The following is a 129,961-nucleotide window of genomic DNA, read 5'->3' on the forward strand; positions in this document are numbered from 1 at the left end:
TCATGTTGCTGTTTTCCTGTATTTATAAACTTTTGACATTTCCTATATATGTTTTCAAAGCTTACTTCAAAGTAAAACACAGTTCAATAAAACTCTAAAAGGGTCTGTATAAAATTGTGTTTTAGTTTATTTTAATCTTTCCATTGTTGTGCCATTTGTGTTTACTTTATTTATTTAACAATATTTATATACCCTCTTAATCCATATGGACTGTGCGGTAAAATACCATAGTTCAAGATATAATACAGTATATCTTACAGCTTTTAACTTATTAAACAATTTGGAACTCTGTGTGTGTTTATGGTTATATATAGTTTTAATTGTATTCATATTTTGTGATTTAAAAAAAAAATACCAGCTAGACTATTGCTCTCATGAAATTAGCAGCTTTCTCTGTTGGAATGGTATGTAGGGTGAATACAACAATGACTTAATATATTATCTATTATAAAGGATGTATGTAGCACTTTACTAACTGAGCTTCTAAATAAAAAAATGATACGTACATGAAGATATGGATAGGCCTTTTCCTGATTGAAAGTTCTAATTAAGTGAATAGAGGAAAATTAACTGAAATTAGCTGTCAGAAAATCACATTTAAATGACTGATGAGTTGCTCAGGCAGTAAACATTTAAATGATATAAATTGCCATTTAAGTGTATGGTTTAATGTTTGTCATGCATTAACATGACATGAGATTGCAGTGACAATCAAGCAGCTTGCTCTAATTTGAACATATTTAGGGCTTTTGTGTGGAGTGCACCACACAAATTAAGACAATTGCTGTTTTTTATGTGTCAATATAAATGTTTCTTCAGGCATCAGTTAATGAAACTAACCAATCATTTCTGTTTGCATTTGCAGAGTGGCTTCTCAGAGCCTGACTAAATTTTCCTTTTTAAATAGGACCTTTCCTTGAAGGAAAACTAGGCTTAATTTCTGTAATTATATAACTGTCTTGCTGCTTTGCGTTACTTCATCTGCACTTCTCAAATCCAAAAGAAAATGGGATTTTCCATTAAAGTTCCATGCATCATGCTACTGACTTTTGTTGCTTTTTCCTCAGCCAATTCAGAATGTGGTCGTCTATTACACATATACATACATATATAGAGACTGAAATATTTTAGCACAAAATATTCAGCACAAAATATTTAATGCCTGATGTAAAAAAAACAACAAGAAGACATACACTCTATTTTATGTGTATAAGCCATCAAGTCTGGCAGCTGATCTTCATTTATCATTAGCAAAAAGAAAGCATCCATCACCAGAATTAAAGTAACAAGATGGCTTCTTGCTGGTAAAGAATAGGCTGTATTCTACACTCATTCTGCTATCTGAATTGATCCCCCTGAATTGATCCCTAATCCAAATTGTAATCTAAAATAAATTGATGTATGTCGAGAAACAAGAGTGTGTGCTGGATGATCATGTGACCTGAATTTAAATCTTCAGACAAATTCAGTGGATAATGTTTTCTAATTTGTATTTATAGCTATGTTCTGTGAAATGTGCTTAACGGATCTGTAAAATAAAGCTGCATGACTGCTTTAGAAGCTTCTCATGGCAGGAATGTACATGCACAGTTACTTCATCATCAACGCCACAACATGTTCAAGCATCTTCAAGCCTGACTGCTTTAACAGTTGGAAAAGGAAGAGCTTCCTACACAAACCTCCAAGTTCTGAAGATTCTACTTCTTCTGAAAGATTTGCACAGTACTTGTGTTAATCAATGGATATATGATTGTTTAATAATTGCTTAATGATATAAAGGACAATTAAATCTTAATCTCAGATAGTTAAGGCTTAATCTTTCCCTGAAGTTTTTCAATTCACTTGAAACTTTTCACATGAACAAGCTAGTTTTAGAAAAGGCTTGAACTTCTTGAACAAGCTGGCTTTAAAAAAAGTTGACGAATAGGAGGTAATATTGCTGATGTATTCTAGATAATCGAGAAAGCCAAGAAATATCCAAAAGAAATAAGTATATGCTTTATTGATAATAGAAAGGTTTTTGGTTATGTCAATCATGTCAAATTGTGCAATATAATTAGAAAATATTAGAAAAATGGGAATCCAGAACATCCAGTTATCTTTGCATAAAACTTATACACAGGTCAGAAGCCATAGTTCAGAGAGAACATACATTACTTATTTATTCAACATATATATTGAATATATATTAAGGGAAACTGGACTGGAATAAAATAAGCATGGTTTTAAAGCTGGAGGAAGAAATATCAATTACCTGCACTATGCTGACTCTACCCTGATAGCCATAAAAGCAAAGGAACTGCAAGCTCTAATAATTACATCAAAAAGCACTGATGGAAACATTGGACTAAAATAAATATAAAGAAGAACTCAGTAATGACATTTAGGTACAATTAGCCTAAGATTGTCATCTAAGATACTGAAGTGGTGGATAGCTTCTGTTTCAGGCGTGTAAGATATCAAGCAGTCAAGAAATATGCTGCAAACTAGCACTTGGTAATTTAAACATGAAGGCCTTGGAAAAGACTCAGCTACCATACTATAATATATACAATAGTATTCTCTGTGAAATTCTATGGAAATGTAAGTTGGACTTTTAAAAGGCAAAGTAGAAATAATATTGATGCTTCTGAACTTTGGTTTGGAGAAGTCTCCAAAGAATATGATGCACAAAAAAATGAAACAGAAAAATCAATGGATCAACAAACAAATCAAAATTTCTCACTTGAGGCACCAATGATCAGTCTCAGATTATCGCACTTCAGGCATAGAATGAAAAGATCTACTCTCTAAAGCAGGGGTGTTAAACTCACAGCCCATGGGCCGGATGCGTCACATGCTGGCCACTCCCACCTCCAGTTTAGCGAAGGGAGGGAGAAGTCCCGATATGTCACGTGACGATGTGAGTTTGACACCCCTGTTCTAAAGGTTCTAATGCTGGGACAAAAAGAAGGGAAATCAAGAGGTGACCAGCAGCAGAGCAGATGGTCTTAGTTTCAGTGGTGAAGACCTTGAAGAAGAGACTAGAGCAGATTGTCATGGAGAAAATCTATGAAGTTACTTAGAGTTGTCACTGATGTGATGGCACTAATCAATCAAAAAAAATTGAAGACTGCAGGAATTATTTGCATAAACATTTGTTACATGTACATCTGCAGTGAGTAAAGAAGGAGGCTTTTAAGGGCAGAGGAAAGACCATCTATCGATTCAGATAAACAAGACTGAACCCAGCCCAGGAAAATGATTTACAAATATATTTCAAATAGCTCTTCCTGCCTAATTCTCATGAAGATTAAAAAAGGGAGGAAGGGAAGCACATTCAGACTTGTAAGTCCCAGTAGCTGTTCTAGTAAGAGTAGTATTAGGTTTTCAATGGTATATGTTTCTTAGTAAGATCTGTCATTTAGGGCTTACAGTCCTAGAATCACTAGACATCTTTTAATGAATCTGAGAAATCATCTATCAAATGATTTCTATCAAGATGTGTGTTTGGAAACTATATTTTAAATGGAATTTATAATTATTTGAAGTCTCTAAAAAGAGACTTCATTGAAAGAAAGCATTATTTTATATCATCAATGCTTTTAATTATTTTATTTTTGTATTGTATGATTAATAATAAATATTAAAATCAATATTAAAATTAATAATATATTACTATTAATTATTGTTATTTTAATTATTTAATTATTTCAATAACTAATCATTTAATTTATAAATTTATGTATAAATTATAAAATAAATTATTTAATTAACCTTCAAAAGATTAGTGCTGACCCATTTGAATTATATATAGGAGATCTACTAGTGAAGGATATCTAAGATTTCAAAATTAGGCTCCATTTGAAGTAATGCTGGTTTACACATAAATCACTTCTTGAAAACTATTGACACCTGTAGGTGAAGGGAAATGATGCAGTGTAGAAGTCTGAAACTCTAGTATGTTTGTTGCATTTTTCCATACTACAGAGGAAATTGTAATTAACAATTATATGTATACTCCAGAAAACTACACATTTAACAAATCAGTTATAGTCCTAGTACAATTTACTAATTGCCTTCTACCTATTTATACCATTTTGTCAAAATTCAAGATAGATGTAATAAATTATAAATTGTGATAAATTTGTGTTAAATTCAATAGATAGATTGCATCATTTTAAGATAGTGGCTACCTCTATTGTTTTCAGCAGTTGGAAACAGTGCATAAATTATAAGGCCGCAGCATTTTTTCTTTAGCTATATAGTAGTATTTTCTTTCACAAGCTGGTACTCTTCAAATCTGGTGAGACACAGGTGCCCACACAACTGAAAGGTACAAGATTAGGATGATTAATATAGTCTCTCTTGTCCTTTCCTATTATTGTCAGATTAAACTATGATTACTCATCCATGGTGAATTTAATTGTTCATAGTACAGACTTGAATTATTTTAATACTAGTACAACTCTATTGCAAATGTTTAAAACTCCACCAGGGACTTGCATGGCACAGTTGGTTCAACATATTCTAAAGGCTACAATTAACATTATCATAGTTTATGAAATAACCTTTTTTCTCTAAGGCACTTGCATATTTCTAACCTTTGCATTGTGGTTTATGTAAGAGTGTGGACAGAAAATAAGTTTGAGAAACAATATAAACAGTGATGTATTTTGTTTCAGGCTTTGGAAAGTGAATTTGTTTCCTGTCAACTGCACCAGTGGATTGATTTGATTTTTGGCTATAAGCAGCAAGGGCCAGAAGCTGTCAGATCTCTAAACGTTTTCTACTATCTGACCTATGAAGGAAGTGTCAATCTCAATTCAATAATGGATCCATTGTTGAGGGAGGTAAGCATGTTCATACTTGGGAAAATAAAAAATTATGAAGAAATATGGGACTTTTTGAAATATTTATAAAGCATATTTGATTTTATTGTAATTTAAAAGTATTTATAGATATTTTAAAGCAGAGTTCCCCAACCTTTCCATGTTGTGGCCCAGAGCAGATGGGGGGGGGGGAGAAGAGGAGATGATTTTGTGGGAGGGGCAAGCGCATGTGCACTTGTATGCACGTGCAAGAGCATATGCAATATTCGTGGCAACAAGAGCCGAGGTGGCGCAGTGGTTAAAGTGCAGTACTGCAACTACTTCAGTGATTGCTAGTTCAGCAGATCAGCAGATTAAATCTCACCGGCTCAAGGTTGACTCAGTCTTCCATCCTTCTGAGGTGGGTAAAATGAGGACCCAGATTGTTGGGGGCAGTATGCTAATGCTAATGCAATATGCTAATATGCAATATGCTATATGCTGACTTTGTAAACGGCTTAGAGAGGGCTGTAAAGCACTATGAAGCGGTATAGAAGTCTAAACAATAATAATAATAATAACACAAGTGAGTGGGGCCGCAAATACCCATGATGATGCTCTCACAAGTGGGGCTGTGTGTGCACTGCCCGGGTTTTCTCCTTTCTGCCTTGTTTCTTTGGTAATGGTCTTCTCTCTACGAGGTTTGCTACATTTTACAAATGGAAAATGTACATTTTACAAATGGAAAAAACAGTTTGGAAAACTGAAAATGGAAATACGGTGGCTAGCAAGTATTTTTGAATAAAATGACTTTGGGGAGATTTTGAAATCTGTAAGACTTCATGTAAAAGAAAGAAAATATACATCACTGCTGATTTCTCTCTGTAAATTTTAGGTATATTATTATAAGCTTTTATAACAAGAATTATGGATTTAAAATGTTTTAATGAAATGTTTATATTTCTTTCTAGATTTTTCCACTGCGGTTTTTTTTGTAATTTTTTTAGAAAAAATCCTAGAAAAGCCTAGGAAATGTTGTGATTGGTGCACCATTTTTTATGCAAGCACTAAAAAACAAAACCCAATGGTCTTTTTCATATGTAATCCTATAAGAATTTATTTGTTCATAATTTAAAACAAACATCTTTATCAGCAAGAGAGTGTACAACGTATAATTATAGATCTGGCAAACTTTATGAAATGCTGCTAAGTACATGAAATTCACATTTGAAATATTCTTTTCTGAATTTGTAAGAGAATAACTGTTTGAATAATTTATTTAAAAACAGCTTGCACCACTGTTCCTGTCTTCACTGGCATTACCATGTTATGGTTTTCTGCTTGAATCCAATTATGGCCATTTTTATCTTCTTACAGCTAACAAAGTTCACTTTTATTTATGATTTTCTGACATGCTTCTAAAGAGCATAAACAATGGACTTGAGGCAGGACCTTCTGATTTTTGAGCCTTCCTGTCATGATATACTAAGAATATTTTAGAAGTGTGTGTGTCTGTATCTGTTTATTTGTTATTAACCCATTTTCCTAGTTAAATCTAGTATAGAAAGTTGCTAGGGTAACCATGGGGGTTTCCTAGCCTTCTACAAACCACAATTAATTGACTAGAATTAGGTAAATTGACATAACATAAATTCTACTAGCAAACACATGTATAAGACAAGAAGTTATGGTATCCATGCATTCTTTGTAATATCTTTTAAAATACAAAGAGCTCAAGATTAGTAGTGTGATTAAATGTCTTTATTACACAAAGGGACATACAGAATGCTGTTTTCTTTTTGCCAAGAAATCTGGAATTTTGAAAGAACAAAGAAGTTTTCACTATGTTAATTTCCTAGATAGCCAACACATGTGGAAAAACAGCATTACAATAATTTGTGAATAAAAAGGTCTGTTCCCTATTTTACTATTTCTATGATGTAATAGTTTAACAGTCTGCTGCACTATAAAACATTGAGGGAGTCTTTAATTTTTTTAAAAACAGCTTATCCTAATAAACAAAAGAATGAAGCTTACTAATATTTTGGCCTATTTGTTTATTAGTAAAAATTAATTTTTGAAAACCTTGTGATCACTTAATACAGACATAAGACTTCTATTGACCTTCTGAAATATTTGTTAATTTCTTTTGCTTTTCCTCATATCAACATTTTCCTAGATTTTAATTACTTCTTATGCTCTTCATGATGTATGAGCTAAAAGGTAAAACGAACCAATGAAAAGGTTTGGACTATATAATGTTGCAGATTAGGAATAGAAAAAATATATGTTAGTCTTTGATATTACTTCACAAACAGTGCATTACAGCCCAATAATGGTTTGTTTTAGCCTTTAATACATGTATTTTTTTAAAAAAAAAATCTTAACATTGCATAGGGAAAAAAACCATTATTAGTACTTTAACAATCAGGAAATGTAATGTCCCTTGAAAGTAGTCTGTTTACATTCCATATTATGAACCAAACAGAACATTCATTGACCATGTCTCTTTATCACAGTAAGTGTTAAATCTTCAGAGTTTTGGCTTACCATGGCTTTAGTCAGCTAAAAGGAAGATGAACAAACATTTGCTAACTCTTCTAAAGTTAACATCAGAATTGAAACTGATTCTCTGTTTTTCCTTAAGATTAGAAATAAGGCAAAAATTAATATTTTTGTATTATTTTCCTCAAGGGCTTTTGAGGAAGAGGTGAGGTACCTTATATGACATTTATTTCCTAATTGCTATAAGTATTGGATGCTCGTTATTAATTTGTTAATTCCTAACATGGAAAGAATAGACTGCATTTTCCTTTATATTCTGCTGTTCATTGTTCAGAAATTGTGACAAGTCTCTTCTGGTATATTATGCCTTAGGCTTAGAGATTCGAAGAAGAATTCTTTCCTACCATTACTACTGGGGAATCATTTTTCTTTTAGTTATGGAAGAAGGCATAAGAAAAATGAAAGTTCTATGCATATCTCCATGTAATCATACCAATATGTATATGTTACACTGTCAATCCATTTGATAAATGAATTTCTTACACACCCTCATACTAACTCATCATCTCCCTGTCTGTTAATCCGTCTCTTCAAAGATTTATTCTAACATTCCAAAATTGAGAGCAACTTATATGACCAGCATTGCCTTGATTGGTCAGAAAGTATAGTTTGAATAAAAGTGGAATATTTTTGTTAGTTCATAAAAATAGTTTGCTCTCTATAAAGAGGTTTGCCAACTTCTCTAAACATTTTAAATTTTACTGCTTTGCGATATAAGAGCCCCTGAGACCAATTACAATGGAACACAGTTTCTTAAACTAACATATTGAAGTAAATGTCTATGAAATCACAAGTACATTTAGTCTTTTAAAAAGAAATGTTATAATTTATCCCAAAGAAAAAATGCTTTAAAGGAAGCTGTTTATTTAGGATGCTTTATTTATATAATAATTAAACTGAGACTATAAATTGTATATCTAAATATTAGGATGAATTTGAATTTTCTTTTATGGATAGAACAATTGTTTGATCTTACAAAAAACTTTCATAGGACAAGAAGATAGAAATGAATTGATTTATTTTTTATAGCTCATTATGTCCTCTCAACATTGATCCAGATATTTTACTAACACTATGGAATAAATTTCTGGAGACTGTAGCCAGTAAAGTTTATCATGAAAAAAAAAAGTTTATCCCTGTTTTAAAGATGCCAATTTTCTATAAATAAAATTCTACTGAGAGAATGCTTATGATAGTGAAACATTAATTAGGATCCAAGTCAATATCAATAACACAATAGGAATAATTCTTACCCTGAAAAACTGCATGGTTCAATAGTACATACATTGAAACTTGCTTAATTAATAATTGTTTTATTTTTTAATATGATGAAAATACTTGCATAAAATAAATGCCAAGGCACATTATTCCAAGTTATATTGTTGAAAAGTATTGCAGTGGAATTAATGCACTTTTGGAAGGCATTAGCTAGGTATGTTTGTTTGTTTGTTTCAACTGATACTGTCACCCATCTCAACATCATAACTCTAGGCAATGGACATTAAAAATACAACATAACAGCAACATAACAATAAATTATCAGCACCCAATATAAAAACCACAAACAACTATCAACATAATCATCTAACAGACTTTCCTATACATTACAGTCCTGATGCCTGATGACATAGCCAATTTTGAAGGCCTTATGAAAGGCCAACAGGTTTAGGTTTCATTCATTTTCCAGCGGGATGATGGGACAGAGCAATTATCTTCTTGACCTCTACTTCTCTAATGTATCTCCTTAGCCTCAAAGCCAGTGCTGGGAACTTTTGTTAGCAGTCTAGGGATTCAGACATCTGATGTGGACCTTGTTATTCTGGAGACTGTCCAAACCAGCATGATTCTACTACTTTGCATCACTCTAATATTTGTAATAGGTAGGTGAAGCATTAGAGGATGTTTTCCCAAGGACCCTTACGCATAAGTTAGGTACCAACCAGGATTTAAACTCAGATCTCCCATGTTAAAGGTGGTACTCTAACCCTTACTCTATCCAGCCACTAAACAATATCACCACTCTCTGTGTTAGGAACAACTAAGATACAGAAGATGCAGAAGCCTCAAACTCCCAGGCTCCTGGTAGAGGACCTGAGATTAGGAAGACGCAGACCATCCATAGAAGTGGAAGGGAATGGAATTTTTAATATATTTGTTCCAATTAAAGCTGGGCAAAGCATTTGATAATCACTACTTGAAGCTTTAAGACAGCTATGTCTTCCTGAAAACTCTGGACAGGCGCTTCAAAGGCTGTTCCCGCTGTGCATCTGTGTTCATGCATCTCTTGCTTATTTTTGCTGATGGATCCAATAAAAATTTGAAGTTTCTCTTTCAAATGCTTTCTGTAGTCTTTATTCTGACTTCATTAGTGTTTGCGTATAGGTCTTATTTAGATATTAGAAAATGTATCAAATATATTCCAGCAGTTGTAGCTATATTATAGCTATATTATAATTCCCATTAACCCTTCACCACTGAGCATGCAGACTGCAGCTGCTAAGAAGTTTAGTAATACCTAGAAGACAACCGATTTCCCACCTTTAATATGCAATTTGTGACATTATTTATTTTATTTATTTTTGCAATTTTTCATTTACATGACCCTTATTCTTGTCCTTTAAAAATCTCATGACATCTTATGCTTTTTTTAATTTTTGGTGGAAGCTGGAAATTTCAGTTTTAAATCTAACAAAGACAACTTAGCCAGTGAATCTTTCAAAGTACGATTTGTATTTACAGCATAGTTCAACAGCTGCTAAATACTTTAAACTTATTTGCAGTGGTCTTTTTATGAATAGGTATTTCTGGATATCTTAGAAAATTAGTATAATTATTAGAAGATGTTTCAACATAGACCTTTATTCTGAAAGTGTGAATTAAATAAATGAGGACTCCACATAGACACAGCTCAGGTTTTTGGAAGCAAATTATCTTGGTAGAAGCTGTAGCCAGAAGTGTGCTGTCCAGATGGTTTGTTTGACACAGTGCAGCACAGGAACTGTGTGTGAAAAGCTAAATAAATGTTAAGGATTAGTCTAAACTTAATTGAAAACCTCCATGTAAAATACCATTAAATGGTACCAGTTTTTTATTTAATTTTTTTAAAAAAATGTATTGAATCCAAACATACTATTTAGGGATGTAATATCTAATCGAGGCAATGTAAGAGTATGTTTGATCCATCGTGAACTTGTTGAAAAATAAATTTCGGACAATATAAGGATGTTATCATGCCAAAGTCAATACACTGGATAGAATTATATATTACAAATAATTTGTGTTTAAATTGGCAATCTCTATTAGGATATTCCTTTACCACTGACAGTATCTAGTAATAATTAATTTAAAATCTTGATATGGGTAACTTAAGTGCCTCATATCCAGCACTTTGACTTTTAATATGCATTCTGAATGATAGTTTTATTATGATGATATATGTAAAGTGATAATCTCATATGGAAATCTATTTCAACCCCAAATATTTGCAGCACTGCATGTATTCTCTCCAGTCTTCCTTATAGTTTCTTTGAAATCCTTTGCCATTTTTTCTTTGTCTCTTTGAAGTATTTTCAAAGCTCATTTTTCTTATTCCTCTTTATCTGCTTATTTCCAGTAGCCAGAGATTTAGGTGTTCTCAGTGAGCACATCAATGTTCCAGACAAAGACACTGTTTGAAATTATCCATGAACCCAGTGCCTCTAAACATTATTGAGTGGCATTTGTTTCTGTAGGTTATGTCTGCTCTGCCTAACTGGTTTATTTCAGATTGGCAGCTGGGATTACAATGTGGTAGACGGACAGTTTGCATGGTTTGAAGATTGCATTGAAGCTGTACTAGGCCTCAGTTTAATATGTCTGGAATGTACAGGCTCAGATTAGAGAAAGTTGCAAAACTTCTCCACTGAGGGAGAAATAAATCGTTTTTGCAGGCTGTAATTACTTCTCTGTTTTAACTCACAGTTGCAACGTATACCTGTAGGAATCATTTTCATAATTAGGCTGAACAAAAATATGTGTTATTTATTTTCTTAAGTGAAAAGTATTGTTACAGAAAGATGGTGTTCTAAAGAACCTAGATTATACAGGTTTCATTCACCTTAATATTTTGAAATATACTTTGTTTTCATACATTCTGGAGTATGTAAGTAGTGGTGGAGGAAAGCAGCATCTGAAAGCAATATTAACCCAAATATTTTACGATTCTAATTTTCAGAATTGATAAATAGCACAAATATTTTATTTTTGTTCCCATACATTCATATTAAGCAAATGTTGCATTATTTAGATACTGAAATAAAAAGTGTCTACTTTCCAATGATCTAAGAATTTAAATGTAAGGATTTCTAAAAAGTCTTTTGATTTTCTATCTGACCAAATCTCTATTCTTTACTATTTAGAATCAACCATTTCAGACTGTGTGTTGGGATGGATTGGATTAGGGTTGTTGTCAGGGAAGGATGTGAGGGGGGCACGGCAAGGGTCAGGGAGAATGCACAAGTGGCCAGCATGGTGCATACCACAGAGGGGCTGGATGAGACAGTGCAGATGAGAGAGACTCACCTCAGCAACTTCCAGCCTTCCCTCTCTGCTTTGCTATTGATTTCCTGAGGAAGTTAGCAGGGAACATTGCAAATGATGATCATTTGATTGTGGGGCACTTGGCCATGCTTGTAATTACTAACAGTTTGACAAACAGTCAGATCACGTGACTGTATGGATCAGGGGTAGGTTCTAACCGGCTTTACTACCGGTTCTCTTTGTGCGCGCGCTTCGTGCACTATCACCCAAAGTCACCCAGCTGGTTTTCATGGCTAAGTAGGACTAGAACTGCTTTCTAGCCTGTTGCCTTAACCACTAGACCAAACTGGCTATATAATATAACCACTTCCACAAGCTTGGAAGCTACTTCTTTATAACCTTTCTTTTCCTTTCTTTCAATTTGCTTTTCTATTTTTTATTTTTATTTATATATTTTCTTTATGTGCATGCACACAAACACATAAATACCTGCATACATACCTACAAACATACATACATATTCACCCATTTCTTACCAAAATAAAGGTAGGCAGGCAGGTAGGTAGGTAGGAAGGTAGGACAGTAGGTAGAGATAGATACGTTACCCGAGAGACATTGGCCCTGTAACTTTGGACACACAAAAACAACAGAGCATCTGCTTCTCCAATGCCTGCTATATTTGTACTAGCCTCATCTCACTGTTACTGTGTAAATATCCAGGATATACAGGACACCTCTTCTACACCTCTTTGCTGTTTTCAGATATCAGCCTTATTACAACATACTGTGTTGCCAGGTTTTTGCTCAGCAGTGCTTAAAATTCATTGGGTGATGACCTGTACCATAAACTAGACTTAATGAGCATCCAGTTCACCATAGTAGAATGCTCTGAAATTTGATAGTCTTTCAAATGCTAACCTTTAATACTACCCCTTTATTTTCTTTCAGTTTTTATATAAATTTTCTGCTTTAAAACATATATTTTAATATATTTTTAGCATTTCATAATTGTTTTAGATTCTGGTATATCTTCTGAGTTGTATTGACTTTACCCCTCACCTTCTTGTGCTGATCTATGACAATAATAAATGATAATGATATTAGGTTCAGTAAAATTTATTCTCAGGTAAATGGTTAGGGAATTGAACGATTAAATGATTGAATTGAATGATTATAAAATTAACTGGTTTGTAGTGTTTTGTCTTGTTATGTTATTTATTTTCTGTTATTAGGAGAAGTATTCATGTAGATAGGGTTATCTTTAAAATCTCAAAGAGAGGCAGTTTTGTGTAGTGATTAAGGCACCAAGCTAGAAATCAGAAGATCTTGAATTCTAATCCCACCTAAAGTTCCAAGTTAGCTGGGTGATCTTGAGCCACTTGTTCATTTTCAGCCCTAGGAATCCAACACTGACTCAAAAGCACAATTTTTTAAAAAAGCAACTCAATAAACTTAAATGTTACCTTTCATATAACTTTCCCATCTCTGCTTTGTTCTGAAGCAATATGCCTTCTGTAATTTGGTGATGTTTCATCTCATTGCCTGCAAAATAGTCCATATTCTTCAAAGCAATTCTGTAGTTCCCTGCATTACTTTTCAGTGATTGTTGGGGCTTCAGAAACATGGCTGATAAACAAGGAACAGAATTTGTAAAAACTTCTTGTTAGATTAGTTTATTTTCTTTGTTGAATGTAAAATTCCAAGTTATAACTAGTTTGCATTTACTGTATGCTGAAGATGTGACCAAGAAAGCTGAATCTCAAGTATGTACCTGAGACTGCAACATCTCTAGTTCGCCCTGCAATATGTGTCCCATTTTGATGAACTGTATAAATGGCCTTCTTAAAATGTGGAGAGGGTAGCATCATTGATTTGCAGCATCTAGAAATCTCAGAAACAGCAGGTGAAATAGCAAAAAGATGGCGAGGAGCCTTCTCTAAATGCAAGTTTAGATGCAAATTCAATGGTACATGTACTGCCTAAATATATATGATGGAGAAATGAATGTTTTTTCAGAGCTCTCTTTTCAGTTTCACTGTCAATTGGTTACCTTCAAAATATATTGTATGGCCTGTGTGAATGCTCATTTTTATGCATGTTGCTCATTAATGTTCAAGATTTTCACTAAATTTCAGCTAGAGCTTGCTTGCAATATTGCATTTGGAATATTTTAATCATTGTCATTATTTTCATTAAAAACTAGATAATCTTGTATTTCATTTTGTCTTTCACATCTCCCCAATCCTTTTTTTAAAATTACATTTTTAGTTCTTCTCAGACATAAACTTATAACACAGTAAATTGCTGCCAAATAAAATATATTTGTCTCTAGTCTCTTTATTACTAGAGAAAGCAGGAAAACTTACTCATTTTGTAACTATTTATAACTTTCTCAGTATGACAAATTCTACAATGAGCCATGACTTATCACTGAATATTTTTTAATGTAATTTATGATAAATCTAAACTTTTTCCACATAAGAATGTATTAATGATGTCTTTCCCAGGCAGTGGAAGCTCAGATCCGAAGTTTTGGACAGACTCCTTCCCAAGTACTTATAGAACCACATCCTCCAAGAAGTTCTGCTATGCAGTTGGTAAGTTGGGTCCAGATTTTACACCCTGGTAAAATGGCTACTCTGAATTCAAATACACAAATCTTCTTCTTTGTTTCAAATGTATATAATACAAACATTTTGCACACATACCGGAACTTATATTTTCATAGTGAAACTTTTTAAAATATTCATTCTTCCACTGAAATTTATCAGAATTCCACTGGAGTACATCATTATTTTAGGAATCTTATTTAAGTTTAATCAGACGAATATAGAAATTTTTAAATAATGATGTTCCATTTTAATTTCAGGGACAACACAACATGATCATAGTTACTAAACTCAGTGTGCACTATTGTTCTCTTTTTGAACATGGACAGGTGCACAAAATATGGCTTTTACAAAGCTATTTTATATGTTCAAAATATTCAGATGATATTTAAATCAGCTCTTAGTATTTGATATTCCTCTTCACATAGAAATGCAATTTAGAAATAAAAAAGAGAGGAGAGATATACAGAAATGGAAAGAAATTAATAATGTTTTTTGAAGTGAAAACAAAAATAAAAGCAAAATATCAATTTAATCAATACTGCTTTTACCCAATTTCATTAAAAATGGTATTAAGTTTGTGTAAGCATTTTGAAATTAGTGGGTGGATTTAGATCACTGTCATTTAAAGTCAAATAACACTATTGATTGAAAATCAAGAATTCAATTCAGGCAGTTTCTATAATTTAAAAAAAATAGATCACACACATTTGGGTATGTCTATATATATATGCAAAAAATATACAATTTTAGCATTTCAGAGAGCTGCCACAGATGCGAACATGCAACTGATTTTTGCATCTCTGCAAATATTTATAAACAATAACTTCAGAGATGAGTTCTATAGTTCACATTTTTATTCTTTGTGTTTTAATTTTTTTAGGTGTTAAAATGAGAATGACAAAAATTGTTTTCATCCCATGCTATGTTAACTTTTCAGATCACCAAATCAAAGTTTTACCACTGTAATGATTGCTTTAATCGCTAAAAGTTCCACTAATTTCTCTGGGTTCTGTGTGGAGAAGCCATTAAAGGCACCATGGGCTGTGTTAAATGCACAGGCCATAATATGCACCAGGTGTAGTAATTAGCAATCACAAGGAGGCTGCCTATTTGTCTGGTTTGGCTGCTGTTGCTGTATCCCCTTGTGTTTTCACACCATCAGATAGCTGAATTTAATTGAGGCCACATCAGATGAGGCATTACTGACACCTTTAATTGAATGAGCATCCAGGGAGGATTAACTCATAATATTGATTGGCTTTTAGCCACTTGCTCAAAAGTGTGTCTGGGTAGCTTATTAGTTGTTTTTATTTACACCTTCATGCAAAGATTCCAAATAGGAATTCATAATGCAATATGTTTTTCTAAGTACTCTTAATGTCTTTTATATCATTATAAAAAATGATATAAAAATGTATTATTTATTTGTTATCTATAAAAAGATACTAAATATACATATACAACTAATGATAAATAGGCAAAAACCATTGTCACTGTATTCAAACTCCAAAAATATAATACCTTTCAAAAAATAGTATTTCAGGAATATTCACAAATAATATTAGTAATAATTATATAAATAATAACTTTATTCAGCAGAGTGTACAGTAATACCATGCTCACTAACAATGAGTTCTTTTATTTGCTCAGCTGTTACATATTAATTATCTCAAACAGTTTTCATAAAATATGAGAAAGTATGAATTTTGATAATATAAGCTAACAGCACTTTGTTAGAATAGGGACAAATGGCTGTAATTTGCTACTTCCAAAATGTTAAAACTTGGTGAAGAGAGTTATAAAGACTGCATCTTGGTCATTCCTTTGACATCAGTTATTTTATAGCTTCATCAAATAAGTGTATATAATCTGATGTAATATTTAAAGGATGTGTATATATATATATATATGCATAGCAAATTAGTGTTGATTCCTAATGCCTGCCTGAAGTAGTCCCTTTACTTGTCTTGGCAATATTTTCAGAAGTGGTTTGCTATTGCCTCTTTCCTAGGGCTGAAAGAGAGCGACTGGCCCAAGGTCATCCCATAGATTTCATGCCTAAAGAAGGATTAGGGTTCCTGGTTTCTGGCTGGTGCCTTAACCACTATACAATAAGGATACACACACAAATTTAAACAGTGATTGATAAGGTGCAAATTGAATTATATATTAGTGGAATCCTAAGGTTTAAAGAGGGGACGCAGTGGCTCAGTGGCTAAGACACTGAGCTTGTCAATCAAAAAGGTCCGCAGTTCAGTGGTTCGAATCCCTAGCGGAGTGAGCTCCTGTTACTTGCCCCAGCTTCTGTCAACCTAGCAGTTCGAAAGCATGTAAAAATTAAAGTAGAAAAATAGGGACCATCTTGGTGGGAAAGTAACAGTGTTCTGTGCACCTTCAGCATTTAGTCATGCTGGCTACATGACCATGGAATTGTCATCAGACAGTGCTGGCTCTTCGGCTTAGAAACGGAGATAAGCATCGGCCCCTAGAGTCGGGAACGACTAGCACATATGTGCGAGGGGAACCTTTACCTTTTAAGATTTAAAGGAGCAATTTTTTATGTTAAGCAATAGAGGCTGAAAATTTTTGAAATGACTCTTCTATAGATGTTAGGGTTCTGATCCGACAGTACATAGCAAAGAAAGTCAACCTCTTAACAAATGAAACTTCTATTATCAAATAGAGTGATGAAGACAGGATGCAAAATTGCAAAGTGTAAAACATTAAAATTAAAATTAAAAAGTCTGCAATGCATTAGGCAAGTGATATTAAATAGGTAGTCTGTTGGCATAAATGTTTCCCTATTTATACATGGTCATGCTGGAATCCTAGTTTGCTCTGCCCTATGTGGAAAACTGTGTCAACTTGCCTGCTGCCAAGTTGCAGTTCTATGTCTTAAGTAGTTCCATAGCCACAAGGTTCTACTAGAAAAGCTATACTGAATTTTAGCTTTCCAGGAAGATGAAGGGTTAGGAAAAAGTGGTGTAGCAACCAAGGAATTGCTAGAAATTTAATTTAAATAAAAATATTATTTATAAAACTTCGACTTAAAATGTGATTGTTAATTGGGTTAGATCCAGATTAAGCTAACCTCTTGAAATCTATGAGATACTTAAATGAAACATAGTTAGAGATACTATGCGATTCTTGTAAAATTGGAGCATAAGAATTTCGTCTTTGTGATGGAATGTCTAATGGACCTTGAGAACATGGAGGGGGAGGTAAGAGAGTTAAGGGAAAAAATAGGGTTGGCGCATTACAGAAGAGAGTCCTGAATCCAAGGGAGCGGGAAGTGTGAGAATGAGACTGGGTAACTCTGCCTTAATTACATTAGTTATAAATTATGCGAAAGAATTATTTCAATAGGTTTTGGGGTTTTGTTATATTACCCTGATGATAATAATTAAGTTTAAGTTTAAGTTTATTAGATTTCTATACCGCCCTTCTCCCGAAGGACTTTGGGCGGTGTACAGCCATATTAAAACACATAATAATGATATTTCCATGAATCCAGTGTTTCCTGAACTTCCTAGCATTATGGAGTTGACAATATTACATCCTTCTTTATTTGTAACATTTCCTGATTTCCCCCACCTCATCCTTTATGTCAGGGTTCTCCAAACCTGGCAACTTTAAGACTTGTGGACTTTAACTCCCAGAATTCCCCAACCAGTATGAGATCCCTGCTTTATATTATTGATTTTTTTTTTTACCAGAAACAAATCAGTTGTGGAGGAAAAGATGGAATAGCTGCAGAAAATCTTTTGATTGATTAATAATATTTCCAAATTAAAACTTTTCATTTGGAAATATTACTTTGAATACAACATATTAATAAAATTGAACTTGCTTTAGTTTACTCTTCTTTAAAATTCATATCTGTTCTTTTTTCTATTCTTTAAAATCTACATCTATATTTATTTAAAATCTATTTCTATAGACTTGTATCATGAATGAAGTAGATATTGAAGGAAAACTTTGAAGCCATGGTATCTGTAATGTAACTGGACAGAAAACAGCCCAAAAATACATGCTTAATTGTAGAATCCATTGCTTAAAAATTAAATTAATATGGATTGACTAGTGAAATGATTTCCTGGAAATGTTGTATGAGACAATGAATAGGTGTTGATTCAGTTGAATATCAGCTACTACACTGTTAACTTCATTAGTACAAGTCTAAAATGGAATTTGACTTCAGATGTCACATCCTTATTTGTTATCATATAATATTGTTCTGCACTGAAAAAGCTAGTGATAAGTCTAAGGAAACATCAGCACATATTAATTTCATGAAAATATAGCAGCTGTAAAAACCTATATTCTACAATTAATTTGAATTAATATTCCTACATTAATGTCAAGATTTTCAAGCTGTATACCACGGGTGTCAAATTCGATGGTGTCACCATGTGACATATTGCAACATTTTTTTTTTGCCTTTGCAGAGCCAGGATGGGCGTGGTCTGTGCATGACACATCCGTCCCACAGGCCACCAGTTTGACACCCCTACTGTATACAATAATACTTAAAGTTCAATTTGAAAAAGACCCTTCATATGTTACTTTTTTAAAAAGCTGTGTCTTTTCCCAGGGCAGACATGTGGAGGGCAGACATGTGATCATGGAAACAAATGACACAGCTATTTTAGTTTTTTGGAGAACAAATTTTCATCTTCATGATTGGGGCTTTCTTTTCTTCACCTGAACCTGGTGATTGAGAAGCTTAGCAATTTTAATACACAGACACCTGGAAACGTTTTAATGATGACTTGCTGTAGATGTTGGATTTAGATTTTTTTTCCCTCTCCACTTAATTTTTAATGTGAAATCAAGGTATTCCTTAAAAATATAGTTTCCATAACCTGTGAAAAATTATTGCATTAGCATTCATTTGCAGCTGCTGATGCTTCTTGCTTCTTTTAACGGGGTCTTCACTGTTCCTGCACTTTCTTATCTTTCCAATCTTCTTTGCCTTTCCCTTTTTTCTCTCGTGGTTGGGATCTTGTTTTCCCCACTCAACAGTATCTCCTTCTCCAGAGTCCGTTGATGTTCACAGACCAAGCTCAACAGGATGTCATCATGGTCCTAAAATTTCCATCCAACTCTCCTGTAACACATGTAGCAGCCAATACTCAGCCTGGCTTGGCAAATTCTGCCGTGATTACTGTCACTGTCAACCGACTATTTGCTGTGAATAAGTGGCACAATCTTCCTGGTGAGTATAGAAATATTGATTACATAATTAGCGAAATAGTGTGTGGTGGTAAGGTGCAAAAGGGCTACTACTTTCCATAGTAGATTTAAGAAGTATAAGCATAGTTATATTTGTTCAATGGAGCTTTTAATAATTTCAGAAATGTCCTGCAGTAAACTATGCAAACTATATGTAATAATACATTATAAGAACGTCATTCTTTGGCATCAAGTTTTACTAAGTACTTGAGCAATATAAGCAATAAGTTTTACAATTTCTAGCAAGATGGTAGTTTCCTATCATTATTACTAGAAAATCTGGAAACAAAACTGTAGGCAGAGTTGAAATGTGAAATCTTGATTGGTTATTTTCAAAAATAATATAAAAATAACTATAAGCTTTGGGTTATCCTTGATTTGCTGTGTCAGTTTAAATTTGAGTAGTGGAAACAAATATATAAAATATATCTCATTTTAGGGCTATTACATGTGACCCCTGTAAATTCCAAATGTCCTTTGTCTATCTGCTTTTTACATCAAGGTTTTCCACTAGTCTAGGAATAATTGTAATTGAATACAAATGTTCATGTATTGGTTGGTAAATTGGTTGAAATGCTATTCCTGATAGGTGAACAACTTTACTCCAAATTTAGTCTGAACTGTCAGGGAGTGGATAATGTCTGCTTGTCAGTTGGCAGGATATTGGAGAAAAACAGCTTATCTTGTGGTTGCTTTTACATTTGAGCCAAATAGTACCGGTAAATAGTAAATGCATCCTATATTTCTGTTCTCAATTATTCCCATGTCCCTATTAACTCTTTTGTGCTTCACGAAAGTATCCCTCCTATCAAATCCTTTGTCCCCATCTTTTCCTTGCTGCTTTTGACTTTTGAAATTCATCAAATTTCTATGAAAAAAACCAATGTCCACTGTTTTATTACTACCAGCTATTTCAATGTCCTGCCTGGTCTCTTAGCCTTTTTATTCTTGTTTAAAATATTGTTTATTATTTTACTGTATAATTCCTATTGCAATTTTTTTAAAAAAATGAAAAATACAGAAATAACCATATTTCACTTGACACAGGTAAGTAAAATTGTATACATTTCATTCTGTTGATTTAACAGTATTTCACTGCTGAATACAGTAGAACATCTATCCTTACAGAGAAAAAACTTATATTGCTTATTATGATTTTACTGAATCATAGACTTCTAAATTCCACATGAACTATGTAATCATTCCAACAAAGCTAGTTTTATGATAAGCATATGCTTTGCAATTTGCCTGTGAAAAAGTGGAATATTGGGTGTATGATTTTTCTTACATTAGTTTCCATTATTGCAAAGTTTCATTGATGTTTTGAGAAAAATGTTCTGGGAATAATTATTTTGCATTTTAGCTTTAGGAAAAAAAAAGAATATTTTGAATACAAAAATTGTTCATACATTTTTATTAAACAAAACTAAATTACAAATGAGATTTTCCTCTGTTTATGCCACTTTTAAATGATAATATACCCCTTCGTATTATATGGTCTAAAAATCTCCTTTTTATATAAAACAATTATTTTTTATGAATATTACATTTGTGTTATCCTATTCAAAGGGTTTTTTTTTTTTTGTTCCCTTAAAGAAAGATGAGATCCACGATAGTTAGCAAGTGGCTGTCACATTTTGTTTTCAGCATTCTTTACCATTTGTTTTCTTTTTTGCAATATGAGAAGCTGCCGGTTAACCATCTGCTATAGTTTATGACCCAAATCTCTGGTGATGGCATACACTGAGAACAGAAATAAGATGAAATAAATGTATAAACAAGCCTTTAAAAAACTTGAAATTTTGGCTGATAGAATTTAATAAATTGGAGAAAATCCAATTCTTCAAAAGAGAGTATCACATGATTCTTGATTTATATGATTTTTTGGTGTGATTTTAGTACCTAAAATAGCACTATTTCTAAGCCTTTTCTCATTCTTTTAGCTCATCAAGGTGCTGTACAAGACCAGCCATACCAGCTGCCAGTGGAAATCGATCCTCTCATAGGTCTGTCACTTCCTTCTCTCTTTGCGATTCATTAAGCTCTGTATGGTGGCCCTGAAGTGTAGATTACGGTTGTTTTTCACTTGCTGGTTGCTGGGAATGGAATTTTCCTGATAAACCATTTGCATGCAAATTGGAATGCAATGAGCTGTGGCTATGCTGGTATTTCATCAACTCCCCCTCATTGGTTTGCCTAATTTGAACAGGCCTAGGACGTGTGTCAATGAAAATTAATATGGATGCCGTAATAATGTGTGATTGAGAATGCGCATGAAGTACTGTCAGGATAATATTGGGCCTTTTCATCACTCAGACTTGTTGATGAGCAAGAGCAAGGCACGTTATGATGAATTGGTGCACCAGTAATGTGATGGAGCTCTTTGCTGAGGAAATTTTCATAATAACAGTAGGGTTCTTAGCGGTGCTGTGTTGTGAAAAATAAAACTCTGGTGCCAGAATTTTATAATTACAGGAGATCAATCCTTTTTTCCACAGGCCTGCTGTTCAGGCTGATGGAATTAATGTGTAATTGCAGAGCAGATCCAGACTTGAAATAAATGGCTCAGTCATTTTGAGGTTACGATATTAGTACTTTTTTAACTAAAGTATGGTTGACTTCAGGATCACAACCAGGGAAGCAGGAAGATGGTTTTTCAGATAGATTAAATCTTATAATATATTTGATTCACAACTATTTTATTATGTTGCTTAAATCACAAAGAAAAAAATGCACTAGATGATTTGTGAACCTTTATTTTTAGGCATTGGTAAATTTCATATAATATATTCTGTAATGTATTTATCACAACTCTTGGGAAGCATCAGTAGATATTTATCAGATGAACTGATAAACATTTTATACTCAATGTTTAAAACATAGGACTGTTATTCTATTCAGCCCTTATCATGGATGTCTGCAAGATTTATTATTGCAGTTAGCAAAATACAGGATGTAATTCAGGGGTGGGCTTCAAAAATTTTAGCAAGGGTTCTCTGCCCAGTTGCTGGGTGGGCGTGGCCATGGTGGGCATGGCCTAGTCAGCCTCCTGCACCACAGCGGGAGGGCGTTTTTGCCCTCCCTGAGCTCCGGAGGATTTTCTTGAGCCTCCAGGAGGGTGAAAACAGTCTCACCAAGCTCCATAGGCCCTCTGGAGGCCCCGAGCCTCCGCACGCGCCCTGCACTTACCTGCATCCAAAACGGGCCGTGTGGAGACTCCTGGGAGGGGCAGGAAGGGCCAGGCAGGAGTGGGATTTGGGGGTTCTCCGAACTGCACAGAATCTTAGCTAGAGATTCTCCCGAACCCCTGAGAACCCACAGCAGCCCACCCCGATATAATTTTACTTTGGAAATGTAGTACAATAACACACCTTTTCTTTTATGTTTATTCCACATTAATATTTAGCATGCAACTGATAAATTGGATCCTAAGATTATCTCCCTTTGATAGAGGGAGGGAATCATGAAATGCAAAGTTAGTTTTATTCATATTAGTATCTATTGAATAAATGGCACTTAAATCAGTAGATAAATATGCTAAATCTAGGTGCAGTCTGAAAAAGATATTATCCTAAACATGTTAAGAACTGTTGCATGTGTAACTATTGATAACATTAAAGTTATAGCTAGAAATTATATCTGGAGTTAACACTTAAGCAGCTTGTTTTAGGATGTTTATTAATATTGTAAATTACTGCAAATGATCTGCAATACTATTATGAAATACAGGCAGTCCTCAACTTTTGACCGGTCACTTAGGGTATTCGAAGTAATACAGACCCCCACTCCAAACATACTTATGACCCAGTTCTGATAGCCAGTGCCCCCTATGGTCATATGATCACATTTCAGGCAGTCAGCAACTACCCCAGATTTTCAGTCATTTGCAGTGTCTGGCAGTCACATAACAATTTATGATGCTTTTGCTAAAAATGCCTAGGTTCACCTAATAAATGAAATATAGATGAAATCTCATCTGAAGTTATCCTTTAAATCACTACTATACCCAATTTCCATACTATATTTATTATATTTATCTATACAGTGTTTAATATATCTTATTATATTATTTTATATATGCAGTGTTGCTGCAGTACATAGACCACAGGTTTCCCTCTTCAAATAAAGCTCCTAGTGATCTACAATCTCTATAATGAATTAAATCATTAAGGGTTATATAACAGGTAGTCCTCAAGGTATAACCGTAATCCCTTAGGGTTGTAAATAAAAATTGTCACAAAATGAATCAGACTTATTTTTACATCATTTTTTTAAATACAATTGTAAAGCAAATCGATCAAGTTATTAAGTGAAAAAGAAAATTGAGCTTGCTGTTTTCTTTGGATCGTTAAATGATCTCCACAAGCAGAAGTAGTATGCTCCGTCCCATATTTGGGTAGACCAGGTTGCCCTGATAGACCAGTCTCACCGGGAAAAAACACTTGATCTTCACAATTGTTAAGTGAACCAGTGGCTGAAACTAATAAGAAACCATTTCTACAAGAAAAAGAGAAAATTGGCAGAGTGGGTAAAGCACTAGAACATTCACTGCTAGAATTGAAAGCAGTGCATAGAAGCTGCCTTTTAATTAAAAACAAAAACAGGTGATCTCAAAGCACACGCAAACTAACACAGTGAGTGGAATACAAAGTAACTTGCTGAAAGCAATCAAAACACTTGCAAACAAACAGTACAGTAGAATACAAAGGAATTTTACAGTACTGAATCTGCTTTCTGTAGAATTTATTGTACTAGTATTTCTGCAAACAATTCCAAGGCAAATACATACAAATACAATCATGGAAAAAAAAACCTTTATCTTTGAAAAATTCTAACAGACAAGTACAGCAATTTGTAAAATCCTTACTTCCTTACAAATACAGGTAATCCCCGGGTTACATGTGTTCCCTTAGTGACTGTTCGAAGTTATGCAATAAGCGCCCTCTAATGTTTATGAACAAGTCCCAAAATTACGAATGTTGCAGCACCACAACAGTTGTTCACGCTTACAAACCACCGTAGAGGCTATGCAACATTTATCCTGCCTATTCACACTACCTCGCCAGGTCTTCACAGTTACTCTGTCTGTGGAGACTCACTTATTTTGCAAAGATCTCCCCTCTGTTGCGGTTTTTTTGACTACTTTGTTGCTTCAGGCTTTCGGTGCATTTTTTAGAGAACAAAAGCCTAATGTACTCTAAAGTACTGCGAGATCAGTAGCATGAGATCTTGTGCTAATGATCTCATGTGATCTCGCACTTTAGGCCTCTATTCTCTGCGAATTGAGGACATTTGAAAACGGAGGGAAGGCTTTGGTCCTTCAGGTCTTTCCTCCGTTTGCTGTTTCCTTGCCAAAGCCTGCAGGGAGATTACATCCTTGTAGGCTTTGGCAACCCTTTCAAAAAAGCCTTTGTTGACACTAGTGAAGCTATGTTCCTATTGGAAAAGGCTTTTTGCAAATGGCTGCCGAAGCCTACAGGGATGCAATCCTCAAGCGCTTTGGCAGCGAGAAAGGAGGCCCGGAGTTGCACATGTGGGCCTCCGGGCCTCCTTTTCTATAGCCAAAGCCTTCCTCAAGCAGTTCAGCGGAGAGAAAGGAGATCTGGAAGGGCGCGCGTTGGACTCCGTGCCTCCTTTTTCATTGCCGAAGCCTTTCTCAAGTGGTTCAGTGGCGAGAAAGGAAGCCCGGAATGGTGCATGCAGCAAAGAAGAGCAGGGAAAAAAACAGGGTAGAGAGGAGACAGATCATCAGATAAGTGAGCCAGCACAGCAGGATGGGGGGGCAGCAATTGTGGGGACCCCAAGAGAGGGAGAATGAGGTATCTCTGGGTCAGGGAAGGCCTTAGGTGGTATGAAACAGGTGGACTGTTCCATCACTAGAGCCCCCCATGGCTTTCCCTACCCCAAGATACTTCATGTGCACTTAACAAGCCGCACATTCAGTTAGCGAGTGCAGGGGTGAAAGGCGGGAGTGATCACATTCAAAGTACAAGATGCTGTAAATACACTTTGGTGATGCATTTGTAACTTCAAATGGCCTTTAAACAGCCACTCATAATTTGAGGACTACCCATACTTTGTCAAGCTTTACCTGTATTAATTTATATTTACTAAAATTGAAGTTGTTTTGCAAGCTGAACTTGCACTAAAATGAATTTTATCATATCCCTAGTTTTGAGAGAGATAGTCAGAGCCTTATAAGATTTATTTCTTGAAATAATCTGAGCACCCTGTATTATAATTGAGCAAAAAGAAATGGAAATAAAATCTCCCAAGAATCAGATTCTTATTGATTTAAGATTATTTGGCAAGAAATTAAAACTTATTTTGCAATTGGAATAAACTATTATTTCTCTCTTGTCTTTTCATTTTCTTCTTTTTTAGCTAGCAATACAGGTATGCACAAAAGGCAAATCACAGATCTTCTGGACCAAAGTATTCAAGTCCATTCCCAGTGCTTTGTTATCACGTCAGATAATCGCTACATCTTGGTCTGTGGATTTTGGGATAAAAGTTTTCGGGTGTATTCTACTGATACAGGTGAGTTAATGTAAAATATTAATCTTTTTCTGAAACTGTTTAATTAAACTGTTAAAACTTTGTGCACAATTTTTACAAAGCAGCAAAACTGACTACCGGTAGTCCTTGACTTAAATTGGTCACTTAGCAACCATTCAAAGTTCTGAGGATTCCATAAAAGATACTTTTACCCAGTTCCAATGTTCCTATAGCTAGTCCCCACTGCAGTCATGTGACTGCATTTTGGTCACTCGGTAACAAGCCCACCTATACAGCCATTTGCAATATCCTGTACTCACATGACTGCGATTTTAGCTGAAAACCAGTGTTTACTTCTGTTTCTAGCAAAAGTCACCATGCAGTGGGTTCACTTAATGAGTACAACGCTTGTTTAATGACCATGGTGGTCACTTAATGACTACCATCAAAAATCATAAAATGAGTTCAGTCATACTATGACCTGATTTACAACCATCACAATTTACAACTATAATTGACAGGCTCAGTTGCAGTTAAGGACTAACTATATTAATTAATTTTGTTTTTAACATTTAAAAAAGAAGGAATATCAAATTTTATATCCTTGCTGTAAAGTGTAAGAAAAACACTTGACTCTTCCAAAACATCTCTGTAACTTTACGTCAATGATATTTTATCTTACAGGAAACAAAAATACACCCACTGTCTCCTATCAGCCTATTATTTTCTGCCCTCAAGAAATCAAATATTGCTTTTTGCTAACATTTCAACACTGGTTGAAACATTGTCTGCCATATAATGGTACCTTTACTCCTTCCTTTTTGCATCATTCTGAAAGTTCATTAGTAGTGCCAAATGGAATATTTAGTTAAATTGTAGGGAGCATTGGCTTTGCAGGACAAGAGAAGATTTGACTGGTTGAAGAAGGTCAAGTTTGGCTTTTAGCTTGGGTTCCCAAAGCGAACTTTACCTTCAATTTCTTTTCCACTCTCTTGCCTCTTTAAAATACATAATTGTAATGTATTCCTGATGTTTTTCTTCTTGTATTCCTTAGCACAAAATATAACATGAGTGGAAGAACACAATGTAGAATAGATTAAGTTGAAACTATTGTAATATTATTTAGATTGTTATAATGACATGCACCCATTTTTATTAAAAAAAACACATCTGTGAAGATCTAATATAGAGATAATAGATACACACAAAAATCTACTACCTTTATGTTCTTTATTATTTTCATTCTTGCTTCCACCCTAGCCACAAGAATAATATTTGGAAATAAATATTAAAAATATACATTGTGCTAAATAATATAAAACTCTGCAGTTTCATCTCTGACATAATATAAAAATATTAAAACACAGTATTAAAATTAAATTAAAATATGATAAAACATACTATTTAAAAAGATATGGTTAGAGGGGAAAGGATTGATTTTGATAGTCCATGAAGTTCATGTAAAATAATTTTGCCATAGGATACCTAATAGATGTAATTAGTAGATGGCCTATGGATTATAGCAGGAAAATACTCCAGAGAGTGGTGTCACTGTATAAAAGATCAACTCAAGTATAAAATGTAAATGACTCACTCGGCCAGTCCTGCAACATATAAGCGGTTAATTCAGCAAGCATCTTGGTATCAAGTTGATTAGGAGTTTGTGTATCACAAGTTGTGTAAACTTCTCCATGGTCAGTAGCTATTTCATAGCTAATACATTTGTTTGAACAATATGTAGTCACTTTTCTCTACTTAGTAAACTTGTCCCAAACTACACCTGCTAAAGCTTCTGGGCTAAATTCAACGAAAGGTCTATAGCAGGGTGTCAAACTCAATTTCATTGAGGGCCACATCAGCGCTGTGTGACTTCGGGAGGGGTGGGGGACATGGCCAGGGTGGGCATGGCCAGCTCAGCGTCACTTGTGTTGGGGGTATCTGTGGGGGCCCGAGCGCTCTGCCAGAGAAAATGGGCTCCCGAGCTCCGTTTTCAGCTGTGACAGCCTCCTGCAATCCTCTGCCAGTGAATACGGAACTCGGGAGGGCCCCGTGCAGCTCACCTGAGCTCCATTTTCACTGGCAGAAGCACCATGGGCCAGTCCTTTGCTGTTTCCAGGGCGGCCCCATGGGCCACATCTAAGCACCCTGAAGGCCAGATCCTGCCCCCGGGCCTTGAGTTTGACACCTCTGGTCTATAGAGAGAAGGTGATAATCCATATCTCATAATTACCAGTGTTTAGACTGTCCCTGTCCATGAATGGGTATAGATAGTATACTATACCATACAAATGGTTGATTGAATCAATAAATACAATTCCTGTATTCTGGAGCTGTTCACACACAAGTGTCTGTTCAATCTTCACAAAATATATACTGATGGTTGTTGTCCATATCAGCTATTGTGGAATCCACATATTTTATCTCAACAATAGGTTTAGGCTGGCCCTTTACCTTTCTAAGTTACAGATCCATCTCTATATTTTCCATCTGCTTGATATCTTGGGTATCTGCATCAAAGTCCCACATTCTTTTTTCTTATTGCTGCAGTCATTTAGTCTTCTTAATTTTTGCATCTGGCTTCAGCTTTTCTTCTTCAGAACAAGGCTATTAAGTTGCAAAGTATGACTCATAACTTAATTCATTACATCACTGGTATTACCCCACCTTGGTTAGGCTGATAGTAGACAACTTAGTTGTGGTATAGTTTTTCAGATTACAGATAAAATCTTCAACAGTTCACACACACACAAAGTTAGAGTAAAAACAACACAAATTTTGAATTAAAGAGATGAGATAGAAAAAGGTAATAAAAATGTAAAAAACATAAAAAAGATGTAGATAAGATGTAGATGTACATAAGAAAGAAAAAGAAAAAATACAATAAAAAATATTTTCTACTAACAGAACTAATAAATTAATGTATATTTTTGCTCCCTTTTTCTAAAGTTACATCAAAGTTTCCTTCTTTCCATAATCTTCCCTAATTTTCTAATCATGAAATCTATAAACCGTCAGTTCATTTTTGTTTCTTTTTTCAGCAAGAGTCCATAAGAAGTTGTTCTTTTTTCACAAAATTCTATAAGGAGTGATGTGTCATTTCACATCATACCTTCATCATATGCATTGATCCTGTCAGTACTAGCAATGGCTTTGACTTCTGAGCTTTTAGCCAATGGATATCTTTTGAAATTGAAGGCCAAAATTTTTCAGTGACTTTTTTATACGTGAAACTTGAAACATAATACAGCTGTAGTTCCATACTGGTGCTCTTATGCTTACTTGATTCAGACCTGTTCTGGGAATTTAAACAGTTCAAATTACTATGGCTAGTAGCATCTAGAAACAAACAAATGTGTTCCATCTGTTCATTGTTTAACATGTAGTTCTGGAGCTGGTGTTCTGGCCACTACATCCTTCTTTTTTCAATCCATTTGGCTAGAGTATAAATCACTTTAATTCATTCAGCTGCATCCATAGACTTGCACAACCTATTTGGAGTTCAAAACTGAACTTGTTCTGTTGCTTATAATTTTTCACCTTATTTATTTTACTTAATTAGAAGACATATAATACATATCCACACATCTGATCACATGAATCTGGTAGCCAGCAGACATTTAAAATCAACAGTAATTCAGTACAAATAAATAAAATATTTATTTATTTATTGTGTAAATAAAATAACAGAGGCCTTTAAGGCTAACAGAATTAGATCTGCCTGATTCTTGAAGAAAGTGTTGTTCCATATAGCAGGCACTACAACATAGAAGGCATATTTCCTGGGTTCCGTTGATTGATACAACCAGAGCACGCTGCAGATAGCTTGCCTCTGTGTCTACCACTCTGGATCATGAAAATGGTTGCCTCCTTTGTCTAAGCAAACAGTATAGCTGAGAAATAAACTTCTGTAGAAGGTAACTTAAATGCATTGAGTTTAAGAGCCGGTGCTTCTTTAAAGGTGGTCCTTGATATAAGACTGATAGTTTAATGATTGTTCAAAGTTATGAGTGCCTTGGAAAGGGTGCTTTTGGCTGTGTCATATGTTGTACCATTAATCACTTCTCCCACAGTCATTTGGCCACAATTTGGCTGCTTGGCACCAGCTTGGTTGTAGAATTCCGTGATATGACTCTGATTTGCGATGTTTTTTCCCATTTTTCCAGCAAAAAAGCCTGTTCACGAAAAAGTATTTGCTTAACAACTGTGTGATTTACTTAACAACCATCATAAAAATGGCAGAAAGATCAGATCCAATCACTGGGACCTTGATTTACAATTGCAAAGACTTACAACAGAAATTCCAATCCGAAGTATGGCCTTTGAACAGTTGAGAGTCAGTCACAAGAAATGTTACTGATATAAAGAAGAAGAAAGAACCAGAGAGATTTGCTAGAAAGTATAACAGTAGAAATATAACAGTAGGTTATGGGGTGCATGTGCTCCTCTCAGTTTTGTTTTTCAACCCCTGGAAAACAAAATCATTTTTTTAATTTGAGGGAAAGTAGAAGGTAAAATGATTGCAATCTTTTATAGGAGTCTTGGAGTCTTAGTGTATGATCACTTGAATATGAGCCAACAATTTGCAGTAGCAGCTAAAAAAGCTAATACAATCCTGGATTATATAAACAGAGGCATAGAATAAAGATCATGTGAAATATTAGTACTGCTTTATAAAACCCTAGTAAGACCAAACCTGGAATACTGCAATCAATTTTGGTTACCATACTACAAAAAAAGATGTTGATACTTTGAAAAAAGTTCAGAGAAGAGCAACTAAGATGATCAAAGGCCTGGAAACTAAAACATATGAAGAATGGCTTCAGGATTTGGGTCTGGCTAGTCTAAAGCAAAGAAGAATTAGGGGTGACATGATAGCAGTATTCCAGTTCTTGAGGGGCTGGCACAGAAAAGAGGGGATCAAATTATTCTCCAAAGCACCGGAGGGCAGGAGAAGAAACAATGACTGGAAACTAATCAAAGACAGAAGCAACCTGGAATTAAGGAGAAACTTCCTAAAAGTGAGGACAATTAATTAGTGGAACAACTTGCCTCCAGAAATCGTGGGCACTCCATCACTGGATGTTTATAAGAAGAGTCTAGACGGTCATTTATCTGAAATAGTATAGGGTCTCCTGCTTGAGCAGGGGGCTGGACTAGAAGACCTCCAAGGTCCCTTCCAGCTCATTCAAATTTCATAGAACCAATTTTATCATTAAAGTACTTGATAGTCCATATTTTCCAATTTGGGTCATCCCTGCTAGAACAGTAAATAATTGGATTTCAATTTCTTTTGCAAACAAATAGAAGAAAAGATACTGTTTAATAAAATATGTATTTCATCCGTGGAAAAAAAACCAATAACCTATGGAATTTTAGTTTAATTCAACTTTTTTCATAAAGACAAAATTCAGCTTTGTCTTGCATATTTAAAATGTATAATAGAATACTTGTAGAAAGAAACCATTAATATATAATGGAAAAGCAAAGGGATTCAAAGAATATTTGTCTGAAAGGTTTTCATTAATTATCTGTCCTGTTCCTGAGTTGTGAAAGGAAGGAAAAATTACAGAATAAGATTATAAGAATAGTTAATAGCAAGTTCAATTATATTTTAATATTTATGTAAATTAATCTTATTCAGATTTCAGATGAGAGCGTTGTAACAGCAGATATCTTGAATGTAAGTTATGTATTCTGAAAACAACTAGCATTGCAGAATTGCAATCAACTCTCTGATAATGGTACATATTATTTTCAGATAGCTTTTTAAAGTCAATGCTGCAAAAACTGCTTTTTTAAAAAAAGGTATTGCAACTGTCAAGATATTAATAAAAACTGACTCCAGTATAAGTCATTTTCCTATATTTTCTAACAAATATAAAATCAACACTTTAGAATTTTCAAAACAAACTTCAGAAATATTTGTTTCTTTGACTGACTGATTTCAGAGTCTAACTTTCTCTGCGGCTTTCTCTATTTGTCCACACTTCACTGAATAAACATAGCTTATTAATCATGCATTAACAATAAGAAAATTAAAAAAGGAGGTCAGGTATTTCAGATACCATGAACTAAGTGGCTGAATATGTATGAATACCTATTAGGATACCATAGGAGCATTATGCAGTATCTTACCTCTGTCCCAGCAGTAATTATTATCAGCTACTTTATAGGACTGCCATAAACCATACTCCCCTCAATGTGAATAATATATGAATGGATTTTGAATGGACAAGGTACTTTGTAAATATAACTTTTTCTTATCTGAATGATAGAAGAATGAAACAATAAAAGAAATATATAGTTGTCATTGCCTTTACTTGCTGTGTATTTAAGACTTTGTTTTCAATAATCAGGAGTAGAAAACTGGAAAATAATTTGTGAAGTTCTTTTTTGTAATAATTGATTATCCTGTGCAACGTTTGACAATGCTAAACAAATCTCAAGGCATATAGCAGTTATGAGTTGTCTAAATCAAATAAATGATGGAAAGAGATTCTTTTCTCAGAAGATAGTTGGACAGACAGTGCCTTGGCTTCTAGAATAACCAGGACCTTTTAATTTTATTCTTTCCAACTGAAGAGAACATTGGAAATTAATTATGTAGTGAGGGTGGGATCCAATCCGTCAATATGAATCCTACAATATGTGGTCTTACTATGAATGAAAAAAATGTTTGTATGTTTCAGGAAAACTAATGCAAGTTGTGTTTGGACACTGGGATGTTGTTACCTGCCTTGGCCGCTCTGAATCTTATATTGGAGGAAACTGTTATATTCTATCAGGGTCTCGCGATGCCACTCTGCTGCTATGGTACTGGAATGGTAAAACCAGTAGCATTGGTGATAACACAAATGGTAAGGAGATCTTTATTCTGATTTTTACCTATGGCAAATCCAGCATCAAATACTGTTAAAGTTAAGGAATTAGTAGACAAGGACAACATTTGGAGCCCAATTTATCAGAAACATTCTCCAAGATTACAGGCACCATATTCTTATTCATTAGATGTAATTACTGCAAGTTATTCTACAGAACATTATTTCCAGAGCAATACGCATTTTAATCCAGGGTTGCAATGCAACCTCCCCGCACCAAATGCCAACATTTGTAGAATCATAACAATCATTACATGCATACATTTCATGGATTCAGGCATCTGTCACTAGATGCCTGGAATAATATTCTGATATTTGGGTAAATTCATTTGGTTCTCTTTGCATCCTTCAGATTGCAGAGCTGTTTTATGAACAGAGAAATAAAAAAGTAAATTGGTTCAAATTTAATTGTAATCTCTTTAGGTCAAGGGTGTCAAACTCAATTTCACTGAGGGCCACATCAGGGTTGTGTTCGACCTTGGGGGGCCAGGGTGGATATGGCCAGCTTGATGTCACTTGTGTGGTGGTCCAAGTACTCTGCAAGCGAAAACAGGCTCCCGAGCTCCATTTTCAGCTGCAACGGCCTCCTGCAACCCTTTGCCAGCAAAAACGGAGCTCCTGAGCTCCCTTTTTGCTGGCAGGTGCTGCGGGCAGGTCCTTTGCTGTTTCTAGGGTGCCTCCGCGGGCCATATCTAAGCACTCTGTAAGCCAAAACTGAGCCCCGAGCCTTGAATTTGACACCTCTGGTCTAGGAAATAGTATGTGCATTGATGTATGTGTATGTATGAGAAATATAAGAAGACTAAGTTTTTGTTAAGGTTTAAAGTTGTTACTGTGATGTTGAACTATATACTGAAATCTTACTAAGTTATGAAGAAGTTTTGTGGACTTATCATATTTGAAATGAAACTAAAACAGTTATTTGGGTGGTTAAAAATAAAGAAATGTGTTTACTCTCTGACTTTAATCAGACAAAATGGAAATTTCAATCAATATGATTATAGTAACTCACTATCAGTAATGATATGTAAAAACTTTACATTGCTGTTATAAAGTGACTTGCTCTTACATATCAATTGCAATAACAGGTTTTTGTTTGGTTTTCTTGTTTGAATTTTGGCTTTTTGTTTTGTCTTTTCTATTTTATACATTATAGTAATAAAATAAAAAAGATAAGTTGATTTGAAAATACAATTCCATATAATAATAATATTGCACAAATGATGACATGACAAAGTATCAGCAATGGTGTATTGGACTATCTGCAAGAAATACCATTTGCCAGCAAGCAAGAACGGGTAGGACCACAAAAAAAGACAAAGTAATAGAAAACGAAGAAGCTAACGTGCTCCGGGACTTTAGAATTAAAACAGACAAGTATTTGCTACACAACACCACAGACTTGACAATTGTTGATAACAAAGACAGAAAAGTCTGGATAGTGGACATTGCGATGCCTGAAGACAGCAAAATAGAAGGAAAGAACTGGGGAAAAAAATTACAAAATATATAGTTCTGGAAAAAGAAGAACAACAACTATGGCAAAAGAAAGTAAAGATAGTAGCAATACTAATAGATGCCTTGGATGCAATTCCAAAACATCTGGAACATCACTTGAATGTTGACATTGACAAAATCCTTATCAGTCAACTGCAAAATGCAGTTACATCCTCCTGCAGTGATACCTTTAATACTATTAAACAACAACATCTATCTATCCCAGATCTTTGGGAAGGACTCACTAGTGAACAGAAATACCCAATCCAGTTTAACCATCTGGCTGATTGTATGACCAACCACAATAATTATGCATTCCACCATTCAGCTCAGACAGATTTTTAATGGGTATTTATCATATTTTATCCTAACTGCAACAACTCCCTTTGTTGATTATACAATATGATTGCCTAAGTCAGTCTGTTTCCTTGTATGGAGAAATGGCTTGGACCTAGATTTCACAAATCTAGGTGAACATTTCAAGAACACCTTACATTTCTATTCAAAAAAGATTCTTTTCCTAGTTCAAGTATGTCATGTGTTCCTTTGAGGATCCCATTGCAATTAGCTTCCAGAATAACAAGCACAGAAAGTAATTTCCTACATTTTCCTTTTCAACAAATTCTTATATATTTTTGTAACCTGTTTGATAGGCAATATTCTGTAATATTCAGGAGTAAACAATAAGAATCTCAGTAATGTTTTATAAGAAAAAGTTTGAGTTCTTATACTAAACAACACTGAAATTTATTCTTTTAAATCCAGGTTTGAAAGCATTTACAACAAAGTAAATGATAAGGCTGATAGATTCTTTAAAAGTAAAATAATTTATACTGCTAGACAAGAAAATTACGTTTCACTTTGTCAGAAAATCAAATTACTCTGATCATTTGATAATGTTGAAGTAATAATTAGTCTACATGTACATTTAGAAAGGTATATAGAGTACCAGTTGTATTTCCTTTATGAGCTCTTGAACATGCAAACTAATTGTTTTATTAATCACGGTGAATTTTATTTTAAAAAATATTACATTGAAAATTATTAGTTTTATCATTGGTTCACAGCAGCTTTTAACCAGCATCCAGACCTGTTTTAAAGGCATTTTTGCTAACCATAACTAACCATCTTAGAGTGACATCTGCTGGCATATATTTGAACCTCTGAAATGCAATCCTTGGCATAGTAATCTTATTTTGAAACTAAATCTTTCCCACTGCATTTCACAAACATCCATTTTTTCCAGTTTTGTTTTAACAGTTGTATGTCATTTTGTTAATATGTTCACTTGGGAAACACTTACTTCCAGAAGGTCACTTGGATTCATTAAGCATAATTAGAAAAGATGAAATTCACTTCAGAGCCAGCTTGATTTTAGATGCTTAGTTTTCATCATACAATAATTAAAATGGAATGATCTAATTGCCTTTGGATTACTCAGATGAGTAGCTATATATCATGCAGACTATGGAGTTTCTTTTCTGTGAGTTTAAAATTTCTGATTACAGGATGTATTTATAGTTTTTTTTGCCACATTATACTTTTCTATCATGAATAGTTTTGAGAGTTTTCTTTATAAGTAGTTACAGAAACATTCAATGTCATGTATACAATTTGGATAATGATATGCTTGGTTGCTGCTGACTCTTTCACCTGAAGTAGTTTCCAAATAGTAAATAATTTCCAGATAATTTTGAATAGGAAAAAAATAATGACATCAACTCTTTTATTTTTCTATTAGTTGTTTTCAGGAAAATAATAATAATCAGCAATCTGTACTATTTATTTGGGCCTTGAATATATACCATATGCAAAATTGGAGAAAATCCTTTGAAATCAGTCAGTTAAATTCATTAAAATTAACTCAAATCTCATTGATTTTAATAAACCTGTTATAAAGTTCTTTCATCACAAGTCATCCTAATTTTCTATGGTACTTGAATTTATCCAGAGATAAGAAATTCAGAGTTAAACTGAACAGCAAAGAACTCTGCCACCATTCTTCCTTTGTGTATTTTACACTTTATCCTCACTTCTTTAATGTGTAAAGTATTCCCAGTGTATTTCTGCCACTGTCTTGCACTGCCAAAAATATGCCTGCAAAGGATTTGGTGGAGCTAATCTTGAAGTTGAGGTAGATCTACAAAAATTTTATAAAGTAGATCAAAACTACCAAATCACTATGTTGTGATATGAAGGCTTTAGATGTAGGAGTCCCCTATGGATTTTACTCTGCTAGTTGTTGCCGACTATTGTGGGCAGTGCTTATCTCCCTTTCAAGGACATTTGTTTCTGTGATGTCACAGAGTGCTATTACCTTCCCACCGAAGTGGTGCCTATTTACCTATTCACATTTGCATGCTTTCAAACTACTAGGTTGGCAGGAGCTGGAGCAAGGATGGGAGCTCACCCCATCGCGTGGCGTTCTGTCTCGGAACTCGGCTGACAGCTTTCCAGCCAAAAAGCCCAGTGTCTTAACAGCTGAGCCACTCCACTGCCTTTAGATGTACAGCATAATACATTTTCCTGATATTTTTTACATAACACATAGCATGGAATACATAACCGAATTGTTGTCATAATAGAGTTGTTCAATCATCTGGAATGCTTGTAATATACTATATATGGCTTAGTTTCCATGCATAATATTTTTCTCTGTTATCTTGTAAAATCAGTATGAATAAAATAAATAACAGAATAAGAGCCAAAGTTCTATAGTATTAATTCAGAATCAATTTGAAAAGAAGGGTTTTTGCCTTCTTTGATTTTTTTATTTATTTATTTATTTATTTTTGCCTTTCATGTTTATTCTTCATTCATATGAAATATTGGACAGAAATTATGTAAAAGGGCTTGGGATTCCATATGTCTGTTTGTCTTCAGCCCAGTTGTTCCCTGGAAACAGAATACAATGAAATCAAATTTAGTTCTGGTAGGTTAAGAAAAAAGATTGGTTTCAGAAACAAGCTGGAACCAGCTAGGAGCTGTGAAAATATCAAACTGAGAAAACATCCCTCAATGCATCCTAATGGAGAGGCAATGAAAGCTGCATCTCAGAATGCTGCCAACATCTTCATTCAACCCCTCTTCCCTTGTGTTCATGTGATTCAGACCGTCTTAGTGCCCATCAGTGTCCCAACAGGATCAAGCACAAAAACAAGCAAAAACACTTAAAGTCAACACATACACATCCCTCTGATTTTTACAGTCACACGGAAGAAAATGCAGATGCTTCTTCCAATGATACTGGTAAAGGGGCTGTGAAGAATTTGAAACACCATGCTTACAGGGTCTCCCTGCCTTGATTGTACCTGTGAGTCTTGTTTGCCTACTAGATGTTCCACACTTATGTGAGAATCTCAGTTCACACTCTGTGGTCATCCTCTGCAATAGGTGCTAATTATTCATCCCTCCTCTCCCATTGTGCTCACAAATATGTGTACTGAATATTAGCTTTATAAAATGCTAGAATCGTAGCAGATTAAATGCAAAATAGTTTTTCAGTACTTCTGTGTTTAAGCTCAGCTATAATTGAAATGAAATACAACAAATTCTACGGAATGACCAAAATGCTTTAATGCTCCATGATGCAATTCAGATTCAAACAAGTGTTCCAGTTGTTTGTTGATTTATAACCAATGGTATTTTTTATTTTTACAAAGTGATATTCATATAGTAAATATGTATAATGTATACCATATGTAGGGTATTGAGTTATAGACTTTTTATATTATAGTTATTTATATTATTAATCTGTTCATTCAGCATAGAATACTTTTATGAAATTACTGGGTTAGAATAAAAGGATAGAATTACAGTGATATAATACTGTAAGTTCCTGGTAACAATCTGACATGTTGTTGTGTGCATGCCTGCAACAATTTCACCATGTATAGTTTGTTCCTGATTGAAAAATTGTGTTCAGACTTAAATACTTAATAACTTTGCTTTACTGCTTGCATAATTTATTTTTTTTATTTAGTACATTTATACAGATGCCCAACTCAACATAGGATTGTGGATGGCTAACAATATTTTTAAAAGATAAAAACAATATATAAAAATAATAAAATATACAGCAGCCAGGAAAAAGGACATCAAAATGTCAGTAACAGTCAACATAGCCACAAGACAGATTCCATCCTGCACTTGGTCCCCAGGCAAAGCAAAGCCAAATCTTCAAAAGTTTATGGATGCACAAGTTGGGGGGCGTGGGGGGTTGAGGCCAATGAAACCTCCAGAGGAATGATATTCCAGGAAGCTTGTGCCATGGCAGATAATTATTTAACTATAAATTCTAAACCTAATTTTATTCATTTTAGGAAAGGTTGTTTTTGAAAAGAATTGATTACTTTGTAAAACAAAGGTAGAATGGAAGGCAATTCCTATTGGAATTTGTTGAAGTAAATGTTGCAATATACAGTATATAAGTCACTACTATAAGTTCACTCAGTTACCTCTCAAAGAAATGTAGATTTTTTTTTCAATTTTTCATTACATAATCAGGCCTGGGAGAAAGAAAGAAAAATAGTATTTTCTTCATAACAATGCAAATATTACACTCTCTTGTGAATATTTTTAGAACTGAAAAAGAATTGAATGGCATGAATCATGCAGTGTTCCTGTTACACTTTGAAATTTGAATTCTATTCTTTAAAACATATTTTCATTCGGGAGAAAAAAAAACCTCTTCAGGACAAACCATTTGCTTTGTGTCTGGTAACTCTTGAGCCAAAATATAGTTTTGTATATTTATTACTTAGACTTTATTGGACTAGGAATGTAAATTTAAATACCAAATATAAGTTTTAAAAGCAGTGCTGAACAAGTTTGAAGTAATTTTAAATATTGTGTTCTACAAAACGGGTATGTGAAACAGTTATATTTTATATACAAACAAAAATGTTTAATTTTATTTTGTTAATCTTCCTGTAGATTTTCAGAACAATTAAATTAACATAAATTTAAGCCTTCCTTAAAGTAATCATAAACCTGTTTAGGGGACAAAGCCTCACTTCTTTGAAGTCAATAGCCAAGGATTTCAAAGAAGATATAAAGCCACTTTGAAAAGTTTAAAGAAGTTTGAAATGACGTCCCTTGAAACAGCTACAAAGTAAAACTTTCCCTTTGCTTTCGTGAAAACCATGACAATCTTATGAAGCAGTAAGAAATCTCTTCTATTCTGCCACCAGCTTCTGAATTGAGCCCATTATTTGGAAAAATCAGAAGCACAGAAGACTCTTAAATACCTAACATTATTATCAAAGGAAGCCGGCTGACTTTTCTAAAGACTCAAAGACTACTTATAAAACATAAGTAGAAGGAAAACCCTTCAATGAAAAAAATAACATAAGCGTTTAAATATATCTCCTTCAAATCCATGTAACCAGCAAGCATTTCATTAATTAAAAATCATACATAATTCATTTCAGTAGTCATGTGAACCTACATTCATTACATATTTTAAAAGACAAACTTATTAAATTGAATACCTCTCAGAACATATTTGTGTATGAAAGACCCTGCTGTCACAAGGAAGTTGCTAGTTCAAATGTATAGTAACATATATATTACTATGTATTTTATATACCGGTATGTAGTTGCATCTATTATAACTATAGTTTAGTAGCATATTGTGATTAGCAACACACTAATATGCTACTAAAGTATAGTTCAAAGGCTTTAAAACTGAAACACTTCTATAGAAACTTTTGAATAATGATGCCAGTTAATTTAGCTGGTTTTATTTTAATATTCTATTGCTTCAGTGATAACATCGCTATTTTGTGTATTTGCATGTTTCATTTTAGTTTCTAGTAACTTCTACAAATGTTATAATAAACATATTTGATTTGCAGTTTAATGCAACCCTTAATTTGTATTTCCCAAATGTGCAATACCTAATATGCAAACTGAAATGCAATTTTCTTTCTGCATTTATATTAAATTGTGAGTTGCAGTTCTTTATTTAGTCAATAGTAACTAAACTACAATTTCTGGGAAACTGGATATAATATATATATGTATTTTTCCATGTAGAGTCAGCTTTGAATATAATAGTACTACTTTCATGAATTAAGAATTTCAGATAGAACTTGTATGAAGTATATCAGACTCATGTTTACAAAGGACTGAGTAGTTCATGTTTACAAAAAGAGATATAATAATTTATTAATCTAAAGAAATATAAATTATTCTGGGATTATCAGACTCATGTGGCACTTGAAAGATTTAAAGAATGTTACATAATAAAATCAAAAGTTTAAATTCTAAATATTCAAAGTCAGACAGTTAAATGGTTTTTAAAGCTTAACATTAGACACAAGCCAAAAGCAATACTAGTAATAGTATTTACATGGTATCTACTCAGAATCAAATGCACAGAATAATTCCAGTTCAAGTATTTCCTTTTTGTTATTTGGGATTGAATGATACATTTGCTTAAATGTGAAAGTTTTCAAATACATTAATTAAAGGTTACTAAGAAACTTTTGTTTTATTGATCTCCTTACAGGTGAAACTGCTGCTCCTCGGGCAATCTTGACTGGACATGATTATGAGATTACCTGTGCAGCAATTTGTGCTGAACTTGGTGTAGTGATAAGTGGTTCTAAAGGTACATTTTATTTTTTTAAAAGCTTTTCTTGGAAGTATTTATTTCTTATAATAATGAATATTATCATAAAGATGCTTATACTTTTAGAACAGTGTTTCCCAAGCTTAATTATTTTCAGATGTGTGGACTACAATTCCCAGAATGCCCCAGCCAGCATTGCTGGCTGGGGCATTCTGGGAGTTGCAGTCCACACATCTGAAAATAGTTAAGCTTGGGAAACACTGTTTTAGAATATCAGCTTCCTATATCTGTGATTTCATCATGGATGAAAGGACAGATCTTGGATGGATGCTGAAGGTAGGGTTGTCCTGAGCTTGAGGTCTGGTATCAGCCAAGACCTAGGAGCAAGAATGATGGAGTGGACCTGGTCATACAGGACTCTTGGTGGTGTACAAAATGCCACCCCAGTGGTGACTGGATGCAAGACCCTGTTTGTTAAGTTTGTCTCCAGGGATCAGATGGGATTGTTGCTTTTGTGCCAAAGAGATTGATGCTGTGTAGCAACCTCCTTACCAGAGCTGCTGGACTTCATGGCTGAGTTGGTGATGGAGTTTTCAAGGTTTATGGTTTTGAGAGACTTTAATCTGTCTTCTCTGATCATTTTCATCCTTAGTTCTGATGGAGTTGCACTACTGCAGACAGAAATGTGTGCAATTTGGATGTGTTCCAGTCAGAGGTGGAATTCAACAGGTTCTGACCAGTTCTGAAGAACCGGTAGCAGAAATTTTGAGTAGTTTGGAGAACTGGTAAATGCCACCTCTGACTGGCCCCACCCCCATCTATTCTCTGCCTCCTGAGTCCCAGCTGATTGGGAGGAAATGGGGATTTTGCAGTAACCTTCCCCTGGAGTGGGTTGGGAATGGATATTTTACAGTATCCTTCCCCTGCAATGCCCACCAAGCCATGCCATGCCATGCCACGCCCACCAAGCCACGCCCACAGAACCGGTAGTAAAAATTTTTGAATCCCACCACTGGTTCCAGTACTCAAGTCTCTTGTTCCGAAAACAAGTGGCAGCTGTGGTCAAGTGGGCCTTTGCATAGCTTTGTGTTGTGTGCCAATAGTTTTTATTTGTCCCATTTAGCTGGGCAGAAGGGGCATGGTCCAATTCCATCAGTAAGAGATTGTCTCCTAGAGGGACCCAAGTCCACAGCATTTTCCATAGCTCTGCCTTCCTTCTTGAACGTTATACTGCCTAAGGTACAGCTGGCCCTGACTCTGCTCACCTTTCAGAAACTTTGAAGACATGGTTGTTTTCCCAGGCTTGGGGACTGGGAAAGTAATTGAGCCCAAGCTATTGATTTGTAGCATTTTCAGGAACTTCTTTGTGTTGGTTGGAAAATGTATTTTGTATATATTATATTTATAGTATATTTCTTAAACTTTATTAGCCACCCAGTTTCATTTGACTACATAAATAGATTCAAATAAACAGACACACACGTTTGCTTCATATAAATATTATGTGGTTTTTATGGCTTTTAAGGACAGCAGTATGAGCAAAAAGGCTTGGTTAAACAGTCAAAGAATTGTCAAAGTACAATCGCAGAAGGAGCAACCTGTTACCCTCCACATAATTCTGTACTTCCCAGAAGCGCTAATAAGGCAATTCATAATTGATTCTCAGAACTATTGTACCACAGCATCTGTTTGTCATCTGTACATCTACCAGTATCTATTAACAACTAGATACTATTTAGAACTGAACATTAAAATCACAGTTATTTTTGTTTTAGTAAAGTCAAATCAACTTAGTATTTAATCAGAGTTAATGCTGAATATTTAATGGTTGTATTTTTTCACCTCCCTCATCAGAAGGACCATGTCTCATACATTCTATGAATGGGGATCTACTGAGGACATTAGAAGCTCCTGAAAACTGTGTGAAAGCAAAACTTATCCAAGCATCAAGAGAGGGTCACTGTGTTATATACTATGACAATGGTCATTTCTGTGTATTCAGTGTGAATGGAAAACTCCACTCCACTATGGAAACAGATGATAATATCAGGGTGAGTATGTTATATTGAAATCTTATTTTTAAATTCTAGGTCCTTTAAAATATATCTCACTCTACTACACTGTATTTTGTAATTACTGAATATGCATATAGTTTATAAATTATTTAATGTCACATATGAAATAGCTGTAGCATCTTAAACAGTAATATTAAGGGGTTAATTTTTAGCATGTACATAATTCAAAATAGCAATGATGTAATATTTTCTTGCACAATATGTGTACATACCACTTTTTTTAGACTGTGGGCTATACTTGGCTTGAATAGCATATTGGGCTGCTCTCCCAAAAATGGCTACAGGCAAAAAAAATTCAATTTCATTTTAATTGAATGAATGATATTATTGTATTTTGTATATTCAATTAATCTTTTTTAGACATTACAATTTCATAGCAACTTTTAGAGTTACATTATATTGCACCCAAAGCTCAGGGAGACATACTTAGTCCAATAATTATATACACAGTGCCCATCACTATGGAAGAGTGTAGTCTAAACAAAAACTATATCCAATTTCAGAAGAACATTTTTTATTATTTTATTATTTGTTTGATGCTTGTCAGAGAATGTATTTATCTTACATAGCTTTCTGGTTTCACAAAATACTAGATATGGGGTGCATACACAAGGCATTATTTAGTCAGTTTAGTCAGTCTGGTTTTTAACAAGGGTAGTCAAAGTTTAACAGCAACAACAGAGAAAGTGAACAGGGTAGTTGTGTGAGCAGAACAACATCAAACGAGAAACATTTCTGGTTCCTCAATGACCTAATTGCATTTAGACAAGTGCTTAATACCAACTGGGGCTCCAGATATACTCAGGAATTGGAAAAAATAACCCATTGTGCTCTTGTGCTACTTTTTGTTCCCCATGGAACAAATCCACATTAGAATTATTATTTGTTGAGCTTCTTGGGTGGAGATCAGACTAGGGTGTCACTGTTGCAACTGTGGTGGAACATGAGAAACCCCTGGAGGATTCATGAAGAAAAGAAAAATGGTGACAGTCTGAATGCCCTGAGTGTAGATAACACATTTGCTGTATTTTGCCACTGTACCAGCTCAAATTGGGGAAGATAACAAAAGAGAGTTGGACTATTAAAGGCATGTGTATCTTATCCTAATTCTTCAGCTTAGTGATTTTGTTTTATGTTTCCTACAGTAAAAATGCTGATAGCTGCTTTCTGTTGTGATAATGTTGTCAGCTAGGTCAGTAAATCTATAAAACAGCTTGCAATCTTTTGCTTGGTAAAACAATTTCCGCAGCGTTGTCACTTGCAAGGCCATTTCTGTATGCAATGGAAATTCTTCTCTATCCAAGCCAATGGCATATACAATCCCATGCTATTATTTTTTCTGAACAGTCCCAGATGAGTTTTAGTCTCAAACAATTCATGGTATTTTCCCCAGAGCTTCTGTATTTTATCATTTTGTAAGTGAAGTGGTAACTGAAAGATTAAAACAACTGTGTTCAAAATGTCTCTGCCCAAGGCACTAGAGTCCAGCAGCTTCACAGTTTGTAGTTATAAAATGTTGTATAAGGAGTAAAACATTTATTTCTTGTTGAAATATTTCAGAATACTTTCTAATATCCATGCAAGCTTTGTTTGCAGAATGTTGGAAAAGCTGAAATTTCCCGTTGTTTTATTTAATCTCCTAACTATCTTGTACACAAGTACAAGAAATGCTACCAAAAAAACTTAAGGCTGTCTGGATATACTCAGAGCGTAATCAAAGCTTTCCACCTGTTTTTGTTTTAAATATTGCATTTCTCAGTAGAACTTTGGCTAACAGAATATCACAGCAGATCTGCTTTACAGTGTTTAGATATCTTAATGAGTAATTTAAATCTAAGTTGGCAGGCAGTCCAAAGAACTAAAGTTATTCTACCCTAAACAAGGCCAACATGCTATTTCACCCAACGGAACCAATTTATTTTTCTTTCCTGAGTCTGTTTGGAAAAGTCAAGTATCTTACAGTCTCCTGCTGCTTTATACCAATATTGTCAGGCTGACAGGTCTGGGTTTTTTTTTTTGTTTTTTTTTTTTTTTTGGTAAATAATGGTCTTTCAAAAATCTGAGTTTTGAGACTCTTCATTGAAGTATGAACTAGAAACAAGACAATGTTTTGAAGCCCCTTGTATCTGAAATAGTAAAATTCCTAATACTTTTTATACTAAAACAAATTAGTCTTACACTTAAACCTTCTGCTTTCCAATTTGACAAATACCATTTTTTAATTTGCTAAATGTTGAGGCTAAATGTTGAAGACCATGCTATATACAAGTGAAATTCTGATATCTGCTTTTGAAGCTTAAGTACATTCTTTCCATTCAGTTTCCATTCACAATTAAATAGGTCAGTGAAATTCCACATTTATTTGTAAAGTCCAAATTCCATTATTTTTATTCCAGAAATACACCGAGTTCACTGATAGATGAGTTAAAGATTAATGGCTTTAATTTACCTTTTAATATAGCATAAATAAAAAGCCTCCAGTATAACACTCAAATGAACCATAACCATAGGGTTAATAGATTTTCATCAGCTTAATTTTATACAACTGCAGCAAATAATTATTTGTCATAGTCTTCACTGCAATTTTAAAAATATCCTTAGGATAGCCATTTATGAAACAAGGAAAAGAAAGATATTGATTTTAGTTATAACGAATGATCTTTCAAATAATTATACTTACTTTGTTAGCTAGTCTTGCATTTTTTTCAAACAATATATTAGGTTTGCCATTTTTTCCATCTGCAGTCATTTATAGACAAGCAATATACTCAATATTCTACACTGGGCATCCCAGTGTAGCAAATATGTATGTGTCTGTAGGGGTGGGTGGGTGTTGGTCTGTAAAATTCTTAGCAACATATTTCAGTCTTGTAATATGGTAACAACAATGTGACGTGAAATTTGGATATACGCACATTTTAGAAGTTAATTTAGTTATTAATAAATTCATAAAAGAGCAGATGGATTAGAAATGTTATAATGGCAAAATGTTCTATACGGCAGAAGTATGCCTACTTCTTATGCTGTCTCGATGATTGTCTCATTGCATTTGCATGGATATGAGGCTGGTTCTTAGGCTCAAAACAGTCATGCTGCATGCCTTGTAAAGTGGAGGGCCAGTAAAAGAATACAGCTGTGTGGACGGGTTTTGAAACCATGCTTTGATTTGGGATTGGAAGGTTTCGTGAATTTCTAAATCCTTGTATGTAAAAAATAGAAATCATGACACAATCTTGGTCTTAGATGAAGTAAAACATGAGCTATTGCCATTCTCTGTCTTCAAACAACCATACTTATATACAGACCTATTGTTTAAAAGATCACTAGCAATAGTAGCCAACATCAGTCCATAAAAAGTATATATTCCTTTTTTTTAGGGTAACATGTATCATAAATACAGTAGAATTCCAGAAGACTGGGATTATGCATTTTACAGCACGTATGCTTGCAACCTATCATTATGGTTCATTAAAGAAGTAATACCCTAGAATCCAAATAGCCCTAGTTTCCAAAATACTGATGTTTTACATTCAAAAATAATGATTAAAATCTGTGTTTATTTAATCTCTTTTCTATAGATCCCACCTTCGTAAAAAGTAACCTGGTTTTATGACATGATAATTAAGTAATAGCAATTGAGGAATAAAAAGTTAATGTGAAAATTGTTTCATTATTCCAAGTCACTTTCCTTGTCCTAGGCAATCCAACTGAGCCGTGATGGGCAGTATCTCCTCACAGGAGGAGACAATGGAGTTGTTATGGTATGGCAAGTGTATGATCTCAAGCAGCTTTTTGCCTATCCTGGTTGTGATGCTGGAATCCGATCCATGACTCTTTCATATGACCAAAGGTGAGAGTGATTTGGATGTTAATTTCCCCCGCCTTTTCTTTTGTATTTTTATACTGATAACGGAATTTGAAGCACTGAATTTTCTGAAAATTATACACTTCATATAAGGTTTTTTTCAGTTAGCATGCACAAATCAATGATTAAAAACTACATATTTATTTTATGATTCTTATCCACTGGTGAACAAATTCCTACTTCAAATTAGCCAAAATTGGAGTGGGGGGGAGGAATGGAAAGATTTCAGAATAACAGGATTCTATGCTGTATTAAATCCCATTCTTTGCCTCGCAACTGGATTTGCTAGATTAATTGAACGTTTTGGACCACACTAGTTAAACTAGTCCAAACTTGGGCACCTTTTTTGCACTAAAAAATATGTCACTGATGGAATGAGAAGAAACATTAGATCTTAAAACTATTGAGTTTTCCAACACAACTTTGTTTGTGGTTTAACTTAATGTTCATAAAGCTATGTATATTTAAGTGCTACATCAGCAAAATGATCTTGTCCCTTTTCTGCATATTTTTCCTTCACAGGTGTATAATGACAGGCATGGCTTCTGGCAGCATAGTGGTTTTCTACAATGATTTCAACAGGTGGCATCATGAATACCAAACCAGATACTGAAATATGAATTAAACTGATGTGGCCGTGCAGCTCTTCTCATATGGAGACTTGAAACATACACATCTCTCTTTAGTATCTTGTCATATTCTAGATCTTATAAATAGTTAATATATCTGAATGTAACTTAAATTTGCTGGGAGATGCTATTTTTTGAAGTTAATTGCTATTTTTGTAGACTTTGCTTGACTTTTTGGGATGGGGAAAAAACATAAGATGATTGTTGGGGTTCTGTAGCTTATAAAAAAATCTATATTTTTTAGTCATAGTAAATCTATTTTGATCATTATACTGGGGGGGGGAGACTGTAATAGGGTGGCTATAATTCTTGTATTAGCTATATTATGAAACATGTTTCTCATGTAAATCTTTATAATCTTATGGAATATTTGATTTTAACAATGGAAATTGTTATAACAAAGGAAGTTGGTTATACTACCAGCAGTTACAATACTGACATTTTAAACTGTGCTTATCCCTCTCTTCCCTTTTGTCTTGTACTTTTACAGTAATAGCAAACTTGAAGCACTGAATTTTCTGAAAATCAAGAATATTTAAATTATATGATTTTGTTTTTACATCTGTGTAATGATCAAGTGTGATTCTAGATCTAGGTAATTAGTATACCTTTTAAATTATTAATTTGTTATTTTGTTGTATGGTTAAGAGAGAAATAATCATAAGCAGAATTTATACATCAAGCATATTTTTCCTATCCTTTCATCAGGCCCACTGTTCTTCCAAATTAAGATTTATTTTGAGGATTTTGGAAGTATTCTATTATCTTCTGTACTTTTTGAAACCATGTGTGGATCAAAACAAAAAACAAGAACACTTGTGCTTGAGATCTGCTATTTTCCTTCAGCACCTAAAATGGAAAAAACTATTGTGTGCCTACAACACAACTAGAGAACTGTATTGCACAAGCCTTATATTGATCTTAAAATCAAGACATGTTTCCATCAAATCTGATTCAATCATGCTGACCATCTCTCTTCAAGCTCTTGGGAAACTAAATAAAATTTATTATGAACAATATTATTTTGATGTTGCATAAATTCTACTTAATATATGATTGCTGTGCAAAATTCTGTGATTATATATGTGAAAAGTATTGTTTTTAGTATGTACTGCAAAAATTATTTCTTGATAAGTTGTGGTTTAAGATTTGAAATTTACATTTCTCTGTCTTTGTCGGTATATAATTTCTTCAACTAATTATTTGAAGCAATTTGTATGTTTTTTCCCTTAATATTCAAATAGCCCTTCTTTATATGAGCATCAGAAAGGGGGAAACTCAGTTTGAAACAAGATATTAAATAAAAAAGGCATTTGTATTTTAATGTTTCATTTATTACAACAGGAACATAACTTGCTAATAAGAAACAATGCAGAACTCTGAAAACAAAATGATTGTAAATTTTGTCTTTTAAATAGGAAATTTTGGTTATAGTTACTGCTACATGTACCAAACATTTTCAGAGAACACAGCAAATGCCAAATGTATATTTATTGCTACACTTTTGTTAGCACAGACCTAACACCATCTACAAATTTAGCTCCTATATGTGTAATGGATGATGGGTGTAGCCTTGAACTTTGCAAAGATAGTCCTCTCCCAAGCCAACAAAGGTTTTATTGAATATATTCAGATAATAGTTGACCAAACCAGAAAACTGGCTGTGCTTATATTGAGAGACATGACAGTTTAAAAACCCTGAGCACAGTTGCACTACAATGTTATATTATTATTATTTTAAAAAGCACTGTCTTCCATTGATATAGGAAATGTCTAAAGATTAATCACCAAATCAAGAACAAAAAGTAACTCTTGCTTGTAAACTCCTCCTTCCTTCTCATTTTGAAGTCAAACTGACATTCTAATATCTGCAGTCACATATCAAACTTAAATTGTTCTTCATTTCTTTTTGTGCTCTGTGTGAAACCAAGGCACTGTTTAGATTTGATAGGACAGGAAGAAGATTCAAGCCCCTATTCTTCTATGCATTCTACTAAAAGTCCAGTCAACTGTCTAGCTACAGCTGCTAATGAAAGACCTTCCCTAAGGAGTGACGTATGCTATATGTGTTTCATGAAGGGCTTGATGTGGTATGTCTGTTCTTTGGTTTTCCTTGTGCTTAGAACAGACGTATCATTGCTTTCCTTTTGTTTGTTTCTTGAACGGGATGTGCTTTTGATTTGAGGCGGGAGAGTTTTATTGGACAATTTCTTGTGCCACTGCAATCTTTCGGATGCCAAAATATATTCACAGATTACAAACCCAGTAATGTTTTTTTCATTTTAGTTGTACCAGAAAAGAATGGCTAATGCATGAGATGCTGGATGGTTTTTCACCAGGAACACTCCATCATCTTTAATAGTTGGCCACATGGCCAGTGAGCTGATGAAAGTTTTTTAAAAAATCTTTTTTATGTAAAGCAATTAGAATATAGATATTTATAGTCCTAGTAGAATGGGGAAAGGGCTTTAACTATTTGAATATTGGCTTCTAAGTATACTGGATATAGACCACCAAATTTTAAACAATTGGAACCCCTAAGACAGAGAAAAAAAACTAAATTAAAACTAAATTTGTCACTACATATTAAACATTAGTATGATGCTAGAAATAAATTAAAAGCTAGAAATCATAGGCATTGTTTTCTCTTCAGGTCATATAAATCTTTTACCTTTTACTAAAGAAATTATAGGCATTAAATTATGCTAATATAGTGCCATTCATATAGGTTACACTGTGTACAGTTTACTGATTAATCTCAGACTATTCAAAACTAAGCTCCTGAAGCACAGGCACAATATGTTCCTGATTTTGTTTATGTTGACTGAAAACTGAGTACTTAAGTCTGAAGTTTCAGGATTGCAGTCTGAATTGATTAGACTGAAGACTGAAGTTGAATTTGACAAAGGTAGTACACAGGGTTAGTGGGAACATTGCCACAATCCAACACTGAAATTGTTCCCCATTTCCCACAGTTTGAAATCAATAATGTTGAATAATACTGATTTCATAGGGGCTGTTAAGTCAAGAATATAAAAGAGGTAGTTCTTTTTTCTTTATTACAGATAAGAACAAGAGCCAGTATTAGTAGGCAAAAACAATACTGATCTGAATAAATAATCTAACTGGGTAAAATAAGAAGGGAAGAGGAGAAGAAAAGGAAGGGGATAACATGGAAATTTCAGAAAGCATAATTTGGGAAAGTAATTTAGGATCTATTATACTTGCTGAAATATAGCATCAGCAAAACAGGATACTTATACATCTCTTAAAATACTTATATGTATTTAATAATGGAAGAAATCATTATATGACTAATACTTCAAACTTGGAAGCTAAGAGGGGAACTTCATACGAGACTCATGGAGATGCAAAAATTGTTTCTTTTAAAATGTAATATTTAAATATTTGGACCTGAAATATTTGAAATATATATTGCTTGAATTGATTTTTTTCTTTTAATAACTTTTATGTAGCTCTGCATAAATCTTTATAGAAAGTTTTAAAAGAGTATGCATACTATTTATAGAAGCAAACAGGACACCTGAAATACTGCACAAAGAAAGTCCAGATTTTTTAAAAATTATGCTTAACAATTATTTTCACATTAGACTTGGTTAATGTGTGTTAATTTCTGATAATTTTGCAGGCCAATTTTTATACATTAAGTTACATTAGGGAAGGGAATTAATATCTTTAATTTGCACTAAAAGTGGCCACAGCAAAATTAAGACTATATTAAGTATGCTATCATACCTAAAATAAATAAAATCTTTTAGCAGGCATTCTGATTTAAACATATAAGCAAATGTTAAGGTGAAGACAATCAAGTGTAAAACAAAATAATATCTGGAAATAACTGAATGACACAATTGTATAACTATACTCAGTAGAATGGTTTCTATTGTAATAATATACACCTGAAACATAAAAAGAAAATATCAGCCTGATCCTATTAAATAAAATTATGTTATCAAATTTGAGAACATAATGTGTACTCAGAAGGGAATAAAGATAATTACATATCCTGGATTTGCTTTATAAGTTCTCAAAAAAAATTACTACTTACTCTTTTGAAGAAAAATGTTTATTGCAGTTCTTAGTTCTAATGTAAAGAGCTAATAGAAAATGATTTAAAATTGTTAGAAATAAAAAAGAAAACAAGCAGAGAACATACAATATTGAAACAAGCATTAATATACAACTCCATCTACCCTTCACTGCACATTTAGCATTATAGTTTCCCAAACATTTGATGACTTTCTTTAAGAGTGGGCTAATTAAAAAAAATATAATGCTGACAGCATTCTGTGTTGGTGACTAGTAGTTCATTTATTACACTAGCTTGCTATAAATATACTGCTCTTTTTTTAGATAATGCACCATGCAGCAAGCTTTCTGTTCCAAGAAAAAAACAACTGGTCATTCAGGAAAAGAGAAGCAGGAAACAACCTGTGCAGAGAAATCTTTACTAACTGCAATCTTCAAAACACACTCATTCATAAATGGGGTTGGTTGCAAAATGATTGTCAATGATTGAGTTAGTCTATATTAAATTCCACAAGATTTAAATTTATGTTTCTTATCTATGTGATCACTTAGATTCAACACCAACTTGATGGTACTTAATCAAAAAGTTTAATGTCAAAAATAAGTGTGTTATCCATTCACACCATTATTCAAACCTCTACAACTTGACTTTCAATATTGTACAAATTGCCACTGGAAATAATCTTGCTTCTCTCCAGGACCATTTTAGACCTGCATTTTTAAATTAAAGAAATGAGTTCCGCTACTTTTTTTGTCTAGCATTTCTTTTAGAAAATCTAGACTTTGTTGGGTGAGGCTTCTTAATAGTTATACCTATTTAAAGTTTGTATATCCAAGTATGAGAAGATAAATTCATTTGTATGATTGAAATTATACTGAACACAAATTCATTTAAAAGCATAAGAATTCTCAAATGTAATAGGTAGAGTACTAAAATCTACTGTACATACAACCTGCATCCCTTTTAGACATGAAAAAAAATAAAGTAGCAAGTTTAAGAGAACAGTAGCTGACCTAGCTCTGGATTTCATTAGAACTTCTCTTTAAATTAATCCTGCAGGCTCATGGCATGCTGATTCAAGGTAGGAAGAGAGTCTGAGTAGCTGAGAAGCAGCAGGAGAAGTCAACTTGTGATCAGTTGTAGAAGGCTGAGGAGCAGGACTTATCTTGGTGATTTACTTCATATCAGCTTGACCTGGGATTTGATAGCGCTTGTTGCAAAATATCTGATTTTCTTTATCTAGAGCTGTGTTCTAAAATATAATTTTTTAGAAAAAGGTAAATCACATCACTGACAAGTGTTATATGTACATATAATAGTATTTTTAAAAATGATACATGCAAAGTCTGAAGAAAAGGAAAAGTAACTTCTAAGATCTTTTTCAAAGGTGTGAGGTTGTGGATTGTTTGGAAAGTGGTTTCTCACATGCACAGCATTAATAAGAAGAATTGCAAGCCCAGATTGGGCATGTTGCAGATCCCATCAGCCAAAGAATGATGACTAGCGGAAACTAGAAGACAGGGTTTTTTTTCTGCTGCAGACTCTTCCTTATGGAATATTCTCCTTTCAGAGATTATTTATTTATTTTATTAGATTTTTATACCGCCCTTCTCCCACTGGACTCAGGGCAGTGAACAGCCAAGACTAAAAGCATCGCATACAAAATTTAAATTTTTTTATAAAAAGAATTAAACAAATTTTGGCCCAATAAATTTAAAACACCCCAACTTAAATCAATTAACAATTAAAAATATCTAATAGAATGCCCAAACCCTGTTGGCTTTTCACAAAGCTTTAAAAATTTGGCTATGTATCTGGGCCTGGGGCTCGGAATGTGTGAAGGGTCCTATTACTTGGCTAACTATCATGGCTGTTTCTACTTATTTATTTTGTGGGTGTTTTTTAAATTATTGTGTTTTTTTAAAAAATTATTTTAATTGTTTCATAATTTTAGACTTGCAAGCCACCTAGAGTCACATGATTGAGTTGGGTAGCTTCAGAAATTGAATGAATTTATGATACGATATGATATGATATGATATGAATAAATCTCCCAAAAAGGCATGGATTTGGCCATATAATCACCAGATGTCAAGGTGAATTTAAAGAGACAGGTATTTAGAACATTGTCACTTATAACACTGTTAAATGGAAAATTTATCCATAAAACGAATAAATGAAAAAAAAAGTTATGCATTTGTGGAACTAAAACAAACTCTCTTTGGTGACATGAACAGACAGATGGATATAAAATAAAAAGTGACTTGGCTATTTGGATATCCAAGAATGAATGAGAATTGAGACTTGGAGTACATGCTTATTAAATAGTCTGTTCCAAAAACATAATTCACTTGTATGTTTATCCATGTGGCAGAGGAATGAATATAAATTTAAAAGCATGATTAATGTGATTATGAGGAAAGACTGAGAATCAATGAAGGATATACCCCAGATGAGAAATTCAGGATGTGGGACAGGCCATTATTTGCTACCTTCATAGGCACAAGCTATGTGAATTTCCACAGAATGAATCGAGAATTGACATGGGACAGGGGACATGGATTTTACTTTCAATAGTGCAAGAATTAGGACTACCACTGAAAAGTGTACAATAAGGCAATGGGAACATGAAAAAAGTTACTTGGTGGAAAAATGACATGCAAGAGGATGCAAAAGGATGAAAAGCAAATGCATACAAGAGAACAATTGCTGAAAAATGAAATTTCATTGTCATATAATGATTGTGTTATATAATGTGTACATACAGAAAGAAATAAAAGATTATGGTTAGACTAATAACATAAAAACCAGAACAATTTCAAAAGAAAGAAAAAAACTACTTTGGAAATAAGTGAAAAGGATTAAACAGAAAGCCTTCAGAAGTATGCTATAAATAGTTTATTTTTTTCCCAAGAAAAGTAAGTTATTATATAAATGAATAGAAAAGGTAAGGTTGCAGGTGTGGACAGCATGATTGGATAAATGTTAAAATATGGATATTTATCTGTTTGGGAAAAGGTGAAGTGAAAGATAAGATACGATTTTTCTATCATAAAATTTAAACAACCCCATTATAGGTTCTTCAAATAATATAATGTTCATGTTATTACTCTGATTTTTGTTTCTCAATTGTTTCTCAACTGTGTTTGATATTTTTTGAAAAATAAAAATCTAAGAATAGACTGTAACTAGTTTTATAATTTGAGTTATAAACCCCTAATATGAATTTATTTTTTTAACATTAAATGAGCATGTGACTGAAGCGAGCACATGGCAACAAACCAAACTAAGCTTTTACAAAAAATGTTACTTCATAATGGTTCACTAGTAATAACTTTCATGGCAGATGTAAGATTTTAGGCTTTATTTCAGATGGACAAAAGAGCATTTGGCTGGTCATAATTACATATTCAGAATATTTTTTTCATGATACACTTTTTGTGTGAGCAGTTCCAGAACTACAATGTGGGAAATATTAAAAATTCAAACACTGCTCAGGTAATATACATTAAGCTAAGCAATGCAGCACCCATAACTTTCTCACTAATCTCCAGATTTTAAAAATATAAAAAATAAAATATTTTGTGAGTTAACTGATAAATAATGTCTAAACATAAAGGTATTACTCTTTTTTTCTTTAAAATTGGCACCAAAGATGTTGTGTAAAATAATGATTGTGGCCAATGATTGAGAAGATTGCAGACCAAAGGTGTGAATATTCTATCAATTGTTTTGATCAGTCAGATTGAGCTTGTGGTCAGTTGCTGGCTGCTTTAGGAATATGATTACAGAAATGCAAATCCATGAGAATATGATGATCATTCTAATAGAAAGTGATTATCATAATTAGCCAGGGAAAAGCTCTCAAGGAGGAGGAGGAGGAAGGAAGGAAAAAGAAGAAAAAGAAAGAAAGAGGGAAAGCCCAAGGTTTTTGGGTTATTTGGCTTTAAAATCTGTAAAAATAGAAAACATCATGCAGCAATATTGAAATGGTTGAATGGTGCAAATATATCAATGCAAAGAAAACTTGTTGCATGATTGTACTGCATCACTTGACACACTTTTCTGTCCAAGATTGTTACAAGGTTACTTCTCCTTTTCTTTCAAACCAAGAATCTTTTTTTTAATTGTGGCAAAGAAGCACTGTAATTAGTACATACCATTGCCTTGGACCTATTCAGAGGAAAGCAGCGCAGGCATTGGGAGAAGAAGCAAAAGAAGGAAGCAACGGACAGACACTAGACTTACTGGAAGCAGAACCAATAGCATTGCAACATTTATAAATGTAAATAAATCATTTCAATATTCAAAAAGCAGCACTAAAAACTTCCTTATATGACCTTTATAAGAATAAAAAGAAGAAAATTGCAAGCCATTCTAAAAATGTGTTTTTTCTACTTCTATTAAACAATGTTTTTGAGTACAATTTTTGAGCAGAAATAAAAATGAATTTTATTCAAGACAATCATGTGAATGGCTGTAAATGTAGCTGTATTCACTTGATAAATTGAGATAATTTGTTTTTATTATATTGTATGTGCTGTACTCTTATGCTAAATAAATTTCATTTTAATTTTTTTTCTGTGGTTGATAAAATAGTTCCTTTGGATATATTCCTTGGATTCTACCATATCTTACTGTTTCTACACACATATTCTACACAGAAATTACAATTCGTAGCAGATGATTAAAATACCATGATAATCTGCCAGCATTTTTGTATATAAATCTGAAAAGTCACCCATGACACTCTGTATTCTCCCACCTCTTCTGATTACATGGTGGAAAATGAACACAAGTATCTTTCATATGAGAAACGGAGGAAGCAATTTGACTTACCTACACCTAGCAATATAATTCAACCTGCAATTTTATTCAACTTATCTTGATATAATTACTCTGTTTTTTAGTTCTCCAAATATTGTATTTTTTTTAAAAAAATGGCTGAATTTCAGGGTTTAAAAGAGTGGACTAAAGGCCAAAACAGTCTACCACCATCTATTTTTATGATCAATCAGCTGAGGGCAAAATTCTATGGGGTTTTGATGTTGTTAAGGCATTCCCCCTGAACAAAATCCTTCCAAAAATGGGTTCTACTGCCAGCCACTTTTAGCTATGTCTGGAGTGACCCTCAAGCTGAAAGACAATGTGTTCCTTTCTACAGTTAAAACAACAGTTAGTTCTCGACTTATCACTATTCTTAGCAACTGTTTAAGGTTATGGCAGATCTCCTCAGGGCTACTTATGACCCAGATTCAAAGTTGTTGCCCCCCCCAGGTCACATGATCACATTTGGGGTGTTTAGCAATTGGACTGCATTCTGATCATTTGCAGCATCAGTCAACCACACGACTACGATTTTCAACATTTTTTGCTGGAAACCAGCATTTACTTCCAGTTTCCAGCAAAAGTGCCTAATGGAGAAAATGGATTCACTAAACAACCATGGCACAACCATGGCAAAAAAAGGTCATAAAATCGGGCACCAGCACACGGTCATTAGTTTAATAACTGGGCTTAATTATGATCGTAAGTCAAGGACTATCTCCATTCAGATTCTTCTAAGTCTCAAATTGTTTAACAGACTTTGGCTCAGAACTCAATTTTACATACTATAATTTAGTTCCTGGGATAATAGTCTTTACCAGCAGGGAGAAGATAAGGAAGGATAAATGGAAGTTACAATTACAAGTGTGCTTCATTGCCTGGAAGCAAAGCCAGAAGGCTAGAAATTTGAAAACAAAACAAAACAAAACAACCAGAACTTCACATCAAAAAGAAGCCAGAAGCCGAATTATATTTATGACTAGAAACAAGCTTAAAGAATGTGCAAATTTGCAAGCAGCTGTGAGTTAGCATTTTAAAATAACTCTATTTAATAATGGATTTTATACCAGGTTTTGCTTCAGGATTATCCAAAGTCTCAAAAATACAAAACATTGAGTTTTGAAGTCTCTCAGACTGTCAAGTCAAACTGTCAAATAAAATGCAAGCAAAACAATCAGCCTGTATTATTTTTCTTTGCTCCTCAAATTAGTCTATTTCATCCTAAAATAAAACATTACTTTTAAAGCTGGTACATGTTAGAAAAAATTAAACAAGAAATGATAGAAAAATTAAAATTTATTTCTCCATCCCCCAGAACCTGGTTTTCTTCAACCTAAATTTGGTCAGTATGTCTAGCAGTCCAGATACCTATTGGTGCTGCATTTTAATGATTCGGTGCAAATAAAAACTGACTGCTAACATAAATAGCATCTTTAAGAACTTTATTGCCAATAGAATATATTTCATGAGATAATTTTTTTCCAGTGTAAATCTAAAAATTAAAGGACAGCTGATTAGGCTGAATTATGGTAAATTATGTGCTTTGAGTAGCACTGTTTACTTTGGCTTAATTGCACAATTTTTAAACAGAATGTCTCATACAGAACAGTTTTGTTAAATGTTTAAATTTTCTTAAAAATGCATCGATTGCACAAAGAGACATTGACACAGCCATAAAATATGCACTATTACTTTGTAATGAAAAATAACTTTAAAACTGTCTCTCTTCTGGAAAGAGTTGGAAATATCAAATTAGTAAAATAATTGGTAGAAATGATGCACTTCTTACCATGATAATAGACACTCCTGCGTTTTGGTTATTCTGTTTGGGAAGTGTGTTGTTAAAGTGCTGCTTTAATTTACCTGTTACTTCAGCTTGCATATTATTTTCTTGAGAGGCATCATCCTTTTTTTTAAAAAAGAACACTGTTATTCAACAAAGCAGCATTGGAACGATAAAAAAATTAGCTTAGAGACAAACATCCAGATGAAGAATCCATGATAAATGAACACACACCATAAAAAGGGACACATTTTGGAAATTTTTATCTGAATCTCTTTCTTTTCATCTAGTCATGTTCAGGAGAATACTACTGATCAGCTACTGATCTCCTCCCCACTCTCTTTTGAACTAAAAGCTTATATTTGCCATTAATTTTTTTTCATACTTTCAAGAGCAATGACTTTTTCAGTTATTTAAAGAAGTGCGCCCAACCTCTTCTATAGCTTCTATATCTATAGCTCTTCTATAATTCTATACTTTCTTTACCTCTTCTATAATTAGCAAAGATATTAAATGGGGGAGGGGGGTTCGTTGAACCATTAGAAAAATAGCCAGATCAGTGTAAGTAAGCACATTCTGCTCTAATGACTTCGTTATTAGGTGAAATGGTTGCTAGGTAAACACATGAAAAAGAGAGGGAGGGAGGAGAGGAAGAGTCACTAGTTGCTGCCATCTTATTCAGATAAAGTTCTTTCCTACAGTGTCCTGTGCCTCACCTTCCCCCCCCACCACTGCCCCTCTCACAGGGCAGACATATTGCTTAAACAATCTCTTCCTGAAGCAATTTTTTCCTGAAAAACAGCAGGTTCCTAAAAAGAGCTAACTACAAGTTAACAAGCTCAACTCTGTGACCTTAATTAGTATATTAGAATCCTCTGGCAGGCTACACTGCTGCCTGAAACTGACCAGACCTTAAACAGTTTCACATTGAAAGTTTTTATTGTGAGTGCATCAACTTTGGCTCTAAATACATGTATCAATCAGAAAATGATTTTTATTACTATTATATTTGCAAATGGTGGCTAAGTAAGCTAATTGCTAAACAAAGAGTGGCTATAGGTTGCTATAGAGGCATAACTTAATCTATGTCAAGTGATTAGTGTTTAATATTAGTTGAGCTTTTAAATTTTTGTTTAAATGTGTAATATAATAAAGTATTTTACTCACTGATACCCAAGGATGGTTTAATATCTGAGCAGCTGTATATCGTTCTTCCACATTTACTTGTAACATCAGACTAATTAATTCCTGAGGAGCAACAAAAAAATGAAGAAAAGATTCAGCACAATGCACTTTGTATTAAACAAAGGAGAAGCACACCCCCAAAGCTGAATAAGTTGCCAAGGACTTGGGCTAATACAGCAGCACACAAAGGAAGAAACGTGAGGCTAGGATGATAACTCAAAGAGTTTTGCAGGAAGACATAACACTATGTGATGCCATGCAAATTCTTAGATGTTACTACACCAATGCACAGAGAAATAATGGAAAACTAGAGTCTCAAGTTAGGACCATAAATAGAATCTGATAGGCATCACTGATACACTTCAAGACTATAACCTACTCTAAAGGGAAAAAGCAAATGTCACTGTAAAGAGGAAAAAAAGGAGGATCCAGGAAACTACAGAGTTGTCAGCTTTACATTCCTACTCTTTAAAGATTATTAAATAGCATAAGCTTGTTGTGAACATTTGCATAAGCAAGTTAACAGAAGCCAACATATGCCATAAATAAACCATGCCAGCCTAACTTTATCTTATTCTATTAAGAGTTATCAGTTTGATATAATGAGAGTCAGCCAGGCATATTATGTACCTGGACTTCAGCACAACTTTCAATACAATTTATCAAGAACGTATCCTTAATGAAATTATAAAATATGGAGTAACAATACAGGTTACTCACAACAGGGTACATTACTGCAGTGAATGGGTGCTTGTTAATGGCTTAGCTCCAGTTTGTGTGGAAATATTGAGCGAAGTACCACAGGACTCCTTTTTGGACTTTGTATTTTTCAAATTTTTTATCAATGACTTGGATGACAGGACTGAGGGGATGTTTAATAAGTCTGCCAATGGCAGAAACATGGGAGAGATATGGCTAGTTCTATAGTGGAGCATCAGCACATCTAGACAGTTTTTGAGCAGTGGACTAAAATGTAAGGTTCTGAATCTGGATAGGGAAAATAATAGGCATGGTACAAGGACTGGGGAAATATGATTTTCTCTCTCCAGTGTAAAAAGGATTTGGGTGCCCTTATTGATTACCAGTTAAACATGAGCCACCAATGAGCTGCAGCTACTAAAAAGACATGTCCTATCATGGAAAGTGTTAGGACAGCAGATTGTAGGAAGGAATTTTTCTATTCTACCATGGACAGACTCTATTTTGAAATATGGTTCTAGTTCTGGATACCACAGTTCCAAAAGGACAGTGATAAATGCGAGTAGGTTTATATGAAGGCTACCAACCCTATGAGCAGAGTTTAAAGGAATTGGATATGATAAACCAATTATCATAGATGTCTCAGTGAAGGTATGATAAAGGTAAAGGTTCCCCTCACACATATGTGCTAGTTGTTCCTGACTCTAAGGGGTGGTGCTTATCTTCGTTTCAAAGCCAAAGAGCCAGTGCTGTCCGAAGACATCTCTGTGGTTATGTGGCCAGCATGACTAAATGCCAATGGTGCATGGAACACTGTTACCTTCCCACCAAAGGTGGTCCCTTTTTTTCTACTTGCATTTTTTACGTGCTTTCGAACTACTAGGTTGTCAGAAGCTGGGACAAGTAATGGGAGCTCACCCCATTACACGGCACTAGGGATTCGAACCGCTGAACTGCTGACCTTTCAATCAACAAGCTTAGTGTCTTAGCCACTGAGCCATTGCATCCCTTGAAGGTATGATAGGAGTTTTCAAATAGGAAATGAACATTTATTATTGTGTTTAATTAAAAACTTAAGAGCAGCTAAGCAGCTTATTATAGGGGAAAAAAACGGGGAAATTCAGCTATTGTATGTTTAAATAAATCAGTAATAGATTTACTTAAAAATCTATTTGCTGGTGCTTAAATTTAGGCTAATCTTTGCTATAAATGGAAAAGTGTCTGTATATCAATTCAGCAGAAAAAATGGTCAACAAATACTCTTGGTCTTATTTAATGTATCTGTGTAGTGATTTCCAAACAGGAACTTCATCCTTCACTTTATTTTCAGAAAAGCTGTGCATATTTCCTCAATTAGTTCGACTCTAGTGGTAATATACAGGCTAAAGAATCCTGATCACGAAGACTATGCTGAAAGCCTAGAAATTTTTAAACATCACTATGTAACTATTACAGTATATTCCAATGCTCACTTTACTATACATATAATCGTTTAGATGTATACCTAGCAGACTGTCCCAGTAGGATTAGAAGTATTACTGTCAGATAAATTAATAAGGGTTGTCATCTTAATCTGATTTTAACAATGAGGCTCACAATGGGATTTGCACCTGTCATTGTCCCTGGAATGCAGCGACAGGTTTGGTTTAGAAATGTCTTTTCCCAGCATCTGTGCTAGTTATACCTATTGTAAGCAAATTTGGATTTGACAAGGATGATAAATGCCTCAGGGAAAGCAACATGGTGTGTTGTTTTGAAAGGTATTCAGCAATTATGATTCTCTCAGACTGTAGCTGTCCCATCATTAACAATGGTTGTCTACGGAGTTGCTGATGAAAGGCTGGGTTGGTTTATGGATGCAACCTAACATCCCTGAAGTATTTGGGTAGAATCATTCCATCCGTCAACATGAACTTTGGAAAGTTTCAGCTATTTTGAAATAATTCACACATATTCAGAATGTAGATTTTCATGGCTGCTATTTATTTGTGAAATGACTCCTGGGGAGGATGTATAATGCCACATGACAATAAATATTCATTGTCTCACATGAAATCACCCTATGTCATTTCACCAATCCAGATTTATGCTTAATTAAAGCAATGAGTTTCTTTCCAGGGCTTGTATAGTTCTCTTCCAAATCTCACTGTCTCACTGAAGAGGTTTTACACGTACACATACAAACACATTTATTTATATCTGCAACATTTTGCAAAGAGGTAGGAAACAGTACCTTATTAACAATTCTTATACTTTTTTAGATTGCATAACTGTTCATAACATAAAATAGATTCTTTTTCAGGGAGAAAATTCTTTTTCATAAATTTTAAGAACATACAATTGCATATGAATAATTATTTTAAAATACATTCTTACAAAAATGAAGGTTATTTGTAAAATTGTTACATTAATGCATTACCCAGAACAGTCAAGTATTTATAAATGCAACTAATTTATATGAATGTTAGAAACTGTGAGCTATTTTATGTTTTCTTAGTTCATTTCTCACTCAGAGTTTACATTGGCACCACCATGACCTAATAATCACATGTTGTGGTCATGTAGTATATGTCTTGTCTTGTATCCTTCCTATAATGTTATGCTACCTTATGTTAATCATACCAATTTTGGAAAATAACCAATTCTTCTAGCCTAATCCAAACAAAAGCAAATTGAGTGTACTTTATTATGCCTCTTCCTCAATCAATCTATAAGGTAGCTATGTTAATATGACTGACTCCATTTTGTTATCGGTAGTTGTTCAACTCTTGATTGAGATGTCTCTATTTTGGAAAAGGGTAGGTAGTGCATGCCATATTCAGAGCTAATCAGCATCTGAACAGTCCTCCTTCAGCACCAGATGGACCCTACTTGAGGTTTTGGTACATGGTTGTTTGGGGCTTTTCGTTGAAAAGACAGGACAATTTTGGCCTTGGAACAGATCGTACCTAGATGTTTAAGTCAGGAGATGAGATCTGCAGTTGTTGGTATTTTGTTTTTGTGAATGTGAATACTGTTTTTGGGAGTGTGGTTGTTTTATCCCTGGTGCACAGGTTGAATGTTGTGGTTTTCATCTTTTAATCCATATATCCCAAAACCATGTGTGCACAAAGTGTAGCAATATAAATCAAACAAAAGAATAAATGAATAAATAAATAATGTTGAAAATATCCCCAATAGCAATAGCATTTAGTGTCAGCGTTCCAGGAAAACCCCAACTCCAAGTAAAGACGCTGAAGCAAGCATTTTCCAAAGTTCTCTGTACTAGAAGCATTGAAGCTTTCGGCCTAATATGGCTTCCAAGGCTGACAGACTGATATACCGCTTTACAGCCCCTTTCTAAGTGGTTTACAGAGTCAGCATATTGCCCCCAGTAATCTGGGTCCTCATTTTACTGACCTCAGAAGAATGGAAGTGCCTGGTGACACTTGAACTGCCAAATTGCAGGCAGCTGGCACTCAACAGAAGTAGCCTGCAGAATTGCACTCTAACCAGGGTACCACCATGGCTCTTATACTCTGTGGGTCACTCAGAACAACAAATCAGGACAACATATACAGTAATTATATGGTTAGACTGTATGTTTCTACATAAAGGCTTGAGTTTTACAGACCCTAAGTAAGGAAAAGATTTTAATTATGGTAGGGATAGGCCGATTTGGCTTTATCAGAAATGTTTTCATACTTTCAATTCTCACACTTTCAATGCATCTTGGTACCTTAGCAGAGTCAGTGATGTTATCCCAATATGGAGAAGGAAATTCTAGCTTTCCAATTAAGATCTGGTCAAAAAGATCCTCTTGTATGTTGTTCTCACTGGGGATCAAAACCAAGCAGGAAAAAAATTACTATGACGGTCATTATATTGTTCATTATAAAAGGTAAATTACAAGATTAACTTGACATGCAATACTGTGTCCTAATTTCAGTATTTATACGAGCTGAATTTAGTTTGAGAATAAATACAATCACTATTGTTTTCTTTGTAAATTATTTGCTTCAGGAAGCTTTAATAATATCTCTACTATTGCCTCCAGATATTTCTCAGATAGTGGAATATTGAACTTCTGATACAATGACAAGTATATAAAATAGCAAAAAAAAAAAAAAAGGAATTAAGCATGTATATCTATGACAACTTCAAAATTAAAACTGTCTATTGAATATAACTTGCACCTATCTATGGGAAAACCAAGTCTGCATAAAATGCAGTTTTACATATTCCTTCTTTTATCAATGTCATTTTTTCATTATAGGAGATAAACTAAAATCACCTGTTACCCCAAATTTTGGAAAACCAGATGAGTGTTAGGACATCTCCTTAAATAGAATATTTATCAATTAAAAATCAGAGCACTGTGGCTAAAAGGCAAGTGCAACACTTTTCATGCGTCATTGATTCAACTTACCTACGAAATGGTGGAAACCCACATAAGAGAATGTATGTAATGACACCTGCAGCCCAAATATCCACTTTTAAGCCATAACTATAAAAAAAAAGTTTGGGAAAGTTGCAATTTAAATATATTACATAGTACACACCAAAGCATATTGAATTTAGTATCAGCATTTTAAAGATATCATCACTTTTAATATTGGTGCATAATTCAAAACTTAATTTGCCAATCTAATAAGCAATTGAATGCAATTTTCAGTGCAAATATATATATACACATATATACATATTCATACATACCTATGTATATACATACATATGTACGTACGTGTGTACGTGTGTGCTATATTGTGTGTGTGTGTGTGTGTATTTCCCTAAGTTTCTCTAATATTCACAGAACATTACATGTTTTCTTTCCATTGATATTCCTATTGCTGCATATTGTTTACATTTTGTAGCTATTAAATTATGCAGTTTTACTTGTTCAGTTTCTGAATGATATTTCAATTGCGCTATGTACATACTTAACTATATAGTTTTGTGTTTTAAGCTTTTCAAATTCAATTAAATTTCTAAATATGCCACTCTGTTTTTGTAGTTCTTAGAACTATGCTGCTTATTTGAAAATATTGAAACCAAATAGATATTTTAACCATATTAAGGAAAGTTTTTTGAATGACTTCATATTTTTAAATTAAAGTTTATGATCAGGGTTTCAACTGATCATTTTTTACTTTTTAGCTTACATGCCTTTACTAAAATAAATATTTAATATTGAAGTAACGGTATAGTCTGGGCTTATTATTTTTAATATTTGTCCCATGCTATATATAATTGATTTATTTTGCACTTAACCATTCTATTTGTATTTATCAGAAACTGAAAAAGTTATCTTCAGTAAGTAAGCTGCAAATTTAAGATTATACCTAACAAACCTCTGATTTACAAAATTTGATAAGCTGTAGTTTTCAACAGGCTTTTAGACAAGTTCTAAGAATAAATTAAAAATATTAACAATACATGTTCAGACAGCTAGGAACATATCACATTTAGTTTTTTAAAAAATAACATTAATATTATTTGTGGACTAAGAACACCAAAATTCTATTTTAAAATGAATTTTCACCCTGTTTCTGCAATGATTTCTGGAGCCACATAGGTTGGTGTGCCACAGACTGTATAAAGAGGTCCTTCAACTACAGTGGCTAATCCAAAGTCTCCTAGCTTCAAGGATTTTGTCCCATCTGGATATTCACAGACCTGAGGGGGGGGGGAGATCATAAACCATATTGCGTAATTTGATAAGAACAATATCCAGTAACATGGTTAGGCAATCTAGAATACTATGCATGTATTAAACTACGATAGAACTATTTAGAAATAGGCTGACAATTGTTCAATTTCTTCTTAGGCAGCATACATTCTATTCATTACACTAGTTTAAGTAGTGGACCTAAAATACAGCAATTCCTAAGATTATAACTGTAATAACAAAACAGTTCAGTGCAATATTTGAGGCACAAGGAACCCGAATGACACTATGAGCTGATCAAAGTTACTTCTTTATTTGTTGCAGGCCTATTTACACGAATCTTGCCAGATTGACTTCATTGCCTTGGGAACAGAGCCTTAAAGAGATTTTGGGAGAGTAATATTTACATCATTTCTTGCGGAGAAAGGACTCTAAACTCAGGCCCCTCTTCACACCTCCTCTCATCTTAGCTGGAGATTAACACCACATAAAAACAAGCCAAATTACACTGCAGAAAATCCAGAAATTCCAGAAAATATGTAGAATTTTGCCCAAAAGGCCTAGAGAAAAGGTTGTATATTATTATGACTAAACTAGATCTAGTCACACAGATTGAATCTGCAAGTTATATCTAATCTAGATATAACTTGCAGGTGAATTTCTTCCTAAAACTATTTACTTTACCAGGGTTTAAGGAATGCTTCTCCCTTTTTCATTTATATAATGGTTTCTGAATATTAGCCTCAAAGCAATAACCTCTCTCTCTCTCTCTCTCTCTTTCTCCCTCCCTCTCCCTGTCTCTCCCCACACACACACACACTCACACACACTCTTTTTCCAATATAAATTAAGGAAAAAGATCAATGACTGATAGTTTTGTAGGCAAATCATTTTTTCAGTTTTTTAAAGATTAATTGATCATAATTCATAATAAATATTGATTGGTTGAATCATCCTTTTGCTTCATTATCCATCGTACCCAGCAACCCATAAAATGTTTCCACACAATAATTGAAATGTAGCAATTCTATAAATCCAGCAGATGGCAGCACTTAGCTGCTTTTAGCTCATGCAAAACAATGCTCACACACAGAGTGGGTGGGGGGGGGGAGAGAGAGAGAGACAGACAGACAGAAAACAAAAAAGAATTAAATAGGATCAAATCATTTGAAAATCTTTATCATGGTTACTGACTAGCATAAAATAATGTAAAACAATAAAAATTTCATTAACACTAAAATCTATATGAAACTACACAATGGAATATAAATTGTATTAAGACTTTATGTAGTATAGCATATTAATTAATATCTTGATAAACTTGATTTTACATTTAGACTAATAAAGATATGCAGGTTTTATCCTGTACTAAAATGAGCTTTATAATAACATATAATAATAAAAACTAAGGGGGTAAATAATGCTACAAAAATAAAAATCTGCCCTTTTCTGATCTAATATTTCAGTTAAATCTAAACATATTTACAGTCACAATTCAATCCAATCCAAGATAGGTAATAGCTATAAGTGATGATAGTATTAATAATGACGATGATGTGAGATTCACAGGGGTGAAATCTACTTACCTTCCTTCCCAGTTCGGAAGTGCATGCGCCATGCACGCACACACCTTCTGCGCGTACACAAAATCTTCTGCGCATGCACAGAAGGTTAAAAAAACATTACTTCCTGGTTAAAACCAGGAAGTAATGACACCCAGGCAGCAATCGCTACCGGATTGCCGAACCACAGGGAAAAATCACTACCGGATCCGGAGATTTGGTCCGATCCGGGAGCATTTCACCCCTGGTTGTACAGCAAGCCTATTTATCTCTAAGACGACACTTAGAGGTAGCCGGTAGTTTACCCACAAGGTTTCCATGCTAAAAACACAAATGTAGCCATATTATTTATCTAATAGAAGATATTGAATATACAATTTATCAGGACATTAACCAAAGACTTGAGGAGGGGATTTAATATTGAATTTCTAAGATCTCTGTAAAAATCCCAATATAGCAGTACGTGTGTCAAGAACCCAATGGCTCCTGCATTACACAGACAAACCCTTTCTGCATAGGCAACCTTGTTCAACTTACCTTCAAGGACTGCGGATGGTAAAATATTAAATTGCAGCACTTGTAGTAGCTTCAGTGCTGCTGCCCAGAGGTTCAGTAGACTAGTCATGTCCTAGCCTTCCAGAGGCCAGGTAGACCAGTACCACCATCGGCTGCCAAAGGGCATTCAGAATAGTTAAACTGGCAGGAAATCAGAGATAATTTCCACTTCCAGTGCTTTTATTGCTCTGTCGTTCTATTTGTTTACTTAGGTAGGAAAATATTTCTGAAATGATGACCTAGTAGCATATAAAGCTGTTTTAGGACCATGAGGTTTTTTTTAAAAAAAATAGAGATAATAATAGCCATAAACTGGGCAGATCTGTTGATAAAAATGAAAAGGGAAGATAGAAATTGGATAATAGAGATCAGAATTGGTTCATAGCTAGATACAGAGTTCTTAGCTAGACTGGGAAATTAAATCTCTCTCTCTCTCTCTCTCTCTCTCTCTCACACACACACACACACACACACACACACACACACACCCCTGGGACAAAGATAGTAGCAAACCACTTCTGTATTGCTATCAAGAAGAGTACTTGAACATGTTCATGCATTTACTACAGACTTAATCTGGACTCAAGGGAGTCCAGGCAAGAAAAATGTACAGGTACATAATAGGTGGCATCTGTCTCAATAGTAACAACTGTGAGAAGGATCTTGGAGTCCTAGTGGACAATCACTGAAATATGAGCCAGCAGTGTGCTGCAGATGCCAAAAAAGCTAACAGAGTCCTACACTGCATTAACAGAGGGATAGAATCAGGATCATGTGAAGTGTTAATATCACTTTATAATGCCTGGGTAAGACCACACTTGGAATATTGCATCCAGTTTTGGTCATCACGATGTAAAAAAGATGTTGAGACTCTAGAAAGAGTGCAGAGAAGAGCAACAAAGATGATTAGGGGGCTGGAGGCTAAAACATATTTAAAATGTTATTTAAAATCAGTAGTTTGCTAAAACATGATTAATTTTTTTTTGAGGTGGCCTCACCTTCTATGAATCTAAAACTTCTATTGCTAACAGCAGGGATAATATTTTCACTGATTTAAGATGTTCTGTGAGAATGACTGGGCTACGCTCACAGCCTAACTCTGTAAAGAAATTGCTGCTTAACACTACTTGTATGCATCCTTAAAATAATATACAGAAAACAAGAAATATACCAGAAGATTCTCAGGTTTGATGTCTCTGTGGACAATACTGAGACCATGAAGATATTTCAGTGCACTGGCTAGATTGTAGACCATTGCACTTCCATCACGCTCTGTGTACTTTGTTGAAGATGTAATAGCATCAAAAAGATCTCCTCCCTGTAAATAAAAATGCCAATGAAAATCATAGAATTTACAAAGAAGACTACTGTATAAGTTATGTCATAGTTGAAAGGAAATGAGAAAAAAGTGATGTATATCATTAATTTTTAGATCAGTGACTTAATTTAAGAGTTACAGTTACATTAAGAGTTTATTTAGAAAGATAATATTTGTATTGACCGTTCCATATGGAATGATGTAGACAAAATAACAATAACAATAAATATATATCTTAGTCCCATAGAGATTAGTTCGCATAGCCGATTATTATTTATTACTCCCTTTCACTCCAAACTGAACCTGAATGGACAGAATCATTTCAGATGGCACCTAGCTTACATCTTGTGGCGTTACCAGTACATGGGCTGAGGCAGAGGTGAAACCCAGCAGGTTCTGACAGGTTCTGGAGAATCGGTAGCGGAAATTTTGAGTAGTTCGGAGAACCGGCAAATACCACCTCTGGCTGGCCCCAGAGTCGGGCGGGAATGGAGATTTTGCAATATCCTTCCCCCAGGAGTGGGGTGGAAATGGAGACTTTGCAGTATCCTTCCCCTGCCACACCCACCAAGCCACACTACGCCCACTAAGCCATGCCCACAGAACTGGTAGTAAAAAAATTTTTGAATTTCACCACTGGGTTGAGGCTATAGATCCCAAGGAGGTGGGCAGACATCTCAGTGATCTTAGTTCCGCCTCTGACAGACTGGGCCTTTGTACAGCCCCATGTGTCTTCCAGAGTGGGAACTGGGAGTTTGATCCATGCTTGTTTCTGGGTGGGGAGGGGGGAAATGAGAGGTCCTCAAAGAATAACTGAGTGATGGTTAAATTAATTAGAGTGATGGTTGGGAATTGATGGCATGATGTTCAATTGATTATGTTCCTACCAGAGCAGGTGGATAATATGGTGGAAGTTATGCCATTATAATAATACTTTATGTTATGATGTTAATCTGTACACTGAACAGGCCTCAATTTGCTTCATTTTTACAACTTTAGTAGTTCCTTTAATGTCTAGAAGATTCAACAACCCATTATCATACTGCATATATGTAATGAAGATGAATTGGCTATAAAAATAGTTTTAAAAGTTAAAAACTTAGGTTTACAGTTACTTTTACCAATCTGGGTACCTCCCAGATATAGCATATGGATTTCAATTCCCAGAATTTCTCATCATATATAAGCAGAATACAATAATTTTTAAGTATAGAATGGAATCCTTGAGAATTATCTATTTTCATATATGAAAAAATATGGACAAAATGAGATTTTTAGAATATAAGGCAATAAATTCTGCTACACATATCAAGAAATATGGTAACCTAATACAGTATTAAACACAAAAATTCAAGAAAAAGCTATGAGGTTTTATGTTGAGCCTGATATTTGTTTTCTAATCAGAATTTATTCCTCCAGTATTTTATATACTTGGATAGAACATCACATTTTACTGTGTAAAAGCAAAATATTGCACAGTCATATATGCCTGATTTTAGAAGCAATTATGTTTTTGCATAATATTCAGTCTCCAGCTATGAACTATCATGGAGTGTGAAACAGAAAATTCATGGTATGTTTGTATATAACTACATAAATTTCCTGTTCAATAACAATTTAGAATATTTTCAGATCTCTGAAAAGCTCAACAATGTACTATGCAATAATGATAAAAAAATAAACCTAAAACCTCACCTTGACCAATTCCATCACCAAATATAGCTCAGTTGCAGTATCCATTTCCTCTACTAGCATAATAATATTGGGATGTTTCACTCGGCGTAGAATTGACACTTCGTTTTCAATCAAGTGTTCCTATACATTGTTAGAAAAGGAGGAGAACATATTTTAAAAAACTATTATAATTTGAAGAATTAAGTGAGAAGCAGCAACCTAGTGATCTTTCCAGTGTTCATCTCAATACTTGATCAGGTGGCTATCTATCTACAAAAAAATAAACTGGAATTGGAAAAGCCTTTACTAATAATAGTTCCAAAATATACTAATTAAAGTTAATTTAGTATGAAAACTAATCACTGATCAGTAATATACTTGGTGTTTTCAATTGCAAGTAGCCAACTAGGTGCATTCCCATGGCTGTTTATTTAAAGTATCAGAATTGTGATCCTCAGCACAGTACAAGCATTCTGTTTTCATGCACTTCATGCATTTGTGAAGAAGACTGTGGGAAGTACATGTGAATAGTTTATGAGCAAGGAGCAATAGTAGTATTTGAAAAGTCCAATGCTATTTTTGTAATTATCACAAAGATAAGTTGATTTATGTTCAGATCTGAGCATTTCATTAACTGTTACCCTAATGCTTTAGTTACTAGAAACCCATGTGCTAAGTGTGAATATTCTGTGAATAAGTGGTACATCATACATTGTTTTAACAAGTCGCACCTTTGTTAATCATTATATGAGAGCATCAACAGTCTTTCTGGAACAAACATATGTCTGCTCCAAAGAAATATATGCTGAATGGGAAAAAATGCAATATATGAATGACAATAAGGTTGGAACTCAATAAATGGTCTAATGGGGAAAAGGTGGAACTCATACTAAAGTTGGAATAAAGGCTAGATTGAAATAACTCAACTCACAACAATTAATCTATTGGAAGAAATAACAGAAATAAAATATTACATGTGATATATAATAAATGCATCTTTTTTGTATGCAACTAGGATTCATTTGTATTCTTTCATTATACTGAAAGGGAGAAGAGTTTTGATAATAAACTTGCTGTGGAATTTTGCTACATGTGAAGAGGGAGACATGTTTTGTGGGCAGAACATACATAAAGCTAATTAAGCAGTTGCTGAATATCTTTCTTTAAATAGGCTGGTAAGACTATGGTTTTGTTGCAGCTAAATCAGACCCTTACGGAACAGTAAACCAAAGATGATCCCGCTACAATTTCTAGTAAAACTTGTACAGAACTTCACAAACTTAGTTATCATAAGTCCAAGCTCACAAATCTATAGGCCAGGGGTGTCAAACTTGATTTCATTGAAGGCTGCATCAGGGTTGTGTTTGACCTCGGGGGGCCAGGGTGGGGGTGGCCAGCTTGACATCACTCCTGTCAAGGGTGCCTATGGTGGCCCGAGTGCTCTGCTAGTGAAAACAGGCTCCCGAGCTCTGTTTTTGTGGGTAGAAGCATCGTGGGTCTTTTGCTGTTTCCAGAGTGGCCCCATGGGCCAGATCTAAGTACCCCGTTGGCCGGATCCGGACCCCGGGCCTTGAGTTTTATACCCCTGCTATAGGCTGATACAAAAACAAGAACTAGAGACAGTCACAGCCATCAAAAACCACTCTAGCAAAAATAATACTTGAAGCATGTGCTTTTCCCTATTGTTTAAAAAATATCTAGTAAAGCACTAATCTGTCAGATCCTATTCACACAAAATACAATCAAATATTATTCTGATCATTGTATTCTAAAACTGAATACTTCTGCAATCCCCGAAATTATAACAGTTAGAAGATTTTAAAGTTTCCTTACCCTGTAACTTATTCTATACATTCAACTGGGTCTCTAATTGTTCTGGTACCAAGATTTTTTAAAAATATAACCACCTTGATTTTTAAAAATAAAATTAAAGGTTTAAGGGAATGGCTTAATATTATGATTTGTTTTATTTGTTCAATATCCAGTTCAATAATTTACAACCTGGACTATTTTTATGAAATTTTCCCAAGGATCGTTGCTGTTATAGCTTCATATGAAGAACATTTTACCCAGAAGGTAAATGCTGTTCCAAGAGAAAATATTTTCCAACAGTAGTGGTAAGTGAAGACTTAAAATAATTTAATATTCTGGTATTATGATACAGAAATTCAGTATTTCTTCTTTACCTTTCCACAACATTTTCCTTTGTCAATAATCTTCAGGGCAAATTCCTTTCTGGTGGATCTACAAAGGACAAAAGGAGGAGAGAAGAGTGCTTAAATAAGTCTTTTGTTTGAGTACACACTGTGAAAATATCTTTGTTCAAAGGGAACAGATTACAAAATGAAGATAGAACTGCTTCTGCTTTTTTCTCTCAGCAAGTCATGTCTGCTGTTGCCTTGACTACGAAAACCAGCCTTTCTGTTATCATTTAATTTACTGAAATATAAAACTTCACGTTGTGTCCAGATTTATGGTTAGATACTCCGTATTTTTCACCCTACTTTAATAAACGTACAGTCCTGTAGTTCTATAACAATATTTACATATTTGTAAGGGAATAAAGAATAAGATGGATATTTTCTTTGAAATCCATTATATCAGCTACTCATCCCACATTTATATCCTTAAAAGAGAAGTCATATTAGAAATATTTCTTAGCCATTTTACTAGTGTCTATTAAATTAGACAATTCAGAGAAATCCTGTTTTGAGAAGTCAGTTGTCTTAATTAATACTGTACAATGAATCACAATTTAAATCTATGTTGAAGCTACAGGTTTAAGAAGTGTTTAATGTAGCATTAATAGGATTTCACCAGACAATTTTGATAACCATATTTTCCAGTGGAAACTATAAAGGTAACTTCCTCTGAAAATAAAACATTACAGAAGGAATAGATGTTATGGATTGAAATGGTGTGTCCAGTTTATATATTTACTCAATGTTATCCTTTTTGACTACAAAGAGTCCAAGACTTTTAACCATAATAGAGCCTGACATTAAGTGGTAGGATATGAGAACTGTAAAACTGGTTATCATGTGAGTGACCCAATTTTATGACTTGTTTTGCAGTGTTCATTAAGTGAATGCTTGGTTTTAAAACAAATGTTACAGTTGTTCAGCAAACACTACAGCTATAACTTTGGAAAATGGTCATAAGTTCCTTTTTTTGGGTTGGGGTCTGTTGTAACTTGAGATGGTCACTAAGCGACCAACTGTAAATTGAGAACTACCTGTTCAAGATTCATAAAGTCCAATTTTAAAGGCATATTTTTAAAAATATTTTTAAATTTTTATTCTTGGTTTATTAAAATCAATATGCATTGAAAATACATATACAGCAGTTTCATTATTGAAAGTCAACGCAACAAAACTGTGAAATGGGCATAAATATTTGCTGCTGCGTAATATTGGAATAATCCATGGAAATATAATACACCTTTTTATGACAGCAGTTTATTGTGACCAGTTAACAAAAAGAAACATCAAGAATAAGAATAAATAAATAGTAATAAGAATAGTAATAAACATTCTTTTACTCGGGCATTTAGGCTATCAAATCTTGCTACAGAAGCGTAACACCAGAACTACACATATCGAAGATGGTTGGTTCACTACAAGTATAACACTGCTATAAAAGCACAGCTGTGTCTGCCAGGTTGTCATAGTTACAACTGCAGCCAGCTGAGAATGAAAGGGGGAAGAAAAAGACAACTCAATAATATCTTAAGAAACAGTAGACTGGATTGTATGATGGATATATAAGTGGAAGAAATTTGAGCAAATAAGCACTGTTTTTTAAACTTCTGCTTAAGAGCTATACATTTGTACATTTCCTCAGATGCTATGATAAATCTTTCTACAAACACCTTGCACTAAGAAATTTCATTAATTTCATTTTTCTCATGAAAGTACCTTGTATTGACAAACAATTCTGTCTCTTTGCAAAGTGATGTCACTTGATTTAACTACATTGAAAAACTGCCATAACCATTTAAAATTAATATTATTGCTACCTTGTACGGGCAAGAGTAATTACAGTTGATTCTGTAATTTAGCAGTCTAAAAGAACAACATACAGTGAACTCATTTTGTTTGCCCCAGTATAATATCATGCTAAAAAAAAAAGAATCATTTTTATCAGAAAGGTATACTTTCCCCAAGTCTTTTTTAATTTCTGTTATCAGGAATACAAGGATAAGCCCTTGGCATAATGAAGGCATACACATTTCAAATATGATACCTGCAACTTTTCTACCCCTCCCCATACAACTTCTCTACATAAAAATAAATATTCAAATAATTGCCATGACTGCAAAATTAGAGATGTGTTCTAGCTAATAATTTTTTTTCTTACCAAAAAATTAGAAGCAGTTCAGAAAAGGAGCTGTGCTGTCAAGAAATACAAATAGGCTCCCACGATAACCAATTAAAGCAACTAAAAACATGTCAACCCCGTCTATTGTTGTCTATGCTTCCAACTTACTATTTTTCCAGTTATTTGTATATTGGACACACCATTTCAAAAGATAAATTTCATCCTTTCTTTTTAAAAAAATTGACTCAGTGTATGACATATCATATGAGCTTGCAATATATGTTAACATTTTGCCTAGATTAAAAAAAAAACCACAATAAAATATGAATGTTAAAAAGCCCTTATAAACATAAGAACAGTGACACTGACATCCCCTAAGTCTGCTGAAGAGTTTACCTAGCCTGGTAATGAAAGGTTCAAAAGCCAACCCATAAGCTTGGAGAATGACACTTTACCCTCAACGTTAAAAAGCTGTATAATCAGATACCAAAGTCTAGGCCAGTGGTGGTGAACTTTTTACTTACCGAGTGCCGAACAAGAATGCACTTCACGTGCTGCACGTGCTCACACACCCTCCGTGGTAATGCGCGGCTCCTCCCCATGTGCTGAGTGCACAACCACACTATCTATGCATGCGCACAGTTTTCACACATGCACACTAGCGCATGCTGCGTGCGCAATCTCACCATGTGCATGCGCACAGCTTTCATGCATGCAATGCATGTGCACAAACGCTGTCCGCACATGCGCACACTGCGCACCAGTCATCTTGTGCACATGTGCAAACATGCATGCATGCGCAGGAGTGCTCTGAAGACCAGCTGGGTCTCCTGAATTGTGCGCATGCGCACCAGAGGCCTGAACACCAGCTGGGGCAGGCGCGCATGCACAGTTTCAGGTGAGCTTGGCGACAGCTCGTGTGCCCGGAAAAATGGCTCTGCGTGCCACTTTCGGCACAATGCCATAGGGTCGCCAACACGAGTCTAGGCCATCTAACCACTGAATCGCAGCATTGTTTATATGAAAAAAAATCAGGTACTGGACCAATATATACCCTTAGCTTACAGCCGGTCGTGATGCAATCTACAGTTTGATGCGGGACCCCGCAGCCACACCGAGGGGAGGATACTATCCCCCATTTATACAGTGAATCCCAGCAGATGTTGTGCAAGTGCAAATCCTATATAGGATTGTCCATTGTTGGCATGGTAGTTCAAAACCTGATACCTGGGGTCATTTATGTGTCTTCCTATGTCTGGACATTCAGCAACCCATATGGCCTTCCTTTGGGAATCAAATGTTAAAGTTGTTGAACAGATGTTGTGCAAGTGCCAATGAGGGCTTCCTGGATTTGAGCCTTGTTTTTAAACAAAGTTACCTTTGTAGTTTCCACTAAAATCTCTAGTTTCCACTACTCTCTTGTGGTCTTCATTTTGTGAACTTCATTATCAAACAAATACTGACAATTACAAAAGAATGGTGTTGGCCTATCCTTGCTAAGAAAACTACTGATGCACTGAATACCCACATTGTTCTTTCCATTGATCCCTTAAATCAGTGTTTCTCAACCTTGGAAGCTTGAAGATGGGTGGACTTCAACTCCCAGAATCCCCCAGCCAGCAGCGCTGGCTGGGGGATTCTGGGAGTTGAAGTCCACCCATCTTCAAGCTTCCAAGGTTGAGAAACACTGCCTTAAATGATTGATTCAATTTCCATAGCCTACCATTTCAATCAAGTGACTCTATTCAAGCAATATTTTTCCCAGCTTTTCTAACAATGAGATTGAACAACCAAAAAAATGAACAACTAGAAACACAAAACTGCATAGAATTATCAAAAGTATAAATTGTTTAGTTTGACTAATAATACTGAAAACCTAAAGTTTCTAGTGCTAATAAAACTTTTTCAAAGTTTCCTATTAATCATTGCATTAGTATATAATATAATCCATTATCATAATGGGTATTATCCCCCCCCCCAAGGTAAATAGATAATTTTGATAGTCATCATCAGATGCCAATAGTTATGAGGAGAATATTATATTGGAAATTTCAGGTTTTCTAACAGGTGCCAGAAAAGAGGAAGGGCCCTTAAAGTTCTTCTTGAAATTATAATAATTTGCCTATATGTTCTCACTGTTCATTCTAAAGTTGCAAGAAAATAGTGAGATATCTAGGCAATATCCTTGCTCACCGTTCTATGCATTCCTTTACCACTGCAAAATTACCATCACCAATCACTTTTCCCACTTTGTACTTTTCAAGAATGGTGGCTGTCTCAGAGTACTTGTTTCCATTTATACCTTCAAGATACAAAAAGGTAAATGTTAGAGAAAATACAAACAAATGCTATAAAATGTACATTAAAAAATCCAAATAAAATGAATCCAAAATGGAAGAAAAAGTTTAAATAAGGATCATCCAAGGGTCATCATAATATGTTTCTATGCCTCATTTTCTCAAAGACTCTGTAACTCTTCTACAGGAAACGACTGTAGATTTGAATGAAATAATGTACCAAAACAATGGGGTCTCTCCAGTTTTTTCCCAACAACTTTACTAAGATTTTAAATAAGACAAATAAAAACAAGAACTAATAGCTAGAAAAAAAAAAAGAAACAAAGACAGAAAAGATAAAGCCAAGAGTGCAGGAAAAAAGGAAACAATGAAAATATAAAGGAGTAACTTTTGATTTTTTTTGCAGCAGTTATAATTTTTAAATGTAGTTTAACCTTACTATATATTTTTTCTATATTCTATATTTTTTCTAATCATCAAATCCATATATCATAAATTCATTCTTTTCTGTTTCACGCAAAAAGTTGATAAGTGGTTTCCGGGCAGCATTAACCTTAGTTAATATATTTTCTTCGATCAAAGATGTTCTAAGATGAAAGAGATTGTGTTGCTTTGCTTTGCTCAGATTTACACCCCCTTCACATTTGCAAAGGCGACAAGAGGCTTCTTCTGCACATGTGAAGCAGCTGCACCGAAGTTACTTCCATTCTTGCTAAAGAAATGTTATCTTAGTATTCTGCAGCATGACTTGCTAAAATCCTGAAGCCTATGCAACTGGAGAAATCTGTGAGGATATTCCCACACCACAAAAGCCCGAGAAGGCTGTGATGCACAGCCTTTTTTAAAGAATTATGCCTTCCAGCTTGTATTGAGAGAAATTGCCTTTTGCTGTCCTGTCTTTTGTATTTTAGGGTATTACCAATCTTTTCACTGAAGCTGGAGTATTCTCCAGCACTTCCTAAAGCCAGGAGTACCTCCTTAGAAACTGTTGGCTCTGCAAACTACAGGGGTAAGAGCTAAAACAGGGCTGTCAAACTCCCGGCATCACGGCGTCGTCATGTGACCTATCAGGACTTCTCCCCCTTCTTTAAACCGGGCATGGGCATGGCCAGCACGTGATGCATCCAGCCCGTGGGCTGTGAGTTTGCCACCCCTGAGTTAAAAGAAAGCTTGAAGACAACGGGAAGTGTTTCATTGCAACAAATAAAGAGAATTAAGTTACTTTTAGAGCACAATTTAACTAAACTGCCTTGCTTAATCTTGTTTTCTAATGTATTCCGGGTTGGTGCAGTGGTTAAGGCAACAAGCCAGAAACCAGGAGAGGATGTTCAAGTTCTCCATTGTGGGTGGAGACAGCAGCCAGGACAGGTTGTACTCGTCTGTTCAGATTGATGGACTGAGTCTGTCATAGTTGTTAAGTCCCGCCCTTGTTGCTAGGGGCCTCAGCTTTTGACTCAGCCCTTCAGACTGGACAGGCTTGAAGCGAGCTAAATAATCTTGGACTACTCACTCTCTCTCAGTTCTAGGAAGACGACAAAGACAAGCTACTTCTGAAATCCTGCCAAGAGGACTGCAGGAACGTGTTTAGGCAGTTGCCAGGAATCAATACTGACTCGAAAACACATGTACACACACACACACACAGATTTAATTTGCATGCTGAGATTCTCTTGTAGTCTTCATTAATTCAAATCCCTTCCGAAGTGTTAGGAATAAAAATACAGTATATCTGAACATTCCCTGGGGTGGAAAAGGATGTTGTAATGCAATGCAAAGACTAAAAATTCAAAATAAATGTAAATGTTTGCTAAGAACATGTAGATTTTATTTTATAAAAGAGGAAATATATCCCAATTCAGTCTTTGCTTAACTTTGCTGAATTCTAATATTATATCTATCTATTGTATTTTATTGAACAGAAACAATAAAGGTTCATGTTAATATTTATATGAACATTACTTTACAGAGTCATTAAAAAGGGAATTTTTATACACTTAATAAAATATATAAATAAGTGTCTTATGCAAAAGCTTATATATGGTTACAGGACATAATTTTAGCCTCCAAATAACTTCTTCTTTGACCACCCACTTGCCATATTTATTCTTTTTATAGTCTGTGTGTGTGAGAAAAAGTGTGTGTGTGTGTGTGTGTGTGTGTGTGTGTGCGTGTGCACACGTATAAGGGAATTTATTTATTTATTAATCAAATTTGTATGGTCAACCACCTCAAAGTAAGGTGAAGCAGCATACAACAAGCAGAAAAAAAAAACAAATATAGAAAAATAAAAATCACATTAAAAAAACCAATCCTATAAATCAGATACACAAAATTTAGGCACAGAGAAGCCACCTCAGCAATGTACCCATCTAAGCATGTCTCTGGTTCCCTGAGAACACCAGGCCTGATAATATAACTGGATCTTGTGGTCCTTCCAGAATATCAAAGAAATAGAGGTAATCTAATTTGGGAAAAAGAATGTTCCATGAGGTTGGCACCACAGCAGAGAAGTCACGTATAGAGGAACCCACCAAATAGCAATAGCATTTAGACTTATATACCGCTTCACAGTGCTTTACAGCCCTCTCCAAGCAGTTTACAATGTCAGCATATTGCCCCGAACAATCTGGGTCCTCATTTTACCAACTTGGAAGGATGGAAAGCTGAGTCAACCTTGAGCCGGTGAGATGCAGATCCATAGCTAATGGTACCCACTGACAGATTTAATGGGGCAGGGACAGGGTTGAAATACAGCAGGTTCTGGAGAACCAGTTGCGGAAATTTTGAGTGGTTCGGAGAACAAACAAATACCACCTCTGGCTGGCCCCAGAGTGGGGTGGGAATGGAGATTTTGTAATATCCTTCCCCCAGAAGTGGAGGGGGAATGGGGATTTTGCAGTATCCTTCCCCTGGAGTTGGGTGGGAATGGAGATTTTGCAGTATCCTTCTACTGGAGTGGGATGGGAATGGAGATTTTGCAGTATCCTTCCCCTGCCATGCCCACCAAGCCACACTCACCAAGCCACACCTACCAAGCCACACCACGCCCACCAAGCCACTCCCAAGAACCGGTAGTAAAAAAAATTAAATTTCACCACTGTGCAGGGCTAATGTAATCAGGAAGAGGCAGTCCTCAGATAGCCCAATCCCATGGCATTAGGTATCACCTCTACACTAGTGAGTAAAAACAGGTTATCTCTAACAGGAAGACTCTAATTACAGTATTATAAATCACTGCTGGTTCCATTCATTTGCAATTTATATTTAAATCAGATTATAATTACATTTAATTAAAGTTAGACAATAGCATTTAATATTTCTATATTATAATATCACTTACATGGAGATTTATTTTAAAAAACGATCTGAAATTACCATTAACATGCCCGATTAGATTCTTACCTTCAGGACTCAGAGAAGGAGATATTTCAGGCACACCATTTACATTAGCAGAAGATTCACAAGGAGGGAGAATCTGTCAGTAGATAAAATAACTAATGCTATGGCAATAACATACATCAAAATCATACTGCAAAACAAATTGAAATATTTAATATATATTAAATATTTAATAACTGTTATTTAATATTTCTGAACTACAGTTTCAGTCTTCCATCATATGTCAAATAAGATTTTATTGAAATTCTCCAACAGTCTTTGTATCTGTTAATACCTGAGTCTAGCTTAGTTTCTTAGGATCAGATAAATTCGCTACATGCATACTGTCGACTCTAGGTGGCAATCCCATTTTTTAAAAACCATTATTATATACTTTTTTATCAATAATCATAGTTAATCCTTTAGATTTCTTGAGCAGATAACACTGAAAATCAGTGGGATTTAAAAAGCTAATTAACAAATCTAAATTTCATTTATTGCAATGGGTCCATTTTGAGTATTTTTGGACCGAAACAATAACCTATATTTTCTACAATATGATTTTATCAGAAAAGAAACAGAAACAGAAAAGACTAATAGAATCATAGACTTAATCTAATCCAAATGAAATCAATCTGCCATGCCAGCTGCTGAACTGTTCTTACTGTAAGGGATTAATATTCAATTGGAATCTGTGTTTTAAATCTAAAACCTAATAATAAATTTAAATAATAATAATAAATAATAAATTTAAATCTAATAATAATTTCCAATTATTCTAAATGTAAATAAATGTAAATATTCTAAATGTAAATAAATGTAAATATTCTAAATGTAAATAAATATTCTAAATGTAAATAAATATTATTAATGCCACCTAATATTTTTATGAAACAGATGAAATTACATAAACTATACCTTGAGTCCCCGAAAACTTCCAGGACTTGTTGGTGAGGAACTAGATGATTTTGTTGATTTAGGAGTAGAAATCTGGCTGCTGGGGGCTCCACTGACTTATAAAAAAAGAAGAGAAATGAACATGTTACGCAGTAAAGTAAAAATTGAACTTCTAGTAAAGTTGTAGTAAAGTTCTAGTGATGGTTTCAGTTTATCTATGTTAACTGTCTGGAAATACCCCTCTGGTGATACACAGTATGAGAATTATAACAAGTTCAATAAGATATGCTTATTAAAGAGCTGTTAAATCCTGTTTCTAATGCTTGTGGGGTTTTTTTTCAAAGAAGCACTCTTATTTTTTTCTTTGCTTTCAATGGTTCATTGTATTCAAACATTTTCTCCCCCGAGAATTCTCTTTGCTAAGTCCTTTTCCTTGGATATCCTTAGGACTTGATAAGAAAGTCTTCCTTGGTATGTAAATTCAAGCATCAGCACAACCTTTTCCAGGTATCCTTGCATTTACAGGTAGTCCTCAACTTACAACAATTCATTTACTGACTGTTCAAAATTACAACGACACTGAAAAAAGTGACTTATGACCAGTTTTCATAGTTATGACCTTGGTAGCAATCCCAGGAACATGTGATCAAAATTCAGATGCTTGGCAACTGGTTCATACTTATGACCATTGGGGTGTCCCAAAGTCATGTGGTTCTCTTTTGCGACCTTTTGACAAGCAAAGCCAATGGGGAAGCCAAATTCACTTAACAACAAATAACTTATCAACTGCAGTGATTCTCTTAACAACTGAGGGGAGAAAAAGGTCATAAAATGGGGCAAAACGCACTTAACAAATATGTCAACAACAGAAATTTTGGGCTCAATTTTGGTCGTAAATAGAGAACTATCTGTACATTTTGACCACAGTGCCCAGATTTCTCAAATAGCAAACTGGAAAGGTTGCTTTTAAGAGTTTTCTTCTGTGTTGTACTGGTAACAGTTGATATTTATCTTGTCTATCTGTAAGCTTTATGTGTATGTTTTGCTTATTGACTTTTGAGTTATAATTGTTTCGCTATCAGATGTTTTATTAGTACATCCTTTTGAAGAAGACCTGTTGGATTACTGTAATGCATGGACTAATCCTTGAAGATGATTCAGAAATTGTAGCTGGCCTCAAATAGTGCAAGTGCTACCTGAGTGTCACAGGTGCTACATTACTCCTATAGAAATAACTATGTTGTTCAATATGCTTATTTGTTTTCAATGGAACATCTTTTGCAGGTCCAACCACTGATTAGAGCCACAATATTGCAGTAGTTAAAGTGCAGTACTGCAGGCTACTTCTGCTGACTGCTGGCTGCCTGCAATTTGGCAGTTCAAATCTCACCAGGCTAAAGGTTGACTCAGCCTTCCATCCTTCTGAGGTCAGTAAAATGAGGGCCAAGATTGTTGGGGCAATTTGCTGATTCTGTAAACCGTTTAGACAGAGCTGTGAAGCACTGTAAAGTGGTATATAAGTCTAAGTGCTATTGCTATTATAATCTCCTTCAAATTAAACCTGATTCCTGAGACAACATAAAAAGTCAATTTTGTTTTCCTGAGATCTATATTGTGGAACAAATTCCTGTAAGTGTCAAGGCAGACCTGTTCTTACTACAGGTTAGGAGGGGCTTTAAAACCTATCTTAACCAAGTATTTTAGATTTCTTACATTTTTGTTCTACCCTTCATATAATTTTCTTATATTAAGTCAAACAGATCTATGTTTCTTTAAAACACACATTTTTACAATGTCCTAAACTTACTAAATTTTGAGAGATAGTAGCGGACTGCATATGAATAATATGAAGCTTAAAAAAGCTAAAATTTTCAAAGGGTAACATTCTCTTGAATTACGTACCTACCATGTTTCCCCGAAAATAAGACCCTGTTTTATATTTTTTTGAACCCTGAAATAAGTGCTTGGCCTTATTGCCATGCACTCAAAAGTCTGATTGGGCTTATTATCAGGAGAGATCTTATTTTGGGGAAACAGGATAGTGCATGGAATTTCACAACTGGACCACATAAATGGATTCTCTGTGTCCTTATTATGGCTAAAACACCAACATTGCAACATTGGAAAGATAAATATATGGCCCCATTCACTCAATAGATAGAAAACCTTGTGACATTTGCCATCTTTGAGTGGATTGCCTACAGATGTAGACTTTGTATGGATAAATGTAATGAAATCTAGAACTCATTTACACAAATGATACTGCATTAATAGAAGATAGTTAGGGTTATATAACTGTATTAAAAATTAACATATGTGTACTTGATTATTTACATTAGACAAATATATATAGAATTGCAACAGCTCATTGCTGCAACATTTTTTATTTTTTCCATTCTATATTTCACTTTTTTAATGCACTTCTTTGAAAATGTATGTCTTTGCATTATAATTAACTTCATGTTTTGCTTTTCTTTTTTCTTGTTATTGATTTAAAAACAATAAAAATAAAATTTAAAAAGTCAAACAAATCCATTCGGGTGTGGATGGCATACACATTTGTAAATAAAACAAATGCACAAATAAGACATCCTTTATTAACTGGACTCCCTACGTTTTTTTGTAATGCTTCATCAGACTGTAACATGTACCAACAATACCTTATTTATAAGGTGTCGGAACATAGCTACCATGCTCCCAACGATATAATTTATGCTTTAGTGTTTTCATGATTTCCCAGAGAGAAGAAAATGCTTTTGGAGCCATACTGTTTTCAACTATAGTTCAGTTGCTTTTTTAAATGAGTCTGTCAACTAGATATTTAGTTTCCATGGAAATCCTTGTAACAACTTACACATTTGAATTCTGTAAAGAATGTCTATAATGGGCAACAGAACATTCATTTAACAGGTGCTCTGTGAATATCTGCAAGGATGAATATGCCAAACAAGATTTAAAATAAATAAATAAATCAAAAATATATACACAAATAAAAGTCTTTAATATTTACAACCAACATGCATGCAGAGAATCTAGCCTTCTTTCTCTGAACTAACAGCGTTACTTTTCACAATGTTTAAGAACAGGTTTCCCCACCTTGGCATTTTTCAGATCTGCACACAATACACAGAATACTCAGACAGAATGTGAAGAGGTAACTGGGAATTTAGAGAGCTACAGTCTACCCACAACTAGAAAATTCATTTTATTTTTAGACCAAATTTGCAAGTGTCTATATCTTCCTCTAAGTGCCTCTATCTTTATCAAGCAAGCTGCAGACAAGTTCTCTGTATCTATTGGATACACAAAATAAAACAACAAGTAGTTTACTCTCCTTGCATTTACAAAGAGCCAGAATTGAATTTTTAACTTTCCTAAATCATCAGTCAGTTTTAGGAGTCTGGAACAGAGCCAGCTGGCCGTGTTCAATAGCACGACTCCAAAGAGCATAAAATATAAATTGTCAAAAGGAAAATCTTCTGAAAAGCATCCTTATAATTGGCTTCAAACAGGTGTGAATGATGAATCCATACCATATAAAAGCTATATTGCAATGGAAGACAAGGGAAAAACAATCAGGGGCTCTCCAGATAACAAAACAATAACCACTCCAAAAGACACTAATATGCATGATGAATATTTTTCCTTCTTATTTGAAGTGTAGAGTTTTCATATTGTTCTGAAAGTTACTTACCTACAATATTTCAAAACTTCAAATCATATCACTCAATGGCAGAAACCAGAAACTGGAAACAGTTTCAGAATACCAAGTTCATGTTTAACAATTCTTCAGGTTAACAGAAATGAGAACTAATGTCTTGTAAGTGAAGAAGAAAGTGGCCATGCTTTATCCTACTCAGAAAGGAAGGAAAACTTTCCTTTTCTGTAGTCGATATTAAAATGAAAATCAGACGATTAACTTTTTACAAGGCTAATAAATACTTTTGCGGGCTAGCATCTTTCACAAGTCTATTTATAAAACTATACTGTATATGGTATTTACAAAATGCTATTTATAAACCTATACTGTATACTGTAAGCAAAACAGTTAATTCGGCTGCATTCATCAAGACCTTGGAAGCCACTATTTTCACTAATATCAACTGATATACAAATCTCTAACGCTAATTAACAGGAGTTTTATTTCTGATATAACTTTCTACATAAGCAAATTAGAAAATATGCTTTATTTCATTATGTATTTATTTTTTATTTTTGTTGTTGTAACTGTATGTCTCCAACCTCAAACTTAGCTGTATGTTGGGTTAACAAATCTTTCTTTAATAGTGATTATCAACTTAAATGATACCTTAATAAATCAGTTATCTAATATAATGTTAGTATCATATATGCAAAAATATCATATATATTTTCCAAGGTCTTACAGAAAAGGGGAGTAAGTACATCAGTTTTGCTAATCATAAAATGTATAATGTAAAGATAAAGGAATAGATCAACAGACAGGAAAAGTAAAATAAAAATGTAGGCGAAAAGATGGTGATATGAAGCCATAGCATGAATGGCTCACCTGGGGATTTTGCTGAAGAGCATGTACTGGAGTAGTGGCCACCCCTCTTTACTGTACTCATTCAATTGATAAAAAAGAAAAAGAAGAAAGGTTATTCATAGTCAAGAAGAGAAAATGATAGAGAGAGAGAGAGAAGAAATTCAACTATTTGTTTTCTAGCAAAGATACAATAAACTTAAATATATTACCACAGATACGACTTAAACTAACATAAAAACTCATTAAACTATTGCAAAAAGAAAAAGAGCAGGGATGTTTCAAATGTTTCAAATCTGAATTATTTCAAGTTGAACAATTGTAAGTGTGAAACAGAAACTTTCAAGCATTTTTAAAGAGTTTCAAGCATAACCATGTTATGAGAAAGGTGCGGAAGTCAGTTTGAGATGAAGTTAAAACCATGAATCTAGCATACTTTCTGAGAAATAAATTTAATTACTGTCTGTTTAATTTTAGTGTTATACAATACTGATGCTACATTGTCAAGCACATTCCATTATTTATCACCTTGGTCCTTACACTTGAACTGCAGTGTACATATGATACTTTTGATATTTGTCTTGTTTGTTACCTGAGAACTGCCCTGAGTTCAGCCACCAACTTCTTAAAACATACTGTAATAATGATAATCTTGTGTTTACATTCCCCACAACTTCTGACGTTGAGAAGCTGTTGCTGAGCACATTGTTTTCCACAACTACATTCCAAGTCAAAATGTCTGTAAGTACATTGATTATCTGAATCTAATTCAGTCTGTGTTGAAGTCTGGTTAGGACAAAATAACCCAGTTGCCCAAATTGGTGACTTCTTTCAGAAAAGAGGCAGTGTGACTGTTGACCTGCTTCATTTCATCAGTATTTAACCATCATTTCCAGCTGGTGACTAGAGACTTCCTATACAATAGTCACTCTCTTACTTGAAGGGACAATCTTAATAAATACTATTTTGTACCCTGACAGAGTATATATATTGGCAGCTCTGTTGTACAAAGCACATTTTTGCTTTATATGAAACTACAGGAGTTGGTTATTATAGGTTCTGGAGCTGGGTATTGCCAATATGGAGATTTATTAATTATATTTTATGTCACCTCATTGTTAAATGAATTATGATGGTTTAGCCTTAAAAACACTATGACTTATCCAAAAACAATCAAAATAATTCATTAATAAACTATAATGTTACTATTAAAATGTGAACCTGATAATCTTAGTAATTACTAATTACAAAAATTTGGGGGGGACAGCTTAGTTTTAGCAGCTTTTTTGAAAGTCAAAATGGATGGGGGGGGTTACCCTCAGGATTTCTATCTAGCAGGGGAATATTCCAGAAAGTTAGTGTCATGACAGAAAAAGACAGATTTCTTCCTCTTCGTTGAATGTCCAGTGAGAAGAAACTTCATACCTGATATACTGGATATGGCATTTAGTTTGAAGCAAATAGTTCTATAGCTACCTGGATTCAAAACCACATAAGACTTTATAGATAAAAAAAATACCAGATTTTATATTGCTTGGTGTTCTGTGTGGTATGTAATGGCTCCTGCTTGCCAAAAAGGACTCGCACCATCTGTAGCTTCTCAGCAGTCTTTGAAGGCTGCCTTATCTAGAGCACATTGCAGTAATCTGGGTAGAAGTAATGTGAGTTCTACCAGAAAGGCTTATTTCTCCAGGAATGATCAAAACTGGCACAATAGCTCACTCCAATTATAACTTCCCCCTGCCTATATTTCTTCTATCCACATCCTCCAGCCTCAGGTCAAGACTTCTACTGTATCAATGGCTGATACCAAGGTACAGATGAATAATAATAATGCATGCAGAAAATCACAAAAATACAAAGACCTCATATAGAAGTAGAATGACTATGGAAAAAAAAGGTAGTACCAATGCTAATAGGTGCCCTGTGTGCAATTCTAAAACATCTGGAGGACTACTTAAACATTATCAGCATTGACAAAATCACCACCAGTCAATTGCAAAAGGCAGCTTTCAGGGATATCTCAACTTACAATTGGTTGCTTAAGACTAGTCATAGCTACGATGGACTCAAAAAAAGTTACTTATGACCCATGCTTGAAATTACAACTGCCATACTACTCCTGTGGTCACATGAATGCATTTTAGGCTCTTGGCAACCAGCTCACATTTACAGAATTTTTTTTAAAATTTGATTTATATGCCGCCCTTCTCCGGAGACTCAGGGCAGCTTACAATGCGTTAAGCAATAGCCTTCATACTTTTGTATATTTATACAAAGCCAGCTTATTGCCCCCACAAACTAGGTCCTCAATTTACCTACCTTAGAAAGGATGGAAGGCTGAGTCAACCTTGAGCCTGGTGAGATTCGAACTTACAGTAATTGCAGACAGCTGGTGTTAATCACAATGCTATCAGTCTGCTGAGCCACCAGGCCAAAATAACAGAGTTGGAAGGGTTCTTGGAGGTGTTCTAGTCCAACCCCTGCTCAAGCTGAAACCCTGCTTCTTCTTAAAAATCTCCAGTGTTGGAGTACCCATAACTTCTGGAGGCAACTCATTCCATTGATTAATTGTAAATTTCTTGTTAGTTCTAGGTTGGTTCTCTCCTTGATTGGTTTCCAGCCATTGTTTCTTGTCCTGCTTCCAGGTGCTTTGGAGATTAGGTTGACCCAGTCTTCTTTGTGGCAGCCCCTTAGATATTGGAACACTGCTAGATGCAGTGTCCCAGAATCACATAGTTGTGTTTTGCAAAGCTTTTGCTTTTTTTGGGGGGGGGGGAACGCCCATTGGATAAGCTGAATTTGGGACTTATGATCATTTAACAACCATGTGATTGGCTTAAAAACTGAGTTAAAATTGTATCTGGTTGTGTGGTAACTCAACTTCTGACCCTCACGACTTATAAGCAAAATTCCAGGTTCAATTGTGGTCATAAGTCAGAGTCTACTTGTACTTGGAACAGCTTACATCTTGCAACAATACCTTTACACCATGAAAGAACAACATTTGCTGACACCAGGTCCTTGGAAAGGACTCAGTAAGCAGTTAAAAATGCCAAATCAGTTTAAATATCTGGCAGACTCTGCAACTCACCATAAATTAAATTAAATTAAATTTATATACTGCCCAAATCCCAGGAATTCTGAGGGGTTTACCAATTGTTAAAAACATCTAAAAACAAGGAATACAAAATTACAAAAACAATACAAGTCAAAACAGCACATGCTAATCAATTAAAAACCAACCACCATCATGTATTACCACAGCATAGCCTACCAGACCACCCAAATGAAATTTCCAGCTATTTCTCAATTACTAGTGTCCCTGGCTTTTTCTCTGGTCTCCCACCCCCTTTTGTCCCACCGGGTACCAAATACTTCAAAAAAGCATGTTTTTGGGTCAAGCATTGGCCGCTTTGAAACAGTTGTTCGATGCATGGAACAATCTGTGCATGTAATATTTGGCATATCCCCTGCTCAGATTTATAGTGGTTTAAAGGTTGTAAATTGCTTTGCGGGAACTTGCTTGAGTGCTTGGTTCTTAAATGCCTTCACATGTTCCTTGCTGTTAGTGAAAAAGGCAATGATCACAGTTTCTTATGCTTGCTCTATGGAATTGTCTCCTTAGAGAAGTTGAAATGTTACTGAACATTTAAAAATGAGTTAAGCTTTATTATTTGTTGCAGTACATTAAATGTTTTTTCATATGGTTTCAGAGGTATTTATTCCTTGTTTTGTGTATCGTTTTATTTATTGAATTGGCAATTTTTGTAAGCTTAAAACATTTAGCCACTAATTTCCAATTGCTTGATTCTACCACAAAGGTTGAGCCACATACGAAAAAAATGAATTTCTAAAGAGCAGTTCTGTTTTCAATTACCTGAAGCTGGGGACTTGCTTCGACGTGAAAGCCCAGGACTTTTAGATCCAGAATACCTTGTTGTTCCAGATGCACGAGAATAAGATGATTTCATAACACGGCATTCTGCAAACAACATAGATGGACAGTAGAATAAATATTTTCAATGCACAACCACTTTAATTGAAATATTTTCAATTAAACCACCCACAAAGGTAGAAGTTCCTAAATTGCTGTTCCTAAATACCATGTTTTTGCAAAAATAAGACCTATCCCGAAAATAAACCCTAACTTGATTTGTACATGTGTGCCTAATATAAGCAGCCGCTTGCACCAGACACCATGTGGCGCATTGCATCAGTGCCGCCGTTTGTGGCAGGACACCACATGCTGTGTCATGCCGGTGCCACCGCTCACAACTGGAAGCCGCATAGTGCATCACACTGATGCTGCCACTCTCACGCGCAATGGCACGTACCATGTGGTCTCTTGCCACGAGCGGCAGCACTGGCGCAATGTACCATGTGGCGTCTGGCCTCAAGCGGTTGCAAAACAAATCAGGCAGAGGTGAAACAGGTGTCAGGGCATGGGAGGCTGGCTGCGGTGGTCTTAAAGTAAGTGGGTAAGACATCCCCCCAAAATAAGATCTGGTGCTTATTTTGGGGCCCAAAAGAAAATAAGACTCGGTCTTATTTTCAGGGAAACACGGTAGTTATTATCAAATGAACAAAACACAGTTGCTAACTCAGTGTGTAGTTCTGTTGCAATAAATCTTTCCCCAAGTTGTTTTAAATCTACATTTCATCAAACTGACTTCTTAGTGATGCTGTAAAATAAGAGACTGGAATGTAAATTTATGTTTTTCTGTTAGTACAGTGTGCAATCGTTTTTTAAAAATTCTGTATAGAGATGATTGGGATATTGTAATGTTGTAATATTGTAATGTAATGTTTTGGTGGATTGCTACAGGAGTTCTTCCAATCAGGTAGAGTTTCAGTTATGCTGTATTAACAAAATTCTGCTGTATTACGCACAAAAAGCCTACAGGATCATGTTTGGCACCAAAATAATTTACTGAGATGAATTGATGAGAATAAGATCAGAGGCATCATGTTCTGAAATTCCAACAGTATATTCTTCAAATCTCCCCTTATATGTGATTTGGGGCTGGGGTGTGTCTTAGTAATTTACTAGAAAATGGGTCTGTTCGGATTCAAAGTATCTAAACCTGAAGCTTATTAAATGCCTTAAACATTAAATCAGCAGCCAACCTCCTATAAATTGGTTAGAGACTTAAATATTCTGATGATATCACAAGTTTAATAAATAAATAATAAAAATGCTTGTATATTCCGCCAAGATGTGATCAGATAAGTTACTCTATAAAAGGGGTGTCAAACTCGTGTCATCATGGCGGGGTCACGTATCGCAACTTTTTCCCCTTCGCTAAACCAGGCATGGGCATGGCCAGTGCATGATGCATCCGGCCCATGAGCCGTGAGTTTGACAGCCCTGCTCTATAAAAATGGATGATATATTGTGTATATCATGATCAGTCATTGAGTTACTACATACAAATACATACAAATTGGTTAAATAATGGATTCTTATAATTTATAAAGCATTTTAGGTGTGTATGCTTACCACTATGGTCCAGAACAAAATCATCTTGAGCATAACGGTATTTTTCAGGTCCACAGGCAATAAAAACGTCATCGTCACCAAAAAAGTCTTGCAAACAGGTAACCTTTAAAAAAAAAAAGCAACATGTCACAAGGGCTGTCAGAGGCTGAGAAAGAGACTTCACATTATGCATTTATGATAGGCAATTACTGTTGCTTGTACCATTAAAAGTTAAACACAAATAGACAATGAGTATATGTACAATTTCTGTTTTTTAATTTTTCTATTACCCCAATGTCATGACTCTGGATGCTATACATGAATCTCAACAGTGATCTTAACATGAAAATAATCACATCAATAAAAACTATCAGGAACCAGTAATGGATGACATCCTTCTATTAAGCGGCATGGAAAGACCATTCTATGCCATAGCATTGGGATCCCAACTCTTCCGACCCATGCTCCCTCCCTTCTCAAGAGGACAGCACCCTAAGAAGGCCCTCTCTGAATGACCTAAAAGAAAGAGAAGACTAATTCTGCATAAGGCAGTGCTTAAAGTAATCCAGTGTCATGCCATATAACAGACATGGCGAACCTATGGCACACGTGCCAGAGGTGGCACGCAGCACCCTCCCTGTGGGCACGCGAGCCGTCAGCCCAGCTCAGCTCTGCCGTGCATGCGCGTGCACCTCCCGCCAGCCAGCTGGTCTTTGGATCTCTGCCGCACATGCATGGGGGATGGGGTGCATGTGGAAGTGTGTGCATGCACAGGGTGGGGCACATGCAGGGGCCCCACGTGTGCATGCATAGGGAGCAGGGTGCATGCATGGGGGGCCATGCACGCATGCATGGGGGCGGGGCACATGCGCAGGGCTGCAAATGGATTGCATTTTCGGGGTTAGGTTGCACATGCACACATTTGCACATGCACATGCGTGCTTTGGGCACTCAGTCCAGAAAAGATTAGCCATATAAGGTTTTATAGGTATAGCACTTTGAATTGGGATTGGAAGCAGCAGAGCACCAAAAAAATAAGTGTCATTCTACATTCCCAGAAAGAGCACATTTTACAGGTCTAACCATGTAGTAAAAGGTTATGAGTTACTGCCATTAACATCTTTTAGTCAAGGTAGAGCCCTGACTGGTACTTCCTAGTCATAAACCTATTTCTTCAGAGAAACCATGACTTCAATCTAGAGCTAAAAGTGGGATTAATTAGTTAAGAAAGCCAAAATCTCTATAAACAAATAGTAAGACTGTTTTGCTTAGGCTTAGTGAGATTACCTCTAGCCCCAAGACATTAGTTCAGGGCCTCCACAGCACTTCAGCCCCAACCCAGTATGGCAAAATATAATTGATGTAGGATAGTAATGGTATGTCACTCTTAACTGACAGGTGGCTACTCTAGTAATTCCACATACATGTTAAATAACATTAGGAAGAAGACCAAGCTCGATGGTGTGACACACTAGACTAGAGCAAGCATCAGCTCTACCTTTCTTCTCCTGTGACCACTGAATGGGGCTACTCAGTCAATGCAACATGGTACCTCCAGCCCCCAGTCCAGAAGCATACCATGTTTTTTGGTACCAAAGTTTGTTCAGATATAATAGGACCAGAAGTGTTGTCCTCCTTTCATGCAAATCCTTATGGTCACCCACTTCAGGACCCAAAAACTAAATTTATTATGGAACCAATAAAGTATTTTAATGCCAGGTTTGCATGTTCAAAATCAAGGCCCATGGGCCAAATGTGGCCTGTGGGTTGTTTAGATCTGGCCCATGGGGCCACCCTAGAAACAGCAAAAGACTGGCCCACGGTGCCTTGGGCCCTGTTTTTGCTGGCCGGGAGCTGCAGGAAGCTGTTGCAGCTGAAAATGGAGCCCAGGGGGGCCGCACACAGCTCCCTGGGCTTCGTTTTCACTGGCAGAGGGCTTGCAAAACAAAGTAAAAACAAAACAAAAGGATAAATGTTTCCCCTTTTGCATTTGAGCATGCCAAGAAGGGACAGGAAAGGAGAAAGGGAAAGAGGAAAGACAAAGAAAAAGAAGGGAAGATGGGAAGAGAAAGTTTATAATGAAATTGAGGGAAGATCTGAAGGAAATCCTGCCATAGCACTTAGCCACCACAGGTGCCCCGACACGAGTGACACCCCCCTGGCCACACCTACCCCATTCACCCCCACCCGGGGCCCCTGAGGTCAAACACAACCCTGATGTGCCCCTCAACGAAATCAAGTTTGACATCCCTGATTTAGAAGTGAAGAAGACATGATTAAACTTCATTATGTGGAAGTTATTATTCAAACAAACTTAAGAGATTCAGTGAATGACAAAACAGGTCTAACCAATAGATTTCACTTTCACAAAATAGTGTCAGTGCTAGAGGTACCAGAATATATATTTTTAAAAGTGTGTTAGACAAATTCATGAAGGCTACAGATAACCGAATAAGATACAGAGATATCTTTAAGAATAAAATGCTTTTTGAAGGATGACTGAAAGTAATATAATATCACCTGATATGAATGCACTATAAAATAAATGTTACTTAAAGCAAAGTTCGATCTATTATTTGCTTAGCTTTCTTGGCAATTTCTTTTATTCATTTTTGGCTGCCTTCTAGCATGCATTTGATATTATTTGTTTAGAAGCATTCTTAAAATTGTCCATGAACTACTGTACAACTGTATGTGGAATTGCCCTTGAGAAGTATTTGGTAAGGAACCAAACCATCACACTATTTCCTGAGGCTGCCTCCAGAAATTTATGATTCATTGTGAAAGATAATTTGACTCAGAACTGGACTTATGACTTTATCATGTGATTTTATTGAAGAACATTGAGCATTATGATTAGGGAGAGGATTCCTTCCTCTGATTATTCCTTCACTGGAAGCAAAACTGATGGGAAGGCATTCTTGATGGCTTCTCATAAGCTTTGTCTTCCGGCAAGAAGAACTGCTTCTATTTATTTTTACAATGTAGACAAGACCTTTGATGTATAGGCATGCTTTGTCTATGGAGCTGTAGAAGTATGCAAAATATTTTCTTGGTGTGTTTTTTTTAAAATAAGAACTATAGTTTTAATCATTTATTTTGCTATAGGCATAACTGGCAAAAAGGTAGGATATAACATAAATCATATAAAATAAATCCCTAAATAGACTAACTGAAATAGACAATGAAACATACTGAACAGAACTGAAATTATAAACATTTTGTAAGGTAATAAGAAATGTCTTATCATGTTTATGATATCGAGACTCATTCACGGGAAGTTACACCAAGAAGTGGAAGCAGGGGTGGGTTCAATTTACCTTTACTACCAGTTTGCAATGGGGCCGCGCACTGTTCTGCGCATGCGCAGAAGCATTTTGATGACATCAGGGTCAGTGGGCGGAGCCTCCCGTCGGTTTTACTACTGGTTTTATAGAACCGGTGCAAACCAGGGGCAATGCACCACTGAGTGGAAGCTACAATAAGAGCCACGGTGGTGCAGTGGTTAGAGTGCAGTACTGCAGGTTACCTCTGCTGATCACCAGCTGCCAGCAGTTTGGCAGATCGAATCTCACCAGGCTCAAAGTTGACTCAGCCTTCCATCCTTCCCAGGTGGGTAAAATGAGGACCCAGATTGTTGGGGGCAATATGTTGATTCTGTAAACTGCTTAGAGAGGGCTGTAAAGCACTATGAAGCGGTATATAAGTCTAAGTGCTAGTGCTATTGCTATTGCTACACTTTTCTCCCTTGACACAAACCCTGCCATTTTAACTGGGAAATTTCTGTATGAATGCTATTGATAATGGCAATTGATTCCATTTTACTGTCGTTAATATTGACTAAATAGGGAATCTGATCTGTTTTTAGTCCTGTTTTCATAATACAGAAATTGGAACACTCACAATATGAACTTGTCCAACATCAGTTGAGTTATACTGGCTTCCTAAAGGCGATTTCCCATTTACCATCTCTTTATGGAAGAAAAAAGCTTACACACAAACAACTTTTAATGATGCTACAAAGCGAGTTTACAAATGGAGTGCTCCAAATAATTTAACGACTGAGCAAGGCTTTAGCTGCAACCTGAATACTTAAGCAAGGTTGGGATAATCTCAGGATTTTTATAATAAAGGAGAAAGGAAAAGCACATTCCCCTTTGGTCTGCTGTCATTTAAAAGATTATCTCCTATTCCATCTAGACCAGCCCTAAATGATGAGAGAAGTTTAGGACAGATTATTTATTTGACTGCAACTTTTGAAAAGCCTGCACACTGGTCTTAATCTCAGCAATCAAAACATAGATTTCCATGACAATTTAATCTATGATCGTTATGACTAAACAGTTGTCTTTCTTTCCACAGCCTACAGTCAGCAACAATTGCTCTGTGAAAGATAAAACAACTTTCTTAAAAATGAAGAAAAACAACTTTTCCCCAATGCTTTCTAAAGACAGTAAACATATCTGATGGTTAGAGCAATGTTTTATCTTACCCCATGAAAGCTATCTGAATTTCATTCTAGAAAGGAATTATGAAAAAAAATACTACTTAATAAAAATATGTGGATAGTGTGAAGACCCAGGCTGAAGAGTATAGATTTTTATTTTTAAAAAATCTATCCAACTCTTTCTAATGACACTTACTATTTAGTAAGTATATTAACACTTCATTCTTTTTGCCTAACGGGGATGTTTGTATTTTTTATCCCACAACAATGATAAATACTGGCTGGATTGAAGGAAGGCTTTTGGTGCTTGTAACAGAGAAATACTAAAACTATGAATTCTTTTCAGCTTTTTCATACCTAATTGTACAAGGCACTAGAAAGCAGAGCAGTTGTCATGGCAGCTAAATCATGGGAAACAGCTGGCTGAATTTACAGTACGGCCATCTGTAGGCTGAAATATGCAGCACTGAGCATTTGCATGAATCTATTATCAAGTTCAGTGACAAGCTCTCTCCACCCAACATTCAATTGGCTTGAGCATAACCTCACTGACAAAAGATAGACAAAAGATAAACATCTACACTGCCTGCTTTTTTTGAGGATAAATTAACTATTAAATTCCCCTCCCCCTAGTGAATCGGTTTGGCAAGGCAAATACTTTTAACTCTTTCCTAGCCTGCTTGAGCCACAGAAATGCAACAGATTCTTTTTTATAAAGATCTCCGTTGTTGTTCCTTTAAAAACAACAACAATAAAATGCCTTAAAAGAAGCTGGCGAAGGTAGACAATATTATTTAACTCATGCTTTGTAAGGCTCATTGTGCAACAGCAGAAAACATATGCCAAAGAATAGTCTTCTGTTTTTCACACTCTTCTTTGTCTTCCTGTTCAATCATCTCATACCAATTATATCTGCTGTATGCTTATGAATTAAAAAAACACAAGGAAAATGAAGTAAGAAATTGTCTACAAACACAGGAAAAAGAATATAACAATTCTTAATAAATACATGTATATCATGACCTGTTATGTTGAACAGATATCTAAAATTAAATGTTTGAGTGCAAAAATAGCACCAAAATTTAAATTTTATTAATATTATTTCTTTCTCTTATTTTAATACGTTAAAGTTTTAACAGTAATGTTATATCTGCATTTTTAATACACTTTTAATACACTAAAATAGTATAAACCTTAGGATTTTTATTGTAATATTTTTATTTGCTAATCAATTCAGTGCAAAAATACCAGCAAAATATGCTACAATCTACTGAGGGGAGACATGTACAAAGCAAATTGTAGCTTGGTTTATACACCAGTTTACTTTTATAACAGAATGTCAATTAAAATTCTCAGTGATCCAGGTAGAGTTTTCTGGAAGCTGAATCAAGGCAACTGGATTTCTTCTCATATGGTGAGAAATGTTTTGCTGCTTATCCAAATAGCTTCTTCAGTCTGAGCAAGTTGGTTACGGAGACTTTATATATGTCCTCCAGGGTGGTTTCATTTCTCATCTAATCTGATCTACATTGAGAGTTTACGCACCGGAAACAAATTCCTTGTTGTCTAATCACACTTGGCCAATAAAGAATTCTATTCCCATTCGTATTCCCCTTCCCTTCTATTCTGGATAGGCTCCTTAGGTGAGTACACAGAAAGTCATTGGGATGTAAATGTCCCACCCCTAAATCCTTTATCCTAGGTGGTCATTACATGACACCTCCCTAGTGAGCCTGTGAAGAGCCTTGGTAGTACAGTGGTCTAAAGCACCCTGTTATTAAGACCAGCTGCCTGCAATTACTGCAGGTTCGAATCTCGCCAGGCTCAAGGTTGACTCAGCCTTCCATCCTTTCTAAGGTAGGTAAATTGAGGACCCAGTTGTGGGGGCAATAAGCTGACTTTGTATAAATATACAAAAGGATGAAGGCTATTGCTTAGCACATTGTAAGCCACCCTGAGTCTCCGGAGAAGGGCGGCATATAAATCAAATTAAAAAAAAAAGTGGTCTTCATCTTCCTGGGGACTGATGCAAGAGCAGCATAAAAAATGGAGGACAGCTTGTATCTGAGGCCTGCACCTCTATTGAAGGAAGGTTTTTCCACTTTGGCATAAATGGATTCCTTCATTCCTCTTTCAAACCATCTATCTTCCCTGTCCAAAATGTGAACAATATTATCCTCAAATAGCAATAGCACTTAGACTTATATACCACTTCACAGCGCTTCCCAACCCTCTCTAAGCAGTTTACAGAGTCACCATATTGCCCTCAACAATCTGGGTCCTCATTTTACCGACCTCGGAAGGATGGAAGGCTGAGTCAACATTGAGCCTGGTGAAATTCGATCTGCAAATTGCAGGCAGCCAGCAGTCAGCAGAAGTAGCCTGCAGTACTGCACTCTAACCATTGCGCCACCATGGTTCAAAAGATAATAAATGACAGTATACTCTGATTCTGGCCCTGTGGTCCTGTACTGGGCCAACCTCTTATGTAAAGGTTGCTTAGTTTCTCCAATGTAGAGTTCTGAACACTCCTCACTGAATTTGACTGTATAGATTACATTACTCTTATATTTTGGTGTCTGATCTTTGGGGTGGACAGTGCTCCATCTCAGTGTATTGGTGGGTTGAAAGAACACAGGTATGTAGTGTTTTTCCAATATCTGTTTTAGCTTCTTAGATATACTGGCTATGTAAGGAATAACCAAGTTCTTCCATTGACTCCGAGTCTCAGTTCTATCTGCCAGTCTTTCTAGCAGCATCTTTTTGTATGTGATTTAAAAGAATAAAACAACTGGAATCAATTTACAGGAGAATTTAGCTTTAGGTGTGGATTGCAAAAGGCAGTTTCCCCTAATAAAATATGGGGAGTGTGGCCCATAAGAGATCCCACACCAGATGGTGCCACAGATTATTTTTTTTTATGTGACATAAAGGAGAAATATTAAGAACTGCACCCATATTTTCATTCTGATCTACTTTTTGAAGTACATTTCTTGGGAAGCAATTTGCTGGGAAAATGTATTTCTTAACTTTAAAAAGGATGCAGATTCTGATTTGTTTCATAAACAAATACTTGTTATATATACAAATACTTTGTTTGCAACTTCTATGTACTGGTTGATACTGAAAGCAATTTATTTTTTCTTCATTTTCACAATTTTAATTTATAGTCTAGCCAATAGTACTTTTTTCAATGATTCATCATGCTATTAGTATTAACTGAATTTTAAAAAAGTGATTAAAATGACTAACAATAATATCAATAAATTAATATTTATTTACATGTATGGATTTTAAAAAGTGTCTGTACAAGTAAAAAATGTGAATGTTCCTGGACATTTTCTCACTAAAACTAGTCTTCCAATTATTCTTTAAACATATTCACCATGTTAATTTATTAATATTATAGATCTGTTTCTATATGTTCTGGAATAGTCCCATTCAGAACAGATTTTTATTTACAAATTTTGCTTAAGAAGAAAGCTCACAACTCAATTATCTTAAAAGCAAAATCCAAGTAATCCTGGCTGTCTATTCTTATAAACATAAGAGCTTGCTTCTAGAGTTCTGGTAAGTGGAACCATTCCAAGCTAGCTGCATTGCTTCCAAGATGCAAACATAATAGATTCCTGAATCTGGCACATCTCCAAGTAAATGAAAACAAGGTTCTACTGTTTAAAGACAAATACTGAACAGCATTCCATCTTTGAAAGGAAAGGAAGCTTCAATGGAAAAGAAAACCATACTCGGGTCCAGATGTGAGTTACAGTAAAACATCAATCAAGCACAGATATTGAAATGCCCATTTTGTACAAGATATAATGCTTTATGTGGCCTTGGATAAGATTCACATTAAGAAAACAGGACGTGGGCTAACATTTTGCAAGAGGAAATGCTGTTTGGAGGACAAAGGAAAGGAAGTCTAATTGTACAGTACTCTCACTAATAATTGGAAATGTATGTGGTGAACAATATTACCTACTTAAGCAATGATTAAGTAAATAATGTTCATAGGAATTGCTGAAATAGAATGTGAGGATAGTTAAGAATAATTTGTTACATATAGACATGGATCCTTCTTCTGCAAGTTATTGCAATAGATAACTACAATCTTTAAGAAAACATGTTTCATTCACCAAGTACAATTCAGAACAGATATTTGAATTTTAAGGCAAATATTACTGTATTAATATATCTTCTTATTATACCAACATTGCATTAACAGCTAAATTATTTTGTGGCTCATAATCCTTTCCCATCAATTTCTTTTTTAAGTGTAATTATATTGACCTTTAATAAAGATGTATTTCTGATTACAATTGAATGTCTGCTTCACTTTAAAGAGCATCTCTACAAGTCTTTCATCATAGTTTTGATTCTATATGAATCATTAAAGTAGCTGAAATTTTCCAAGCTTCTGAGGCGGTTTCAAAAACTGCATGCTTAGTTTCATTGAAATATTTTTTTCAAATCCTTTGCAAAGTCATATGAAAAAGTGATCCATGACTTAAGATGCTATGGTGGACAATGTCAAACATTTTGAGGGAATTTCTTAAATAGGCTGGTTCATTCTTAACTGAAAGGAAATTTACATTTTTCTCTCATAACATTAAAATATCTCTATAGTCTATGAAAATTAATATACCTTGTAGATTATATCGTGGAAATTATGGAATGCTATTTCTCCTTTTTTCAAGTGCCTTCAGAAATTTCTAAAAAGATAAGGTGTTTTTCTAAAGACCGATTCAGCATATAACAAGGAAAGGTCATTTCCTGAAGGCTCAATCTATAACCTTCTAAATGAATGAATGAATGAATGAATGAATGAATGAATGAATACTCCAGAAACTGATGTCCCACAGGTTTTGTTCTTTGGTACAGAACAAAACTAACTTTGAAGTGAGACTTAAAGGAAAAGATAAAGGTTCCCCTCGTACATATGTGCTAGTCGTTCCCGTTTCTAGGGGGCGGTCCTCATCTCAGTTTCAAAGCCCAGGAACCAGCGCTATCCAAAGATGTCTCCATGGTCATGTGGCTGGCATGACGAAATGCCAAAGGCACACGGACCGCTGTTACCTTCCCACCAAAGTGGTCCCTATTTTTCTACTTGCATTTTTTACGTGCTTTTGAACTGCTAGGTTGGCAAAAGCTGGGACCAGTAATGGGAGCTCACCCCATTACGTGGCACTAGGGATTCGAACCACTGAACTACCAACCTTTCAATCAACAAGCTCAGCATCTTAGCCACTGAGCCACCGTATCCCTCTTGAAGTGAGATTTAGGAACTGCCAAACTTGAATAGCAAACATGCAGTTCACACAAGGAAACAGAACAATCTTTCTGATCTGGAAGAGTTCTATAAGTAACTGGGGGAGGGGGGTGTTTAAAAATTAAGAGTAAAGACTTTTACTGGCTACAGGAAATGTTTAGAAGCTGCAATTTCTTCCAAAGGAAACATTACAAAGTGCTGACTTGAAAGGTGCCTAAACTTTGGGCATCTGCCATTTTCACTACTTTCTTATTTTGAACCTGTAAACAATTGAATGTAAGTAGTAAGTATAATTTAAATTTGTGGAAAAATGTTGTCTATAACTTTTTACCATGTTGAGATTGTGTAAACTTTTGGTTCTTTGAAACATACAATTTGACTAGAATGTTTAAACTTTTTCATAGTATGCTAATGTTAACTTTATTAAGTATACATGCTGACAAAAGATAATGACTTTTATTGATACAAGAATATTCAATACAGTATGCCCTAAATTTAGTCAACATCTACAATACTTGCTGGAAAAATCTATAATCATACTGAGTAAGCTATTTCTAAGATAAGAACAGGCACCATAAATTTATTATATCTGAAGAGTCCAACTTAAATTGAATGTTCATATTCATATTTACATCCGCATGCAAAAAAGAGATTTTAAAGAGACTTCTAGTGTGTCTCTATTATATGACTAAAATGCATGCAAACATTATTTCATGAATATCATACATCACTACTATCATTCTGTGAATGCCATACTTCATGGGTGTCAAACTCGCATCATCACGGTGGCGTCACGTGATGTATCACGACTTCCCCCCCTTTGCTAGACCAAGTATGGGTGTGGCCAGTATGTGAGGCATCCGGCCTGTGGGCCATGAGTTTGACAGCCCTGCCATACTTCAAACCAACTAAGACTTATCAACCGGTGCTAGACAGCTTTAAATTATCAGGAAAAAATAACTATAATAAAAAAAGGAAATTGTTTTGATTTCAGTAACAGAAATTCATATTAAATACATTATTTTACTTATCCAATTTCTCTTCCATTACAACCTACACAAAGCCCTAAGTCATATTGATATACATCAAATCAATCTTTTGCCATGTTTGGCAAATTGTCTATGGTGTCGTTCTATATAAAATGAATTATATGCAAGTGATGCATCCATCTTGGATCATTTTGATCTCTCAGTGGTTTTTAATACCATCAAACATGGTATCCTTTTGTACTGGCTCAGAAGACAAGAATGGTGAGCACAACATGTAATAGTTCTGTTCTAGGATTGCTTATTGGTGGTGGTGGTAGCGGTGGTGGGCTAGACCTAGGCCCCCTACTTTACATGATTCTCTGGGGTTCTACTCTCTCCCCATTCTTATTTAACCTATAAATGAAACCACCTGTCATCTTGGGTTATATTGCTACATTGATGATATTTATCTCTACCTCTCAATGACCATCTTTGCCCCTGACTGATCAAGTAATGTTGTCCTCTTATCAGTGTCTGCATGTTGTGAGTATTTGGGTGGAGAGGAACAGGCTTTAATCTAATCCTAGAAATAAGTTAATAGGGTTTTTAAGGTCCTGAGGACTTTCCTTTTTTAGTTCTGGATAGAACGACACTTTCCCAGACAGTGCTGCAATGCAATTGAGGGACTCCTCTGGACTTTTGGATTCTGTGAGACAGGTGGCAATTGTAATCATGAATCCTAATTTCATCTTCATATAAAACTAGACCAGTGATGGGATTCAAATAATTTAACAATCGGTTCTCTACCCTAATGTCTGGCTGGTTGGGCGTGGCCATCGTGGGCATGGACAGGGGGTGTGACAGACAGAACTTGACCTCCTGCACCTCCTAGGAGCAAAAACGGGCCATGGGGGGTGCACCGCTCCCCCCGTGGCCTGTTTTGGGCCAGGAGGCTTCCCTGCACTTACCTGGGAACCAAAATAGGGTGCGTGGAGACTCCTGGAAGGGGCAGGGTGGGAAGGGGCAGAGCCAGCCAGCAATTTAACCACTGGCTCACCTGAACTGGCCCGAACCAGCTGAATCCCACCACTGAATTAGACCCATTCCTGGAGGGGGAGGATTTGCTCATGCTTTAGTCATCTCATTATAGACTACTGCAACACTCTCTACAAGGACTGCCCTTAAAGACAACAAAGAAGTTGCAACTGGTTCAGAATACATTTGTGTGAGAAGATATGAGTGTACTTTTGGGCTCCCAGGGTATAACACTACTTTTCAAGCGGATTTCTACTAAGTTGACATGCACCTGGTCCTTCTATTAAGCAATCTGATGGAACCCAGAAAGACTGATTTTTCTATTACAGTAACTGCCTTATAGAACAACAACGCAACTATCAAAATCCAGATGGCTCCAATCTTTCAAAGGGCACTGACAATATGGATGCTGAGGGCATTGGGTCAGGGCATTGAGAAAGTGTTTTTTTAAAAAAAGATATTTTATAGAAGGGGATGTTAGTTTTCATTTGTTATTTGTCTCAGTGATATTTGCTTTTTTTAGAAATACAGTAGATGTTTTTGTTGTGGTTTTAAACTTTGTTTTAAGCTACACAGAATCATATTGAATTGGGCAGCAATATAAATTGAATAAATAAAGTGCTGTAAGCAGGAATAGATAACTCAGAATAGGCCAAGAGGCTAGAAAAGATCAATTTATATTCAAATACCAAAAAGAATGAACAAACTATCAAATTTTGTTTGATATATTTTGTTTTCTTTTTATTTATTTATTTTATTTGTAAGCTGTCTGGAGGCACATGCAGTTGAGTAGCCTCAAAACTGAAATAAGCAATTGAATAAATGAAATAAATTTGTGACTTCATGAAGCAGTGGCATCACATGGCTAACTTCTGATGGATGATAAAAAGGCAAGAAAATTTCAGAAAGATGTGTAACATCAATAAGATCCCAGATTACTTGGGATTCTGAATAGCCTTTAAGAAATGGGTGGATCAACCACCTCTTCTGCCTTCTAAGAGAACGTGTAGGTTGGCCAAGAAGCAAGAGTTGGAACGGAACATGGAAATTTGGAAAATGACCTCAGGAAAAGTACAATTCACCAGCCAAGTTCTTCCCCTTCTGTAACTCATGGCCATAGTAGCTCTGAGGCATATGACCAGAGTGTAAGGCATCAGGAAAAAAATCTTGAAGTTTAAAAACCCGTGTATATAAAAATAAGAAACAAAGGAGCGAGTTTAGTTTAACATGGATAGTTAACTGCCAAAACCTTTAAAATGGAATGGAATGGAATGAAGTATTCCTCTCTGGTAAAAATAAAAAGAATCCTCAACTATTCACTGTCCTTGCTTCCTTCCTCACCTACCACACTAATGAATCAATGGAGAATAAGTAAGAATAGCTGCAATTTAAATGCTTCTACAATTGTTTAGAATGTAGCTTCTATGTGCAATACATTCACTATTTAAAAATTGTAAACTTTAACTTTATAAAAATTTAACTTTATATTATTAACAGTAGTAATTTTTCTTACCTGTTTCCCATCCAATGTGCAAATTCTCTTGACAATGCCTGAATCTAACTTAATAGCTTCTGTTATATCAGTCAACACTTGGTCAAAGGAATGAGCGGTCTTTTTATTCAGCAAAATTCTCACAGCTTTTCGTGGCTTTACTCCACTGCGTATAACAGTTACCAGTTTAGGTTTAATGAAGTCTTTGCTCTCCCTTATTTCACTTTTTGCAGATGTTAAAGATGTGAAGGATCGAGATGATCCAGATTTTATGTTGACAGACCAATTTGGATTAACATTCTTAGTATAATCAACTTTCCGAAATGGCTCATTGGAAGCGCATACATAACTTTCACCTAGGGAGGAGGAAAAAAAAGAAATAAGGAAGATGTTATTTCTTTTGTTCTCACTCGATATGCTTTCAATAATCAATTATCTATACATGTGCGTATATGTCATTTGAGTATTTGCAAATGCTTAATTTTTGAAATAGTCCAAAAGTAAAGAAAGGTATTAATAAAACTATGACATTCAAGGAAAACCTTCTGGGTTAAGTTAATAATATCAAGCCCAACATTTTTTGCTTAGAATAATAAATATATATCATTAGGAAGGTGACAAAGAGAGCATTAAGGAAAGAGATCTTGCATTTTATTAAAGCCAGGAACTAATATTCAATAGCCTGCTGTCTTTTATATTGGGCTATTAGTCCTTGGTACTAAGAACTACTAGTGTAGAATTTACACTACATTCATATTTGATACAAAAACAATAGTTTCTCCAGTGCTATGAATTTGGCAGATGTTAAATGTTAAATATTCAAGAATATTTATATAATGTTTTTCATCTCAATCCTACCAATTTCAGATATACAGTAGTGGCCAAAATTGTGGAAACCTTTTGGGAAAAGTGTATTTTTGAGGTTTGATGGCTAATAACACCACTTTTTTTTGGAGTTTCAAGATAATCATATTCCATTGCTGGAATGGCCTGGGAATAGCCCAGACCTTAATCCAACTGAAAATCTATGGAGCCGACTAAAAAAATTTGTTAGTCAGAAGCAATTTAGCAATAAAACTCAGTTAATAAAAGCAATCATTCCATCTTCACATTCTTCACACATTTCACATTGTAACAGCTGCAGAACTAAAAGACTTGGTTCACTCCATGGGAAGACGCTGTAAGACGTAAGACGAATACTTACCCAAATAAGTATTAACTGATGTGATAATTTTTGTACATGTCATTTTTTCTATGGTGATAATTTTTGTATATCTTGTTTTTTCTACGTGTTTCATTTTTTTCTTTATACTGTAAGTGCTATTCTAATAGCAAATTCTTCATAAAAGTTATTGCATTACATTCTTGATTAAATTATCTTTCTATTGATATATAATTTTATGGTACTACTCCAAAAAAAAAAAAAAAGTGGTGTTATTAGCTAGTTTTAGAAAATACAGTTTTCCCAAAATGTTTCCACAATTGTGGGCCACTACTGTATATATGTCCTCCCAATGAACTTGAAAAACAACTTTCCTTTTATAACAATAGACTACAGAGAATATAGAGGTGTCTCTCTCCATTATGCCCTCTCTACTAGAACAACATAGAGAACAGATTGAATCCATCCTTACTAGGATTCCAAAAAGCCATAGGAGCTTGTTTTTCCATAGGTCATAAGTAGCACTCTGTACTGGTGTTCATAACTGATTATGTTGCTGGAATATTAGGCACTCACACTTATGATTGGAATGGTATATGCACCTTTGTAAAACAAACAAATTACATTCACTTCATTCTTATTCAGTTTCAACAAACAACACAGACCTATAAATTCTGCACTTAAAGTAGCTAGTAATTAGTCAGCGTTTTGGGAAAGAGGAGGCAGAATTTATTAGCAATCCATCTAGCCGTGACAGCCAATCAAAATAATATAGAAATGCTGGATTTGCAGTTCTTGCTAGCAAGTTCCTTCCATTCAAAGGAATCTAAAGGATGAATTGGGAATGTAGAATCAGTGTAATAATGTAAGGATGTTACTCTAAGTTACGTAGATAAATACATTGATATAAACCAAAAGTTCTTAAATTGTATGTCATTGTCCTGGATAAAAGTCACAAAAATGAAACACTATCAAAATTCTCTCTGACTTGCCCTATAAATGACACTGCCAATGTCACTTCGTCTAAGCCCCATCAGAGCACTGGAAGTAAGCCATTGGCAAGGATAATGCAGCATTAATTTGGAGTCTGAAGTGGCCTGGTCTGTTACTTAACTGGAAACAACCTTTTTTTTTTCTTATTTAACCATATCACTGCATTATATTTAGCCAACATAAGCAATACTACAGGCTATTTGGTAGAAGAAGAAAAAAGTTATTTCTCAATGTAACTGATTAAGGCCCATCCAACTCTTCATTTGATTCTCATGTGATGAATATTTACAAATGAGATTTCAAATTACATATGTTTGTTACAGACTTCTCCCAAAACCCAAAGAGGGATTGGGTGTAATTTTTCTTCCAGGAATAGGTAGCACTTCACACAGTACTTTTTTATAAGAGAAATTGTTCAGACATGGATATGGAAGGAAACCTTCCAGTGGCCAGCATGACCTGTTCCTTCCTTTGTTTTCTCCCCTGGGATCTTAAGCAGTCGGAAAAGCATTGCACCGCACCTGGTTTCCAATTATAAAAGGAAAATGCTGAGAGCTCCGGATTAGCTCTGCGTGGGTGTGTTTGGAGAAAGATTTGTGTTGTGTGAGAGAACAGAAAGAAAGGAAGAAGATGTAGCCAACAGAGTGAAGCAGCTGTCAGCTCAACAGGCAACTGACAGTAAAGGAAGCGCAAGCTTCAAGTTCAGCAAACCAGAAGCAAACAAGGTGAAGGGAAAAGTGGAGCCCAACAGCTTTACCACTCCAGCAGCTGGTCCAACATTTGGCTTTTCTCGCCTCTGCACAGGCTGAGAAACTGCTTCAGCAATGGTTCAGAACTGCAGGACAGTAACAGAGGTCAACTTGAATGTGGTTAAATGATGGCTAAAGACTTTGGTATAAATTCAGTCAATAGAACTGTTATAGATGATTTATAAGAATAAGATACAGGCATAGCTGTTAGTATAAGTAACAATGTAAGCTTAATAACAAGTGGTAAGATAGAAGTTAGGACAATAAGTTTGTTAAATTTTCTGTAATAAAAGTCTCCCTGAGACTTTCCCCTGAAACTTTCTTTTGTGTTTCTCCCTGAAACACAAAAGATAAAAACAATCTGTTTGTTGCTGGCCTGTACTATTTCCTCAGAATATTCCCTCGCATTTAGGGGCAGTATTGAGATGGTACAGCACCCAAGCAAATCACATGCCAGTCTTCAATGAAAACAAAAATAGAACCAGGAAAATGGAGTTTGGTCCTAGAAAAACTCGAGCTCTACAAAAGATTGTTAATATTTTCAGTATCACACTAGATACATATCCATATATTCGAGGTTGGGTAAGGCGGTTGGAAATGGAGAAAAAGGAAGAATTGGTTGGAGATAAGGCAGATCCTAAAACCTAAGTACCACTGCAAAGAAAAGCAATTTCATCCGATGCCTGGCTACAGATGAGGAGACACATGATTAGGCAGCAAGATGAGAAAAGAAAAAGAATAGCCAGAAGGAAAGAGGATTAGATTGTGGAGAGAATCTGAAGGGCTAGAAAGAGAGAAGGAAGAAGGAAGGAGTTCCAGAACACAGAAGGAGCTTGTCTGAGGGAAACTCAAACCCATCCAGTCCTCTCAAACACACAAACATTCAATTTTGCCTATCGGACATAAAGGCCTGAAATATCTGAGGATCTTCAAACTTTCATAGGACAAATACAGAATCATTCTTCGTAATGTTTGAATATAATGCAGTTGCTTGGAAATGGCCTAAGGAAGAGTAGATAATTTGGCTAGTTCTATGTTTAACAGGAAAAGCTTTAGGAGCACAAACATGGCTCCCTTCAGAAGAAGTCTTTGACTATAATTGAGTAAAGAGGGCTGTATTGTATAGATATATGAAGTACTGGCAAATGTTTAGGCAATATTCCCAACTTACATGAAGGATAGAATTATGAACAAGATTAGAAGAGTTAGGATGAAAGTGGTTAAACCCAGAAATACATGGTAAGAAAATTGGATGAAATTGTGTTAACATACATCATTGGCATCCTTCAGTCTCAAAAGACTATGGTATCGTGCTCTGGAAAGAAGTCCTAAAACAGCATCTAGTGTGACTAAAAAGGCCAATTCGAGAGTGGCAATCCCTTCCACACTGAGGGCAGATACATTCTGTCCCCTGCCCAGTCCCCAGATTTCACTGGTTCCGGGACTGCCTCTTTGCCTCAGCCTGCCGAACAAGTGTCTCTTCGAATTGGAGAAGGCCATGCTGCGTCTTTAGCCTCCAAGCTGAACGATCGGAGGTCAAGGTTTCCCAGTTGTTAATGTCCATTCCCAGGGCCTTTAGGTCCCTCTTGCAGATATCCTTATATTGCAGCTGTGGTCTCCCTCTGAGGCACTTTCCCTGAACTAATTCTCCATACAGGAGATCTTTCGGAATCCGACCATCAGCCATTCTCATGAACCATCAGCCATTCTCACGACATTCTCAAGAATGTTAGCATATTTTATCTAATTTTGCCATCTTTGTTTCTGAAAGTTGCATCCCTTGAAAAAGGATTACTTAGCATCATTAAAATCTGAAAAGATCAGAAAAAGTTTTGAAATTGGAAAAGGACCAAGGAGTTGTCAAGTGTTGACTGGCAAAGTAACACTGAAAAAAAAGAAAGAAAAAGAGATGGCATAGGAAATTTTCCTGATCAGGAGCCAATAAAATACCTATTGGGAATATAAAATGCTATACCATTGTAAACCAGGGCATATGCTTCCAACACATTCAGCATTATGGGGATAATGGGCATTCAAAGACAGACAAATGTTTTTGTAAGGCTGATAAAAGTAGAAGACATACAATAAATAGAGAATTTAACTCTGCCCTGGGATTTAAATAGAGGACAGGAGCAAGACTCCTCACTAAAAGAAGTTGGGAAACAGCAAAAGAAGGAAATAAGGATAAGGAAAACGTGAATCACATAATTATGTTACTAAAATTAATCGTAATGTTACAGAGTATATATAAATAAAACTTTTTGGGGCAGATAGTTAATGTTAAGTAGGTATGTTGACAAATTCTAAATCAATAATGTTTTTTCTCTTCCCTCCTTTTATGTCACCAGATTAGAAAAACAAGTTTCACACCAACTTTTGCAAATAAATGTGAGTCAGTCTGAAATAATTTGCTATAGTGATTGCATGTTAATTAACTCACACTCCTACACACAAACTAAACCCCGTTTATTTTAGTAACTGAAGTCTATCAGAACTCTATTCTGTTTTCTTTCAAAGCAGAAAAATGTGGTATAAAGTTCCTGCTAGCAAATCAAATTTTGACTCATCCATAAAGTTTAATGGTCTATTATAAAGGTTAGGTGGAGACAGAAATAATATGTATTGTCTTACACTCCTAAGGTGGAATATGATTTCAAAATAATGGATATTAATTCTTTAAAATAAATTATGCAGCTGAAATAGTTTCTCCCTGGAATAAATTTAAGTGCAGCCCCTCAGTTTAGTTTGAAACAGTATTAACAAACTTTCAAATTTCATCTATAAAAATAAAAATGATACATTTATAACATATATAAAATAGGAAAAATACTTGGGGAAAATATTTAGCATAATCAGGTTAATTCTTCCTTAAGAACCAGGAAACCTATGGTACCTTAAGACTTAGATAAATATTTATAGATCAGAGATGGCTGCATAAATTGCATAATGTGTTACCAACATGAGGCAATTTAATCATTATTATAATTACATCTTATCTGGGTTCATGGATAAAAGTTGTTGTAAAATTCCATTTTTATTTCACAATTAATTTGAAAATAGAATCTACACTATATACTGAATCTTTCTATGGAACTAGATATTGGACACAAAAACATGTACTGTTATTTATTACAAAAAAAAGCAAACGTGTGCATCCAGCTGCCACTAAGAAACCACCAAGTCTGCTGTCTAACACAGGGCCCCCCAACCTCGGTTCATGGATTAGCACCCCTGGCTGTGCAAACCAATGAAACCCCATCTGCAGGATGCAGGCAACACACGAAACCATGCCCCCTCCAGTCCGCGGAAAAAATCCTCTATGGAACCGGCCCCTGGTGCCTAAAAGGTTGAGTGTGTTGTTTACAGCACAGATATCTACAGCTTGCTAGAATCCACATTCTGACACAAGAGAACCCATTCTGGGCAGGAAGGAACTAAATCTGACCAAAGGTGTCAGCTCCACCTTAATATCGTCTATGACAATTTATTACAGGGTCTAAACATCCAATCTATAGAATTATGAATTCATGTTCTGCTCTTAATAATACCAAATCATGGGACATGCAGATCAAAATTGAGCATTTATGGAAAAAGAAATTATCAACCATGACTGGAGCCCTCAGAGCAATACCTTAAAGGACTCCCTCTATATTTGAGAAGTTTAAATTTATTGTACCTGAACACCCCAATTTTAAAAAAATAACCCACTTTGCCTGGAACTTCCTACATTCTTGGAACTTCCTACATTACAAAATGAGGACCCAAATTATTGGAGACAATATGCTGACTCTGTAAAGCACCTAGTGAGGGCTGTAAAGAACTATGAAGTGGCATATAAGTCTAAGTGCTATTGCTATTCTTAGGCGCTACCTTAATAATATTTGAATTATTAAATTTTCACCATTCTTAGACTATGAATCTAATTGCAGATTACTCAATAATAATAAATGTATATACTAGCAGTCCTGTGAGATTATCTTGTCCCACTTGTATTAATGCCATCCTTTGCTGGTAACACTCTATTATTCTTTCTGTAAAAAAAGAAACTAAATCCAAACAAAAATATGGCAATTTTCAAAAAGCTAGAGCCATGATGGCGAACCTATGGAACGCATGTCAGAGGTGGCATGCAGTGCGCTCTCTGTGGGCACACGAGCCGTCGCCCCAGTTCAGCTCTGCCGCACATATGCGGATGCCTCCTGCCTGCCAGCTGGTCTTCAGGTCTCTGCTGCGCATGTGCAGGGTGTGTGTGCATGCATGCGCTGGGGGTGGGGCATGTGCAGGGGCCCATGCATGCATGCGGGAGGGGGCATGTGTGGGTGGGGTTGTGCACGCACGCATTGCATTGGGGGGGGGGGGTTTGGGCGCACGCGCTTTGGGCACTCAGTCCAGAAAAGGTTAGCCATCACTGAGCTAGAGGGTCTGTCGTTAACTTTAAAATACCCATTTTTGAACAAGGGCACAGCAAGGGCAAGTTTTCATTATGAAAGAAATAAGTAACTATGAAACAAGATTCCACTGTAAAAATGGCTGATGACAAAGGACTTATTTTTATAATCATGTATGCAGGGTATGTGTATGTGTGTATTATGCACACACACACATATATACAGTATCTCAATTCATCAGTGCATATATATTATCAGTTTTCTAAATGATCATATGATACCTGTCTTGCATTTCTCTCTCAATCACAGATACATTTGTAACTCATAATTCAGATACTTTACATCATAATAAGGCTGCTAGTCTTTAAGTTGCTACAATGTTTAAGAGTTCATGACCAACTAATGTAGCAATTAATTTTTTAAAAATTAACAGTAACTTTTTAAAACAACAGTTATTGTTTCCAACCTACCTCTTTTGATTGATTTCCAAGACTACAACAATGTGGGCTAGAATTAGTTTAATTTTATAGCGTGCCCTTACAACTGCTAAGCAATAATTCTAAGAAAACACCAATTAGAGAATTCTTAAAACTTATATGTTCTCTGAAATTGGTCCACTAATCCATCTAGCCCAGTAAAAACAGGTATAACAATGTTCAGAGATTTTCAGAAAGCAGTTCTCTGGCCTTAGCTAGACGTGACAGGGTTGAATCAAATTTTGCAAGCTTTTTTAAACAGATAAACAGCTCTTCATAGTTATAAAGGTTTCCACTGTCCAGTTGAGTCTGACTCTAATGAGTGGTGCTCATCTCCGTTTCTTAGCTGAGGAAGTCAGCATTGTCCGAAGACATTTCCATGGTCATGGGCCAGCATGATTATACGCCGAGACACAGGGAACGCTGTTATCTTCCCACCGAAGTGGTACCTATTTATCTACTCGCATTTGCATGCTTTCAAACTGCTAGGTGGATAGGAGCTGGTGCAAGGAATGGGAACTCACCTCATCATGCAACTGAGCAACTGATAAGCTCAGCACATTAAACTGCTGAGCCATCGCACCTCTTCTTCATGGTTATAGAGGAGCATATTTAATGTTCTATATAATGTATTGGGCCTTCTTGAACAATATATATCTTGTTGATGTTGCTGCTAATGTTTCACTGGTGCAGTAAAGCACTAATGAATCATGACAGGTAAAACACTCAAATCCAATGTTTTTCTGTTATGTGATCATTTTCAAATATCAGTTGGAAGTTGTGTTCAACAATTGTACTCTACTGCTATCATAAATACCTTTGTATACACCCACTGTTCAAACTTTTTACTCAGGAAGCTATGCAATATTGCATCTTATGACACAAGGATAAATCATAGCAGTTTTCCTTTTAACAAATACATCTCCATCTGCAGTATTCTAAAACAAGAACTGACAATCTGCGATGAACAAAGCCCCTTTTGTAGTCCTCAGGAGTCTCTTTGACCAAACAAGTAATCTTTTTGACCATATGAGTAGTTCTCCACTTATGACACGTCACTTAATAAATGTTTGAAGCTATAATGGACTTGAAAAAAGTTACTTATAACTTAGCTTCAAAGGTGTGACTGCCATTTTGGGCACTTGGTAACCAGTTCACATATACGAGCAGCTGTAGCATCTTTTAGTCACGTGATCACATTTTGCGACATTTTTCCAGCCAAAACATCCATTGAAAAGGTAGTTTTAGACTTACAATCATGTGATTCACTAACAGGTGCAGTGATTTAACATCCATCATAAAAACAGTGGTAAAATGGAGTTTGATCACATGATAACTTGACTTACAATCATAACGGCTTGCAATCAAAATTCTGGTGTCAATTTGATCATAAGTTGAAGATTACCTGTAGTTTTCAATCTTAGTGATAATAATGATTAAATCATTTCCTTACATTTGAAAAAGGAAACATTTGGAAACAATTGTGCAAGTTTTAAAAGAGAGTATCCCTTCTCAACGTTTTGGCTGAGATCAAAATAGAGTAGTTAGAGTAAAATAGAGTAGTTGATTTCAGTTTGATTATGAAGATGATGTATGTAAGCATAATCAATCTATCAGCTGCACTCCTTGTCCTCCAAAATTGGTAAACATTGATAAATATAATTATGAACCTGTATAAGATTATTATACTATTAGATGTGGAAAAGCTGCCATCATTGTTAATTTACTTTTATCTTGCTAGCGTCATGTGAAACCACAAGCTTTGCCTACACAAAGGTATTAGTTGTTAACACCACTTAACATGCAATATCTAGATAATACACAGCAACTGTACAGTACAATAAAGTATTTATAAAGTAGAAATGGGAAAACAATATCAGTGGATAGAAGGGTATTTCCTCCAGACACCTAGCAGGAAATGTACAACTTTATAGCCTGAAGGAATTGAATTAAGGCTCCAGATTATTTATTTAAACACACCTAAATAGACATCAATCATCTTTTACTGAGGATTATACATTTTCATACATATTTTTTAAAAAACATGTAAATACAAAATAACATTTAAGATTATAAAAATCTACTCAATTCTTGCAGATTAGTTCTGCATTCTCTACCTAAATATACCTTAATTGATATACATTTAGTTTTAATTGATTGATCTTGATTTTTAAATTTGTTTTCTCAGAGTTCTAGAATTATATATGTCTACATTGGTATTAAATGTTTGCAAAATGGTGTCTCAGATTGAAACTGGAATACAGGAATTGAATACAATAGGGTTTTTTTATTAAGAAAAATCAGATTGTGTTACTCCTATCAATTTACAAATACAACCTCATCCATATTTACTCATACTAGCTACTTAGTTATCTTCAATGCTAAAGTTTAGCATTTCCCCAAGAGGTAATAGAATTACAGGGATAATGTTTTCCATTCATTTGAATCACTGAAGTAGGTCACATAATCAGGTGGCCTTACACAAATATCTTTGGGAACAGGAATTAGACAAGAAGACACTTGCTCATTTGAATAAACAATTCTAACTGGAGTTTGACAACATGATCCCTGAATGTGATAGCACTTCACACTTTGCATTGAAGTATTGTGTAAATGAAATAATTAGTTATCAGCCAATAAATCTTGTACACCAGTGGTTCTCAACCTGTGGTCTGCTGACCCCTGAGGGGGGGCGTGAGTGATGTTGTCACAGGGGGTCCATGAAGACTTAAAAGAATGTTATGATTTAAATCTTGAGTTAAGTCTTGGGGATCTGTGGCCATGGTCAGAAAAGGTATTTGAAGGGGGTCTGTAATGAAGAAAAGGTTGAGAACCCCTGCTGTGCATTAAGGAAAAGGTGCAAATCCTTCAATATTCTAGAATAGATTCATGCCATGCAATCAACAAAAACATATATACTGATAAAAAGGGGAAAATCTAAAAATTCATTAAATGCATGCTTATTGTAACAGGTATGTATGGATAACAAACTGATATTTTAAAAGCACAGGTAGGTAAAGCTAATCATTAATATAATCTGTATGAAGTATTATGGACACTGAATGAGCTGAAGTAACAGGTAAACAGAAAGTTCTAGAAAACTAAGTTATTTTGATTATACTTGTCCTTGGAAGATACCTGGAAAGATGAATCATTTCAATCTTTAAAATAGCACCTGATAATCGTCATTTTTTTCAACCATAAAACAGGGATATGAAAATAAACCCAGAAACTTTCAGTTTTATGCATTAGATGTTATATAGTCAATTATCATTTCTCTGTATAATAAGCAATCTCAGACAGTTTGGAGCTGTTTTAGCTGGTCCAGTAGAAATAAATTTACAAATTCAAAGTAATCCATTTTAGAATTAATCCCACAGTTTTAATATTTGATTTTTCAACCTGCAAATGTTAATTCTATAGGCCAGGTGCCACAGTATTGAACAATCAAGGGTTTGAAACAGCTAAACATTTGTCTAATCAATATTTTTTTACCACAACATTGTGTCTCTCTCTCTCTCTCTTTTGCAAATATCACTCAGGGTACTTTTTAATCCTGTCTCAAGCTATTTATAGGCAGATGGGAACGCCAGATCGTGTTTTAAACAAAAACCAATCTACATTTTTGGAACAGCCCAATGACAGCAGCCTGCTAATATCCACATTTCGAGCTTCAAAGATTTCCCCTGCCCAATAAAATAGCGCACATTTTCTTCATCGGAAACCGAGGCAGCGTCCAGACATACGCAGGGATGTTGTTCCCCGTTAGAATAGTCTGCTTTAACTAAGCAATGCGAATCAGCTGAAACAGGGTGACATCATTTAAGAATTGTGGGTAATATGGACAGATCTGTGCGAAATCCAACTGGTGAAAACGCCCTTGATAGCCGCTTAGGCTACACTACTATAAACACGCCCACCCCGGAGCCGCTTCCTCACAGCTCGGCGCTTATGTCCGGAGAAGACCGCAATACAGCCAAACTAATACAAGGCGTAGGCTTTCCTTACCATCCACCAGTTCTTCGAGGCTGGTGAGCTTTCGGCTGCCATCGACGGTATAGATGGCCCGGACGCCCTGAGGCAGGTTGACATTGTCAGACAGAGACCTGGTGAGCTCGACCAGGAGGGCGTCGAAGGAGCGGAAACGGTCGCTGGAAATGGGATAGACCAAGCCCTTGAAGTACTTGTCCCCGTTGCGGTAGAAGCGCGCCTTTTTGGCTTTCTTCTCCGAGCTGAGGGCCTGGAGGGTGCGCGTGCGGTAGAAGCTGCAGTGGGCGCTGTGCGCGGGGCTGGGGATGAGCCCGTTGCCTTTGGGCCCCGAGCTGCTGCTACAAGTGGAGCTGCCCCCTCCCCGGCGGGAGCCCGAGCGCTGCTGCCTTTTGTCTCGCTCCTCGAAATGCTCCAGCTCAATGCACCGCCGCGGGTTGGCCATGGACGGGCTTGTGGTCGCCTGTACCACACACACACACACACTCACACTCACTCTCTCTCACACACACCCCTCGGCTGAAACTCGGGATAAGAATAATGATACTAAAAAAAAAAAAAACCCTAAAAGCCACCTCTTAAGCCCCCTGCCCAATGAGACGACCCGGAATGGGTAGCCCGCCCAGCATTCCACCCATACGAAGGCAGCAGCGTTGGGTCCCTCTGCGGCTCTCGGCGTTCACACGACCCTTCAGCCCCGAAGATGCAGCAGCAGCAGCGAGCTGTGCCCGGGACTCCGTGTCCATCAGGAGACGGCAAGTCGTCGTCGTCGTCTTCTCCCCTCACGCGCGCGCAAGCACCGAACCGGGGCCCCCGAGCGCTTTCTTGGAGCCGCAGCTCAGCATCTCGCAGCCCGCGGGCAGCCGCAAGAACTGAAAGCGGGCGGCAGCATCCGCTGAGGGATTCCCGTTATTAGCTGCTGAGGTTCCCCGCCAAACCCCCCGGGTGGCTTCCATCCAGTTTTAAGCCCCAAGCGGAGAAGATGCGGCTGGCGGCGTCCCCGTGCAGTAATCCCGTTCTCTCCTTGGAGCTACCGAGAAAGGAGGTGGGGACGCCGCGGTCTTTCCGTGGCCCCGCCCCCGAGGGAGGACCCGAATTAGGGCCGGAGTCTCGGCCGAGGCTGCTGCACCGCGCTAAGATAACGGCGGGAGAAGGCGAGGCGAAGGAGGCTTTGGCGCGTCAAAGTAAGGGAAAGACCTAAGCCGGAGCTACCCAAGTCCCTCTTTAGCCTCGGCAGTGGCGCGCCCGCGCAGGCGCATGCCAGACCCAGCCGGCGGCCCTAAACTGGGCCAGGGAGATTTCACTGCCAGCTATACCGCCGCGAGCGCCCCTCCGCAAAAGAAAGCTGCTGGTTCAGGATGGGGAGGAAACAGGCTTTCCTGTGCCTGCAACCGCTTCGGAAGCCAGGCGCAGAGGGCTCCAACAGAAGGAGTAAGCGACGGGGATGACCCGGCCAGCAGTTCTACACTTAATAGCGATGCAGTGTGTAAGGGATGCTGCTGGGTCCTAAAATAACTTGGCTTCTACTAAGAGCTCCATAATCAGGGCTGATTGTTTCCCTCGTAACCCTAATAATCGATGGGAACTGGCTTGCCCAATGAGCAAATTCACCCAGGATGTTCACCAGATCATGATGATAGATTCAACAATAACAACAAAAATATATATTTTTTTTTAAAAAAAACAAACCTTGTCTGAACTTACTACATGAACAGAACAAGAATTGGTCTAATGGGCAAATTCAGTCAGGATGCTTACCAGATCATCATGATAATTCGGCAATAACAACAAAAATTATTTTAAAAATCTCTAATATGAATTTATTACATGAACAGAAGAAGAGTTTAACTAGGTATATTTTCCATTAGCGGTGGCTTAGTGGCTAAGATGTTGAGCTTGTAGATTGAAAGGTCAGCAGTTCAGCGGTTTGAATTCCTAGTGCCGAGTAACAGGGTGAGCTCCTGTTACTTGTCCCAGCTTCTGCCAACCTAGCAGTTTGAAAGCATGTAAAAAATACAAGTAGAAAAATAGGGACCACCTTTGGTGGGAAGGTAACAGTGTTCCATACGCCTTTGGCGTTTAATCATGCCGGCCACATGACCACGGAGACGTCTTCAGACAGCGCTGGCTCTTCGGCTTTGAAACAGAGATGAGCACCACCCCCTAGAGTCAGGAACGTCATGTTAAAATATTTTATCATTTTTTGTATTTCTTTGCCCATCTTTGCTTTGTTTACCATGTTATTTGGTAAAAGGTATTTGAACATTTCAAACTTCAGATATCTAATAACTTGACCTAAAAGTTATTGTTATTATTGTAACATTCTGCTTATTTACATGTAACTTGTTTATTGTTTTTATTAATTTACACTTAAAGAGTACAACTTGTCCAGTATAAATATACGTAAAATACTGTTGTTTTTCTTGAAAGAAAAATCTGGTTAATGTTATATATGAGAATGGCCGTGAACAACAATTCAAGATAACAGTCTGAGCATTAGAGTAAAATACTTCTAGTAGAAATTATCACTGAGCAACATTTAGCACTACAAGTATAAAAAAACATAATTATGTTATTATTTAGAGTATTATTCCATTTTTACTGAAGGGAAATGGTTATGGCAGGAGTCCACAGACCATCAGCGGTCTGCCAGTGGTTTTGGCAGTTTCAGTGGGCAGGGGTGAAATGCTCCTGGTTCGGACCGGATCACCCAATCCGGTAGCAATGGCGGGTGGTTCGGAGAACCCATAGCAAAAATCCCTGCGTGCCCCCCCCACCATGCTCAGCTGAGTCGCATGATCATCAGAGGCTTTTTTTTCTTTACTTTTAAAAGCATTTTTTCTACAACCTCTTCCGACGAAAAAATGCTTTTAAAAGTAAAAAAAAAAGCCTCTGATGATCGCGCGGCTCAGCTGGAATCCTCAGATGCTTTTCAAAGCATTTTTTCTGTAAAAAAAATGCTTTGAAAAGTCTCTGATGATCCCAGCTGAGTTGCCTGATCGGCAGAGAGGCATTTTTTTAAAAAGCCTCTCTGACGATCCCAGCTGAATTGCCTGATCACCAGAGGCTTTTCAAAGCATTAGAAAAAATGCTTTGAAAAGTTAAAAAAAAAAAAGTTGGCCATGCCCACCCAGTCACATTACCCCCTCCCCACCAAGCCACACCCTCAGAACCAGTAGTAACACATTTTACATTTCACCCCTGGGTAGGGGGAATGGTTTTGCGTGTGCAACCTAAATCCCGTGCATGTGCAAATGAAGCTTTGTGCGCTCACCCACCACTTCAGCGGTCTGGTTCCCAACAGACTGTAGCCCAGTAGTGGTCCGTGGCCTGGGAATTGGGCACCCCAGTTTATGGGATTTTCTGTCTTAGATACCAAAATTATTTTGTTTGCCTTTAATATTATACACCTTTTCCATACAGGTCAGGACAGAATGTGCCAAAACAGACTGCCTCCAGGTTGACAAGGCTGCATATTCTTCCCTCATTTACTTATCCTATATGCTGAATATATATTAAAGGAAGCTAGATGGGAAGTAGAGAGTGTGGCTTTAAAATTGGGAGAAGAAACTTAAGCTACACTGGTGGCACTACCTTGATAGCAAAAATGCAAATGTCCTGCAAGCTCTAGTAATAAAAGTCAAGGAGCACAGTAAAAAAAATAAAGAATTACATTTAAGACCAAACTAATCGGTCTTGGAGTTGACAGGTGGTTCAGAAATATGAAATAAAAATAAATAATCACAGTGAAAGATGAACAATAGAACAATCAGCCTTAGAATTACCCATGAATATATCAAAGTGGTGGATAGCGTCTTCCTTTTGGAATCAATCATCAACACTAGACTAGGATAGGATAGGATAGGATAGGATAGGATAGGATAGGATAGGATAGGATAGGATAGAATAGAATAGAATAGAATAGAATAGAATAGAATAGAATAAAATAGAATAGAATTCTTTATTGGCCAATTGGTGCATATGCTCTCAGTGTACATAAAAGAAAAGATACATTCGTCAAGAATCATAAGGTACAACACTTAATGATAGTCATAGGGAACAAATAAGCAATCAAATCATATTAGGAAACATTAAAGGAACAAGCGGTAAAGAAATAAGCCACAGACTATTCTAAAGGTGCCTTTTCAAAACAGAGCTGAAGAAGCTTCTTGGAAGAGAAGCAAAACATCTTCAAAGAAAAACCAGAAAGTCCACTTGCTTCTTGAAAAAGCACTTTTGGGACAACCATGACCCGGATGACTGAGAATCTCTATAGACATTAAGCCATAGACTAACACTTGATACAGTGCCATGAAAGCTTTGGAAAGGATATTACTGAAAGACTGCCACTCTTACATATTGGTCATCAATAGACACATAGACATAAATAATATCTACAAACTGTGCAAAAGATAGAATCAACAAGCCAAAAAGGGAACAAAAAGACCAAAACACTCCACTAGCAATCAACACCAGATAAGCATCCACCAACACCAAGATTAACATCAGACTAACAATCAGGAAATAAACACTATTCCAATCAAGGAACTGCCAAACAGGCTAATGATAAATAGCCCAACCAAAGAACCTCAAAGACCACTCCCACCAACACTGATAGCCAGCCAAGAGAATATAAATTGAGAGCAAACCCCACAACCAAGCTCAGGGAACACCAGGCATCTTCAGTGTTGATAGAGTCTACTAATCAAGGAGCATAAGTGACTGTTAAATTGCAAGTACACCAGACAGTTGAAGGGGAAAAAAAAATCTGAAGAGCAATGAATGAAGCTGGAGTGGATCATCTAGTTAGCTGCTGCAAGAAGATTGTACAGACAACAACATGACAAAGTGGCAATAATGCTACACCAAAATATCTGCAATAAATTCTATTTGCCTGCAAGCTAGAACTGGGGGACCCCAAAACAGACAAAGTAATAAACAAAATAAAGAAGCTAATGTGCTCTGGGACTTTAGAATTCAAACATATAAGCATCTGCCACACAATAGCCCAGATTTAACAATTTTTGATAAGAAAGACAAAAATAAATCTATAATGGATATTGCAATACTTGGAGAATAGCAGACAAAGGACTGGTGAAAATAAAAAAAAATTAAAGATCTGCAAATAGGAGCACAATGACTATGGCAAAAGAAAGCAAAAGTAGTACCAATAATAACAAGACAATATCATCACCAGCCAATTCCAAAAGGCAGCTTTACTTGTAACAGCTTTCATGATGTGATTATACCTTATAATATTATTAAGCAACAAAATCTGCCTATCCTAGATCTTTGGGAAGGTCTCAATAGGTGAACAAAAATGCCAAATCTAGTTTAAACATCTATCTGTGCAACCAACCATAATAATAATGAAAATATAACTTTGGTTTTTGTTAGGAAATGATTTTACCTAACTTGTTGGGTTGGCAATATATAAACCATCAATATAGCTTTAAGACTGCTGTATTGCATCATACTGTGTCCTGATCTGTTAGTACTGTAGCCAATATCCTTAAAAGGGAGCTAGAAACCTGGTTTGTTTCTCTTTGGTTCTCTTTACTGCTCGTTACTGCTCTTTGCTGTGTATGCTACTGTTTGCAACTGTTAATGTGTATGACTACGACGACTGGTAAGAAGACTTTGTTATTGGATTATCCCTGGACTATTGTTTTACTATCTACTGCTTTATATGTGTATGACCTGGACTGTTCATTGGACTGTGCCTTACTATTTTCGTAAAAGTAAACACAACTCAGTGTATCTGTGTGTTGGCTGTGTTTTATTCATAACTACTCTCAATCACTTTCATGTGCACACCCTTGCTACTCAAGGGTTGCTCTGCGAATTCCTTAACAGTTTTTTTAAATGTCAAGTAATAAAATGTTTTGGTCTGACTTTCTTCATAAGACCCTTTTTCCACTAAGCACAGCAAAGTCATGTACTTGCAATATTTATTGTTCCCTTTTGTTCCAATGACTCTACCTACAACTTGTGCCCATCCAATGAATGAGACAACCATAAGTGGACTTTGGCTGTAAAATTCGTTGCTACCAGTACTATCCAATACCCTCCAACATCAATATAGACGTTAGAAATTAGACTTTCTACACTCTACATTAACTTTGTCTTGGTAGGTTGCAATTGTGTTGCACTGCTATTCCCATCAATTCCAGTTAGCAAATAGTCACATTTGTTATTAAATTATGGAGTTGTAATTCAGCAATTGAAGCTCACCAAGTTGGAAACAGGCTGATAGACAGTAGTCCGGACATTAAAAAGTACTTAGGTATAACTGTATGTCACAGGGAAGTCTGAAAACCGCTACAATCAGACATTTTTTTCCATACTGAACTCAAAACTACTAATTTCTGGGGAAAGTACACACCGTAATATTGGTTGTTTATAGATTAATTGCCTCTTCCCTTGTTTTGGTGACATTTGCTAGCATGACAAAATGGAATGTTAACATTCCTGATCAGGATAGATTAATAGGAATTGCATAATACCTTTAATAGCAGCCTCTGCTCTTCACCCCCCTCTCCAGGATGTGGGTAGGCTGACTATAGTAAGAAAAGCATTTTGCACTGACTAGAGTAATTGTATTCAAGGTTTTTGAAATCTAAAACTCTAGAACAGGCTGTTATGATCTCAGGGAGGTAAATAACACATGACATCTTTTTTTACATTTTAATGACTGGGTTTACAAAGAAGGAGTGCTTAGGATAGTAGGTCTTTCATTCCATGTGGTGGGTTGTTTATTTCTTTTTATCAGTGTACTATTTTTGCAATAAAAGTAAGAGGAGATTTTTTGGGGGAAGATGTAAATATGAAAAGTGATAGCAAGATTAAAAATTCCCATATATACATACACACCAGGAGTGGGTTTTAATTACCTTTACTACTGGTTCGCAACGGGATGCATGCGCAGATCGCCTATGATGACATCCGGAGCGGTGGGTGGAGCCTCCAGCCAGTTTTACTACCGGTTCTTGCGAACTGGTCTGAACCCACCACTGATACACACACACATAACATATACAAACACACTGTGTGTGTGTGTGTGTATGTGTGTGTATCGGCTGGCCTGATATGAATGAGTCTTAAAACCCAAATCAGGCTTTGTGTGGCAGTTGAAAACTGGGTCCATTTTAAAAGGATGGGTCTCACATTGAACAGAGAAAATGTGTGCTATAAGTATCTGCAAGCTTCACATTTTGTCATTCCCAACTTCCTTATAACAAGATGCATACATATGGCGAGGAGGGGTAAATAGAGCTCTATTGACTCTGGAGTGGGATGTCTGAATTGTTCGCCCATAACCATAATTCATCCTAGCCACAACCTTTGTGAAAGGTCAAAAGGTTATCTCTTCAAGGAAAGCAAAGTCAAAAAACATTGTCCATTGAAGGGACACTTTTCCTCTTCCTTCTCCAGCCCCTCCTTTTTTCTTTGCATTTTTGGAGAAGTCAATGCTGGGCTTCATTAGATAAGTGTTCTATCACAGGGGTCTCCAACCTTGGCAAATTCTGGAAGCTGAAGTCCACCAGGCTTAAAGTTGCCACGGTTGGAGACCCCTGTTCTATCATGTACCTGACTAAAAGGTTTAGGAACTACTGAATACAAGGTATTTTGATTAAAATTGCAATACAATAAAGAATCTTCAACCACAAGTTCATATATAATAGTTTCAAACTACAGTTATAATTTAAGATGGGAGAAAAAAAAATAATGTAGGCAATTTTATTCAATAAATACATTTCAAGACTGTGGCAGTTATTTTGAGCAAACTGAACATCTGTTCATTTTATTAGTTATTTAATTATAAACTTTTGAAGGGATTGCAGCGACATCACAATCCAGTTTAGGAGCTTGTTCCTGAGTTCAGGAATTGGCTTGAATGAGGTAAAAATGGAACTCCATTCTCCCGTAACTGAATGCTAAAAAAATGATTGTAACTGAGAAGCATGCAATTTTAACCAATCACATTTGTGGAGAAAATTGAAATTCACTATAACTTCTAAAAGGCATTATGGAACTTTAAAATTGTGCTTATGAACTTTAAAATGTGATTATGTACTTTTGCTGTTTGGGAACAGTCATGACCTCTCAATCAACAGAAGCTAAATTACACACTATGAGACCGAAACAAATGACTTCTGGAGGACAAATCGTGCACAGAGCTGATGACCACAGCAAAAATCAAGGAACCAGTGAGTAGACCAGTTCCTTGAAATCTCTCCAGCTAAGGAGAGGACAGGAGACATGCTCCAAATACTTTTCATGGAGACTCCAGGACAGCAGTTTTCCATGAGTTTGAGCACTGTGAGGCAAAAGAATGAATCACTTGCTCACAACCCTAGTGGAACCTTTTAAAGGACAGTCAATTTAAAGGACACTTGTTCTAATTAGAGAATTAGAAATAAGCAGCAAAAGGCTAAATAATAATCTAATAATAATAATAATAATAATAATCTAAGAAAATTATAAACAGATTAAGGGTCCAGATAAATTTGGAATATTAGATTTTGGAATTAACTATAAAAAATAAATAGCTTTTCATGGGAAATAGACTTATTTTGACTATACTGGTTATTGTAAGCCATAATAAAGGCATTGTAAATTACTTTAAGTAGGGACGCATTGCTCAGTGGCTAAGACGCTGAGCTTGTTGATCGATAGGTCAGCAGTTCAGCAGTTCGAATTCCTAGTGCTGCGTAACAGGGTGAGCTTCCATTACTTGTCCCAGCTTCTGCCAACCTAGCAGTTCGAAAGCATGTAAAAAATGTAAGTAGAAAAATAGGGACCACCTTTGGTGGGAAGGTAACAGCCTTCCGTGTGCCTTTGGCATTTAGTCATGCTGCCACATGACCACGGAGACGTCTTCAGACTGCGCTGGCTCTTTGGCTTTGAAACGGAGATGAGTACCGCCCCCTAGAGTTGGGAACGACTAGCACATATGTGCGAGGGGAACCTTTACCTTTTAAGTTACTTTATGATTTTAGAAACTGATTTTAGAGAGGACTAAAGATTCTAAACAGAAGGAAAAAAATACAAGCATTGATGTCAATTAATACTGGAATTACAAAATCACATGAAACAGAACCCTGGAAGTATCAAAAGAGATCTTTGAAGAATGGAGCCAGAAATCAGTAACTATAATATCAACATTATCAGTAATGATGTCAGTTTCCATGAATAGACTATGTCAAAAAGATGTTAATGAATGAATGACAGATATGGAAGAAATTTTACCTGACAAGACAAAGTACCAAACTGAAAGTGGAGGTACAAATTATAGGCCATGATTATGATTTGGAGAAGGTTGTTTACTTGATATGCAAAAGAAAGTGGCTGAAGTATTAAAAATTTTAAAGGAAATATAAATGATAAACCAAGAAAATGACCTGGAAAATACACTTCTTGTCCTCAGCTCAAGAAGTGCATTATAGCAAAAAAGAGAGACAAAGATAAATTATGAGGGTTATGACATGTCATAAGTCATAAGTCCCTGTGTGCCCGCAAGAAATCTAACTCTAGCCCACCTTGAATTGCTCTTAATTCCTGCTCATTTGGTGCTTGACAGTGTCATTTGATTAAGTTTTAAAAACGGCTCTTTTTGCACATTACTGGCAATCTGCAATTTTTTGGATTTTTTGCTGATATCAGGATTGAAAAGTTGATATTTTATAGATGAACAGATATTTGTTCATAACTTTATAGGAGGTGAAACCGTTATTAAATTTGCTTATATTTGTTGTGATGATTATTCTTATATATTCTTTTTCTTTATTATATTCTTGTTATTGTTCCTTTCTTTTTTCTTGCATTTTTATTCTCTTTTTCTATTCTTTCTCTAAGTTTAGTTTATATTAATGTTTAGTATTGTAATCAAAATTCTTAATTAAAAATAAATTAAAGCAGAAACTGAAATAAAAATGATAGGTGACAACACCTTTGAATCAAACTTTTAAACTTTAGTCAATCATCATCCCAATAAAAAAAAATTATTTTTTTAATAATGAAGATTAATGGTGAACACAGTAAATAGGGAGAATTCTGAATAAATGGCTAAAGTTAAGTGTGGTAATGTAAGAATTAAGGACATGATATATAAGGGGGAAAACCTGGTGTTCCCCCCCTTTCCTTGGTGTCCCAAACATGCCATTATTTTGCTTAATGATTAATCCAGGTTTGGGAGAGGAACATTCTGTGTGTTTGGTTTGTGCTGATAAAATTAATATAAGGAATAATAACTCTTCTTGAATATTATGGAGTGAACATTGGGAGTTGGGTAGAAATACTTTTCTTGTTTGTCTTTTCCATAAGATAAATTAGTGCCAAGTCAGCTAATCTATGCAACTCAGAAAATTTTATACACCTATTTAGGATAAGAGACAAGAAGATAGTTATGCCCTTGTTCCATGGAGCTTTAGCAGTGGTGGGTTCCTCCCGGTTTGGCCCGGTTTGGCCGAGTCGGTAGCGGTGATGATATGACGTCACTAAACCTGTTCTCTTTGTCCGGGAGCTGGGCCCTCCCGCTCGCCCCCGCGTTATTCCTACCTTTTATTTCTTCTTTTTTAGCCCAGCTGATAGGTGCAGCAAAGTGGATTACTGCACCTCAGCTGGGCAGATTCCCAACACGCTGGTGCAGAGCGCAAGTTTGGCGCGCATGTGTGCGAAACAAACATGCGTGCGGCGATCGTGTGAAGCACGTGCACGAAGAGAACCGGTAGTAAATCTGGTTAGAACCCACCACTGAGCTTTAGGAATTTTTCTCCACCATCCTTACTGATGCTGATGCTGTGATTCCTAGCAATATTTTGTTCCAAAGCAGTGTTTCTCAACCTTGGCAATTTTAAGATATGTGGACTTGAACTCTCGGAATTGCTGGCTGGGGAATTATGGAAATTTGAGTCCATATGTCTTAAATTTGCCAAGGTTAAGAAACGCTGCTCCAGAGAAACCAGTCACAACTTAAAAACTGAATAGACAACCACAAATCAGAATGGAGCAGATTTAAGCAGGTTCCTTTTGCCTCAGGGAGCAAAAAAATCAGTCAAATCATTCTGTTCAGCCTCAGGACCTAAGTTTCAATCAAAGGCAATGAACCCTCATGATATTTAGCCACTACCTGTTGCTGCGTCATTTTGCATTTGCTGCAGCTTCTGAATTACAGAGGTTTTGTTGGAAGTTAAAACCCACCCCTCTCCTAGAAAAAATGACATATTTTAGGATATACTAAAAAGGCAGAATATTTTCCCTAAAGGAGAAGCAGAAACTCATTCCCCCCACCTTTGTCAATGGGCCATTAAAGCCTCAGCATCCCATCTGCAACACAAAGGACCCATATAGCAACAGAAACTCACCACATGGCACCTGGGAAGGTTACATCAGCCAGCAAGGCTAGCTATGACCTGACAGCAATCAATCAGGGTACTCTTCCAGTGCCCCAGGAAGTTCAAAGCTAGAGAGGGTATAAAACCCAGGGACACTTAGCAGCTCGGCCCTTTTCTGCTCAGGAACTCAAACCATGTGATCCTGTCCACCGTTAAACCATCTTTCCAAACAGTCTCCATGTTTCCAGTGTCTTTTTCCCCACTTGGAACTGAATCCAGAAGGGCATTTCTTCCAACAGTTTCATTTCATGAAATGAATAAAATAAACATTCATGGAATCTTAAGTTGAGCCAAAGAAATAATGAGAAACACAGATGTAAAAATGAAAGTACAAGGGAATAGTGCATATGTATCTGTAAGGTTCTTTTTCCCACCCAAAGTTCCAAATGCTGGGGAAAGAAATGGCAGTTTACTTTTTAAAATAATGGCCAATCTCTTTAATAACGTAATTGTTGAGTTTATGTTCAAAAAAGTGCCCATTGTGTATATAGACCTTCTTTCAGAAGTTTGGGGATTATTGTAGCAACTGATAAAATTGAGAAACAGAAGGAAATAATAATGAAAAATGTGGTATCTGGGCATATCAACATCCATTGAAATGACACCATCTTTAAATCTTCAGAGGGATACATTCTGGGCACAGCTTTCAGTGCAGATAAATTATATAAAATAATAATAATAATGGCTTCTTCCCTGAAAGCTTGGGAGATTTATTGGTAAAAAAAATAATCAGCATGGGGACAGGTGTTTCCTAGCAGTAGTTAATTGCATGACTGGTTTAAAATGCCCTAAGCGACACATCCAGGTTTCTGGCCATCTCAGGAAGGCCATAATTGCGTGTAATGCTGATGATTACTGCACTTACAGAGTGCTTGTGAAAGCTTTTATCCCATTTCCTTTCCTTTCCTAAGCTGTTCTTCTGGGGGGTGGGAGGGGAAGGACTACTTCCTCTATCTATATGTTGTTCTATAATCTATATTGTTCTGATTCACTAGATTTTTGTTTATAGGACAGTTTTTGCCCCTTATATATTTGTTTCTAAGGATCAGTAGCATCTAGTCACTTTGTCTATTACCTGTATAAGTTACAGTGATGTGGAATTTTGTATTTTTTACATGTGAAAAATAATGCAACAATGAAATGTCACTTTATATTTAATATATTAAAATAAACTTGCAAGGATATTAGGTGAATTTCAACTATCAATGAAAAACAGCACATCATGAAATACTTCTCTCTTACACATGCTTCTCTGCTTACACACATACACAATACACTTGGGTTTAATTGAAAAGCATATATTCTACTGTAGAAGGTAAATGACGTAACATATATTTCATGGATTGTCTTCTATGGCACCTTTGTATTCTGGCTATTTGACCGTAATTGGGAAGAATAATTGTTTACATTTTGCCACGTGGCTTTTGCTCTATCAGGTAAAAGAAAAATCAAAAGCAGGTCAAAAGCTAATGTGCCTTTTTTACTTGTGACAGACTTGACAGAGCAGATGCCTTGACTAATGGAAGAAGGTGACAATTTACATTTATTTTTTCTTCCCTGCTCATGATTCATATCAATATCTATTCTTTTTTTTTAAAGTTTTCCTTTCTCTTTGAAAAAATATTTTTAGGGGACTGAAAAGGAAAATAGTCCAAAGAAAAACATCTGTATGTTAGCATTA

General features: G+C 35.5%; 2 protein-coding genes across 19 annotated transcripts in view; one reads left to right on the forward strand and one right to left on the reverse strand.

Annotated features, from left to right (window-relative positions):
- The window catches only part of LRBA (LPS responsive beige-like anchor protein), a 359,129-nt gene extending 310,072 nt beyond the window's left edge, over positions 1-49,057 (forward strand). For 8 of the 12 annotated variants that reach the window (XM_034442710.3, XM_034442712.3, XM_060686875.2 and 5 more), the window contains 10 exons: positions 4,665-4,832; positions 14,381-14,470; positions 19,511-19,703; positions 21,664-21,726; positions 26,105-26,260; positions 32,908-33,075; positions 41,108-41,209; positions 43,025-43,221; positions 46,944-47,095; positions 47,633-49,057. In XM_034442710.3, the coding sequence (XP_034298601.2) occupies positions 4,665-4,832; positions 14,381-14,470; positions 19,511-19,703; positions 21,664-21,726; positions 26,105-26,260; positions 32,908-33,075; positions 41,108-41,209; positions 43,025-43,221; positions 46,944-47,095; positions 47,633-47,723 (1,380 nt within the window). In that variant the 3' untranslated portion in view covers positions 47,724-49,057. The remainder of the gene's footprint in view (positions 1-4,664; positions 4,833-14,380; positions 14,471-19,510; positions 19,704-21,663; positions 21,727-26,104; positions 26,261-32,907; positions 33,076-41,107; positions 41,210-43,024; positions 43,222-46,943; positions 47,096-47,632) is intronic. The other 4 variants (XM_060686876.2, XM_034442713.3, XM_087874512.1 and 1 more) reach the window with 1 other exon arrangement.
- A 2,753-nt stretch (positions 49,058-51,810) lies between these two features.
- DCLK2 (doublecortin like kinase 2) lies at positions 51,811-118,373 on the reverse strand. 7 transcript variants are annotated; one of them, XR_015729053.1, is made up of 18 exons: positions 116,906-118,373; positions 105,151-105,485; positions 91,940-92,042; positions 90,317-90,421; positions 86,461-86,511; positions 81,954-82,048; positions 81,060-81,132; positions 77,554-77,662; positions 73,227-73,284; positions 71,062-71,181; positions 69,220-69,366; positions 65,806-65,939; positions 64,693-64,770; positions 64,003-64,099; positions 59,568-59,648; positions 58,407-58,523; positions 52,804-53,042; positions 51,811-51,857 (listed from the first exon to the last, which is right to left on the reverse strand). XR_015729053.1 is itself a non-coding variant. In XM_034442715.3 (17 exons), exons 1-17 carry the CDS (start codon positions 117,327-117,329, stop codon positions 52,965-52,967), a joined length of 2,205 nt encoding a protein of 734 aa, XP_034298606.1. In that variant the 5' UTR covers positions 117,330-118,373; the 3' UTR covers positions 51,811-52,964. The 7 variants fall into 7 exon arrangements, 2 of the variants coding, with proteins under 2 accessions (XP_034298606.1, XP_034298608.1); XR_004595546.3 differs by adding an exon at positions 57,685-57,764 and having other exon boundaries at positions 51,811-53,042; XR_015729055.1 differs by lacking the exon at positions 86,461-86,511 and adding an exon at positions 57,685-57,764 and having other exon boundaries at positions 116,906-118,226.
- Positions 118,374-129,961: the final 11,588 nt, after the last annotated feature.

This window comes from Pantherophis guttatus, chromosome 8, assembly GCF_059756535.1.
Source record: "Pantherophis guttatus breed Tessera chromosome 8, ASM5975653v1, whole genome shotgun sequence".
Classification (NCBI taxonomy): Eukaryota; Metazoa; Chordata; class Lepidosauria; order Squamata; family Colubridae; genus Pantherophis; species Pantherophis guttatus.

What these genes read in the sequence shown, in the direction of transcription:
- DCLK2 (XM_034442715.3), bottom strand. Translation starts at nt 117,329, where the DNA reads ATGGCCAACCCGCGGCGGTGCATTGAGCTGGAGCATTTCGAGGAGCGA. An exon ending in TCCTTCTCTGAGTCCTGAAG is followed by an intron (nt 77,663 to 81,059) that starts GTAAGAATCTAA and finishes TGTATCTTGAAG; the next exon opens with GTATAAATGGAAACAAGTAC. An exon ending in TGGTGATGGAATTGGTCAAG is followed by an intron (nt 69,367 to 71,061) that starts GTGAGGTTTTAG and finishes TTTTATTTACAG; the next exon opens with GGAGGAGATCTTTTTGATGC.